Raw genomic sequence first — 144,179 nt, 5'->3', positions numbered from 1 at the left:
TTTCTGTGAAGGTGCAAGTCCTGAGGTCAGTGAGTGTTTTCTGTGAAGCTGCAAGTCCTGAGGTCAGTGAGTGTTTTCTGTGAAGCTGCAAGTCCTGAGGTCAGTGAGTGTTTTCTGTGAAGCTGCAAGTCCTGAGGTCAGTGAGTGTTTTCTGTGAAGCTGCAAGCCCTGAGGTCAGTGAGTGTTTTCTGTGAAGCTGCAAGTCCTGAGGTCAGTGAGTGTTTTCTGTGAAGCTGCAAGTCCTGAGGTCAGTGAGTGTTTTCTGTGAAGCTACAAGTCCTGAGGTCAGTGAGTGTTTTCTGTGAAGCTGCAAGTCCTGAGGTCAGTGAGTGTTTTCTGTGAAGCTGCAAGCCCTGAGGTCAGTGAGTGTTTTCTGTGAAGCTGCAAGTCCTGAGGTCAGTGTTTTCTGTGAAGCTGCAAGCCCTGAGATCAGTGAGTGTTTTCTGTGAAGCTATCTCACTGTTTTTATTTCTGAATATTTACTAGTGTACCGTAAGTGGTTAAAGTTACATATTATTGTGAGACTAATTTCTTCTGTAATGTTCAGTATTTGCATTACCTTTAACTGTTTTTGTGGGGTTTTTTTTGTGTGAAGCTGTAGGCTCTGCGCTCAGTGTGCCTTTCCTGTGAAGCACGTTCCATTTCTTGGTTTTTGAATATGTATCAGTGTAGCGTAACAGGTACAGTTGCACTATGTTGTTGATTGATTTCTGCTTTTTTGAGTATCTTCACTACTCTTGCATGTTTTTATGACATGCTGCCAGCTCTGAGCTTGGTGGGAAATCCCTGTGGAGCATATTCACACTCTTCCCTCTGAAGGCTAGATCTAGCCTTGGTGCTTATGTCTTATCTCCTCACTCTACTTTCAATGCAAAAGACGAAAAATTTGCACATAATTTCATACATGCATGTAACAGTTCTATGCAAGAGAGAGATTGTTAGAGTAAAGGATGAGATCATATCCTCTAATTGCATCTGTCCAGAGCTTAAAGCTTTGAGAACGAATAAGTTATTGTTCGAAAAGCGTTGCCTATTGCCTGCTACTTACTATGTGATCTTCTACTTTCTGGATCTTGTTTGTATTGCAATAAAGTTGGACTTTTTTGTGAAGCTGGACCTTTCCCCTTTTTCTTTACTAGTAAACGAAAACACTGAGAAAAGAAAATGTACATAGAACTGTTGAATAACTAACCATTCCCGGCTTTCTGACCTTCATTCTCAGAATTTTTGATAGTGCCAACAGTGAGATCCTAATTAATCATACTTTCATTATTGTGAAAAATACAATATTTACTGCTGGTGATGAGACTTAATAGATACCACAAAATTGAAAAAATTTCCTACAAGCATCTTATTTACCCAATATTGCCGGATGTTACTATGGGGGTATCAGAGTTTTGCCCCCACACAATGGTACATGAATTACCCACTGCAAATCCCCCTTGCACTTACAGTCATGGCCAAAATTATTGACACCCCTGCAATTCTGTCAGATAATACTCAGTTTCTTCCTGAAAATGATTGCAAACACAAATTCTTTGGTATTATTATCTTCATTTAATTTGTCTTAAATGAAAAAACACAAAAAGAATTGTCCTAAAGCCAAATTGGATATAATTCCACACCAAACTTAAAAAAGAGGGTGGACAAAAGTATTGGCACTGTTCGAAAAATCATGTGATGCTTCTCTAATTTGTGTAATTAACAGCACCTGTAACTTACCTGTGGCACCTAACAGGTGTTGGCAATAACTAAATCACACTTGCAGCCAGTTAACATGGATTAAAGTTGACTCAACCTCTGTCCTGTGTCCTTGTGTGTACCACATTGAGCATGGAGAAAAGAAAGAAGACCAAAGAACTGTCTGAGGACTTGAGAAACCAAATTGTGAGGAAGCATGAGCAATCTCAAGGCTACAAGTCCATCTCCAAAGACCTGAATGTTCCTGTGTCTACCATGCGCAGTGTCATCAAGAAGTTTAAAGCCCATGGCACTGTGGCTAACCTCTCTAGATGTGGCCGGAAAAGAAAAATTGACAAGAGATTTCAACGCAAGATTGTGCGGATGTTGGATAAAGAACCTCCACTAACATCCAAACAAGTTCAAGCTGCCCTGCAGTCCAAGGGTACAACAGTGTCAACCCGTACTATCCGTCGGCATCTGAATGAAAAGGGACTGTATGGTAGGAGACCCAGGAAGACTCCACTTCTTACCCCGAGACATAAAAAAGCCAGGCTGGAGTTTGCCAAAACTTACCTGAAAAAGCCTAAAACATTTTGGAAGAATGTTCTCTGGTCAGATGAGACAAAAGTAGAGCTTTTAGGGCAAAAGCATCAACATAGAGTTTACAGGAGAAAAAAAGAGGCATTCAAAGAAAAGTACATGGTCCCTACAGTCAAACATGGCGGAGGTTCCCTGATGTTTTGGGGTTGCTTTGCTGCCTCTGGCACTGGACTGCTTGACCGTGTGCATGGCATTATGAAGTCAGAAGACTACCAACAAATTTTGCAGCATAATTTAGAGCCCAGGGTGAGAAAGCTGGGTCTACCTCAGAGGTCATGGGTCTTCCAGCAGGACAATAACCCAAAACACACTTCAAAAAGCACTAGAAAATGGTTTGAGAGGAAGCACTGGAGACTTCTAAGGTGGCCAGCAATGAGTCCAGACCTGAATCCCATAGAACACCTGTGGAGAGATCTAAAAATGGCAGTTTGGAGAAGGCACCCTTCAAATATCAGGGACCTGGAGTAGTTTGCCAAAGAAGAATGGTCTAAAATTCCAGCAGAGCATTGTAAGAAACTCATTGATGGTTACCGGAAGCGGTTGGTCGCAGTTATTTTGGCTAAAGGTTGTGCAATCAAGTATTAGGCTGAGGGTGCCAATACTTTTGTCCGGCCCATTTTTGGAGTTTTGTGTGAAATGATCAATGTTTTGCTTTTTGCTTCATTCTCTTTTGTGTTTTTTCATTTAAGACAAATTAAATGAAGATAATAATACCAAAGAATTTGTGTTTGCAATCATTTTCAGGAAGAAACTGAATATTATCTGACAGAATTGCAGGGGTGTCAATACTTTTGGCCATGACTGTAGGAAAACATAATCGCTAGAGATGAACAAAATCTTTTGAAAATAAAATTTGCCAATTTTTTTTTTAAAAAATTGATTTGTGACAAATTGAAAGTTTTGCAAATCTATTTACCGTAAAAAGATGCTTAAGACACGCCGAGGTCTCCTAAGACTATATTTAACCCCTTTCAAGCTCCTTAAAGGCAAAGGCAGCTTTAATAGTTTCAAAAGGGTGTCAATGCATATGGCTAATGGATAATGTATGGTAAATAGTGGTAACCGACAGCCTGTCCCTCACACACTAATTTTCTTCATGGATGAAAATTTATATAGCTTTTCAGTGTTTGATGACTTTCTCACCCTATCTCTTTGGCTATGCTGTAAACCCGTATTCCCCAACTCCAGTCCTCAAGAGCCACCAACAGGTCATGCTTTCAGGAATTCCCTAGTATTGCCCAGGTGATGGAATTATTGCCTGTGCAGGTGATAAAATTATCACCTGGGCAATACTAAGAACATCCAGAAAACATGATCTGTTGGTGGCACTTGAGGACTGGAGTTGGGGAACACTGCTGTAAGCTGTCACTATACAGATTCAACACAAAGTGGCTGCTGCATTCCCTGCCTCTGCTTTTATACAGCCTGTAATATTCCCTCCAGATTATCTCTGTGATGTGATAAATGCAAGGCATAATGTTGAAGCCTGCCTAGCTGTGCCTGAGGTCGTGTGATCCATCTTTGGCTGATGCAATCATCTGCAATGTGTACAATAGCAGCAGAGAGATTAGCAAATTGCTTGAATTCGACAGGTTTAGCAAATTCCTGAAAATTCATTGTGGTACCAATGCAAAGCAACAACTATTTACTATATCGGATGAAGCTACCAGTCTATTCGCGGTACAGATATAACATGCTGAAAGAGGCAGCGGGGGCGTCACAAAATTGTCACATTCCAAAATATTTTTCATTAATTTTCTTAACCTAATGCTTTGAAATACATTTTTCCAGTCAAAGCCCTAAAACGAAATGAGGATTTCCAAACTAATCTGAGCCGCGCACACGCTGTTCAACTAACCTGCCACTGAATGCATTTGGGACAGCAGGAAACATAATTATACTGGTGCAGGTTTATGAACACAGCATAGAATTGGCAGAAAAGTCTCCGTGTTGTTTGCTGCTGGAGGCGATAAATCATCCCCTAATAAATACTGCAGAGCGAGGTTGTATTCCGTAGATTAATGACTTTACTTCTGTGACCACGATTGGGTTTCTCCAAAAAAAAGTTTAGATGACGACCCTTGTCCTTTTAAGAAAATGACAGCAGCTGAGGCCTCACTGTCATAATTAGTGCACATGCTATCTAATTAATGGAGAATCTTCATATTTATACACTGGTGTACGGCCGTGACTCTTCAGATAATGAAGTCGTTTTACCTTCAGTTCCATGGAAGCTGACTTTGTAACGTGCCAATAAGTTTTGCCAAATGACAAGTTTCCACCTGGTTATATTGAAAAAGGTCAGCGCTACTGCTTTGGAATAGCAGATTTCACTTACAGGAGATGAAATAAGTCCAGTGGAAATTAATTCAGTAGCTCATTTTTAGGGCTCGTGCACATGGCCATATTTTCAATCTTGGTGTGACCCGACAAAACATCGGATCGCACTCAGACCAATGCTATTCTGTTTTTTTTTACCTCCGACCGTAATGGTCCGAGAAAAAAAAAACGCACCACACCAGAGTTGGATTAGATTAATATCGGATCTCACACGGCCATACAAGTGAATGAGGAAAACATTGGACTGCACTCAGAATACATCTGAGTGCAGTCCAATTTCCACACGCTGACAGAATGGAGAAGATGGAGACTTTTTTTCTCCAAATTCTCCTCATTCGAAGGGAATCGAATCACACTTTGATCGGACTGTAATCGGCCCGATTCTACCAGACGAGAAAATATACACTGATGGGACCTTAGCCTTACTCATGTGTGATAAGGGTGAAGATGGGTAAATAATATCTCTCACGGACTGAGCTAATAACAAGTCTACCTAAGTAATACTATTATTCAAACTGTCAAATGTAATGGAGACACTAGGAGCAAAATAATGCAAAGAGGGTCTTATCTGAGTAAAAGTAATAAATGTTTAAATAAGGTTTTGCTGACCTGATAAGATTGTAATCACACAACCATGTAAAGGCATAGAAGACACAGCTACTGCAGATCCACGGGTCTTCTGACCAGTAACATACAAAATTAGAGTAACTTTGCGGATTTGTCATCCAGATTGCACAATGATGGTTTTGGAGTTCTCATTGTTTTTTGTCAACACGTTTCAAAGTTATTCTAAACTTCCTCTTAAGGACATAACCATTTCTATAAGTCGCTATTCAAATTTGTTGCTTTTGGAGCGCAATATGTGAAATCTTTGCTTGTGATGCCACTGCACATTTCTGCAGTTCTTTCCCCACTTTCACCCCTCACTCACACATGCTGCCAATCACAGCACAGCAGCATCTGAAACTGCTAGACCGCTAGTGCTGTGATTGGCAGCTTCTACGAAGGAGGGGTGAAAGCGCACATCCCCCCCCCCAAGAAGACTCAGATGAAACACCCAGTTGAACTGCAAGCAAGGATTTCACATATTGAGCTCCAAAAGTAAGAAATATCCATATCTGCAATGGAGCAACGCAGAGCAAAACGGAAAACAAAAATGGCAGTGAAACTCGGGAATTTTTTACAATTTATTAAGCTCATTTTTGTTCTCATTTTTTTACCAAGTCCTTTTTAAAGGAGATGCTGGAATTTTTGGTGTGCCATCAGTAACGTGGGAACATCTGGGGATGGGGAGATCTCTTTTACTCCACCCTTCAAGGGTCATAAGATAGGGATAGATCTGTAGCATGCCATATGTGGCGATGACACAGAGGCATCTGATTGGAGTCACTCTTCTTTTTATTTTTTTCTCCACGTTGTCCAGACCTCCATGATGACTTCTCCCAGCTTCAATTTCTTCACTGAAGAGTTTGATCTCCAGATGACTTTTGCTCCTCTCTTTTCGCAGCACATCTTCTTCAGTCTGCACCTGAACATGATACTGCCTCACACTGTGCTATCTTTTTGTATAATAGTGCTGAACACTATGCCCCTTAAATATAATAGTATTACATACTGTGGAACCTTAAACAATATAGTGCCTTGCATTGGGCATCTTAATTCTGATAGTGCTGCAGACTAAACCCCCTGAATATAATAGTGTTACACTATGTTCCCTGTCAATGAAAAGTACCCATAATGTGCCCTTGCTTTTAAGATAGAAAGCAATTTGCCTCCTATATTAAAAAATCAATTACACTTTACACCATAGTATAAATTAATAGCAATGTATTCCCTAATACTGTTGAAACGGAGGCCAGGGGTGGTAGTCATGGCTAATGGTGGCTGTTCTGTCGCACCCTGGCCCTCCGTCACATAAACACACTGTCCCTTCTGTAGTGCACTTACTTGTAAAGAGGGGTCCTCTCTGGAATGCTGGACCTTCTTTTCCTTCAGCACTACACAATGACAGTCAGAGTCCAAATTCAGTTTCAACAAAACAACTTTACTCAGCTCGTCCAGTTTAGTCACAGAAACAGCACAAAGTTCTTCACACTATATCACCATTCTTATCCCTGTGCTGTCCCTCACTCCTCCTGGAATATCGCAGGGTTGTACTGTTGCCTTCGGTACCACAGCTTCCTGACTGGTCAGGCTAAACTGCTTCAGGAGTTCCCCGCCCACTACCCTCTCCAAAGGTTTAGTCAAAGTATGGCTCTTCCATTCCTTGCTAGGTCGTAGACCTCGGACGTTTAGGGTTTTTTCCATGAAGTTAGCTGATACCATTTTGATGCTGCCCTGTATTCCTCCACTCCACTGCCATGTGACTGTCTGCCTCAGGCCCTGAACGGCTGGGCTCCCCAGATTGAACATTATGGGACACAACTGTCCTGTCCTGGCTCCTAGCCCCCACTGACTGAACCCAAGAAGCTCCCAACTTACTCCAAGTTTGCCCCACCTAACTAAATCCTATTGGTCCAACCTACTCCTATCTTACTCTATTGTGCTTCCCTAGTGGGTTAAATATAAATGCTACACTCTATATCTGTTTATCACAAGAATATATATGTATATATATATATATATATATATATATAGTTATACAATACATTACACAACATGGCAATATTATAAGACATATAAAATATACCAGCTTCTCAGGGATGTATGGAAGGAGTGTGGGGCATGAACTAGCCTCCGTACCCCCTTACACACCTCCCTCCTTAGAGCATGGTCGTCCCCGACTATACACTGTGATCCATGTTAATATTTTACTACAATATTTTAATAATTGTAATATTTTCATTAATTGAAGAAACCAATTATAATGTCCAGTATTTTTTTTTAATCAGACCCGGCACAGAGAAGCTATGAAGCAGCAGGAAAGGGAGCCCAACAGGGCTCCCTGCTGCACCACTATCAAGTCTAAAGTCTAATTTTATCCAGATGTGGGTATAATTAGACGCTTTTGCTGTCCTCCTTTTCAGCAAATCATTTGTTGTTTTAACAATTGTCAGGGAGAACTGGCTGAACCCTACACCCAGGATAAGAAAAATAAACAAATTAACTTGTAAAACTTGCAATAGTGAGGTGCAGTGTGAATATGGCTGAAAACCTATGTTCACTTTTGGCAATAAATATTTATTTTTCGAATACAGCTATTAATAAACAAAAGCAATTATAGAAGTGTTCCTAATTATAATCGGGGGTCTCTATTGCAACTGACAACAAACAGAAAAAGATGTCCGATCCTACAGTCAAAATTTCTTCAATTTGAACGCTCCATCAATAAATCATACATTTAGTATGTTAGCAAGAAATAGGGGGAAAATTGAAGGGTCTGTATTCCATCTTATATGCAATTTTTTTTTTTTTTTGGGGGGGGATAATTCCTGCCTTGTATATCAAACACTGGACCATGGAAGCCTATTTATGATCACAAATTTTGGATGAAAGCTGTGTTCCTGCCCATAAATTGGAGCATAGAGACAAAAGCTTATATTGTATTCATTTTCTATGTTTTCACCATATCTTAGATGCAAATTTAAAAAAAACACTGCATGCACTTCCGAACTGTCACATTACTAATGGATTATTTCATACATCTCTCAGATAAATCTGTGCTCACAATATTGTAGAAAATCACATTTGAATAAGGTCACAAATTAATTTGGCTCAACGTAGTAGAGGTTATTGATTCTCAGTCCTAGTAAGTGTTGTGCTAAGTGACTGTGAGATGTTTCATCAGTCTTCCAAATAATCCATGGCAGAAGCAGTCTGTAGCCAAATGATATACAGTTGTCGCATCTTAAAAACATTCGCATCACGAACGACGATGTTCACACCGGTCTTGATGAGTGGCGTGTGCCTCGCTAGAAACCTTGCTCCTGGACTGACACGGCTCGTCATGAATTAGATGAACTGTGAGATCAAGACCCCCATCATGTCGCCGTCTTGCTTCTGTCCTGCAACAGCTCCACCGATTTGAAAAAAATTAGTGTGAAAATGCCAGAATTTACAAAATGTTTGTACAACTCTGAGTTGCGCACAAATTTTGACACTTTTCCAAGTGATTTACGAATTCTGGTGTAATCGCTTTAATGAATCGGAACCATAGTTTTCTGTTCCAATGGGAATTTACGTAAATGAGTGACTGCACTCTAACTGCATTTATTATATAGGGATCCAAAGATCCTTTATGTTGGTGAGCTGTCATGTATTACTTTTATTGTACGTTGTGTATTTCATGTACTGTGTCATGTGATGTTAAAATTTGCTCCAAGGATGAAATATTTTTCAGCCTTATATTTTCTATTTATCTGTTATGTTTCACCTGGCGAGTTTAGATCCTCAAAGCCATTGGTCCTGCTGATCAACAGTAATGCGGCTCTGATACATGACATTGGTGCAGCAGGGTGGTCCAGTGAGAACAGGGCAACTGGGGCAGTAAGACTGGAATCATGGGATATGATGAAGAGGTAACTCAGTGTAGTAACAGAGCTGAACATGCAGAAGTTCACTGCAGACCTCGCAGCGCTATGGAAGAGTTGGCTCAGCAATACAGCAGAGGTGAGTTTGCCATAGAGTTCTAGGAAATGCTAGATAAGATGGCACTATAGCAGAGTACCCAGCGACATAGCTCGGTGGAATCACCGAGCGGGGGAATACCGCGTCCCACCTGTGTATGCCACCTCCATATCTAAACAAGGCATTTAAATCAGTATATCCACTCTTAAAATAATAGGAGATACCATTTAGATCAACATGACATTCTGAAATCTCCATAGGAATCCTTACTTGGGTACCGGATTAGTATTTTGCGATAGCAGTCGGCAGACTGAGGAAGGCCGATAATAGGCTGAAACGTTTCCAGGACTGCAATAAATTATAAAATAAATCTAATTTGCAAAGGATTATTCAGTTGAGTGCCAAGTTACTTTATTATTCACTTTGGTCTGGGTAACCTACTTGCGCACCCTGCGGTAGTGCCACGCTATATTTGACACAGTCTCTTGCTTGCAGCTTCTTTTAGGATGGTCAGCTGATGTTGGTTGGTAACCACTCCCACCTTTCTTTAAATACTCTCATGACCCAGGAGCTGATCTTCGGTTATAGAGTTACTTCTACTCAGACCAGCTGGGTGTATGGCGCTCTCCTGTGACTATGGTATTGCCGCTGTTGGAGTCCTGCCTCTGAGCTGAGGTCCTTTCTGTCAGTCCCTTGTTTGTCTATTTCCCTGTGTTATATTACTTGCAATTGCGATGCTAGCGTCCTTGCTGGCCAGTGCAGTAGCCAGGGTTAGCTTAGGTGATCACCAGGGTCTAAGCACATGAAGGTGGCGGGGGGAAGGGTGTTAGGGGAGCTTAGGGACAGGCACGGGTTGGTGTCAGGGGGTGTCCCATCCCTCGCTCCCTATCATTAGGGACTTCCTTTCCCTTTATCATCCCATTGTACCTACAGTGGGTACGGAAAGTATTCAGACCCCTTTAAATTTTTCACTCTTTGTTTCATTGGAGCCATTTGGTAAATTCAAAAAAGTTCATTTTTATTCTCATTAATGTACACTCTGCACCCCATCTTGACTGAAAAAAAACAGAAATGTAGAAGTTTTTGCAAATTTATTTAAAAAAAAAACTGCAGCTGAGATCTCATCTCCCGAGATCTTGATGCCGAGATCTCCATCTGCGCTTGCGCCGCCCCCCGGCAGCCATGTTCCCAGAGGCCACTGCACAGAAAACCACAGAACTGCGGGGGCTCCGGGCTTTAACAAAATGTTGGCAGAGCCCCCCGCAGCACCGCCGGAGATCCCAGCAGCACCACCGGGCACCCCCTCATCCCAGCCTGCATCAACGGTACCGGTGAGGTATATACGCATTAAAAGACGCGCCCCCATTTCCCCCAAAAATAATTTTGGGGGAAAAAAAGTGCATCTTGTAATCCAAAAAATATGGTATATATGCAGTTGAAACTAGAAGTTTCCATACACTATATCACAAGACACATCTGCAAGTTTTTCTCAATACCTGACATGAAATCAGGATAAACCTTTCCCCTTTTAGGTCAAATAGGATTAAAATAATTATTAATATTAGCCAAATGCCAGAATAATGAGAGAGAGAATGTTTTAAGACATTTTTAATACTGCAAAATCAAAAGTTTACATACACTAAGAAGGACAATAAACCAAGTTCACATGTAAAGGGGAGAATGGACCTATCATTAGAGGAGGAGACCAAAGTTCACAAGTAACCAGAATTTTTTTTTTGACAGGCTCATGCATCTGTGGGGACATTCTGATTTTTAATTGTTTTTATTGTTATTTGTTGTGTTTTTGCACTTAATTAAAATTACAAAATGTGTGCTTGTCTATAGGCAATCCATTTTTTTTGTACTATATAACTGGGACAACACAGAGCAGTGATTATCAGCGAAGCACAGCTTGTACGGCAGAGTCGTTTTCCTCCAGTCACTAGGTAAGTCTCTCTTGCTCTCCTGCAGCGTGTGAGCTCTTATGATCAGTGGGGTCCTCTCTCTCTCCTGTAGAGTGTAAGCTCTTATGGTCAGTGGGGTCCTCTCTCTCCTATAGAGTGTAAGCTCTTATGGTCAGTGGGGTCCTCTCTCTCCTATAGAGTGTAAGCTCTTATGGTCAGTGGGGTCCTCTCTCTCCTGTAGAGTGAAAACTCTTATGGTCAGTGGGGTCCTCTCTATCTGTAGAGTGTAAGCTCTTATGGTCAGTGGGGTCCTCTCTATCTGAAGAGTGTAAGCTCTTATGGTCAGTGGGGTCCTCTCTCATGTAGAGTGTAAGCTCTTATGGTCAGTGGGGTCCTCTCTCTCTCTCTCTCTCCTGTAGAGTGTAAGCTCTTATGGTCAGTGGAGTCCTCTCTCTCCTGTAGAGTGTAAGCTCTTATGGTCAGCGGGGTCCTCTCTCTCTCCTGTAGAGTGTAAGCTCTTTTGGTCAGTGGGATCCTCTCTCTCCTGTAGAGTGTAAGCTCTTATGGTCAGTGGGGTCCTCTCTCTCCTGTAGAGTGTAAGCTCTTATGGTCAGTGGGGTCCTCTCTCCTATAGAGTGTAAGCTCTTATGGTCAGTGAGGTCCTCTCTATCTGTAGAGTGTAAGCTCTTATGGTCAGTGGGGTCCTCTCCCTCCTATAGAGTGGAAGCTCCTATGGTCAGTGGGGTCCTCTCTATCCTATAGAGTGTAAGCTCTTATGGTCAGTGGGGTCCTCTCTCTCCTGTAGAGTGTAAGCTCTTATGGTCAGTGGAGTCCTCTCTATCTGTAGAGTGTAAGCTCTTATGGTCTGTGGGGTCCTCTCTCTCTCCTATAGAGTGTAAGCTCTTATGGTCAGTGGGGTCCTCTCTCTCTCCTATAGTGTTAAGGGCTGGCGGAACACACCAAATAATAAGATGGTATTTAGGTGCGTTCGCAGCCCGAGGTCCACCGTGCAGAGGTGTTAACTGCTGCTCGGTAATGGCGGACGCGATATGGCGGTGCAATAACGGCACACACGGGGTTAACCTCACCCAAGGTGTACCGAGGCGAACTCTTATGACTTAGAGCCGCACTACCGCAAATAATAGATGCCGTAGCCCGTTTTCGCTCACAGAGCTCGGCAGAGTAAGCGCTAGCGTAACGTCACAGGACTCAGCCCTTAGACAGCAGGACTGAGGTCCCTCTAGACCGCTAGCGCCCGGCACCGCGACTGCGATACCAACAGGGATCAAATAAATGGCGTGTGCAAGTGTGCAGACGGCCGGTATGCACTGTGGCCTACAGGCTAGCCACTAGCAGGCGCTGACTCAGACTCTAAACCCTAACAACAGACGTATCAAAGGGTAGGGGTTTCATAATGAGTCAGACACCAGATACATGCATCCATCATCATACACACCAAACTATTTGAGTCTATCTTAGCGCATGGCCGAGCGGCCATGCGAACCTTTTATAGCCGCAGGCTTTCGTGATCCTCCTTGCTTCTCGGATGAGCCAATCCGAACACGAGCAGGACCTGAGCACATGACCTTTGATCTCCAATGGGAGATCACTCCACAGGCATGCTCAGTGGCCCAACATGAGGACTTAGTCCCTGGAGGATCTTGCTGCTGAGCAGCATGCATTGCCAAAGCTGAACCAGGGGTGGCAGCAGCAAGCAAACCCACGGAGCTGGTCTGGACAGAGCGCCGGGACCGACGAGTTTGCTGAGCAAGCTCCTCTGCGGCTGGGAAGGAATGGGAGACCATCGGAGGCAAGGCTTGGGATTCCCGCTGTGCAGCGCCGGAAATCCGACGCCTAACATTACCCCCCCTCCTAGGCCCCCCGCCTCGCTCCGCTCAAACTCTGCAATGAGAAGAGGAGCGTGGATATTCTCCACCAGGTCCGGGCCTCTGGACCATGACCCTTCCAATCCACCAAGTAAAACTTTTTGCCCCGCATCACCTTGCATCCCACGATGGCATTGACCTCAAATTCGTCAGACGACAGATCTGATGTTCTGGCAGCTGGCTCAGAAAACCGGGACATGTGAACTGGCTTGAGGAGAGACACATGAAACGTGTCCGAGATAGCCAAGTGTGGTGGAAGGGCTAGACGGTAGACCACAGGATTAATCTGCTCGAGGACCTTGAAAGGACCGATGTAGCGTGGTGCGAACTTAGCGGATTCCACCCGCAGCCTGATGTTACGGGCAGAGAGCCACACTAAGTCGCCAGGGGCAAAGGTCAGAGCAGGGCGCCGGCGGGTATCAGCGGAGGACCTCATTCTCTCCTTGGAGGCCCGGATAGCATCCTGCGTGCGGTCCCAAATGTCACGTGCCTCCACCGCCCAGTCTGCCACCCTAGAGTCGGTGGATGACACGGGCATGGGCACGGGGACGCGCGGATGCTGACCGTAATTTAAGAGAAATGGGGTCCGACCGGTGGAATCGGCTACCGCGTTGTTCAAGGCGAACTCCGCCCACGGCAGTAAGGACGCCCAATCATCCTGCCTAGCCGAGACAAAATGTCGCAGATATGTCACCAGGGTCTGGTTGGCTCTCTCCACCAACCCATTCGTCTCGGGATGATAGGCCGAAGAGAGATTTAGCTCAATGCTGAGCAGAGAACAGAGCTCTCTCCAGAACCGAGAAGCAAACTGGGGACCCCGGTCGCTGACAATCTTATCCGGCATGCCGTGTAGGCGGAAAACATGTTTAATGAACAATGCCGCTAGGCCTCGTGCCGACGGTAGCCGAGAGAGTGGTACTAGGTGCACCATCTTGGAGAAATGGTCGGTGATCACCCAGATGACGGTGCTGCCACTGGACTTGGGCAGACCCACCACAAAGTCCATACCAACCATCTCCCAGGGCCTGTCCGCAACCGGCAGAGGATAGAGTAACCCAGCGGGCCGCTGCAGAGAGGGCCGATTCTGGGCGCAAGAGACGCACGCCTGAATATAGTCCTTGACGTCACGGGCCATATGCGGCCACCAGTATGTCCTCGCCAGTAGTTCAGTGGTCCGTTTGATCCCGAAATGACCTCCCACTCTGGACGAATGAGCCCACGAGAGGACCTCCGGTCGCAGATGGACAGCGACAAAAGTCTTGCCCGGAGGTACAGACTCAAGAGCAACCAGAGCCACGGTCCTCAGGCTCTCCGATGGGACTATCAGTCGAGGCTCCTCCTCCTCCTCTGATGACACCACAGAGCGAGAAAGAGCATCGGCTCGGACGTTCTTCTCCCCGGAGAGAAAATGTAGTGTGAAATGGAACCGGGAGAAGAACAAGGACCATCTTGCCTGACGAGAATTCAGCCGCTGAGCCGTCTGCAAATAGACCAAATTTTTGTGATCGGTGAACACCTGGAAAGAATGGCGAGCCCCCTCCAGGAGATGTCTCCATTCTGAGAAGGCCAGCTTCATTGCTAGCAACTCCCTGTCCCCGATGGAATAATTCCTCTCCGCCGGTGTGAAGGTCTTGGAGAAGAAGAAGCATGGGTGCTTCCGACCTTGCGAGTCCTTCTGGAAAAGGACCGCCCCAGCACTGACGGAGGAGGCATCCACTTCTAGAATGAATGGCTTATCTACATCAGGGCGATGTAGAATGGGAGCGCTAGCAAAATGGGACTTAATGGAGGCGAAAGCCTTGGAGACAGTCTCCGACCACAGTTTGGGGTTCGCACCCTTCTTGGTGAGGGCTACCACGGGTGCAACCAAAGTTGAGAAATGGGGAATGAATTGGCGATACTAATTTATGAACCCCATAAAGCGCTGCACCGCTTTGAGAGAATGGGGTTCCTGCCAATCCATCACCGCCTCTAGCTTGGCAGGATCCATGGCCAAACCCTGGGCTGAGATGATGTAACCCAGGAAAGGCAAGGACTCCTGCTCAAACACACATTTCTCCAATTTGGCATAGAGGGAGTTGGCCCGCAGGAGATCGAAAACTTTGCGAACATCTCTCCGGTGGGAGTCAATATCTGGAGAAAAAATAAGAATATCATCCAGATAGACTACTACCGAGGTGGCAAGCATATCCCGGAAGATATCGTTCACAAAATCTTGGAAGACGGCTGGGGCGTTACATAGCCCGAAGGGCATCACCAGATATTCATAGTGCCCATCTCTGGTGTTAAATGCCGTCTTCCATTCGTCCCCATCACGGATGCAAATCAGGTTGTAGGCTCCCCGCAGATCAAGCTTAGTAAACACTCTCGCTCCCCGTAGCCTATCAAATAGTTCCGATATCAGGGGCAGAGGATACTTGTTCTTAACGGTTATGGCGTTAAGTCCCCTGTAATCGATGCACGGACGTAATTCCCCATTCTTCTTTTGGACAAAGAAGAATCCCGCTCCCGCCGGGGACACCGACTTCCTAATGAATCCCCTTGCCAGATTCTCCCTGATATACTGCGACATGGCCTCTGTCTCTGGGAGAGATAGGGGGTATACTCGACCCCGGGGAGGCTCAGCGCCGGGCAAGAGGTCAATAGGACAGTCGTAAGGGCGGTGCGGCGGAAGGATCTCCGCCGCCTTCTTGGAGAAAACGTCTGCATACTGCCGTTATGGCTTGGGAAGCGAGGAGAGATCTGCAGGAACCTCAGAAGTAGCGACCTGAATGCAGTCCCTCAGACACCTACCCTCGCAGGACTTACTCCAAGCGAGGATTTTCCCCGAGGACCAGTCTATGTGGGGAGAGTGGGCCCGTAACCAGGGAACCCCTAGGAGGACCTGGTCGATACCTTCTGGCATCACAAGGAGAGACAGCATCTCCTGATGAGATGGAGACAGTGAGAGTCTCAGTGGAGCCGTTTGGTGGGTGATTAGGGACGGGAGTGTCGCCCCATTCACCACCCTAATGGTGACTGGCTGAGGTAGCAAGACCAGAGGGACTGCGTGTTGTTGAGCGAAGGCAGATGACATAAAGTTGCCCTCCGCTCCAGAGTCCACGCAAACCTCCACCATCAGAGTGGAAGGCTCAAACTCTAACGCCCCTTTAAACAGGAGCTTGGAGGAGAAATTAGCTGTGTCTAGTAGACCCCCTCCGATAACCACTAGACGGGGGCGTTTCCCGGCCGCTGTGGACACAGGTTAGCATGGTGCCCAGTCTGCCGACAACGGAAGCAGACTGGGGGTACCCGCACGGACCGGACCCTGGACCCAGAGCAGGACACCTCCATGGCCTCTGGAGGCTCAGGCGGTGGGCCGAGGGTTCCAGCGGTCTGGCAAAATTTGGAGCCAACTTATAGCGTTGGCGGGACCTGGAGCGCTCCAACCCTCGCTCAGTGAAGCGAACGTCAATCCGGGTGGAGACTGTAATGAGCTCCTCTAGGGTGGTAGGCACCTCCCTGGTGGCCAGGGCGTCCTTGACATGATCAGCCAGGCCTCTCCAGAATATGGGTATGAGCACCTTATCTGGCCACTCCAGCTCAGAGACCAGAGTTCTGAAGAGGATGGCATACTGACTGACCAAAGACGAACCCTGGGTTAGCGCCAGCAACTGGAGTGCCGTGTCATGAGTGACCTGAGGTCCCAGGAACACCTGTTTCAGAGCGACCAAGAAGTGGGTCGCACTCTGTACCAAGGGATCCCCATGCTCCCACAGTGGAGTGGCCCATTCCAAGGCCCTGCCCGACAGGAGGGAGATGATAAATCCCACCTTGGCCCGCTCAGAGGGAAATCGTGTAGCCAGCAGCTCTAGGTGAATGGAGCACTGACTCACGAAACCCCTACACGAAGCACTATCCCCTGAGAACTTCTCGGGCAGCGGGAGGCGGGACAAGGTCGGGGCAGGACTGGCCGTGGAGACACGAGCGACAGCCTCTGTAGCTGCCTGAACGGCGACCGAGGTAACATCCGCAGCTGAGGTGGAACGCTCTAGCGCTGCCAACCTACCCTCCAGCTGCTGGATGTACCTATGCAGTCGTTGTTCATCCGCCATTATCGGCCAGACCCTGGCGCTAAGATAATGTTAAGGGCTGGCGGAACACACCAAATAATAAGATGGTATTTAGGTACGTTCGCAGCCTGAGGTCCACCGTGCAGAGGTGTTAACTGCTGCTCGGTAATGGCGGACGCGATATGGCGGTGCAATAACGGCACACACGGGGTTAACCTCACCCAAGGTGTACCGAGGCGAACTCTTATGACTTAGAGCCGCACTACCGCAAATAATAGATGCCGTAGCCTGTTTTCGCTCACAGAGCTCGGCAGAGTAAGCGCTAGCGTAACATCACAGGACTCAGCCCTTAGACAGCAGGACTGAGGTCCCTCTAGACCGCTAGCGCCCGGCACCGCGACTGCGATACCAACAGGGATCAAATAAATGGCGTGTGCAAGTGTGCAGACGGCCGGTATGCACTGTGGCCTACAGGCTAGCGACTAGCAGGCGCTGACTCAGACTCTAAACCCTAACAACAGACGTATCAAAGGGTAGGGGTTTCATAATGAGTCAGACACCAGATACATGCATCCATCATCATACACACCAAACTATTTGAGTCTATCTTAGCGCATGGCCGAGCGGCCATGCGAACCTTTTATAGCCGCAGGCGTCCGTGATCCTCCTTGCTTCTCGGATGGGCCAATCCGAACACGAGCAGGACCTGAGCACATGACCTTTGATCTCCAATGGGAGATCACTCCACAGGCATGCTCAGTGGCCCGACATGAGGACTTAGTCCCTGGAGGATCTTGCTGCTGAGCAGCATGCATTGCCAAAGCTGAACCAGGGGTGGCAGCAGCAAGCAAACCCACGGAGCTGGTCTGGACAGAGCGCCGGGACCGACGAGTTTGCTGAGCAAGCTCCTCTGCGGCTGGGAAGGAATGGGAGACCATCGGGAGGCAAGGCTCGGGATTCCCGCTGTGCAGAGCTGGAAATCCGACGCCTAACATATAGAGTGTAAGCTCTTATGGTAAGTGGGGTCCTCTCTCTCCTATAGAGTATAAGCTCTTGTGGTCAGTGGGGTCCTCTCTGTCAGGAACACTGCACTTGCTCACTGAGCCAGTGCGCGTGTCCTGAGTAAGACAACCTGTGCTCAGTGATACCTGTGGAGCGGGCAGCAGCAGAGAAGATGCGTGCTTCAGACCAACAGGACCTGAAGCATGTGACTGCTGGGGGCATGGCCTAAACTCCCGAGAGCTAGGAGCTGCAGAATGGTAACTACGGAACAAAGTTACTAATTGGCATAGACAGGGAAATAAACCAGATCAGGCCGGGGTCAAAGCACAAGATAGCACGACAATTACCAAAGGGCAAGGCAGGACAGATAGTCAAGACGTAGCCAATAAGTCAGGAAGCAGATATACAGTACAGAATCGACAGGCAAACTCACAACGGGGGACAGAACCAGATCAGAACCATATAAGCAAGCTAAGACAACGAACAGGCACACAGGGGTCACAACACTCGGCCAAAGGCAAAAGTATAACTGACAGGGATTGGAGTATCTCAGGGCAATAAAAAGCTCTGCCTGAACCAAAGAGAGGCCACAATAATTAACCCCAGGTGTGCAAGTCAAAGCCTGCACGGAGCTCAAGACATTAACCCCTGATGTGCAGGTCAAAACCTGCACTGGGATCATGACACTCTCTCTCCTGTAGATTGTAAGCTTTTATGGTAAGCGGGGTCCTCTCTCCTGTAGAGTGTAAGCTTTTATGATCAGCAAGGTCCTCTCTCTCCTGTAGAGTGTAAGTGCTTATGGTCAGTGGGGTCCTCTCTCTCCTATAGAGTGTAAGCTCTTATGGTCAGTGGGGTCCTCTCTCTCCTGTAGAGTGTAAGCTCTTTTGGTCAGTGGGATCCTCTCTCTCCTGCAGAGTGTAAGCTCTTATGGTCAGTGGGGTCCTCTCTCTCCTGTAGAGTGTAAGCTGTTATGGTCAGTGGGGTCCTCTCTCCTGTAGAGTGTAAGCTCTTATGGTCAGTGGGGTCCTCTCTCCTATAGAGTGTAAGCTCTTATGGTCAGTGGGGTCCTTTCTATCTGTAGAATGTAAGCTCTTATGGTCAGTGGGGTCTTCTCCCTCTTATAGAGTGTAAGATCTTATGGTCAGTAGGGTCCTCTCTATCTACAGAGTGTAAGCTCTTATGGTCGGCAGGGTACTCTCTCTCATGTAGAGTGTAAGCTCTTATGGTCAGTGGGGTCCTCTCTCTCTCCTGTAGACTGCAGGCTCTTATGGTCAGTGGGGTCCTCTCTCTCCTGTAGAGTGTAAGCTCTTATGGTCAGCGGGGTCCTCTCTCTCCTGTAGAGGGTAAGCTCTTATGATCAGCGAGGTCCTCTCTCTCTCCTGTAAAGTGTAAGCTCTTATGGTCAGTGGGGTCCTCTCTCCTATAGAGTGTAAGCTCTTATGGTCAGTGGGGTCCTCTCTCTCTTGTAGAGTGAAAGATCTTATGATCAGCGGGGCCCTCTCTCTCCTATAGAGTGTAAGCTCTTAGGATCAGCGGGGTCCTCTCTCTCCTGTAGAGAGTAAGCTCTTATGATCAGCGGGGTCCTCTCTCCTGTAGAGTGTAAGCTCTTATGGTCAGTGGAGTCCTCTCTCTCTCTCATGTAGAGTGTAAGCCCTTATGGTCAGTGGGGTCCTCTCTCTCCTGTAAAGTGTAAGCTCTTATGGTCAGTGAATTCCACTCTCCCGCTCTCCTGTAGAGTGTAAGCTCTTATGGTCAGAGGGGTCATCTCTCTCCTATAGAGTGTAAGCTCTTATGGTCAGCGGGGTCCTCTCTCTCCTGTAGAGTGTTAGCTCTTAGGATCAGCGGGGTCCTCTCTCTCCTGTAGAGTGTAAGCTCTTATGGTCAGTGGGGTCCTCTCTCTCCTGTAGAGAGTAAGCTTTTATGATCAGCGGGGTCCTCTCTCCTGTAGATTGTAAGCTCTTATGGTCAGTTGGGTCCTCTCTCTCTCATGTACAGTGTAAGCCCTTATGGTCAGTGGGGTCTTCTCTCTCCTGTAGAGTGTAAGCTCTTATGGTCAGTGAAGCCCACTCTCTCTCTCTCCTGTAGAGTGTAAGCTCTTATGGTCAGTGAAGCCCACTCTCTCTCTCTCCTGTAGAGTGTAAGCTCTTATGGTCAGTGAAGCCCACTCTCTCTCTCTCCTGTAGAGTGTAAGCTCTTATGGTCAGTGGGGTCCTCTCTCTCCTGTAGAGTGTAAGCCCTAATGGTCAGTGGGGTCCTCTCTCTTTCCTGTAGAGTGTAAGCTCTTATGGTCAGTGGGGTCCTCTCTCTCCTGTAGAGTGTAAGCGCTTATGGTCAGTGGGATCCTCTCTCTCTCTCCTGGAGAGTGTAAGCTCTTATGGTCAGTGGGGTGCTCTCTCTCCTGTAGAATGTAAGCTCTTATGGTCAGAGGGGTCATCTCTCTCCTATAGAGTGTAAGCTCTTATGGTCAGCGGGGTCCTCTCTCTCCTGTAGAGTGTTAGCTCTTAGGATCAGCGGGGTCCTCTCTCTCCTGTAGAGTGTAAGCTCTTATGGTCAGTGGGGTCATCTCTCTCTCTCCTGGAGAGTGTAAGCTCTTATGGTCAGTGGGGTGCTCTCTCTCCTGTAGAATGTAAGCTCTTATGGTCAGAGGGGTCATCTCTCTCCTATAGAGTGTAAGCTCTTATGGTCAGCGGGGTCCTCTCTCTCCTGTAGAGTGTTAGCTCTTAGGATCAGCGGGGTCCTCTCTCTCCTGTAGAGTGTAAGCTCTTATGGTCAGTGGGGTCATCTCTCTCCTGTAGAGAGTAAGCTTTTATGATCAGCGGGGTCCTCGCTCCTGTAGATTGTAAGCTCTTATGGTCAGTTGGGTCCTCTCTCTCATGTAGAGTGTAAGCCCTTATGGTCAGTGGGGTCCTCTCTCTCCTGTAGAGTGTAAGCTCTTATGGTCAGTGAAGCCCACTCTCTCTCTCTCCTGTAGAGTGTAAGCTCTTATGGTCAGTGGGGTCCTCTCTCTCCTGTAGAGTGTAAGCTCTTATGGTCAGTGGGGTCCTCTCTCTCCTGTTGAGTGTAAGCGCTTATGGTCAGTGGGATCCTCTCTCTCTCCTGGAGAGTGTAAGCTCTTATGGTCAGTGGGGTGCTCTCTCTCCTGTAGAGTGTAAGCTCTCTCCCTTTCTTTTTATTCCGTGAGTATTTTTCTGGGTAGAAGAAGAAATATAATACTTTTGCCTTAGCTATACCATGAATGAAATGTAACATTATAAATCATGGTGCTTTTGAAGGATTGATTTACTGTTGTAAGCAGCTGCACAAGTTCTCTGGGGATGATCTAGGTACAATGTTATTGTCCCTGAGTCAATTAACATATTCCTATGAGAGGACCAGAACAATGCAATAGATCAATAGCAACTGGTAAACAGAGCGGGCAGCGGCACAAGTTCACTCAATGTTTGCTTTTCTTCAGTTGCTCGCGAAGTCTATAGGGTAACTGACATTGATTGTGCTCACACGTATAATGTACAAAGAGAAGGCAATATATAGAATATTTCAGATAGAACACTATAGTCTGGATAACGTATCAATAATCTCAAGGGTGATATACAAGTTTTATGCTACACTGTCGGTAAAAAAAAGAAAACGGGTCTTCGTATCAATTTCAAAGTCTGAGATATGTCAAAGTATAATGTCAAAGAGATATGAACAGATTTGGAAAGTTTTCTCTTGTTTCTTTGTTCATGTTTATTGGGTCCCTTGGGATACATCTCTTTTTTTGTAATCCAGAAACTTCAGAAAATAAAAGTATTTCATCTAGTATTTATAGTTGGTTTCTTTTCCTACCTCAGTGACTATGGAGCAGAGTTTGGAACGAAAGTAATGCAAGTCTATCTCAGTTCTTTGCAAACTATTACGTTTGCTATGTTTACAAATAAATATTCCTGAATAATTCTTCAAATTTCCAGCAGAGAACTCCCAGCAGAAAAGGCAAGACTTTCACAAAGGCTATGACTAGGTCCAAATTATTTCATGGGTGAATAAAGAGTTTCACAATTTATTTGGACTGTTGATTTGCAGATAGATAGATAGAAAACAGATAGATAGCTAGATAGATAGAAATATAATAGATATATACAGTGGGGAAAAAATTATTTAGTCAGCCATCAGTTGTGCAAGTTCTCCCACTTAAAAAGATGAGAGGCGTCTGTAATTGACATCATAGGTAGACCACAACTATGAGAGACAAAATGAGAAAACAAATCCAGAAAATCACCTTGTCTGATTTGGCAAGATTTATTTTACAAATTATGGTGGAAAATAAGTATTTGGTCATTAATAAAAGTTCATCTCAATGTTTTATTATATATCCTTTCTTGGCAATGACAGAGGTCAAACGTTTTCTGTAAGTCTTCACAAGGTTGGCACACAGTGTTGGTGGTATGTTGTCCCATTCTTCCATACAGATCTCCTCTAGAGCAGTGATGTTTTGGGCCTGTCGCTGGGCAACACGGACTTTCAAATTCCTCCAAAGGTTTTTTTTGGGGTTGAGATCTGGAGACTGGCTAGGCCACTCCAGGACCTTCATATGCTTCTTATGAAGCCACTCCTTCGTTTCCCTGGCGGTGTGCTTGGGATCACTATCAAGCTGAAAGACCCATCCTTGTTTCATCTTCAATGCCTTTGCTGATGGAAGGAGGTTTGCACTCAAAATCTCACAATACATGATCCCATTCATTCTTTCATGTACACGGATCAGTCATCCTGGTCCCTTTGCAGAGAAACAGCCCCAAAGCATGATGTTGCCACCCCCATGCTTCACAGTAGGTATGGTGTTCTTTGGATGCAACTCAGCATTCTGTCTCCTCCAAACGCGACGAGTTTTGTTTCCACCAAACAGTCCTACTTTGGTTCCATCAGACCATATGACATTCTCCCAATACTCTTCTGGATAATCCAAATGCTCTCCAGCAAACTTCAGATGAGCCTGGACATGTACTGGCTTAAGCAGGGGGACACATCTGGAACTGCAGTATCTGAGTCCCTGGTGGCGTAGTGTGTTACTGATGGTAGTCTTTGTCATGGTAGTCCCAGCTCTATGCAGGTCATTCACTAGGTCCTCCAGTGTGTTTCTGGTATTTTTGCTCACAGTTCTTGTGATCTTTTTGGCCCCACGGGGTGAGATCTTGCATTGAGCCTCAGATCGAGGGAGATTATCAGTGGTCTTGTATGTCTTCCATTTTATTATTATTGCTCCCACAGTTGATTTCATCACACCAAGCTGCTTGCCCATTGCAGATTCAGTCTCTCCAGCCTGGTGCAGGGCTACAATTTTGTTTCTGGTGTCCTTCAACAACTCTTTGGTCTTCACCATAGTGGAGTCTGGAGTGTGACTGTTTGAGGCTGTGATAAAATACACTATAGGAACAAAGAAGCGCAATGGGGTCTTATCTGGTGACAATGTATATAAAGATATATAAAATCCACTCACCCGCTAAAGGAGAGATCAGGCATAAGGAAATCATCAGCTGCTGCATGTCCAAATGGTCAGACAAGTGAACGCCAGTAAATCGCTTCTTATGGAACTTATTTTTTGGACTTACATGCGCTGCGTGAAATAATACACAATCCAGTTATATTAAAAGATCAATCACTTATTCCCATTTTATCCCAACGCGTTTCGAAGTGGAAAACACTTCTTCTTCAGGGGATGACAAATATATTTGTCATTCCCTGAAGAAGAAGTGTTTTCCACTTCGAAACGCGTTGGAATAAAATGGGAATAAATGATTGATCTTTTAATATAACTGGATTGTGTATTATTTCACGCAGCGCATGTAAGTCCAAAAAAGGTCTGTGAGAGACAGAGATCTTACATGTTGTTAGGTGACCAAATACTTATTTTCCATCATAATTTGCAAAATAAATCTTGCCAAATCAGACAAGGTGATTTTCTGGATTTGTTTTCTCATTTTGTCTCTCACAGTTGTGGTCTACCTATTATGTCAATTACAGGCCTCTTTTTAAATGGGAGAACTTGCACAATTGGCGGTGGACTAAATACTTTCTTCCTCACTGTAGATAGATAGATAGATAGATAGATAGATAGATAGTAGATGGGTACTATGCCTTGGTCATCTTCCTCTGTTCTTCTAGTCTGGTATACTACCTAATAAGCACCTGCTCAGGACACCGCCTGCATATTAAGGTACCGTAGTTGGCATCTGTGCCACTACCATTGACAGCTTGTAATACCTGTCTGAGCTCGTCACTTCTAAAAGGCACCCTTGAGCAGACTTGGTGCTTGAAACTTCTAGAAGTTCTAGTGAAAACCCAGCCTTCACACTTTAACCCTTAGGAATCTGGATTATCAACAGCACCCCTGTATTGTGTAACGGCCCCGTCACACTAAATGATGTCCCAGCGATCCCACCAACGATCCGACATGATGGGATTGCTGGGACATCGTTAGGCTGATCGCTGGTGAGCTGTCACATAGACAGCCCCAGCGATCAGGACCAGCGACGCTGGATGCTGGTTTCTAATGTAAACGCCGGGTATCCTGGAGCCGCGCGACTCCTTGATAACAGACACTTACCTTGGAAACCAGCGTGCACGCCGGTTTCCAAGGTAAACAGCGGGTATCCAGGAGCCGCGGCTCCTGAATACCCGATGTTTACATTAGCAACCAGCGTCCAGTGTCGCTGATCGCTGGTCTCTCGCTGCCACACTGTTATGAATGAGTCACCGAGGAGGAAAAACAAAAACAAGCTAAGCCACAGAAAACTAGAGAGGTTGGTAACTAAGCGGATTGCAGACCCCTGATCCTTTCCACACAACTAGCAGTAGCCGTGGAGCGTACCTACGATGATCCTAGATGCTTCGTCACAGCCGGAGAACTAAATAAGCCTAAAGCAAGAAAAGGGGAAATCTAAACTGCCCCAGAGCTGACCCCAAAGCAATAGACAGCCCCCAAACATGTATTGTCGGTGAGACAAGATGAAAACACAAACACAGATAGAAAAATAGGCTGAGCAAACGATGGGGCCCACACTAACTAGGAAGGACAGGAAAGGAAAGATGCTGTCTGCAATCACGCACAAAGCCCTGCCAAAAAAAGTCCAACACTTTCTGATAACAAAAACCCTGAAGTCGCTAAACTTCAAATCCCTATATCAGCACTCTGGTATATTCTGAAGACAGAGCAAAAAAAAGACCAATCTGATCAGGGACAAAAAGCAAACTGGCATAAACAGAGACATAAGAATGGAAATTCAGCACAGCCCCAGCAGGGGCTGGCTGACCACAAAAACTGAGTAAACCAGACCAAATCTCATGTGAAAAAATAGCAGAGCACACTTAGCTTGAGAAGGCAGGAACAGGACTGGAAACCAGAACCTCAGGGCAGGGAAAATCACCAGCACAAAATTAGGGAGTCGGCTGTCTTAAATCCAGTCAGAGACTCCTGATGTCCACTCACAGTCCTCCTCCTCAGGTGGCAGGTGTCTGCCATTTAGATCAGCTTCATTACCTACTGTCACCACTAGAGTGAGCATGGATGAAGAACTCACGACTCCTCTGTCAACACTGCCAGCTCCACCACCCTCACCAGAAGCCAGAGGTAAACCAGAAAATGAGTTCACAACAGTACCCCCCCTTGAGGAGGGGTCACCGAACCCTCATCCATGCCACCAGGCCAATCAGGATGGGCCCGGTGAAAAGCACGAACCAATCTATCGGTATGAATGTCAGAGGCAGAGACCCAAGAATTGTCCTCCTGGCCATAACCCTTCCACTTGACCAAATACTGGAGTCTCCGTCTAGCCAGACGAGAATCCAGTATTTTCTCTACCTCATATTCCACATTACCTTCAACCAACACGGTCAGGAGGTGCCGCCATAGGAACCACTGGCTCAACAAACCTCTTCAACAGAGACTTATGAAACACGTTATGGATCTTATATGTAACTGGAAGAGCCAATCGAAAAATAACCTGGTTAAGAATCTCCAAAATCCTATAAGGTCCAATAAATCTTGGCTTGAACTTTGGAGACACAACCTTCATAGAGATATTTTTTGACGACAACCAAACCATATCACCCACTTTAAACTGGGGACCAATGGTCCTATGCCGGTTGGAAAACCGCTTGGCCTTTTCTTGAGAGAGGGACAACTTATCCACCACTTGGTCCCAAATCTGCTGCATTCTCTCTACCACAGTGTCAACACCTGGGCAGGCTGAAGATTCCACTTGCCCTGAAGAAAATCGAGGATGAAACCCAAAGTTACAGAAAAAGGGCGACATCAATGTGGCAGAACTAGCTCTATTATTTAGGGCGAATTCGGCCAAAGGCAAAAATGAGACCCAATTATCCTGATCAGCAGATATAAAACATCTCAAATAGGACTCCAAAGTCTGGTTTGTTCTCTCAGTCTGCCTATTGGTCTGTGGGTGAAACGCAGAGGAGAAGGATAACTGAATTCCCAGCTTGGAACAAAAAGCTTTCCAAAATCTGGAGACAAACTGGACTCCTCTGTCTGACACAATGTTCTCAGGAATTCCATGCAATCGAACCACCTGTTGTAAAAACAAGGGCACCAACTCTGAGGAAGATGGCAACTTTGGGAGTGGTACAAGATGGACCATCTTAGAAAATCTATCACAAATCACCCAGATAACAGTCATTCTCTGAGAGACAGGAAGATGAGAAATAAAATCCATTAAGATATGGGTCCATGGCTTCTGGGGCACTGGCAAGGGCATCAACAACCCACTAGAATGAGAACAGGGTTTAGACCGGGAACAAGTCCCACAAGACTGCACAAAATTCCTGACATCACGAGATAAGGCGGGCCACCAAAAAGACCGACTCACCAAATCTCTGGTACCAAAAATACCTGGATGACCAGCCAACGTGGAGCAATGAACTTCAGACATCACTCTCTTCCTCCACTGGTCAGGAACATACAATTTTCCCATAGGACAATGCTCAGGTTTGTCCTCCTGAAATTCTTCCAGGGCACGTCTCAAATCGGGCGAGATGGCAGAAAGAACTGCCCCCTTACCTAGGATGGTAGTAGGTTTGGTCACAATAGGAGAATCAGCAAAGAAACTCCTAGAAAGGGCGTCTGCCTTAACATCCTTAGTGCCCGGAAGAAAGGAGACCACAAATTCAAAACGTGTGAAAAACAAGGCCCACCTAGCCTGTCTAGGATTCAAGCGTTTGGCCGACTCCAGGTAAATCAAATTCATGTGGTCAGTGAGGACCACAACTTGATGTCTAGCTCCCTCCAACCAATGTTTCCATTCCTCGAATGCCCACTTCATGGCCAACAATTCCCGATTCCCCACATCATAGTTGCGTTGAGATGGGGAGAACTTTCGGGAAAAGAAGGCACTGTGATTCTTTTTAGAAGTCACCGGATCTTTTTGGGACAAAACAGCTCCTGCACCAATCTCCGAAGCATCTACCTCTACCTGAAATGGAAGTGAGACATCAGGTTGCCATAAAACCGGAGCAGAAATGAACCTCCGCTTCAGCTCCTGAAATGCCAAAACAGCCTCTGGAGACCAATTCAGCACATCAGTGCCCTTCTTGGTCAGATCAGTCAGTGGTTTGGCAATACCAGAAAAATTAGCTATAAATTTACGATAAAAATTATCAAAACCCAAAAACTTCTGGAGAGCCTTCAAATAAGTGGGCTGAACCCAATCAAAAATGGCCTGTACCTTGGCTGGGTCCATTTCAATAGTTGACAAAGACAAAATAAATCCCAAAAATGAAATCCTCTGTACACAAAAAAGGCATTTCGATCCCTTAACATACTGGGAATTCTCCCTCAAAATCCGGAACACAGTCCGAACATGTTCCACATGAGAATCCCAATCACTGGAAAAGATCAGAATATCATCCAAATAGATGATCAAAAACTTATCCACAAAGTCCCGGAAAATATCATTAATGAAGGATTGGAAGACAGAAGGGGCGTTAATGAGCCCAAAAGGCATCACCAGGTACTCAAAATGTCCCTCCGGAGTATTAAACGCTGTCTTCCATTCATCCCCATGCTTGATGCGAATAAGATTATACGCCCCCCTGAGGTCAAGCTTAGTAAACCAGCAAGCACCTTTAACTATGGAGAATAAATCAGAAATCAGGGGTAACGGATACTGATATTTAACTGTAATCTTGTTAAGGGAACGATAGTCATAGAATCATAGAATCATAGAATCATAGAATCGTAGAGTTGGAAGGGACCTCCTGGGCCATCTGGTCCAACCCCCTGCTCAAAGCAGGATTCGCTAAATCATCCCAGACAGATGTCTGTCCAGCCTCTGTTTGAAGACTTCCATTGAAGGAGAACTCACCACTTCTCGTGGTAGCCTGTTCCACTCATTGATCACTCTAACTGTCAAAAAGTTTTTTCTAATATCTAATCTGTGTCTCCTCCCATTCAGTTTCATCCCATTGCTTCTAGTCTTTCCTTGTGCAAATGAGAATAAAGTTGATCCTTCTACAATGTGACAGCCCTTTAGATATTTGTAGACAGCTATTAAGTCTCCTCTCAGTCTTCTCTTTTGCAAACTAAACATTCCCAAATCCTGCAACCTTTCCTCATAAGACAGGGTTTGCAGACCGGTCACCATTCTGGTCGCTCTTTTCTGAACTTGCTCCAGTTTGTTGATGTCTTTTTTAAAATGTGGTGCCCAAAACTGGACACAATATTCCAGATGAGGTCTGACCAAAGAGGAGTAGAGGGAAATAATGACTTCACGTGATCTAGACTGTATGCTTCTGTTAATACATCCTAGAATTGCATTTGCCTTTTTTGCTGCTGCATCACACTGTTGACTCATATTCAGTCTGTGATCTATTAGTATACCCAAGTCTTTTTCACATGTGCTGTCACTTAGCCCTATTCCTCCCATTCTGTATCTGCTTTTTTCATTTTTATTGCCCAGATGTAGTACTTTGCATTTCTCCCTGTTAAAAACCATTCTGTTAGTTGCTGCCCACTTCTCCAGTTTATTTAAATCTTTTTGAATCCTCTCTCTCTCTTCTCTAGTATTAGCTATCCCTCCTAGCTTTGTGTCATCAGCAAATTTAATCAGTTTACCCTCAATTCCTTCATCTAAATTGTTGATAAAGATGTTGAACAATACAGGGCCCAGGACAGAGCCCTGTGGTACCCCACTTGAGACATTCTTCCAACTGGATGTGCAGCCATTTACGACCACTCTTTGGGTCCGATCACTAAGCCAGTTATGAATCCACCTAACAGTTGCCTTGTCCATTCCATACTTAATCATTTTTTCAATAAGGATTGTATGAGAGACTTTGTCAAATGCTTTGCTGAAGTCAAGATATACTATATCTACAGCATTTCCTTGATCCACCCAATCAGTGATACCGTCATAGAAGGAAAACATGTTTCTGAACGCAGTGATTGTAGAGCAATGCCCCCATCCCTTATGGGAAATATGTAAAATATGCAAAACACAGCATTTCCTTGATCCACCCAATCAGTGATACATCATAGAAGGAAATTAAGTTAGTCTGACATGACTTATTAGTTACAAACCCATGCTGACTCTGTTTAATCACTTCATTCTTATCCAGGTATTGACATACATGTTGTTTAATAATTTGTTCAAAGATCTTTCCTGGTATAGAAGTCAGACTCACCGGCCTATAGTTGCCTGGGTCCACCTTCTTCCCCTTTTTGAAGATAGGAACAACATTTGCTCTTCTCCAGTCTTCTGGCACTTCTCCTGTTCTCCAAGAATTTTCAAAGATTATGGAGAGGAGTTCAAAAATTTCTTCTGCTATCTCCTTCAGTACTCTGGGGTGTAATTCATCTGGACCTGGAGACTTGAATTCATTTAGGTTAGCTAAGTGTTTCCTCACTATCTTTCTGTTTATAGATATCCTGGATTCTTCTATTCCCTTAATAGGACAGTGAATAACAGTTGATGCTACATTTCCTTTCTGAGAGAAAACAGATGCAAATTAGGAATTTAAAAGTTCAGCCTTCTCAACATCCTGTCTTACCATTTCATCATTTTCATCCTGTAAAAATCCTATAGCATCTTTGACTTTTCTTTTACTTTTGACATATCCCCAAAATCCTTTAATATTGCTTTTGACATCTCTTGCAAGCCTCAATTCATTTTCAGCTTTAGATAATCTGATTTGTGCCCTGCAGGTTCTGCAGACAGCATTATATTCTTCTTTAGATATGCCTCCCTCTTTCCATTTTATAAACATTTTTTTCTTCCTTTTTAGCATGTGCTTAAGTTCTGTGTTCATCCATCCTGGTTTCCTTAAATGCTTCCTATTCTTCCCTCTTTTCGGAATTGTTAACAACTGTGCTTTGAGAATTTCATTTTTCAAGATTTCCCATCCTTCCTGGACATTTTTGTCTTTAAGGATATCCAGCCATTGGATCCCTCCAATTCTCTTTCTGAATCCCTTAAAAATCTGCCTTTCTGAAATCTAACCTTGACGTCTGAGTCTTCACAGGTCTTCCGCCTCTAGTTATCCAAAATTCTAAAATAGCATGGTCGCTACCTCCGAGGGTCCCAGCCACTTTTACCTCCTCAATACAAGGCCTTAATGAACCATCTTTCTTAGCCACGAAAAAAAACCCAGCACCTAAGGGTGAAGAGGATGGTCTAATATGACCCTTCTCCAACGACTCTATAATATAAGATCGCATAGCCTCGTGTTCAGGTACAGATAAGTTGAAAAGCCGACCCTTGGGAAATTTACACCCAGGCCTCAACTCAATTGCACAGTCATAACTCCTATGAGGAGGCAGGGACGCAGACTTACTCTCACTAAATACATCAGAAAAATCAGCCAAATAGTCAGGAACATCATGAGACTGAGGAGAGGTGGAGAAAACAGGAGTGTCACCAAGAGCACACCGACAGCCCCAACTCACCACAGACACAGATTTCCAATCCAAAACTGGATTATGGATTTGCAACCAGGGAAAACCCAGAACAATAGTATCATGCAAATTATGCAGTACCAAAAATCTACAATTTTCTTGGTTGTCTGGGGCGACCCGCATTATCACCTGGGTCCAAAACTGAGGTTTATTCTCCACCAAAGGAGTAGCATCAACAACCCTCAAAGGAACAGGTATCCACAGAGGTATCATGGGAAAACCACAACGTTTAGCAAATTCCAAATCCACCAGATTCAATGCCTCTCCTGAATCCACAAAAGCCTTGGCGGAATATGTGGATAAGGAGCAGATCAGAGTAATTGCCTAAAGAAACTTAGGTTGTACGCCACCTACAGCAAATGTGTGTGCAAAACGTTTCTCTCATTTAGGGCAGACAGAAATAATATGAGAGGCATCTCCACAGAAAAAACACAGCTTATTACGCCTTCTATACTCCTGACTTTGCACCCTAGACAAAACTCTATCACACTGCATAGGTTCAGACATTTGTTGAAAAGGTGGCAAACGATGGGGCCCACACTAACTAGAAAGGAAAGGAAAGGAAAGATGCTGTCTGCAATCATGCATAAAACCCTGCCAAAAAAAGTCCAACACTTTCTGATAACAAAAACCCTGAAGTCGCTAGACTTCAAATCCCTATATCAGCACTCTGGTATATTCTGAAGACAGAGCAAAAAAAAGACCAATCTAATCAGGGACAAAAAGCAAACTGGCATAAACAGAGACATAGGAATGGAAATTCAGCACAGCCCCAGCAGGGGCTGGCTGACCACAAAAACTGAGTAAACCAGACCAAATCTCATGTGAAAAAATAGCAGAGCACACTTAGCTTGAGAAGGCAGGAACAGGACTGGAAACCAGAACCTCAGGGCGGGGAAAATCACCAGCACAAAATTAGGGAGTCGGCTGTCTTAAATCCAGTCAGAGACTCCTGATGTCCACTCACAGTCCTCCTCCTCAGGTGGCAGGTCTCTGCCTTTTAGATCAGCTTCATTGCCTACTGTCACCACTAGAGAGAGCCCGGATGGAGAACTCACGACTCCTCTGTCAACACAGCCAGCTCCACCACCCTGACCAGAAGCCAGAGGTAAACCAGAAAATGAGATCACAACATCACACGCAACGATGCGCGCTGGGCAGCTGGAGACCAGCGATCGAAAAACAGCCCTGGCGAGATCGCTGATGTGTCACAAAATCAGCGATCTCGCTAGCGAGATCGCTTAGTGTGACGGGGCCTTAAATAGAGTAGCCACTGGCTGGAAGCACGAGCTTGAGGCAAGAGTTGTCAAACAAGCTGAGTCAGTAACTCGAGGGACAGATTCAGTGACATGATGTCACATCCACACACAAATGGGTCCGGCTGATGGCACAACATATACAGTGGGTATGGAAAATATTCAGACCACTTTAAATTTTTCACTCGTGTTGTCTCGTGTAATCACAGGCATCCTCTTCTGGGCAGAGTCTCATCAGGGGTGATCGGTGATTGGCTGACGATGGTTGTCTCCTGGACCTGGGGAGAAGAGGGCTGGGCTCCGGATCTTGATTCGGGGCTTGACCGGCGCAGTTTGACTGGCATAGTTGGGGATCTGGATCTGATTTGGTGTTGACTGTCTGCAAGTGGCCAGCATCCCGCTGGCACACAGTCTCTGCTGCGGCTTGTCACTCTGGCTGCAGCGCCTTCTCCTGAGCATGTCTGCACCTTACGCTGTCTTGGCACTAAAGCACCCTGTGGTTTGGCAAGCATGGTTTTTAAATTCGGGAACTCCGTCATCTGCGGTACCTGATCTGGTCCAACAGTTGAACTTGTTAACTGCACAATTCTTCCAGTGCCGATTTGTTCCATCTAGCCAGTAGATGTCAGCCTTCCCGCACAAATGATACATCACACTGGGCTCTTCAGAGGTACCATCGTCTCCTTATACAATCATAATAAATCTTTATTAATAATTTGGCATAAAATTCTCCAGATAATATCCTGTGTCTTACTAATTTTATCTAGCAGATAACGTCATAAAAATTGACGTATAAGGGTTAATGTTTCTCCTTGTGGAACGTGACCGTACTGTCTGGCATGAACTCTATAGCGCCACCTGATTAGCGCCATACTCATTTGGCTTTAATTCCAAGTCTCAATAGTGACTTGTAGGATTGCTGCTTCCAACAGGTGGCGCTATAGACTTCAAGTCCTCTTCCTCTCTGCAGAGGCAATTTGCACGTAAAGATTGAGTTAGTTGATGAAGATATGATTTTTTGTACTCACTATGTGGCCAGGGATCCCAGAGATGGCACTTTTCCCAGGAAAGTCTCACGTTATAATAAGTCAATTATTATTAGCTTCCACAAGCAGAAATCAAGGCATATAGTAATTTGCAGGAATTCTAGAACAATTAATATGACTATTTATTCCGCATCATATCGTCAGTATCACATGACCACTGGATTAATTTACATTATACAGCTGTGATCCCTAAAGGAAGGTTCTTTCAATTTAATTTACCATTTTCCAGTATATGATAGTAAATTACACTGTGCTTTCCAAAAGAGCGCACTATCATTGTGCACATTGCACAGGGACTAGCCCACCCCCGGAAATGAGCGTCACTAATAACACTTCTTTTCTGAGAAAAGGAAGAAGCTGCACCAGTGACCTCAGCCTCAGCCCCTTTATGACCTGGGATTATCAAATAAAGCATCATCAAAAAGTTGCAAAAACAAAAGAAAAGCAATTAAATAGTGTAGATAGGGAAGGGCAAGGAATTTTTAATTCAAGTATATTAGAAAATAGTAAAATAGTTTAGATTATGGCATTAACTAGGGATTTAGGATGAAAAGTCGCATTTTGGATCACGCCTTAGTTGTGCATTCATTTGTAAGCAGCACAAACTCTATGGAATGGAATGCCGGCCATTAGATGACATAGTAAGGTATACATCGCATGACTAGTGTCACCTCTAAGGAAATCTACATTATGAATACATCTACTGTATTTCTTACTGTTCTCTCTTAAGATCTTAGATATAAAGAAAGCATCAGGTTAGGAAAAGAAAGAAAAACTCAAAACACTTCCTTTGTTAAAAGGAGGCATTGAAAAGAAGAATAAGAGCGTGGCGGGTAGAACAAGGGGATTTTTTTTTGTCAATAGTTTGCCGCCTTCATTGATAATACATTCACATTCCCAATAGGCAGCACTAACAGCCTCCATTACTCCTACAAGTAGTTCTCAAGAATAATTCTTTTTTTGTGGCAGATGGTGAAATGAAGTAGAATTGAATCTTTCTTGTACATCGAAGGATCTAGATCATCTTATCAGGAGCTTATTTTTTTTTAGTTTATATTAAAGATAACTGGGTCATTCTTAAGCCCTAAAACATCAGGCCCCTTCTGAGTCAATTTCATGCTTGTAATTTCCCATACTTTCCTAAGAATCGAGGGGCAAGTGACATCTGAAGATATAGTCTTATTTCAGTTTTATATTTAAACGTTAAAGGGGTCGACTCATCTTCTTAAGTGGGTCCAATTGCAAAGTACGGACAAGTTTGCTACTTATCTCATTAAAAATCTTTTGCAATCCCAATCACAGAGGGATTTTTAATCCTATAGATAACTGCTCATTGCCTAGGTCATTGGCCAGGTGGTTAGTCTCCCCGGCAAGGACCACAGCACTTTGAGTCTTGTAAGAATCCTTACATCCCTTAGTGTTGCCTCTGCTTGAAGCACTAAAGACTGCATACATTAGGCAAGTGGTGCAGCCATGTTGTCAGTCCAAACTGGTAATGGGCCCTTTCTTTCTCCGCAGGCTGAAGCTGGGAGGTAGAGAATGTGTCAACAGGTGTGATAAGGGTAGAGTAGGTCCCTTGGTCACGACTGTTCAGACACCGACCCAAAATAAACAAAATATGTAGCCTGACTGTGTTTTACCGTTACGTCAGGGTGAGCAAAAGGGTTGATATCAGGATTATACAGGCTTTTGAAATGGATACTCATAGCGAGGACACCAGTCTCATCAAGTCTAAGAGATTTATTTAAAAAGGTATACTTTTTGTATTGTAAATTCTTATGACAGATCCACTTTATATTCTAAGATCCTATTGTATTGTACAGAAATGGCTCAAGAACATTTAGTTCAATAACTCAGCATTATTTGTTCCAGACACAATGCTCCGTAGAATACCAGAACAAGGTATTAGCAGAGCGCAGGTTTTCTGCGTCCAAACCAGGATTAGTAGACTAATGAGTTTGTCAATTGCTGCTGGCATTTTCCTGCTCTTACAGAATTTACAAGATGGAAATAAATAGAGCTCGATTGAAGGTCTCATTCACACATCCGTTTTCTTTCTCCACATGAAAAGAATGGACCATTTTTCATTCGTGCACTGGATCTGATTTTCATTCGTTTTTGATCAGTGGTCTGTTTTTTTGCCATTAGTGTCCCACCCAGTCCCTGACCCCATATAGTATGATGCCCCCCGAGCTGCAAACGCACAGTTTAATGCCCCCATAGCTTTCCATACACAGTATGATCAGCTCTCAGCTCTCCCACACAGTATGAAGCCCCCACTGCACCCTCACATATGTTATGATGCCCCAACACAGTATGATGTCCTCAAAGGCCTTCACACATTCAATATGATGCCTCCACAACCAACCGCACAGTATGATGTCACCACAGTCCACTATAAAGTATGATGCCCCAACAAACCATATGATGGCCACACAGTCACCCACATGGTATAATGCCCCTCAGACAGTAGAATGCCCAAACATTTAGTGTGATGCCACCACAGCCACCCTCACAGTGGGATGCCACCACAGTCCACTATATAGTATGATTCCCCAACAAACAGTATGATGGCTTCACAGCCATCCACATGGTATGATGCCCCTCAGACAGAAGGATGCCAAAACAAATAGTGTGATACCACCACAGTCACCCTCACAGTATGATGCCACCACAGTCCACTTTATAGTATGATGCCCCAACAAACAGTATCATGGCTTCACAGCCGCCCACATGGTATGATGCCCCTCAGACAGTAGAATGCCCAAACATATAGTGTGATGCCACCACAGCCACCCTCACAGTATGCCACCACAGTCCACTCTATAGTATGATTCCCCAACAAACAGTATGATGGCTTCACAGCCACCCACATAGTATGATGCCCTTCAGACAGAAGGATGCCAAAACAAATAGTGTGATACCACCACAGCCACCCTCACAGTATGATGCCACCACAGTCACAGCCACCTTCACAGTTTGATGCCACCACAATCCCCCATACAGTATGATGCCCCCACAACCACCCATGTGGTATTATACTCCTTTACATTGTATGATGCCTCCACAGACCCTGCACACATTATGATGCCCCCATGCAAGCAACCCACTTACCCACATGTCCTGCTCCTCTGAGTTGAGTTGCTGTTTGCTGCTAGTTACATGACTGAAAGGTCCTTCAATCGTTACCCAAACTGATCTGACAGCTCCCTGCTTTTCTGTTGTATTCAACTGTATCTGTGTCCTAAATACACAAATATGATTGAAGTCGGGTCATATCCCCCAACTTCCCGAGACAGTGCAACAGCTCCCCGAATTTGAGACCGTCTTGCTGTATTCAGAACCATTGGGAGGTATGGTGAAAGGGAACTTCTCAAAGGGATTTACCTCTATATGGTAAAGAGATGTAATAAATGGAGAATTAAAAACGTTATTAGGGGTCTAATAAAATTCTTCTAGATTATAGTGGTTAAATCCTCCCATATATTGTCTTACAAGGCTTATTTGATAAAATGAAGCATTGCCCATATAGAGTCAGAGTCCACTGTATTGTGAAATTTTGTGAAATTTGTTGTTTATTGTAAAATTGATTAACACCTATCTACATAAATATAAGAGCTCAGCATGTGAGATTTATTTCTATTTTGCCACCTTTATTTTTAGCTTTATGTGTAGATGACATTCTATTTTCTGCAAATGAACCCTTCAGGGTGACACATCTCTAAATTTAGTCTAATTGATGCATCACATGCATGTGACCTCCTCAATAGACAGTACGCTATACTTTTATTTTTCTTCATTTTTACTTTTATTTTACATTTTTGCTAACTTTCAGATAAACGTAAAAAAAAGATCTTTTTACCATTATTTTTTTATGGTATTGATTACACCAGGAGCAGAAGAGCATGTTGAACTTGTGGTAGGCAGTGACCTGTCCTCTCCACAGTAACCTGTCTTGATAAATGCAGCCTCTACGCCTTAATGGATATTCCCATCCGGGGCCGGCCTCAATCTAGAGAACGTAACCCTGACGCGCGCTGCTGTCAGCGGAGAAATGGTCAGAATTCCTATACAGATACTGTATATGTTAATTCCTAATACATTTCCATTGACATTGGCGTGTCTCAGGGCTTCGTTCTGGGACCCACATTTACTATAACTTTCTATCTCATCCTGTGAAAATGCTAGAAATATAGGAGATCATAGAATCGTAGAGTTGGAAGAGACCTCCTGGGCCATCTGGTCCAACCCCCTGCTCAAAGCAGGATTCGCTAAATCATCCCAGTCAGATGTCTGTCCAGCCTCTGTTTGAAGACTTCCATTGAAGGAGAACTCACCACTTCTCGTGGCAGCCTGTTCCACTCATTGATCACTCTAACTGTCAAAAAGTTTTTTCTAATATCTAATCTGTCTCCTCCCATTCAGTTTCATCCCATTGCTTCTAGTCTTTCCTTGTGCAAATGAGAATAAAGTTGATCCTTCTACAATGTGACAGCCCTTGAGATATTTGTAGACAGCTATTAAGTCTCCTCTCAGTCTTCTCTTTTGCAAACTAAACATTCCCAAATCCTGCAACCTTTCTTCATAAGACAGGGTTTGCAGACCGGTCACCATTCTGGTTGCTCTTTTCTGAACTTGCTCCAGTTTGTTGATGTCTTTTTTAAAATGTGGTGCCCAAAACTGGACACAATATTCCAGATGAGGTCTGACCAAAGAGGAGTAGAGGGAAATAATGACTTCACGTGATCTAGACTGTATGCTTCTGTTAATACATCCTAGAATTGCATTTGCCGTTTTTGCTGCTGCATCACACTGTTGACTCATTCAGTCTGTGATCTATTAGTATACCCAAGTCTTTTTCACATGTGCTGTCACTTAGCCCTATTCCTCCCATTCTGTATATGCTTTTTTTCATTTTTACTGCCCAGATGTAGTACTTTGCATTTCTCCCTGTTAAAAACCATTCTGTTAGTTGCTGCCCACTTCCAGATGGGAATGCCCCTTTAAAGTGAACAGTCAGTCTATACTGTTTTTTATCATAATACATCTTTTACATCAATTTTTTTCACCTACTCTATGGGTTAATTAATTTTATATATTGATAGATTGGACTTTGGTGGATGTGAACAAATTCTAGAAAAAACACACACATTGAGTTGGAGTTGGAGTATACATGCAACATATAAACGCATGTTCATATTGGCCATAAAACAGAAAGTGTAGGACCGTCCTGAATAGTGTAACCCGCCATGGTGCAGTTGGGCCCATTTGGCTCTGTAAACTGTGGTGTCTGTTCACATGGGATGCATATTGGATAGCACTGGGCAGCCCGCCTAATCTAATAGTATGGGCGTCACCAATAGGCTGTAAACCAGATGCTCTGCATCGCCTGTATGTGAACAGCGCCACATACAGGACTTTTTTGTGCTTTAATATGCCAAACAACCACCCCCTCCATGGATTGGCAGGCTGTGAGTGGTTGTCTCATCGGCATTTTTGCACCTGTGTTAAATGGGTCCACTGCACCCTGTTTGTGCATTTGTTTGGAGGCATTGGCAGGTAAACATCTCCATGGTGGGATGGGTTTTAGGCTGTTTTTGATCAAAAACAGTGATTACTAAGAACCGTATGTTATTTAAATACACATTTGCTTTTTACTTATTTAGTTACTGCAGGGTTTATGCTCATTTTGTTCCTTGTAGGTTTTTTTATGGATGTGACAATACCAGATCTACTTTATTTTTTATTTCTTATTAATGAAAGGGGAAGGGGGCACTTCTAGTTTCAATAGTTTATTTTAAGGTTACTTTTTTCATATTTTTTAAAATCTATTTTTTTCATTTCTTAGTTAAAGAAATGCTCTCATCAAACTATTTATCCTCCTAATATACTGCAATTATAAATTATACAGTACTGTGTGCTTACATTTGCTCATTTTGCCTTTCTACCCAGATAATTATTCTCTTTTCTCTGCTCTATGTAAAATCAGTAAGTCTCTTGTCCCTGCATGTATCATCCTCCTCTTCAACTCCTGACCCAGCTGCTTCCTTCTTCCCCTACCATTGACTTTTGCAGCGACTGATGACTCATAGAGGGAAAATTGACCTGTTTTTACATAGAGCTTAGAAGGATTCAGCTCTTCAGTTTTTAATCTTGTGATGTCATAGACCTAATGGAAAAGAGAAGAATCAATGGGTAGAAAGGCAAAATGAGCAATTGTAAGCACACAGTGCTGTATAATATGATGACTGCAATATAGTAAGAGGATAAAAATTTTGCTGGGAGGAGGAGAAGGAGGAGTAGGGCTTCTCTAATTTTAGAGTACTTAAACCTGTTTGTTTGTTCTATATATTGCAATGCAACTGTACAACTGTAATGACATTCTCCTATGAAGCTTCACAGAAGGAGGAAAGTAATAGCCTTGGGGCCTTTAGCAGTCCTGCGACTGCTATGACATCATGGGGGCTGATGCGCTAAGAACGCAGATATTGTGCTATTTAAAGGCCACTATCAGTGATTAACAATGGCATTTAAATGGTAAAACATCAGCAACTGGAGATAGCCCTGATCACTGCAATTACATACAGCAAGATACTACTGTATATATCACAGCCGGCATCACCCTGATATGGCACACCGGCACTTCACATGTCAGTAACGGGTTAATTTCCATTTTGGTGAAAGTGGATGAGTCCACTTGCTGCGCATCAGGCGGTTACGTTCCGCTGGAAATGTTGGAAGCCATGATTAGAGCCATCCTTGAGTCGGACAGCTCCTTTTATCTGCATCTAATGAAGGTATTTTTGATCCATCCTTTGTCATAGTGTAATGGTTAATCTGATACTTTGGAAGGAAATAAGATGACTTTCGGGCTAAGAGCGGGTTTCTGCTGCCAAATGAAGCACAATTGCTTTTCAGGCAAATGTAAATGAAATCCCCTGCAGAGTGCAGCTTGAGAATAAGACACAGATGATACATGAGACCTGTTATCTTGAATTCTGGCTCCTGTCCTCCCCATTAATCGCGCTCACATTTCACATTCACAAACGTATTCCATCTAGTTTTGTTGTTTTGGCCGGGAACGTTGCTGATCTCCCTCAGGTCTTTACCATTGTGAGAAATGATCTTCCGTAACAAAGAGGGTTCAGATGGTGGAAGATGGTCCTGGAAGAGAAACTGAGACCACACCATGATCCTCACATATAGTTACTTCCGTGTGTGTATAACTGATCTACGAAGATGCAGATCATTGCTTCTGGAAAAAAATCTTCATTTACATTTACCGAATGGAAAAACCAAAATCTTCAAGGCGTTGCCCAGGACTTTGACATTCAAGGCCTACCCTTACGATAGTTCATCAGTTTTAGACCAATGGAGATATGATGACGCTTCAGACCCCTGCTGACCAGCCAACTAAATCGAAATAAGAGGTAAGTGAATTTGGCAATGTTCAAATTTGGAAGCTCCTCTCGAATTTTGCTAGAAAATGATATGCGAATCGAATGTGCTCCAATTGCAGGTAAAGGATGACTAGAAAATAAAAATCATCATACTCGCCTCACCAGGTATGGACTGGGACTAAAATTCAGCCGGGGCATTTGAAATCACACAGGCCCATGTTATCCCCGTCCCCAAGAACCAGATGGGATATATTACTAATATTACCCTGGATGGAAGAAAAGAAGATTTACTACAAGACCAATATTTCTAATGATTCCCATGGCATGTTGGGTTAAGTGACAGTCAGCGACTTTGTGCTCAGTCACAACTCTTAACACTATGGGTGTTAACAACCTAGCAGATAAGACAGCCCATGACCAGATAGGCCCTTCTGGCATTTGCCAGAATTGCCAGATGGCCAGTCCGGCCCTGTACCTCACCCCTCATCTGACCCAATCCACAGCTTTCTGCCTAGTCCTCCACTGTGTCCCTCCTGCTGGTTTTTCAGACTACACTGTTCCGACCACCAAAAATGACATGGATTTTAAGTTGTCATAAAACTGTTTTTTAAAGGATCCTTTTGCTTAGAATCTTGCTTTATATCATAGCACATTGTATAGCACAGCCATTCAAGAGGGATTATCAGATTCCCTATAAAAGCAGGGGCAGGAATTCAGCAGTCATTTTGTGGTGAATCTGGATAGTAACAGGATGTCGCAGCTTACCATAGAAATACAGAGAAAAAGATTCAACTACTGAAGCATCTGTGCAAATATTGCAAAAAAATGAAGAAAATGAAGGTATCAGGAAAAGAGATTAGTGTCATACAGGTTCTTCAGGGCAATTTCAGGTTTATTATGTGGCGAGTCAATTAAAAATGGTATTGAATTCATATTTCAAAGTATTTGCTTATGTCAAAATCTGGTCAAAACCAAATCGACACGACGAAGAATTAAGACAGAAAATCCTAGTTTTATATCTTCATATGAACAAAGGTTTTGCTCCTATCCAGGGGTCTTCACTGGAATACTGTATATGCATATCAGTCCCAAAATTCCTATAGAGGGACAATTTTTTTCTACAGCCTGAACCATATGGTGCCTTGTTGTGGAAGCAATCCCTCATAGTTGGAAACTCTAGTTCCTGGGGCTATTACAGATAATAGGCGCGCACTGGGGCTGCTCACCGCTTGCTGCACTTAATAAACGCCTCCAAACAGGTTTTACAGTAAAAGCAGAAGATGTGAATGCGGCAGGTGATCAGGGGAATAACATGACATTAAGCTTTTCCTTCCACCATGGGATTTCTTGGGTGAGCTGCTGTCTAATTGTTCGTTTACAATCACAGACAAAAATGCCTCGGGGACCCAAGTGACAGCGCTAAGTATAGAAAATGAACCGTCTGGACATATTCTGAGCGAGAGAAGCGCCGCAGCGTCCACAAAGTTCCTTAATAGGGTAGAGAGGCTTGTTTGGACACCATGAGCATTAGAGAAAAACAGCAAGAAAAATAGAATAAAAGTTCTGCATATAAAGGGAAAATTACAAGTTAAAATATCAAACTTTTTACATTCCATTCTGTGTAGAAATTCTGACAATTGTAGACTTCCCCAGCAAAATTTTTGAATTAATTGCATTTTTTTGGAATTTTCGTCCAGCCTTCTATACTTGCATTTTTTCGGGGTACAAGTAGTTAGTGTGAGATGGATCCTTGATGTTTTGGTCGGGATGAGCACCATGATGGTGTTAAGGCAACGAGGTGAACCGGTTGGAGCAATGGAGGTTGTATGTCAGCTAAAGGAATGGAAGCTATTAAGGTTGGAGGCACAGCTTAGGGAGAGTGAAGTAGCAGAATACAGAGATGGATCGGCGATGTAGCAGAGCTTGGTAAGTCCGGAGACTCATCTTAGTGTTGCAGTAGAGCCCAATGATGTAGAAGGGTTGAGTAGGTCAGGATATTCACCGCAACAATGTAATACAGCAATATAACAGAGCTGAGTATGTCAGGAAAGATCCTGTGACAATATAGCAGAGCGCAGTAATGTAGCAGACTGAAGTGATGTATACTCTTTGTAATCGTCGGTTCTGGACAATAGTTGAGGCTTCTGTATGGTAGTAGAGTATTTGAAAAGGGATTTGCAACAAAGAAACCCAATATTTACTCATTACGGCACTGTACTTTTAGAAGAATCTAGACCAGTAGTTCACGTATGTCGCGAGTGGAGTTGTAAATTTCCCAGTTGGCTCCATTTTGATGGCATCACGAATGAACATAATGTACAATTGAAACTAATGGGACGTGACACCCCACCTTCCCCCAAGAGTTCACCAATGTACAAATTCTAGTAAGTGCAATTATCAAAACTAATTTCCCTTTATTACTCTTTACAAGAAGGCTAATAATTTCATTTACCCGATGGTGACAACTTCCAGTAGAATCAATAATTGATTGGCTGCCTTAGAAAAGGGTTATTGGTTTTAATTAAATTATGTTGTAATTTTCTACAAGAGGATATAGATTTGGCTTCCACATTTTGCAGTGAGTTAAGGTTCACTTCTGGTGTAAAGAAATGTTTCTTCAAATGGGATTTATGAAAAAAGGGGGATGGGTAGAGCAGTAACGACAAAATACTATGTGATATTTAATAGGTTTCTTCCTCTGTCCCACGTCACCAGCATCTTACAGCACCGTGTTGTGATCTACACTTATGTCATGTTTTTCTGTAGGGGTCAGACGGGTGAGCTAGCCTTCACACTTTCCATGCTTCATGGAGTATTGAACGCCAATAAGGCCCCCTTCACACATCCATTGTTTGTGTCTGTATGCGATCTGTTTTTTAAAGACCGTAAATATGGACCCGCAAACACCCATTGTATTTAATGGTGGTGCACACATGTCAGGTTTTTCACATGGACCGTCTGTCCATGTGAAAAACCAGCAGATATCTCAGTTTTTATGCGCACCATGGACAAAATGAGTGGTGCACACGTGCACACTGATGACACATGCATGACATCTGTGTGCCATCAGCGTGAAACATACCGGTGCCTGGTAAGTAGCGGTACAATTCGCACTATTTCCAGGCGCCGGCTGCTGAACTCAGTTCTCATCATTGTCGCCTGGTCTCCCTGAGTTTAGCGTGACCAGGCAACAATTATGGGAGTTGTATTCAGCACCTGCTGTGTACATCCTGTGTACAATTAAGAATTAAATTAAAAAAATGGCGGGGACTGATGTTAATAATCTGTGAAAAGGGACAATATCTCAACAGGTTTCCAGGCTATTAATAACAGCTCACAGCTGTTTGCTTAACCTTTACTGGTGAGTTTATGGGAAACCCCAGATAAAAAAATGACAAAGGTTCCCCCTATAAATTCAAAAAGGCAAGGAATATGTTTTTTTTATTATTTTTTTGTCTTTTAAAGGGGACATGTTCTTCAATGGATTATAGGCATAAAGGTGAGTATAACTTTTTATTTTTTGAATAAATGTGTAAAAGAGGGTGTTGAGTTTTATTTCAAATAAAGGACTTTATTCTTGCTGTGTGTTTATTTCAAAACTTACTATGAGGTTAGTAATGGGGATGTCTTATAGACACTTCTCCCTGGGATTGATTTCAGCTGACAATACAAAGCTGACATCAACCCCAAACCTATTACACCACTCGCCACCACTACAGAGCAAGTGGGAAGAGCAAGGCTAAGCACCAAATTTTGCGTATCTTAAGGATGTGCCATTTCTGAAGCAGCTGAAGGCTGATGTTGGTAGCCTGGGATGTTGGCAATGTCCTTGTCCCTTTTCCAGGCTATTAATATCAACCCACAGCTACCTGTTTAGCCTTTTCTGGCTTGAATTTACAGTATAGTACGACTCTATGTCATTTTTTTTCTGAGGTCCTCCGTAAACTCACATGTAAAGGCTAAGCAAACAGCTGTGAGCTGCTGTGAGCTGCCTGGGAACCATTCGGGATATTGTCCCTTTTCCCAGCTGGTTATGAAATTATGCAGGAGCCCACTCCACTTTTTTTTAATTCTTAATTTTACACAGAATGAACACAGAGGGGGCTGAATAAAACTACCGTCATTGTTGCCTTTTTGCGCTAAATGCAGGGAGACCAGGTGACAAGGATGAGAGCTGCCTTCAGCAGCCGACACCTGGGAAGAGCTAATTGTACTGCTTTTCCCAGGTACCAGTACATTCACACGGATGGCACACGGACACCACACGGATGTGACACACGGACAGCAGACGGATACACGGATGTCACATACAGTACAGGAATCACAAGGACGTGAGAAGGAGGCCTAACCCTGTGACTTAGTTCATCAGTTACAGTATTCTTCATTGGATTACTTTGTGTAAGTCTTAGGCTAGTTTCAGAATAATGCAGCACTCTCCGGCAAGGACTCTATTGGTGTTTTAGTTAGAAATCCCCAAAAAATGTATTTTGACAGTATCCCCAACAAAGCCATTCACTTGAATGAAGTCAATGGAGTCACAGTGAAAACTCTCTGGCCTCCCTTATGGCAGTATTCATTTTTTCAGACAGGTGATTAAAAACTATCAATGGTCATTTCTTCTATAGAAATAAAAAATTGCCAATGTTGAGATCTATGTATCTTTAACAGGCAGTACATGGAAGAGCAAAGGTATGGGCCTGCAGCACTGGGGAGAAGCAGAGTGCTAATTGGAAATATAGTTTTAGTTTATAACAATTAGACCACTTTGTCTGCTTTGTTAAATGGGTTTTCCAGGACTTTAACATTGATGGCCTATCTTTAGGATAGGTCATCAATGTTTGATCATGGGGGTGCAACACCTGGTTCCCCTACCGATCAGCTGTTCTGGTGTCAGTGGCTTGAAGAAATGCTCTGCTACAGAATTGTACAACTCCGTTGTCAGAATAATGGCTGCTGCCACGTACTGCACATCCGTCACCTATTCAAATCAATAGGGGGTCAACGTACATTATCAGCTGCTGTGCAGTGCCGTAATTGAGCAGTGCCGGGCGCCGTCAACACTGGGAGCATTGGGTGTCATACCCTCATCAATCAGACATTGATGACCTATCCTAAAGGCAGGCCATTTATGATGAAGTCCTGGACAATCCCTTTAAGCTGAATACACAAAAGGGAAAAAGGAGATGAAAAAAGAAACAAAGATATAAGTAAGAGTAAGAAATGTTATATTGGGCTTAATAATAATCTTTATTTTTATATAGCGCCAACGTATTCCGCAGCGCTTTCCAGTTTTCAGAGATACGTTGTATTTGACCAAACCCTCCAGCCATCACCATTTGGATATTTACCCTTGCCCATTTTTACTGCTTCCAAGACATCACCTTCAAGATCTGACTCTGTATTTCTATGTAGCCGCACGCTCCGGTCCCAGTGCCGGTGGCAGTGCCAGGTTTTCATGTGAGACTCGCACGAGAATCGTGCAAGTCTCTCGCAAGTGAGTATGATCCCTAATTATCAGTTTTTGCTATGTCTGATAATGACGGGCTAGTTTCTGGATGACTGTTATTTTCCGGAGTCAGATATTGGTGGTCCTATGCTGTTAGGTATAATCGCAGCCATTCACACGTGTGATGCTCTATTATGGGGTTTAATACATGAATGCCTCCCTTCTATACGCACATGTACTAATACGCACAAGCCAGTTCCTAATAGGATTTGAATTAGTTTTGGGACTAAACCTAACCTATTTTCTGTATCAGGCGGTTTCAGAAAATTGGTAATTAAAATCAATAGTTGGAGACTTCGCACACAGCTCTGACTTAGGAATCAGCAATAGACAAAAAAAAAATCTGTAGTTCTGTGACTGATCCTCCGGAAAGGCACGCTAGTATAATCCCGGAATAGTTTTCATTTTTCAAAATCTGTTTAAAAAAAATTAAAGCTGAGCTCTGATTGGTTGGTACGGGCGTACGGGCATCAAGGACAGTTTTCCTTTTAGACAAAAAATTCAAATATTCTGAAATCTCTGAGCAGTTCTAACGGGTTCCGGCTATTTACTATATTTTACCCCTAGCATAATTCCGGACCCCTATACAGCTTTAACTCATTCCTGACTGGGTGCATTTTCATTTTTACTCTTTTTATGTTTTTCTTCCCTTTCTTTCCTCTTAGAGCAATAACTTTTTTATTTCTTTGTCGACAAAGCCATTTTATGCGGGACCTAACTTTTGACTAAAATCATCCATATTACCATATAATGTATTAAAAAATAGGGAAAAAATCCAAGTAGAGTGAAATAGTGAAAAAAAAAGTAATTCCAGCATTGTTTTTTTTTTATTTTGTTTTTAAAACGTTCATTGCGCAGTACAATAAATGTTGGCAACACGATTCTCCAGGTCAATGCGATAATGGCGATGTCAAACGTATAAGGTTGTTGTTATTTGAGTGGTGAAAAAAAATTCTGACGTTTGTAAAAAAAAAAAAAACTAATAAAATCTGTTTTTTTCGGCCATTTTTTTGAAAGCCATAATTGTTTTATGGAGCTGGGTGAGGACAGGTTTCTCTCATGATGAACTATAGTTTTTATAAGTACCATTTAATGTATTGTTAACTTTTTATTGCATATTTGGGAGGTGCCTACTAAAAAAAAATGTTAATTCAAGTGTTTTCAAAAAGAAAAACGTTTTAGCAGCATTTATATAATTTACATTTGGATAGATCGGGCTTTTGTGAACATGGAAATTACAAACATACTGTATATGCTTTTTAATTATTTTTTATTTGGATAATGGGGGTGATTCAATTTTTTGTTTTATGTTTTTTTTTTAAACTGCTTCTAATTGGCCCTGGAACAGACCCTCACCCCAGAGTTTGCACCACGTAAATAATGCCACCAGAGACTGACAGTGCCATTTAAGTGGACAATTACAGAGATCGGGGCTAAATTCGGCCGCTGCTGTAGGATGCAGGCGCTGGCTGTATACCGCAGCCGTGTATGGAGCGAGCACAGCTTCTGAGCCCCCTCCACACATCAGGAGCCGACATACTGTAAGATGTACTAGAGATGAGCAGATCAATTCACGGAGACTCGAGCTCGATACTAATTTCCTGAAATTCGCATTTTCATGAGAATTCGAACACTTTGGAGATTCACTTCATGGTTCGCATAAAAAATAAAACTTTCCCATCACCATTCCCTACACTGCTAAAACATCAGAGAGTGGCATAATGTCTTTTTAGGTTACTGCACGACATCTAGCAGATTATTATCCCTTGTACAGTGGTGGTCAGTACATGGGTCATCACAGATCAGCGGTTCCCAGCAGAGCACAGTTTGTACAGCAGAGTCGTTTTCTATCTCCAGAGTCATTAAGTCTGGCTCTCGCTCTTGTATAGTGTAAACTTTTATTTTCATCAGGGTCCTCTCTCTCTCCCCCCAGAGTGTAAGCTCTTATGGTCAGTGGAATCCTCTCTCTCTCAACTGTAAAGTGTAAGCTCTTATGGTCAGCGGTATTCTCTCTTCTATAGAGTGTAAGCTTTTATGGTCAGTGGGGACCTCTCTCTCTCTCTTATAGAGTGTAACTTCTTATGGTTAGTGGTGTTCTCTCTGGCTCCTGTAGAGTGTAAGCTCTTATGGTCAGTGGGATCATCTGTCTCCTGTAGCGTGTAAGCTCTTATGGTCAGTGGGGTCATCTGTCTCCTGTAGAGTGTAAGCTTTTAAGGTCAGTGGAGTCCTCTCTTTCATATAGAGTTTAAGCTCTTATGTCAGCGGGTTCCTCTCTCTCTCTCTTTTGTAGAGTGTAAGCTCTTATTTTCAGTAGAGTTCTCTCTCTCTACTGTAGAGTGTATGGTCAGTGGTGTTCTCTCTCCTGTAAAGTGTAAGCTCTTATGATCAGTGGGGTCCTCTCTCTCTCCTCTAGAGTGTAAGCTCTTATGGTCAGCGGGGTCCTCACTCTCATGTAGAGTGTAAGCTCTTATGGTCAGTGGTGTTCTCTCTCCTGTAAAGTGTAAGCTCTTATGGTCAGCGGTGTCCTCTCTCTCTCCTCTAGAGTGTAAGCTCTTATGGTCAGCGGGGTCCTCACTCTCATGTAGAGTGTAAGCTCTTATGGTCAGTGGGGTCCTCTCTCTCTCCAGTAGAGTGTAAGCTCTTATGGTCAGTGGGGTCCTCTCTCTCATGTAGAGTGTAAGCTCTTATGGTCAGTGGGGTCCTCTCTCTCCAGTAGAGTGTAAGCTCTTATGGTCAGCGGGATCCTCTTTCTCCTGTAGCGTGTAAGCTCTTATGATTAGTGGGGTCCTCTCTCTCATAGTGTAAGCTTTTAAGGTCAGTGGGGTTCTCTCTTTCTTGCTTATAAAGTGTAAGCTATTATGGTCAGCGGGGTCCTCAATCTCTCTCTCCTATAGAATGTAAGCTTCTATGGTCAGGAGCTAAGGGTGAATGGACCCGTGGAAATTCGGAATGTCGGTTGGACATAACTTTAGTCCACAGTTTGGTTCAGGTACCAGAACTTTATCCAAACTTGAACCTGAACCCAAATCCAATAGAAATGAATGGGGACTCAAACTTTGGATCTAAAATAAAAAAATCTTTCTCGCACTTCTTGGACTCTCAAACTGTAAAGTGGACTTCCAAGAGAAGTCCTAGGTGTCCGGTACGAACACCAAACTTCATCTCTATCAGCAGCATTTCCTCTCTCTCATAGAGTGTAAGCTCTCATGGTCAGCAGGATCCTCTCTCTCTCTATTGTAAAGTATTGACTCTTATGGCCAGCTGGGTTTTTTCTCTCTCCTCTTCCCCAATTGTCTTTTCCGAGCAGTTAGAGGTTTTTCAGTTTTGAGATTCCCACAAATTTATTCATCATGAATCTAGTTTTTCAGAAATAAAACAAAGTTGGCGAATTTGAATTTCGCTCATCTCTAAGATTTCCCATTCTATTCTATGTTAAGATGGGGTTAAGGGAAGTCCACATGTCCCAGAAAAAAATGCCTGCAAATTTCAGTGTAAATCAGGCAAATCAGCAACAAACTTCGCACTAGAGTCCGGATTCACTATGGATTTTGCCACTGTTATATTGAAGTGAGGAATCCAAGGAGAAAATCTACAATAAAAATTGACATGTTGTGTATTTTAGGTTCTACACTACGTTTGTGTAAGAAGAAGAACCGATCTGGGGGTACCTTTCTTGTGTCAGGTCCGGAACTGTCGGGGCTGTCTCCTTTGTAGTCTAGGGGAAGACATATAGACCTGGACTGACCTTTGCACTGCACGGCCCAGTGGCTAAGCTAAGTAGCAGGGAGCGCGCGGAAGCAGACAGTTTGGGCTGGAAGAGAGGACGAGCAGCAGCAAGGCATCAAGGCTCCGTTGCCTGGGCCTGGGTACAGTACCGACCCATGCCTGTGCTCTCCTGCACCCACGCACAGAGAATGTGATAATACTGTTGCTGTAGGCCCTTTGGCTCCCGTGTCCAAGGGACACCGGGCTGTTTAATGTTGAGCGCCCACTGCAAGTAAAAGGCTGGGAAACGTACCCTGTGCTCGTCTCTCCCAGAATATGCTCGTCAAGCCCTGTTTGGCTCAGACTGTTGTAGAGATATCTTCTTGCCTGCCGGACCAGGCTCAGTACCCTGGGGACCTCGCTGCGGACATCATGGACCCAACGTCATCATCAGGACCAGGATCACCGCTGCCTCCAGAACCACACCGGATTCATCACACTCTGACAGCGTTGGTGCCACTGTTTGCATCGTGGACTCTTCAGTCAGGAAACCGTCGGACTGATAAGTTATCCCTAAAGAACTGTTGCTTTATCTCCTCTATACCCGTCACTGCTTCCCTGTTATCCTTCTGTACCCTACCCTTTAGTATACCCCGGTTAATTCCTTTCATCCTTGAGTGGAGTATATCCCTGTTCAGTAAACCACAAGTGTTAACTCTTGCTCTGCCTACTGCCCGTTACTGCATCCAACCACCTGCTTACACTTGGGGTAGTCGGCAGGATGCAGTCTAACAGCACGGAAGAGGCAGACCAAGCCACTGGGTGGGCCCCTAGGTCCAGCATATCCCTGGGGGCCATGTTAAATAATCTCCCCAAGTTTACTGGCAACAAAACAATGCTATGGAGCTGGACTGAGGGAATCAAGGGGATGATGAGAATGCATCCCATGACACCAGCGTAAGAACCTGAGGTTGCCATGATGGCATTGAACGGGGAGGCTAGGAACTCTGTCATGCTGTGACTCCCTAGGGAACGACATACGGGAGCTGCACATGCGGTTGTTTAGCCATGTTCATAGGGAGGGAGAGACTGTTGAATCAGTGGCTTAGGCTATTTGCAGGGACTTTATCCGAGTATACGGCTGTCTGAAGAGAATGCACTCCGATCAAGATGCTTGCTTCCAGGGGCGAGTGATGGAGGAATTACGTCGCCTATACCGTATTGACAAATTTCGGATGACATCCTATCATCCTCAGGGAAATGGAGCCTGTGAACGGTTCAATCGGACTCTCATTCAGATGCTGCAGACGCTCAAGGGAGATCGAAAAGTCTGATGGTCAGAGTTTGTGTCTAAACTCGTTTGGTGTATAATAATCGGGTCCATTCCATCACGGGGTACACACCCTATACGTTGCTGTTCGGACAATCGGGAAGAGAAATTACTGAGCTGGAATTGGACCCAGAGGTCTCTGTATCCCACTTTGGCTGCTGGCACTTCACACAGACGTTGGGGCGACTCTGACTGGACTATCTGACTGCTTGCTCCTTGGTGATGTATTGCACTCCGTTTTGGGGTGTGTAATTGTAGGGTCGGACAGGTTCGCAGGATGCAGTGACGAGACACTAGACGAATGGTGGTTTTTGAAATCACTTTTATATAACTCTAGCCGATGGGCTAGGCTGAACAAAACAAGAATAAAGTACAACAAAAACAGTCCACGCAGGGACTCAACAATCTTAACCAAATATAGTTTCACTTAGCCTTCCAGGGACTGCTGGGTTCGGTAGCGTGGCCGCGTTGAGGTCGCTGAGGTGGCTGTCCTGAGGAAAGTGATGTCGGTGGGGGCAACAGGCCCTGAAGAAAATAATACCGTTGGGGCGCAACAAGCCCTGAAGACAACGAGGACGTTGGGGCGCAACAGGCCCTAAAGGAAACGGGGACGTTGGGGCGCAACAGGCCCTGAAAGTAACGCTGCCGCTGGGGCGCAACAGGCCCTGAAGGAAACGCTGCCGCTGGGGCGCAACAGGCCCTGAAGAGAATGCAGCTGCTGGGGTGCAACAGGCCCTGAAGAAAACAATGCCATTGGGGCTCAACAGGCCCTGAAGAAAATGATGGAGGTGGAGCGCGGTGATGACGCAGTTCCCCAGAAGGCCTGTAGCCGTCCTTTGCCAAGGAGTCTCTTCCTAAGCCTGGGTAGCGAGCCTGTTATCCCGCCTGTGACAAGGTGGCGTATCTTGAGGCCAATGATGGCCGGGTCGGCGTGATGGGGGAAGGCTGGGGGGAAGGGCCCAGGTCTCTGTGGCCTGGTTACCGGTACTCACGGCCACAACCTGAGGTATAGTTCTTCTCTCTCCAATGCGGGGGTTAGCGGGGATTATTCTCTCAGAACGGAGCGGGAAGCAGTCTCTGGGCACAGTCTCTCACGTCTCTCTTGTCGGTAAATCGGCCGCTTTCTCTTCGCAGGCTCCTCTCGGTACCCCTGCAAGTCACCCTGCATCCTGCCTTCACTCCCTCTCTTCCCCAACTGCCACTTCAGCGGGTCCCCTGCTCCTTTTACCCTAACCCCTCCCCCTGTTGCCCTGACAACCTCAGTCGCATGTCTCCCTTTGTAATTCCCCTGTTGTGCTTCCTTCAATAACTCTGATGGCGGTCCCCTTGGTTCCGGCCCAAACACTATATGGGGGTCCTCCTCCCCACATTCCCCCACCCTGAAAGCTCGCCAGTCCTCGGGCGAGGGAGTTAGTCTATTAAGATTGGCCTGTAAAGGTGTTAATATTCGTTGCCATACGAACTGATCTTGTTCATACCGTTCGGGGGGTTTGCCGGCTGTTGACCGCTCGGAGCGTCTAAGTTCGACTGGGGTGGAATCTTCTGGGGTGGTGGACGTCGGTGGGCTGCATGGTGCTGGTGGGTTAATTGTGTCAACTGGCTCATTATTGGGTGGAGGGCCCTTGGGAACTGGAGGGAAATCCTCGTCTTCCGAGTCCCAGCATATGGACTCCGGTTCGGATGTCTTCGGGGCAGGTTCCAGCTGCTTCGGGTCGGTGGAAATACATGGGCGTAACATATTACGATGCACAATGCGGGTGGGCAGTGTTTCATCCTGCTCGGGCCGTATTTCGTACACAGGTCCTTCTGGATGGATACGGCGTAGTACCCGATAAGGACTCTCTTCCCAACGTGACTCCAGTTTATTCTGGGGGCGTTGATCTAGTACAAGCACACGTTCCCCGCTTTGGAGATGGGGAGGGGAGGTTGTATTCTTCCCTGGGTGTTCCCAGTCTTGAAGTTTGGTATGTACAATTCGGTGAAGAGTTTGCAGCCTGTGGCGATGATTTCAGACCCAAGACGACACTCCGGTCCAGGGCCGAGGCTCTTCGGGGTCCAACTCTACCTCCGTGATCCCTTTACCCTCTCGTCTGAACAGCAGGAAATAAGGAGTATAGCACGTAAGTCGATGTACCCGATTATTATAAACCCATACTAATTCAGAAACATATTCAGGCCAACGAGCTTTCTTGTCACTCTCCAGAGTGCGTAGCATTTGGATCAATGTCCGATTAAATCGCTCACAAGCCCCATTCCCTTGCAGGTATTATGGTGTGGTCCGGGATTTATCAATCCCATAAAGATGATGTAGTTCCTCCATAACTTTCCCCAAAAAACATGCTCCCTGGTCGGAATGTATACGTTGAGGACAGCCGTACACTTTTATAAAGTTTCTGCAAATTGCGGAGGCGGCTGACTCCGCGGTCTGGTCTCGAGTAGGGGTGACCACAGCGAACTTGGTGAAATGATCCACCATGACGAGGCAGTGTTCGTATCCCTGGAATGCAGGACTAATGTGCAGATAATCCACCGTCAGGAGCTCAAAGGGTGCTGAAGTCACAATCGTCTGTGTTGCGGCCCTCTGAGCAGGCGGTTTGGCCAATTCACATAAGCGGCAGGTACGGCAAACTTCTTCCACAACAGCCGACAAGCGTGGGTGATAAACTTTCTGTTGTAGCCATTGCAAAGTCTTTTTGACTCCAAAGTGGGCCCCTTTTTCGTGAGCCTCTTGAGCCAGCTTGTGTAGTTGAGCTCCGGGTGTAACCACCTGCCAAACAGTCGTTGAGGTTGTTTGCGAATTGATTTTACGGTACAGTAGTCCCTTTCGGATAATCAGTCTCTCCCATTGTCGCAGCATCAGCGACAGGTCTTGGGTCAAAGTTTGTCGTTGAGTATCAGTGGGTAATTGACCAGCGGCGACCCATGTCCGGAGAAGTCCAACTTCTTCATCTTCTTGTTGCTGTTGTATCCACTTATCCCGAGATTGTTCCAGGATGCCCCTGTGGGCCTCTGGGGAAGATACGTTTGCATCAACATTGGTGAGCACGGCAGCGGTAAGAGCGAACGGTATTTCCTCTCCTTCTAATTCTTCATCTCGATTCTGTCCGGGAGTTGTATGTCGAATCCTGGAGAGAGCATCTGCATGAACATTCTCGGCCCCTCTTTTGTAAATAATCTTGTAATTGTACTTCGCCATTCGGGCCACCCATCGCTGCTCCAAAGCCCCCAACTTGGCATTTTCCAAATGAGCCAGTGGGTTGTTGTCAGTTCGCACTACCACCTCGGAGCCCGTTAGGTACTCTGCGAATCTCTCCGTCATAGCCAACACCACTGCGAGGAGCTCGAGCTTAAAAGAGCTGTAATTGTCAGGGTTACGCTTGGATTCATGGAGTGAACGGCTTCCGTAAACGATCACCCTCTCCCGGCCATCCTGAACCTGTGACAACACAGCCCCTAGCCCTTGAAGACTCCCGTCAGTGTGCAGGATGAACGGCTGAGAGAAATCCGCATAAGCCAACACTGGGGCATCCGAGAGTGCAGCCTTGAGATCTCAGAAGGCCTCTTCCTGAGGGTGTTGCGACTGGATTTTTCGCCCATTGGCCCCAGCGGGAGCCCCCTTCAGCAGGTCATGCAGGGCCCGAGCTCGACATGCAAAATTCTTTACGAAACGACGGTAATATCCGGCTAACCCCAGAAAAGCCCGCACGTCTTTCACCGTCTCGGGGGTAGGCCATTCCTGGATAGCGGGACGGCCTCACACCCTCTGCCGAAACATGTAAATCAATCAGCCGCGGAGACACCATCACATGTTTCTCAACGCAAGCAATGACTAGCCAGGTTTTTTACCGGGAAGGAACAACCACTGGAAGGGCAGTCTCCAATGAAGGAAACCACCTATGCCAAAACATGGTATCCATCCACAGACAACTGTTTCGGGGTATTGCCCCTCATCAGTGTGGAGTAGGAAACTGGCTAGTAGGAGCAATGCCTAGTAAAAGACTGTGAAAATGAGGATGAGTGACCTCATGGAGATCAACATCCAACACTGCGGAGACACCATCACATGTTTCTCAACGCAGTGATTCTAGAGCAATGCCCCCATCCCTTATGGGAAATATGCAAAAACATGTAAATCAATCAGCCGCGGAGACACCATCACATGTTTCTCAATGCAAGCAATGACTAGCCAGGTCTTTCACCGGGAAGGAACAACCACGGGAAGGGCAGTCTCCAATGAAGGAAACCACCTATGCCAAAACATGGTATCCATCCACAGACAGCTGTTTCGGGGTATTGCCCCTCATCAGTGTGGACTAGGAAACTGGCTAGTAGGAGCAATGCCTAGTAAAAGACTGAAAAAATGAGGATGAGTGACCTCATGGAGATCAACATCCAACACTGCGGAGACACCATCACATGTTTCTCAACGCAGTGATTCTAGAGCAATGCCCCCATCCCTTATGGGAAATATGCAAAAACATGTAAATCAATCAGCCGCGGAGACACCATCACATGTTTCTCAACGCAAGCAATGACTAGCCAGGTCTTTCACCGGGAAGGAACAACCACGGGAAGGGCAGTCTCCAATGAAGGAAACCACCTATGCCAAAACATGGTATCCATCCACAGACAGCTGTTTCGGGGGTATTGCCCCTCATCAGTGTGGAGTAGGAAACTTGCTAGTAGGAGCAATGCCTAGTAAAAGACTGTGAAAATGAGGATGAGTGACCTCATGGAGATCAACATCCAACACTGCGGAGACACCATCACATGTTTCTCAACGCAGTGATTCTAGAGCAATGCCCCCATCCCTTATGGGAAATATGCAAAAACATGTAAATCAATCAGCCGCGGAGACACCATCACATGTTTCTCAACGCAAGCAATGACTAGCCAGGTCTTTCACCGGGAAGGAACAACCACGGGAAGGGCAGTCTCCAATGAAGGAAACCACCTATGCCAAAACATGGTATCCATCCACAGACAGCTGTTTCGGGGTATTGCCCCTCATCAGTGTGGAGTAGGAAACTGGCTAGTAGGAGCAATGCCTAGTAAAAGACTGTGAAAATGAGGATGAGTGACCTCATGGAGATCAACATCCAACACTGCGGAGACACCATCACATGTTTCTCAACGCAGTGATTCTAGAGCAGGGTTCCCCAACTCCAGTCCTCAAGGCCCACCAACAGATCATGTTTTCAGGATTTCCTTAGTATTGCTCAGGTGATAATTGCTTCATCTGTGCAATACAAAGGAAATCCTGAAAACATGATCTGTTGGTGGGCCTTGAGGACTGGAGTTGGGGAACCCTGTTCTAGAGCAATGCCCCCATCCCTTATGGGAAATATGCAAAAACATGTAAATCAATCAGCCGAGGAGACACCATCACATGTTTCTCAACGCAAGCAATGACTAGCCAGATCTTTCACCGGGAAGGAACAACCACGGGAAGGGCAGTCTCCAATGAAGGAAACCACCTATGCCAAAACATGGTATCCATCCACAGACAGCTGTTTCGGGGTATTGCCCCTCTGCCGAAACGACATGACCCAGATACTCAATCTGAGAGCGAAATAGGTGGCATTTCTGAGGCTTCACCTTCAACCCGTACTTTTGCAGCCGGCTGAGTACCTGTCCCAACCGCTTCAGGTGGTCCTCGAAGGAGGCGGCATAGACAATGATGTCGTCCAGGTAGATCAACGTGGCCTCAAAATTGAGATCTCCTAAACATCGCTCCATCAATCGCTGAAAGGTCCCGGGGGCGTTGGCCAGCCCGAATGGCATACGATTAAACTCAAACAGTCCCATGGGCATTATGAACGCCGTCTTCGCTCTGTCCTCTTCTGACATGGGCACCTGCCAGTACCCACTGGCCAAGTCCAGGGTCGAAAAATATGTTGCTTTGCCCAATGCAGACAGAGATTCTTCTATGCGGGGCAGTGGGTATGAGTCTTTAATAGTGCAAGCATTCAATTTACGATAATCCACACAGAATCGTAGTGTACCATCTTTCTTCCGGACCAACACGATGGGGGCCGCCCAAGGGCTTTGACTTTCCCGTATCACCCCTTTGTGCAGCATCTGAGCCAGCAAAGTTTTCACCTCTTGATAGAGTTGTGGCGGGATCTGTCGATATCGTTCTCGGATAGGGGCCGCTCCTGCTGTGGGGATCTCATGAGTGATGGCGGTGGTACACCCAAAGTCGTCCTCATGGCTAGCAAATACTTCATGGTACTGTCCCAGCAATGCTTTTACTTGTGAAAGTTGGGCCTCAGTTAGTCCAGAAAGCTCGGCCCGCATCTGCTTCAAAATATTTCGGCCCTTCTCTTGTGTCGAGACTTCGTGGGCCTGTAAGGTTCGTATTGTTACCTCCCAAGGATCCTCGGGGTGTACTCGTAATTGAACCGCAGGAGCGGGCAGCACTTCTTCTAAAGGCTTTACTAGTTTGGCCAGTACAGTCCGTGCTTTCAGAATGGTATCTCGGTCTTCAAGGTTAACGCAGCGGACCAGGACGGTTCCTTTTCGCACCGTAGCGAGGGAACGAGCCACCAGTATGCCAGGAGGTAAGTGCTCTGAGTGACATGGCTCCACCTGCACCTCTACGCCCTCCAAAGGTATCGGGGCCCGAATTGGCAGGGCCACCACTGTCTGTCCAGGAGGCAGCACAAGCAGGGGTGCCGCTGACGCGATGACCTTACCCAGAGCCTCACCCTCCTGGCAGTCCCGATGCACCCGCGCACCTCGCACCAGCTGCTGGAATACCTGTCCCTGAGCTGTGCGAGAACCCCACTGCTTCAGTGTTCTTTGTGTGGGATCATTAAGCAACAGGTTACCAAACTCTTTTAAAATATTCATGCCTAGGGTGACGGGGTGTCGTTGATCAGCTTCTCCTTGAGTCAGCACCACCCCTCTGCGGCCGAGGGGTTTACCGCACAACGTCATCTGCACCCACACTACCCCGGCAACCGGGACCGGCAGTTGGTTAGCGGCTACTAGTCTAATCATGGGCCCCCACTGAGGCCTTGCTGCCTCTGGAAAGTTTCGTTGAAAGTACGCTGCGGGCACAGTGGTTACTTGTGACCCCATGTCCACCAGACACCGGACGGCCCGGCCCTCTACTTCTGCCCAAACTACCGGACACTTTGCTATCAAATCTTCGGGACTTCCACCACCCCTAGTTGTGGTTTTCGGCTCCGAGCGGTGTCCCCCCAGCCCGGAGCCCTTTAGTTTAATGGCCGCCGGGGTGGGTATCTCCCACGCCGCGGACACTCTCGGGCGAAGTGGCCTGGTTCTCCACACGCATAACACCAGGTCGGTATAGATTGACCACCCCGCGGAGAACGTGACCCCCAGGGACCGGGATTAACACTGGGTCGTCCAGTCTCTGGTTCGGTTCTTCTCTTTACTTCAGCCAACTCGCTCTTAATATTTTTCAATTCTCGCTTCATCTCCTTCACCCACTGGGGTTCCTCAACTGTGTTCGAGGAGGCCTCCACACCTCGGACCTTCCCCACGGGGACCGCCATCCCCTGCTCTTGCTCCCGAACCCGTGCCTGACTTCCCACTTCTGAAAAGTCTATTTGGGGATTCATTCTGATCTGTTCCCGTAATGCCTGTTTTATCAGTGGATCTCGCAGTCCAGTCACCAGTAGGTCACGTAGGGTAATGTCAACAGGTCCTACCCCTACCCCGTCTTTTCTTTCAATAGCCGTATGCAATTCTTGGAGCACATTCATATACTGAGTAATCGTCTCCCCCTCTGCCTGCATCCGGCTAAACAGACGGGTCCTTAACTCTCCCACATCAGTGGGATCTCCGTGGGTCTGTTCCACTATCTGCAACACCTTTTCAAAAGTGTTGCGGTGCCCCGGAGGTTTCAACATCACTGACCTCCGCACCTCCCCGTCTAGGGCCATGAGTGCCACTTCAGCTTCCAGGTCAGGGGTCATTGGGTGCATCCGAAAGAGCCCCCGCATTCGCTCTGTCCAGCTCCATAGCATAGTATTGGAGCCGGAGAATCTTGGCAGGTTGTTCAGCATGGCCCCCAATGAAATGCTAGTACGGGGGCCCTCACAGAGTCTACAGCTTCCCCCTGACCTGCGCCACCACCGTCTATGCTCGGAGACTGCATCCTGCCGACTACGCCAAATGTAGGGTCGGACAGGTTCGCAGGATGCAGTGACGAGACACTAGACGAATGGTAGTTTTCGAAATTACTTTTATATAACTCTAGCCAATGGGCTAGGCTGAACAAAACAAGAATAAAGTACAACAAAAACAGTCCATGCAGGGACTCAACAATCTTAACCAAATATAGTTTCACTTAGCCTTCCAGGGACTGCTGGGTTCGGTAGCGTGGCCGCGTTGAGGTCGCTGAGGCGGCTGTCCTGAGGAAAGTGATGTCGGTGGGGGCAACAGGCCCTGAAGAAAATAATACCGTTGGGGCGCAACAAGCCCTGAAGACAAGGAGGACGTTGGGGTGCAACAGGCCCTAAAGGAAACGGGGACGTTGGGGCGCAACAGGCCCTGAAGGTAACGCTGCCGCTGGGGCGCAAAAGGCCCTGAAGGAAACGCTGCCGCTGGGGCGCAACAGGCCCTGAAGAAAACGCTGCCGCTGGGGCGCAACAGGCCCTGAAGAAAACAATGCCGTTGGGGCTCAACAGGCCCTGAAGAAAATGATGGAGGTGGCACGCGGTGATGACGCAGTTCCCCAGAAGACCTGTAGCCGTCCTTTGCCAAGGAGTCTCTTCCTAAGCCCGGGTAGCGAGCCTGTTATCCTGCCTGTGACAAGGTGGCGTATCTTGAGGCCAATGATGGCCGGGTCGGCGTGATGGGGGAAGGCTGGGGGGAAGGGCCCAGGTCTCTGTGGCCTGGTTACCGGTACTCACGGCCACAACCTGAGGTATAGTTCTTCTCTCTCCAAGGCGGGGGTTAGCGGGGATTATTCTCTCAGAACGGGAGCGGGAAGCAGTCTCTGGGCACAGTCTCTCACGTCTCTTGTCAGTAAATCGTCCGCTTTCTCCTCGCAGGCTCCTCTCGGTGCCCCTGCAAGTCACCCTGCGTCTTGCCTTCACTCCCTCTCTTCCCCAACTGCCACTTCAGTGCGTCCCCTGCTCCTTTTACCCTAGCCCCGCCCCCTGTTGCCCTGACAACCTCAGTCGCATGTCTCCCTTTGTAATTCCCCTGTTGTGCTTCCTTCAATAACTCTGATGGCGGTCCTCTTGGTTCCGGCCCAAACACTATATGGGGGTCCTCCTCCCCACATAATCACTGCATATTACTAGCCTCTTCACTTGGAGCTACAGTGGCTCTATTTCTAATAGTCATTTACCCTGTGAGGGGTTATATCTGGTATCCATATTATTTTACCTTCTTTCCATCAGGTATTTACCAAACACTGCAGGGCTCTTGTCAGGGACTGTTGATTGTTATTCCCTGTTGTTTGCTATGTACCTAGTGCAATTTACCATTATAGGGTTTCAATAATATGTCCAGTCACCTTGTATTGTTTTCCTTTATTGTCCCCACCTTATTGTCTGTACTATATGGAGCTTTATTAGCAGCTTGATTGTCTTATATTTGTGCCTTTTACATTCTGCAGCCAGCGGCATACATGCTGTTCAGATTGTTTTAATTGTTTTTAATGTGTGGTGTTTTTTGTTGCTTCTGTGCAATTAATAAAATTTATATTTTCTAATAATTGTTTCATGCGTGGTGATCCCACATATATGCATAGTCCTTTCCCCCTCCCTTTGTTGTTTATTGATTTAGTTTACTTGCATGTGGTGATCCCTGCATCAGTTTACTTCTTTAGGTATAGTTGGATAGTGCCCACTCACTTGATTTTTACATGGACCCAGAGGAGGACTACACGTGGACGGGGGTGTCCACCTGGGTTCGAGAACATCGTCATCGCCTACAAACATTACACTGTCTGGTGCAGACCAGATTTTGAGAATTGGAACATCCGGGGACAGCTTCTCTGCGAGGGACAGCTCTTCAAGCCGGAGACTGTGTATTGGTCCGAGACAAGCACCCCAGGGACAAGCTGGAATATCGGTGGGAAAAAACTCTGTATCGAGTAAAACAAAGAATCAGCTCAGAAGGTCCTGTCTATGAGATTCAACCAGAAGGGGAGGAAGATGCTCCTTCTCGGGTAGTTCATCGAAATATGCAGCGCCCATATTTGTCAAGAGACCCTAACCAAGAAAAAGAGATACAAAATGCTGTGGAAAATCTCCCTCCAGTCCACCCTGACTGGGAAGAAGAATCTCTTGATCTGCCTCCTGTAGATCCCGAAGAAGGCCCAGAGCCTGAATTTCCGCTAGATCCGGGCATGTCCCTGCCCCCAGCTACTCAACCCAATTCAACTACTCAGCCTGACTCAACTACTCAATTTGACTCGACTACTCCTCCTGAGCTACGGCACACTAAATGTACAACAGCCGTTAGACCCCCCAACAGGTACAATCAAGACCAGTTCATTTGGCAACATATCAGCCAAGAAATAGGAGAATGTCAGCACTTACTTCAAGAACTCTCACCCGTGGAATGGCGAGCACAAGGAGAGGAGGAGTGTAAGAAGAAGAACTGGTCTGGGGATACCTTTCTTGCTTTAGGTCCGGAACTGTTGGGGCTGTCTCCTTTGTTGTCTTGGGGAAGACATATAGACCTGGACCGAGCTTTGCACTGTACGGCTAGGGGCGCAGCTAAGTAGCAGGGAGCGCGCGCGGAAGCAGACAGTTTCGGCGGGAAGAGAAGATGAGCAGCAGCAAGACGTTGAGGCTCCGTTGCCTGGGCCCGTGCTCACCCGCACCCGCGCACAGAGATTGTGACAATAGTGTTGCTGTAGGCCCGTTGGCTCCCGTGACCCAGGGCGGTGTACACACCAGTCTGTTTAATGTTGAGTGCCCACCGCAAGTAAAAGGCCGGGAGACGTACCGTACACTGTGCTCGTCTCTCCTGGAATATCCTTGTCGAGCCCCGTTTGGCTCGGACTGTTGTAGAGATATCTCCTCGCCTCCCGGAGCAGGCTCAGTACCCCGGACCAGCAGTGGCGGATTAAGTGGACTATGGGCCCGGGGCTGTTCATAAAACCTGGGCCCCTGTACCCCCCTTCCCACCTGAGCGCTGCGGTCCCCGTGCGGGAATTGACAGCCGTACGGACCGCAGCACTTGGTTTGCTGCGGGTCCATACGGAAAACCCGCCACCATTCCACCACGTGTGGACATGGCCTAAAAAGACGTTGCACATAAGCTGTAGGCCTACGGCCAATACGCACAAAATCGCCCAACGTGATCCTGGCCATAGGGGATCCACTTTAATGTCCCCACTTTAATTTGAAGTCCCCTTACTTCATCCATTGCAGTCCCCTATCACCCACTCACTTCATCTGCAGTGCCGCTTCATCATTTGCAGCCCCTTATCCCCCCTTCCATTTTATCATGTGCAGTCCCCTTCCCCCCCAACTTCATGTGCAGCCCCACTCCTCCATCATCATGTGCAGTTAATTTTACCCCCACATCATGTGCAGTCCCCCTTACCCCCAATTCATCATGTGCAGTCCCCCTTACCCCCAATTCATCATGTGCAGTCCCTCTTACCCCCAATTCATCATGTTCAGTTCCACTTACCCCTTAATTCATCATGTGCAGTTCCCCTTACCCCCAATTCATCATGTGCAGTCCCACTTACCCCTTAATTCATCATGTGCAGTCCCACTTACCCCTTAATTCATCATGTGCAGTCCCCCTTATCCCCCCCTTCATCATGTGCAGCCCCACTTATCCCCCACTTCATCATGTGCAGCCCCACTCACCCCCCTTCATCATGTGAAGCCCCCACTCATCCCCCTTCATCATGTGAAGCCCCCACTCATCCCCCCTTCATCCTGTGAAGCCCCCACTCACCCCCTTTCATCATATACAGCCCCCAGTCACCCCCCTTCATTATATACAGCCCCCAGTCACCCCCCCTTCATCATATACAGCCCCCAGTCACCCCCCTTCATCATATACAGCCCCCAGTCACCCCCCCTTCATCATATACAGCCCCCAGTCACCCCCCTTCATCATATACAGCCCCCAGTCACCCCCCCTTCATCATATACAGCCCCTGGGCCCGGGTGCCACTGCCAGCTGGAGCTGCCGCAGCAGGAGCCGCCGGCACCACCACTCACTGTCTTGGAGTTGGAGCAAGGACTGATGAGCCTCACTCAGCGAGCCGCAGCGCCAGCCACTCACTAGGTGTCAGGACTCAGGTCAGGAGATGTGCGACAGTGCGCCGCCCATCGCTGATGTCCGGTCACCGCCCGGTCCCTCCATGTCCAGAGAGAGGCGTGCAGCACGCTTCACAAGCTCCTGCTTCCTCCTTCCGCCCCGTCCTTTCTCCGCCTCGTCACTTCCTCCCTGCGTCGCACACGTGACAAGAGACAGGGGAGGGGAGCTCTCCACGGTCTCCACCAATCAAACGACACTCCTGGGCTGCTGCTGGACTGCGATTGGCTAATGGCACGCGTCTCCTGCCGGCGCCACTGATTCAGATTCAAGGTCGCATTCCCCAGCAGTCAGACAGTGTGTCACCGTGTGTGGGCCCTTCCGTCACGCCAGGGCCCCGGCACTTGCCCGGGTACGCCAGGGCCCCGGCACTTGCCCGGGTACGCCGGGTGCTGACGCCGGGCCTGAGCCCGCCCCTGCCCCTGGGCCCCCAAAAAACCTTGGGCCCGGGGCGACCGCCCCATGCGCCCCTATTAAGATCCGCCATTGCGGACCAGTCAGGAAACCATTGGACTGATAAGTTAACCCTAAAGAACTGTTGCTTTAACTCCTCTATCCTTCTGTACCCTACCCTTTAGTATACCCCAGTTAATGCCTTTCCTCCCTGAGTGGAGTATATCCCTGTTCAGTAAACTACAAGTGTTAACTCTTGCTCTGCCTCCTGTCCATTACTGCATCCCGCAATCTGCTCACTTTAACATTAGGAAAGAATCTGAAAAAGATTACTAAAAAAAATGCTGTAAAATCTCCAAAGTGGATTTTGCCTGTGCAGATCTGCAGGTAGAATCTGCATTAATTAATTCCGTCCCATATGGATTAAAACCAAGGCTTCGATTATACGTTACAGATTTGCTGCCAATTTTCTGTCTGGATTTGTGGGCTGAAATTCTGCAACTTATTACAGTACAGCAAAGTGCATGAGGTTTTAAGAGATTTTAACAGATGTCATCTAAACATTGTATGAAAAATCAGCTCAGAAACTGACAGGCAGCGCAATTTACAGGATGAAATCTGATACAAATCTGCAATAAAATCAGCATGCAAGCATGCAGACGATCAAACATGTCCATGCACATAGTGCTAGTGTCCTTAGTAAAATCAGTGTCCACACGGTGTCATATTTTGCCAAGGTATATCATCCTACCAGTGCCCATAGTGCAGACTGCGGTTTGTTAATGTCTGAAGTATGTTATATGGCGGCACACATGTAGATCCCATTTATTGCAGTCCAAGTTTATTGTGCAGCAGAACAAAGACCCCGAACAAACAGCCAATGTCAGCAAGAACTACTGTATCAACAGAGTCAGGCTCATTCAGACGTCCGATTTTTTCACGTACAAGAAATTCAGGCCGATTATTCCTATCAGACTCTGATCACAGTGTGCAATGAGTGTCATACGTGGAGAAATTGAAAATAAATGCCTCCACCTTCTTCATTCTGACAGTCCGTGAAAATTGGACCACACTTGGACGTCATCCGAGTCCGGTACGATGTTTTGCACAGACCCATTGACTTTCATTGCAGATATTGATACGACCCTCGAATCCAAATTGGACATGTCTCCGATATTTTCCGTGGAAAAAAAAAAAGGGCATGTAAACTGTCCCATAGACTATCCACGGGTACCAGCGCTCTCTGTGAAAAACAGAAAACACTCGTAGGCGAAAATCGAGGCCTAAAGAAGAACAGAGAAGTGATGATGAGGCCCCCACAGAGCCCTGATCTCACATCATCCAGTCTGTCTGGGATCACATGAAGAGACAGAAAAATTTAGAAAAAGTAACATCCACAGAAGATCTGGGGTCGGTTCTCCAAGATGTTTGGAACAACTTCATGCCGAGTTTCTTCTAAACTGTGCGCAAGTGACAAGTACCGAGAAGTCACAGGCGATCGCACCAAATATTGATATGATTTAGGTATGTCTTTCGTACGCTCAATCTGCATTTTGACCACTGATAAAAATAAACTATTAATTCTTCTACTTTTAAAAGCTCTCGTAGGCCTCTTTCACCTATCAGTTTTTTGCCATCAGTCACAATCCGTCAAAGTGTGGAAAAAACGGATCCTGTGCAGATTGCAAAAAACCAATGCACCGGATCCGTCGCAGCAGCTTGCTGCAGGAATTAAAGGAATACAATTCTGGAGAGAAAGAGATCTTTTTATGTGCCAGAATGGGAAATGCAGCTGTCGGGGTTAAATTAAAGACTAGAGATATTTTCCGGGCATGCTCAATTTTAAAAACGGAATCCATTGCTGGATTCCGTCTTTTGATGGACAGCGACGGATCTGCACCCCATAGACTTCCATTATAACCAGCGACGGATGGCGCTGGATCCGTCCCTGTCCGACTTTCACAAAAAACGTTCCTCTGTCCGTTGTCTCCGGCCGATGGACAAAGATTCATCCGTCACAATCCGTCGCTAATACAAGTCTATGAGAAAAAAAACGGATCCAGCGGCATCAGTCGCTGGATCCGTTTTTTTTCAAAAAACCACGGATTGTGACTGATGGCAAAAAACTGATGTGTGAAAGAGGCCTTACTGTGCAGCATTTTTTTCACACCCGTCTAAAACTTTACTGCGAAGATTCCGAATGACGGGAAAAGTCCTGACAGATCAGGTGAAGGAAGTTATCAGACGTCAGCTCAGATCTTTGTCTGAAGTGAGCTGCCCACCAAGTAACATCGTGCTGCCCACCAAGTAACATCGTGCTGCCACTCGCTGTGCATGATGAATTCAATAAGACCCTTAAAGGGAACCTGTCCCATTGACCGTGTATTACTCCGTGGAGGAGCTGAGCACAGAAACATATAGTTTTCTGGGAAGACACTCAGTATAACATAACTTTGTTTCATGTTAAATCTCTGCACTTTTTGGCCTTAGGAGTCCAGTGGGCGGGGCGGTTCTACGATCTATGTATGCACAGAATAACACAAGGAATGCTGTCACTGTTTAGAACCGCCCACTGGACTTTTAAGCCCAGAGTGAACAGGAAATTAAATGAATTAAATCAAGTTTTACTGAATCTTTTCCAACAAAATTATTTATCAATCTGCCCAGTTCCCCCTGCTCTTTAACCTGCTACCTGGTGATCGGACATCATGTTTAAGGTGACAATGTCCCTTTAAAATATAGAGAGTGATTGATCAAAACCAGTGTTTAACGTGACAGTCTAATTCTACGTGGCTGCAGCCAAGAACGCTGAAAAGGTGATGAGACGGGTAAAAATGTGCAAATGTTCTGGTCACTGGCGTATTAGGGCTCACAGAACGGTGCATTAAAGACGGCAATGTTCTGTGAATACTGGATATATGCTGCAGGATGGAAGCAGGCTGAGGGACCCAACAATGGCTGGAATGTAGGGGCTCCTTCTGTATTTTTCCCTGCCCCATGGCACAGCTAAAAACCGAGAGAGAAAGAAAAGAGAGAGAATGAGATTAAACAAAGAAAAAGAGAGAAAGAGAAAGAGAAAAAAAACAAAAGAGAAAGAAAAAAAAGAGAGATAGCGAGAGAACTAAAGAAAGAAAGAAAAAGAGAGAAAAAAATAAAAAAGAAAGAAAAGAGAAAGAAAAAGAGAGAGAGAGAGAAAGAATGAAAGAAAGATCTCATAGAAATGGTGGAATGCATGGATAGTAACAGGGATAGATAGATAGATAGATAGATAGATAGATAGATAGATAGATAGATAGATAGATAATTTTGAAATGAGAGGAAAAAAAAGAAAGAAAGAAAGAAAGAAAGAAACATAGAAAGAAAGAAGGAAAGAGAGTCCAGGTAGGGTTGCCAGGTTTCTGGACAGCTTATCAAAACATCACAGTCAGGCAATATTTGTTACAAACACACTGGAAAACCATAATAAATCATTCTGATTATCAGTGATCCGTGGCTACAGACCATAATTCTGACATGGGGACATCGGCTGCATTCACTGTAAATTATATAATAATGCTAATTACAAAATAATCTGTATAAGTTTATCTTCAAAATATCCACTAACGCCTTAAGGCTATGTGCACACGCTGCAGATTCACCTGCGGTTTTTTCCGCGCGGAACCACAGGTAAAGTGACCTGCGGTTTTACTGCGGTTTTCCTGCGGTTTCACACCTCTACTATGTTAAAGGTATGAAACCGCTGCTGAATCCGCCCAAACAATTGACATGCTGCAGTTTGTAAACCGCAGCAAAACCGCACGGAAAAAACTGCACCGTCAGCACAGCGTTTTTGAAAACCCATAGGGTTTCATTGTACTGTACTTGGTCTGCGGAACTGCTGCGTTTCCGCAGGGGCAAAACCACTGCGTGAACGCAGCAGAATCCGCACCGTGTGCACATTGCCTAAATCGTTTTATGGACCGAGCAGAGCAGCGCCTTATTGTGAGGGATCACCCTGGATGTCTGTGGTTGGCAGCAGCCCGTAGAGCAGTGATCGGGGCATTGCTGCATCTTCTCCAGTCTTTGTATCAGTGGGGTAGAAGCAGCAGGGACATGTGCACAGGAGAGCTGCCTCAGTGCTGGGAGCTCTGCAGAGCTGCTGATCATGTACTGTAGACATACATTACATTCAGGTGACACAAGCAGAACAGCACCAGGGAGGTTTCTGTAGACACAAGCCTGCTCCCACCTCCATCCCTCCTCCTCCTCCTCCTCCATGTCCTCCTCTCTCTGAGAGCTTCTCACATTGAGTAAAGTTCAGCAGACACTGGAGATCAGGAGGCAGCAGAGCTGGTGGCTCTCAGCACTTCTCCTCCCTTCTTGGTAGATTTCCTAGTCTTCCATACAATCACTGAAGAGTTAATTCTTGATACCTTGTGTGATCGATCTAATTTCGGTGTTGGAAGAACAAGAAGACTTTCAAAAGGGGAATACTAGTCACAAGACCTGCTGGGTCAACAGAATTTCTTCTGAACTTTTCCTTGGTGCCTTGAGATCTTCTACTCCTCTTATTAAACATGTTGTGTAATGTACCAGCGATCTGTTTGGATCCTCCAGGGGAGACAGGCTGGAAGCAATCAGGAGGTGCAAGCAGAGCTAAAACTTTAAGGTGAGAAGCACAACTCTAGCTTGTCCTTCACCTGCTCCTGGGTGGTACTGAAGGACAGCACCCAATTGTTTGGCCTCAGCAATGAACTTTTCAAGGGACCCCTTTATCCTTAATGTTGGGGGTGACAGATATTCCTTTACCCAGGATGTAATTAAGGATTTTCCACTCAGGAGGGTGAGCAGGCTCCATGGATGTTCCTCAGAGAAAGATGTCTTAGAGGTTTGTGATGATTACGACCGGGAGAGGAATGAGTATTTCTTTGACAGGCATTCAGAAGCATTTGGTTTTATCATGATGTATGTTAAGTATGGCAAACTAAGGTTCGTACCCCAAATGTGCGAGCTTTCCTTCTACAATGAGATGATCTACTGGGGGTTGGAGCGTTCCCAACTAGAATATTGTTGTCAAAGAAGACTGGATGACCGCATGTCAGACACCTACACCTACATGTCTGATGAAACCAAGCCTGATGAGACTGCAGTCAAGGAGGACCTCCAGGCACCAGGGGAAAAGAAGTGGTTGGAACGTATGAGGAGGACTTTTGAGGAGCCCACCTCATCCTTGGCAGCCCAAATCTTGGCTGTGATATCAATTATTTTTGTCATTGTCTCCATGGTGGTCTTATGTGCTAGCACCTTACCTGACTGGAAGACAGCAGAGAATAGGAGCGTGGAGGAGCACAGGTATACAGCAAGTCTATGGGAACCTTCGGGGTACGAGCAGTCATTATCAATACTATCAGTGTCCGTCTGTCTTGGGGGGTTTAATTGCACAGTCATGTTACCCTTGATACCTTTTAACACAGTTATGTTACCCTTCGTACTGTCTAATGTAGTTATGTTACTCTTGGCACCCTCCAGTGTAGTCATGTTACCCTTTGTACTCTCTTACACAGTTAAGTTATGCCTATTATCTTATCTCGTAGTCATCTTACCCTTGGCACCCTCTGACGTAGTAATTTTCCCTTACTATCGTAGTCATGTCACACTTCGTGTCCTCTTACGTAGTTATCATACCCATGGTACTGTCTAATGTAGTCATATTACGCCTTTTACCCTTTAACGTAGTCATCTTACCCATGGTATCCTCTAATGTAGTCACATTACGCCTTTTACCCTTTAACGTAGTCATGTTATCCTTGGCACCCTCTAACGTAGTCCTTCAACCCTTGACAGCCTCTAACGTAGTCATCTTACCCTTGCTAATGAAGCCATGTTACACTTGATGTCCTCTAACCTAGTCATCTCACCCGTGGTACCCTCTAACGTAGTCATTTTACCCTGGGTGCCCTCTAATGTAGTCTGCATACCCTTGTTTCTCTCTAACGTAATCATTTTATCAGTCGTACCCTCTAACGTACTCATGTTACGCCATGTTACCCTTTAAAGTAGTCATCTTACCTTTCGTACCCTCTAACGAACCTGTTACCCCTGGTGCCCTCTAATGTAGTCATCTTACCCTAGGTTCATTCTAACTTACTTATGCCATCCTTATTGTCACCCGCTCACTCCCTTATCTGAAATACTAGGGCTAGAAGGCGACTTTGGTTGTGCAACATGAAGATCGCAAAAGTACAATTCAAAATCGGATCTGATGATTGCCAACGCGACATAGTGTAACCTCAAAACAACTGACGCGAAAAATCCAAATCTGATGAATTTGTGGTCTTTGTGGTCCAACTTCAATTTTAAGGTTGTGCAATCAAAGTGACCTTGTAACCCTAACCTAAAACTACAACACCCAACATGCTGTTGTAGTTTCGCAACGGTTAGAGGACCACAGGATGGAGACCACAACTCTGACTCAGTAGAAACTAAAAAGACTCCAGCACTTTACATTACCCAGATAGGAATCTCCTGCTACACCAGAACTTGAGTTTCCCAGAGCTGAGGGATTAGAACCTATATAAACACTTGTAAAGTAATCCTGATAGACCTCATTATCTGTGTGCTTCCTCCAAACCTGCCAGAGTGTTTACTAAGGAGGGAGACACAGCATTTTAACCTTTTGCATGCCAGTCACCGACATACGCCAAGATACGTGTGTTGAGATATACATTGCTGAAAATAGAAAAAGCAAAGGTAAACTGTTATAGATGGCGCCTGACGCCACGCATCATTATTATTATTACTCCTATTGTGTAATATGTACACTAGGAACCATTTCTTTATTCCCGTATATGACACCAGTATTACACAGCGCTGCTTACTGCACCCGCAAGTAAAAGTGACATATGACATTGACGAATGCGAGATAACACCTGCGACCAGGGCGCCGAATCCTTCACAATGTCTTGGCAATATGATCTTGGACAGGATCACGCGTCAAAATCACATGCGCGGAGTACTTTATTATTTTATGCTCTAACCCAATCAGGTAGCATAGATTTCCTGGAGATTTCGAGTACGTCTCGTATATGGGAATATTGGGGATTTTGTAGCAGAAATTTTACGGATTTGCAGAATTTTTTACCCCGCGCGCTGCAGACGTGAAATCCGCAGGATCGGCCAGTTTTCAATGCGGATGTTGTCCTTAGAGCTCATACTGACATGTGAGAAACTCGGACGAGTCTCGCACGTCAATACCCGGCACTCGGATCGGAGCGTGTGGCTGCATGTATTTCTATGCAGTTGAACTGGGTATTGACGTGCAAGACTCGTCCGAGTTTCTCGCATGTGAGTATGAGCCCTTAATAATAATACATTTTATTTCTATAGCGCCGACATATTCCGCAGCACTTTACATTTCAGAGGGGATTTGTACAGACGATAGACATTACAGCATAACAATAATCACATAGATTATAACAAATACCAAGAGGAATGAGGGCCCTGCTCGCAAGCTTACAGTCTATGAGGAAAGAGGTAGACACGAAAGGTGGGTGGTAACAGTTGCCTTAGGGTGTGGATGAAATTTTCTAAAAATTTGGGCACAATGTTGTCACTTAAGTGGATTTTCCATGGCGGTGCATGGTGCACGTAACATTGGGTGGTGTTCACTCCTGTATATAGCGTGTAGGGGGCAAGGCAGCCATTTACGGCAGTGTTGGGGTTTTTGCAAGTGTCTTATTTGTGGACCCCACCCGAAAAACACTCAATAATCATTAAAAATAATGAACATATTCAGAGCAATGGCAAAACTACTCGGCGCGCACACGTCCCGTCCTTTATAAACTTTAACGTCTCCAAGCTTCAAAAGTCGTGAAGCGTTCGATAAAAGTGACCCAACAATTCTTCAGGCGGCTTCTTCTTCCACCAGTGCAGAGCAATGGTTGTAATTCTCAGAATTTTTTTAATGTAGGAATTGGCTGCACCATTTTGCACATGAAAACATCACTTTAGGGATAATTTGTAACAAGCAATGGCGTGCTATGGACAGCAATGCCCAGACTTACCGTCTAGTTCCTGAACCCAAACAAGAGGCCTCCTAGACCATTGAGGCTGTCAGGAGACCAACGATCAGTACTAGGTCCATGTGATTCATTGATGCAAAAGTAGCTTTGAAGGGGTTGTCCACTTTGAGGAGCATTTTTACTCATATGCATGTCTTTGGGGCTAAATATAATTTTTCCAATTGGGTTTTATTTCAAATTTTTGCATGTTTTGCCTTTTTGTTGTGTGTACGTGCACGATCATCTTTGGTGTAACCCGTTATCAAAAATCAGCAGTTAAGAAAAAAAGACGAATAGAAGAATTACAAACTCGTTACTGTGGGCTCACCGACGTATTCTTAGTTAATTAATTCCGCAGCCAGGGATCGGCAGTGCTGTACAGAGGTTATAGAAGGCAAATAGTGCAATATTTGTAATGGAACCCAAGTGCATATATTATTTTTAAGGCAAAACAAATGGTTTTAAGTAACAAAAAAAATTCCATTGGTGGACAACCCCTTTAAGGATACAGCGTTCTTTTTGAAGGTAAATAAAAATCACTTTGCAATGTCAAGTAAAATCATGATCACATCATTTTCTATTCAAATAATAGTTAAAACCCTATAGGAAAAATATATATGCTAAATTGAACTCTTTGTTCGCCGTGGTGCCCTGACCTTTATAGCACCTTCTCTAATGAGCTTTCTATCTTCCATTTCATTTTTACATTTTTTTTTGGAAATTCTTATGTTGGGAGTTTTAGCTCCACGATGTCTGCATATGTAATAATAGAGAAAAAGAAAGAGTAGCAGTGCTGTATCCATATATATTGTATCATCATACATAATGAGTACATCCTGGTAGCCGATGTAGTAAATGATAAGTTCAGCTCTGACGCACCTGTACAGTACACACAGTCAGTATACCAATGAGTTAAATCTACCCGGCAGAGGAATCCCTCCTTGAGGCCGAGGCTACGCACTTCTTGAGCATGCTGGATGCCGCAGGGATGGAATGGGGGTATACATGCTGATGGATGTGATCTCCCACGCCCTGTCCTTGTGTGGCATGAGTGTGTGTGATGGGCGGCTGCAGTGGGATCTAGGCGGGGGCTTTGAGCCAAGGATTGAAGCAATGGTGCTAAGACTACGCAGGAAAGCAATGAAGCTGTTTGTGGCATCTCACTCTATATGGGTTTATGCATATGCCAGAGCTGTGTATAGGGAACCCGTATGATGGTGCATGAAGTGCACACAGCGGCCGAAATAAGTATTGAACACGTCATCAATTTTCTATTGACATGAAATCCTCATCAGATGTCGGTAGCAACCCATCCAATCCACACAGACAATGAAATCAAACTGTAGATATCAATTAATTATGTTATGCGTAATAATGAGAAATGAGACAAGAAAAAGTATTGAACATGTTTACTGAAATTTATTAACGCATAAGCCTTTATTGGTGATGACAGCTTCAAGTTGCCTCCTGAATGGAGAAACTAGTCGCAGGCATTGCTCAGGTGTAGTGATGAGCGAGTATACTCGTTGCTCGGGTTTTCCTGAGCATGCTTGGGTGTCCTCCAACTATTTTGGCGTGCTCGGAGATTTAGTTTGTGTTGAAGTAGCTGCATGATTTGCGGCTGCTAGACAGCCTGAATACATTTGGGAATTCCCTAACAAAAAGGCATTCCTCACATGTATTCAGGCTGTCCAGCAGCCACAAATCATGCAGCTGCGTCGACACAAACTAAATCTCCGAGCACGCCAAAATACTCGGAGGTCACCCGAGCAACGAGTATACACACTCATCACTACTCAGGTTTGATTTTTGTCCCATTCTTCCACACAAACACTCTTCATAACCTGAAGGTTCCATGGGCTCCTTCTATGAACTCTGAGCTTTATTTCCTTCCATACATTTTCTATTGGGTTCAGGTCCGGTGATCGGCTCGGCGATTCTATCAGCTTTATTTTCTTTCTCTGAAACCAATTGAGAGCTTCATTGGTTGTGTTTTTGGGATCATTGTCTTCTGAAATGTCCACCCTCATTTCATCTTCATCATCCTGGGAGATGGAAGCAAATTTTTATTTATCCAGAATGTCTCAGTACATTTTTCCATTCAATCCTTCCTTCAATTATATAAAGATTGATAGTGCCGTATGCTCAGTGGCGTAGCAACTGTTTGTGGCGCCCGGGGCGGTCGAAAAATTTGCCGCCCCTTTGGTCGTTGATAATCCGGAAGCATCCGAAGAGCCCACACTACACTCAAAGATCTAATTGGGGGCAGATGACAGAGGCAGCACTGGAGACCCCCATAGAGGACCCTTGACTCAGCTTTGGTGGTCAGTAGTGCGGGACAGATGACAGGGGCAGCACTGGAGACCCCTAGAAAGACCCCTGACTCATCCTTGTAGGTCAGGAGTGGGGGCAGATGACAGGGGCAGCACTGGAGACCCCTAGAGAGGACCCCTGACTAATCTTTGGGGGTCAGGAGTGGGGGCAGATGACAGAGTCAGCACTGGAGACCCCCATAGAGGACCCTTGACTCATCTTTGGGGGTATGGAGTGGGGGGCAGATGACAGGGGCAGCACTGGAGACCCTTAGAGAGGACCCCTGACTCAGCTTTGGTGGTCAGGAGTAGGGGGCAGATGACGGGGCAGCACTGGAGACCCCTAGAGAAGACCCCTGACTCATCTTTGTGGGTCTGGAGTGGGGGGCAGATGACAGGGGCAGCACTAGAGACCCCTAGAGAGGACCCCTGACTTATCTTTGGGGGTCAGGAGTGGGGGGCAGATGACAGGGGCAGCACTGGAGACCACTAGAGAAGACCCCTGACAGGGGCAGCATTGGTAGACTCCAGTCCTGCCCCCCCATGTTGCACTCAGGGGTCTCACCTGTGGAGTAGGGCGAGGGCTGGTGGTCGCGCAGGCCACCCAGGGTGCAGCTGGCCGGGGTGAGTGGGGGGCAGCCGGGGCTGGCGGAGAAGCTGCTCCTGATCGGGGTGTACTGGAAGGAGCCGGCCTGGCTGCAGCTGCTGTACTCGGCATAGGCGGACGCTTCCATGGCGGCCATGCACGAGTCGTAGGAGTTCAAGTAGGAGTAATCCATGGCGGACATGCTGCTCTGCCCCAGCGCCCCGGACCCGCAGCTCTAATACCCACGCCGGGACCCGCCCCCTCCGTGCCGGCAACGCCCCCTCCGCGCGGTTATTACGCTGCAGTCCCCCCTATAATAACGTCCTGTAGCATAATACACACTGCGATGGGGCAGCGTTATAAAACCGCAGATAAACGGTTATAATGGAGCAGCTGCGGAGAGTATTTAGTATCAGCTTATAACGGGGCAGTCACCTGTAATATCAGCTCATGTTAGTCATTACAGGGGCAGGGCTATAACAGTGCAGCGGCCTGCGGATTATATCTCTGTGCATTATATCTCTGTCAGGGGCGGACACAGACTGTAGTGGGCCCCTGTGCAAGAAATTTTTCGGGCCCCCCAACCCTTCATAAGGCAACAAAGTTATTTGTTATTTGTTGTTATCTAATATTGAGGCTATGCAGGGCTGGATATAATATCTGTATAGAACATAATGTAACCCCCCCATAGAATATAAAGCAGTCCCCCCCATATAGTATAATGCAGCCCCTCCATAGAATATATGGCAACCCCCTCACAGGATATAATGCAGCCCCTTAAATAGTATAATGTAGCCCCTCCATAGAATACAATGTAGCCCTCATATAGTATAATGCAGCCCCCATAGAATATAATAAATATAATACAGCCCCCCTATAGAATATAATGTAGCCCCAAATAGAATATAATACAGCCCACCTCCCCATAGAATATAATGTAGCCCCTCATATTATATAACACAGCCTTCCCTTATAGAATATAGTGTAAAATGTACCCCCCATGGTATATAACAGCCGCATAGTATGTAGCCCAGCACCACATGGTATACTGCCCAGCCCACCATGGTATACAGCCCACCATGGTATATAGCCCACCATGGTATAATACAGCCCAGCATAGTATATAGCCCCCCCGAAATGGTATAATACAGCCCAGCATGGTATAATACAGCCCAGCATGGTATATAGCCCCCCCAGCATGGTATAATACAGCCCAGCATGGTATACAGCCCCCCAGCATGGCTTATAGCCCCCCCAGCATTGTATGATACAGCCCAGCATGGTATATAGCCCCCCCAGCATGGTATAATACAGCCCAGCATGGTATGATACAGCAAAGCATGGTATATAGCCCCTCCCAGCATGGTATAATACAGCCCAGCATGGTATATAGCCCCCCCAGCATGGTATAATACAGCCCAGCATGGTGTATAGCCCCCCCAGCATGGTATATAGCCCCCCCAGCATGGTATATAGTCCCCCCAGCATGGTATAATACAGCCCAGCATGGTGTATAGCCCCCCCCAGCATGGTATATAGCCCCCCCAGCATGGTATATAGCCCCCCCAGCATGGTATGATACAGCCCAGCATGGTATATAGCCCCCCAAGTATGGTATGATACAGCCCAGCATGGTATATAGCCCCCCCAGCATGGTATAATACAGTCCAGCATGGTATATAGCCCCCCCACAGTCACACTGACATGCAGCTGAACTGCAGCCACCTCAGGGCCGGCAGTGTGAGTGACAGTCTGACAGTCTATCTTCCCTCCTCTCCTCCCCCATGGCACTGACGCTGCTGGCTGGTCGCTGATGATCTCAGTCCACTCTCACCACAGTCTTCCCTCCTCTCCTCCCCCACGGCACTGACGCTGGGCTGCTGGCTGATCGCTGATGATCTCTCACCTCAGCCCTCAGGGCTGGCTCCTCTGCACTGGGCCGCACCAGCACGCAGCCTCAGGAGGAGTCAGACCCCCCTTGCCTCCTGCAGGGGGGCTGCTCTCCTCTCCTACTTGCTGGCTCTGCAGCGCTCCCTCCACAAGTCCACATGGCTAATTTGCATGAATAATTAGCCATGTGGTGCTGGAGGCTGGAGGGGCCCCCTCTCCCCTGGGGCCCCTGCAATGAACCGGCTGCATGGACGGTAGGTCGGCCTCTGATCTCTGTGCATTATATCTCTGTGCCTCCGCGCTTCTCCCACAGAGGAGAGGAATTGCTGCTGCTGCCGCTCTGCCCCCACACACGTGCCGCCTGGGGCGGACCGCCCCCCCTGCGCTATGCCACTGCATATGCTGAAAAATAGCCCCACACCATGATGGTTGAACCTCGAAATTCCACTCTTAGTGCACTGTTTTTAGGGGCTATATGCAGTGCCTTATAGCCTCCAAAAATGGTGGGTATTATGGTATCCAAAGAGTTCAATTTTGGTCCCAACTATATTCTCCCAGTATTTCACAGGCTTGTTTAAATGTTGATGGGAGCACCTGGTAATTGCTGGCTTATGCTGCTTCCACTTCCAGATTATTGCCCCAACTGTACTCACTGGAACCTTCAGTAGTTTAGAAATTCTTCTGTCAATGCTATCAGTATGTTTTGCAACAGTAAGGTTTCAAAGGTCTTGAGACAGCTGACTGGTTTTACCCATCATGAGATGTTTCTTGTGTAGCACCTTAGTTATGGACACCTTTTTATAGGTCAGCAGTTGAACCAGCTGATATTAGTTTTCACTAAGTGGCAGGATTACTTTTTAATTACTGATAGATTTCAGCTGGTATCATGAATTTTCATGGCTTATTACCTCCCTCTTTTTTCATGTGTTCAATACGTTTTCCCTGTGCCATTTCTCGTTTTTAAACATAATTTACAGACATATATGGTTTGATTTCTTTGCCTGTATGGATTGGATGGTTCGTTACCAACATCTGGTGAGAACTTCATATCAATAGCACCTTTGGAAATACTGTATATTTACTTAGAAAATTGGTGACATATTCCATGCTTATTTCAGCCGCTGTATGGCTCTGTGCTACAGTCAGTGTGCCGCCATATGGTGTATTCAAACAGTGTCACATTTAGGCAGCAGCTGCATGATGACTTTAGATGTTACACAGGATACACATCAAAACATTACTGTATGCTGCTGCTCTGAGACGCTCTGGAGTATAATACAGGATGTAACTCAGGATCAGTACTGTAATGTACGTACACAGTGACTGCACCAGCAGAATAGTGAGTGCAGCTCTGGGGTATAATACAGGATGTAACTCAGGATCAGTACAGGGTCAGTAATGTAATGTCTGTACACACTTACTGCACCAGCAGAATAGTGAGTGCAGCTCTGGGGTATAATACAGGATGTAACTCAGGATCAGTACAGGGTCAGTAATGTAATGTCTGTACACACTGACTGCACCAGCAGAATAGTGAGTGCAGCTCTGGAGTATAATACAGGATGTCACTCAGGGTCAGTAATGTAATGTATGTACACAGTTACTGCACCAGCAGAATAGTGAGTGCAGCTCTGGAGTATAATACAGAATGTAACTCAGGATCATTGATGTAATGTATGTACACAGTGACTGCACCAGCAGAATAGTGAGTGGCAGCTCTGGGGTATAATACCGGATGTAACTCAGGAGCAGTAATGTAATGTATGTACACATTAACTGCACCAACAGAATAGTGAGTGCAGCTCTGGCGTATAATACAAGATGTAACTCAGGATTAGTAATGTATGTACACAGTGACTGCACCAGCAGAATAGTGAGTGCAGCTCTGGGGTATAATAAAGGATGTAACTCAGGATCAGTAATGTATGTATACAGTGACTGCACCAGCAGAATAGTGAGTGCAGCTCTGGAGTATAATACAGGAGGTAACTCAGGATCAGTAATGTAATGTATGTACACAGTGACTGCACCAGCAGAATAGTGAGTGCAACTCTGGGGTATAATACAGGATGTAACTCAGGATCAGTACAGGATCAGTAATGTAATGTATGTACACAGTGACTGCACCAGCAGAATAGTGAGTGCAGCTCTGGAGTATAATACAGGATGTAACTCAGGATCAGTAACGTAATGTATGCACACAGTGACTGCACCAGCAGAATAGTGAGTGGCAGCTCTGGGGTATAATACAGGATGTAACTCAGGAGCAGTAATGTAATGTATGGACACAGTGACTGCACCAGCAGAATAGTGAGTGCAGCTCTGGCGTATAATACAGGATGTAACTCAGGATCAGTAATGTATGTACACAGTGACTGCACCAGCAGAATAGTGAGTGCAGCTCTGGGGTATAATACAGGATGTAACTCAGGATCAGTAATGTAATGTATGTACACAGTGACTCCACCAGCAGAATAGTGAGTGCAGCTCTGGAGTATAATGCAAGATGTAACTCAGGATCAGTAATGTAATGTATGTACACTGTGACTGCACCAGCAGAATAGTGAGTGCAGCTCTGGGGTATAATACAGGATGTAACTCAGGATCAGTAATGTAATGTATGTACACAGTGACTCCACCAGCAGAATAGTGAGTGCTGCTCTGGGGTATAATACAGGATGTAACTCAGGATCAGTAATGTATGTACACAGTGACTGCACCAGCAGACTAGTGAGTGCAGCTCTGGAGTATTATACAGGATGTAACTCAGGATCAGTAATGTAATGTATGTACACTGTGACTGCACCAGCAGAATAGTGAGTGCAGCTCTGGAGTATAATACAGGATGTAACTCAGGATCAGTGATGTAATGGATGTACACAGTGACTGCACCAGCAGAATAGTGATTGCAGCTCTGGAGTATAATACAAGATGTAACTCAGGATCAGTAATGTAATGTACACAATGACTGTTCCAGCAGAATAGTGAGTGCAGCTCTGGAGTATAATACAGGATGTAACTCAGGATCAGTGATGTAATGTATGTACACAGTGACTGCACCAGCAGAATAGTGAGTGCTGCTCTGGGGTATAATACAGGATGTAACTCAGGACCAGTAATGTATGTACACAGTGACTGCACCAGCAGACTAGTGAGTGCAGCTCTGGAGTATAATACAGGATGTAACTCAGGATCAGTAATGTAATGTATGTACACTGTGACTGCACCAGCAGAATAGTGAGTGCAGCTCTGGGGTATAATACAGGATGTAACTCAGGATCAGTGATGTAATGGATGTACACAGTGACTGCACCAGCAGAATAGTGATTGCAGCTCTGGAGTATAATACAAGATGTAACTCAGGATCAGTAATGTAATGTACACAATGACTGTTCCAGCAGAATAGTGAGTGCAGCTCTGGAGTATAATACAGGATGTAACTCAGGATCAGTGATGTTATGTATGTACACAGTGACTGCACCAGCAGAATAGTGAGTGCTGCTCTGGGGTATAATACAGGATGTAACTCAGGACCAGTAATGTATGTACACAGTGACTGCACCAGCAGACTAGTGAGTGCAGCTCTGGAGTATAATACAGGATGTAACTCAGGATCAGTAATGTAATGTATGTACACTGTGACTGCACCAGCAGAATAGTGAGTGCAGCTCTGGGGTATAATACAGGATGTAACTCAGGATCAGTAATGTAATGGATGTACACAGTGACTGCACCAGCAGAATAGTGAGTGCAGCTCTGGGGTATAATACAGGATGTAACTCAGGATCAGTAATGTAATGTATGTACACAGTGACTGCACCAGCAGAATAGTGAGTGCAGCTCTGGAGTATAATACAGGATGAAACTCAGGATCAGTAATGTAATGTATGTACAGTTAGGTCCATATATATTTGGACAGAGACAACATTTTTCTAATTTTGGTTCTAGACATTACCACAATGAATTTTAAACAAAACAATTCAGATGCAGTTGAAGTTCAGACTTTCAGCTTTCATTTGAGGGTATCCACATTCAAATTGGCTGAAGGGTTTAGGAGTTTCAGCTCCTTAACATGTGCCACCCTGTATTTAAAGGGACCAAAAGTAATTGCACAATTGACTCCAAGGTTATTTCATGGACAGGTGTGGGCAATCCCTTCGTTATGTCATTCTCAATTAAGCAGATAAAAGGCCTGGAGATGATTTGAGGTGTGGTGCTTGCATTTGGAAGGTTTTGCTGTGAAGGAAACATGCGGTCAAAGGAGCTCTCCATGCAGGTGAAACAAGCCATCCTTAAGCTGCAAAAACAGAAAAAATCCATCCGAGAAATTGCTACAACATTAGGAGTGTCAAAATCTACAGTTTGGTACATCCTGAGAAAGAAAGAAAGCACTGGTGAACTCATCAATGCAAAAAGACCTGGGCACCCACGGAAGACAACAGTGGTGGATGATCGCAGAATAATCTCCATGGTGAAGAGAAACCCCTTCACAACAGCCAACCAAGTGACCAACACTCTCCAGGAGGTAGGCGTATCAATATCCAAATCTACCATAAAGAGAAGACTGCATGAAAGTAAATACAGAGGGTTCACTGCACGGTGCAAGCCACTCATAAGCATCAAGAATCAAAAGGCTAGACTGGACTTTGCTAAAAAACATCTAAAAAAGACAGCACAGTTCTGGAAGAACATTCTTTAGACAGAAGAAATCAAGATCAATCTCTACCAGAATGATGGAAAGAGAAAAGTATGGCGAAGGCGTGGTACAGCTCATGATCCAAAGCATACCACATCATCTGTAAAACACGGTGGAGGCAGTGTGATGGCTTGGGCATGCATGGCTGCCAGTGGCACTGGGTCACTAGTGTTTATTGATGATGTGACACAGGACAGAAGCAGTCGAATGAATTCTGAGGTATTCAGAGCCATACTGTGTGCTCAGATCCAGCCAAATGCAGCCACACTGATTGGTCATCGTTTCATACTACAGATGGACAATGACCCAAAACATAAAGCCAAAGCAACCCAGGAGTTTATTAAAGCAAAGAAGTGGAATATTCTTGAACGGCCAAGTCAGTCACCTGATATCAACCCAATTGAGCATGCATTTCACTTGTTAACCCCTTTCTGTCATGTGACGTACTATCCCGTCCATGTGCCCTGGGACTTAATTCCCAGGGACGGGATAGTACGTCACAGCGATCAGCAGCGCCCACGTGGTGAGCGCCGCTCATCGCGGCCGGGTGTCAGCTGATTATCACAGCTGACACCTGGCACAATGTGTCTGGGGCGGTCACGAACCGCCCCCGACACATTAACCCCTTGCACACCGCGATCAAACACGATCGCGGTGTACCGGGGGTTAAAGGGAAGCCTCGGCAGGGAGGGGACTCCCTCCGTGCTTCCCTGAGCCCCCACAACAGCGCGATGTGCAGCGCTGCTGCGGGGGTCTCTTTCCCTACAGGTCCCCGGACCCAAGATGGTGACAGGGACCTTCGGGGGCCTGTAGGGAGCTGGCTTCCTCAGTGCCTGCAAAGCGCAGGCATGAGGAAGTCTGCGTCTATGCCTGTGACAGATCGCTGATCTGTCACAGTGATCTGTGATGTGACAGGTCAGCGATCTGTCACGTGACAGGTCAGCGATCTGTCACGTGACAGTTATGTCCCCCCTCGGACAATGTAATAAAGTAAAAAAAAAAAAAAAAAGTGTAAAAATAATTTTTAAAAAATTGCTAAATAAATTAAAAAAAAAATATTCCCTAATAAATTCATTTTTTGGAAATAAAATAAACAGAATAATAAAAGTACACATATTTGGTATCGCTGCGTACGTAACAACCCGCGCTATAAAACTGTCCTATTAGTTAACCCCTTTAGTGAACCCCTTAAAAAATAAAAATAAAAAACGAAGCAAAAAATAATGATTTATTATCATACCGCCGAACAAAAACTGCCATAACGCGCGATCAAAAAGACGCATATAAATATCCATGGTACCACTGAAAACGTCATCTTGTCCCGCAAAAAACGAGCCACCACACAGCATCATCAGCAAAAAAATAAAAAAGTTATAGCTCGCAGAATAAAACGATGCAAAAATAATTATTTTTTATATAAAATTGTTTTCATTGCATAAAAGCGCCAAAACATAAAAAAACAACCTAAATGAGGTATCGCTGTAACCGTACTGACCTGAAGAATAAAACCGCCTTATCAATTTTACCGCACGCGGAACGGTTTAAACGCACCCCCCCAAAAGAAATTCATTAAACGCTGGTTTTTGTTCATTCTGCGTCACAAAAATCGGAATAAAAAGCGATCAAAAAATGTCACATGCCTGAAAATGGTACCAATAAAAACGTCAACTCGTCCTTCAAAAAATAAGACCTCACATGACTCAGTGGGTCAAAATACGGAAAAATTATAGCTCTCAATATGTGGTGATGCAAAAACTATTTTTACAATAAAAAGCGTCTTTTAGCGTGTGACAGCCGCCAAACATAAAAACCACCATAAATAGTAAATCAAACCCCCCGTTATCACCCCCTTAGTTAGGGAAAAATAATAAAATTAAAAGAAAATGTATTTATTTCCATTTTCCCATTAGGGTTAGGGCTAGGGTTAGGGTTAGGGCTGAGATTAGGGTTAGGGCTAGGGTTAGGGTTAGGGGTGTGTTGGGGTTAGGGTTGGAGTTAGAATTGGGGGTTTCCACTGTTTGGGCACATCAGGGGCTCTCCAAATGCAACATTGCGTCTGATCTCAATTCCAGACAATTCTGCGTTGAAAAAGTCAAACGGTGCTCCTTCCCTTCCAAGCTCTGCCATGCGCCCAAACAGTGTTTTACCCCCACATATAGGGTATCAGCCTACTCAGGACAAATTGCAAAACAACTTTTGGGGTCCAATTTCTCCTGTTACCCTTAGGAAAATAAAAAATTGGGGGCAAAAATATCATTTTTGTGGAAAAAAATGATTTTTTTATATTCAAAGTGCTCACCACACATCTAGATATGTTCGGTAGGGGGGGTCTAGTTTCCAAAATGGGGTCATTTGTGGGGGGTTTCCACTGTTTAGGTACATTAGGGGCTCTCCAAAGGCAACATGACACCCACAGACCATTCCATCAAAGTCTGCATTCCAAAATATCACTACTTCCCTTCCGAGCCCCGACGTGTGCCCATACAGTAGTTTTCTCCCACATATGGGGTATCAGCGTACTCAGGATAAATTGGACAACAACTTTTGGGGACCAATTTATTCTGTTACCCTTAGGAAAATAAAAAAATGGGGAATAAAAGATCATGTTTGTGGAAAAAATGTGATTTTTTTTATTTTCACACCAGCAGACTAGTGAGTGCAGCTCTGGAGTATAATACAGGATGTAACTCAGGATCAGTAATGTAATGTATGTACACGGTGACTGGACCAGCGGAATAATGAGTGCAGCTCTGGAGTATAATACAGGATGTAACTCAGGATCAGTAATGTAATGTATGTACACAGTGACTGCACCAGCAGAAGTGAGTGCAGCTCTGGGGTATAATACAGGATGTAACTCAGGATCAGTAATGTAATGTATGTACACGGTGACTGCACCAGCGGAATAATGAGTGCAGCTCTGGAGTATAATACAGGATGTAACTCAGGATCAGTAATGTAATGTATGTACACAGTGACTGCACCAGCAGAATAGTGAGTGCAGCTCTGGGGTATAATACAGGATGTAACTCAGGATCAGTAATGTAATGTATGTACACAGTGACTGCACCAGCAGAATAGTGAGTGCAGCTCTGGGGTATAATACAGGATGTAACTCAGGATCAGTAATGTAATGTATGTACACAGTGACTGCACCAGCAGAATAGTGAGTGCAGCTCTGGAGTATAATACAGGATATAACTCAGGATCAGTAATGTAATGTATGTACACAGTGACTGCACCAGCAGAATAGTGAGTGCAGCTCTGGAGTATATATAATACAGGATGTAACTCAGGATCAGTAATGTAGTGTATGTACACAGTGACTGCACCAGCAGAATAGTGAGTGCAGCTCTGGGGTATAATACAGGATGTAACTCAGGATCAGTAATGTAATGTATGTACACAGTGACTGCACCAGCAGAATAGTGAGTGCAGCTCTGGAGTATAATACAGGATGTAACTCAGGATCAGTAATGTAATGTATGTACACAGTGACTGCACCAGCAGAATAGTGAGTGCAGCTCTGGAGTATAATACAGTATGTAACTCAGGATCAGTAATGTAATGTATGTACACAGTGACTGAACCAGCAGAATAGTGAGTGCAGCTCTGGGGTATAGTACAGGATATAACTCAGGATCAGTAATGTAAAGTATGTACACAGTGACTGCACCAGCAGAATAGTGTGTGCAGCTCTGGAGTATAATACAGGATATCACTCAGGATCAGTAATGTAATGTATGTACACAGTGACTGCACCAGCAGAATAGTGAGTGCAGCTCTGGAGTATAATACAGGATGTAACTCAGGATCAGTAATGTAATGTATGTACACAGTGACTGCACCAGCAGAATAGTGAGTGCAGCTCTGGAGTATAATACAGGATGTAACTCAGGATCAGTAATGTAATGTATGTACACAGTGATTGCACCAGCAGAATAGTGAGTGCAGCTCTGGGGTATAATACAGGATATAACTCAGGATCAGTAATGTAAAGTATGTACACAGTGACTGCACCAGCAGAATAGTGAGTGCAGCTCTGGAGTATATATAATACAGGATGTAACTCAGGATCAGTAATGTAATGTATGTACACAGTGACTGCACCAGCAGAATAGTGAGTGCAGCTCTGGGGTATAATACAGGATGTAACTCAGGATCAGTAATGTAATGTATGTACACAGTGACTGCACCAGCAGAATAGTGAGTGCAGCTCTGGAGTATAATACAGGATGTAACTCAGGATCAGTAATGTAATGTATGTACACAGTGACTGCACCAGCAGAATAGTGAGTGCAGCTCTGGAGTATAATACAGTATGTAACTCAGGATCAGTAATGTAATGTATGTACACAGTGACTGAACCAGCAGAATAGTGAGTGCAGCTCTGGGGTATAGTACAGGATATAACTCAGGATCAGTAATGTAAAGTATGTACACAGTGACTGCACCAGCAGAATAGTGTGTGCAGCTCTGGAGTATAATACAGGATATCACTCAGGATCAGTAATGTAATGTATGTACACAGTGACTGCACCAGCAGAATAGTGAGTGCAGCTCTGGAGTATATATAATACAGGATGTAACTCAGGATCAGTAATGTAATGTATGTACACAGTGACTGCACCAGCAGAATAGTGAGTGCAGCTCTGGAGTATAATACAGGATGTAACTCAGGATCAGTAATGTAATGTATGTACACAGTGACTGCACCAGCAGAATAGTGAGTGCAGCTCTGGAGTATAATACAGGATGTAACTCAGGATCAGTAATGTAATGTATGTACACAGTGACTGCACCAGCAGAATAGTGAGTGCAGCTCTGGGGTATAATACAGGATATAACTCAGGATCAGTAATGTAAAGTATGTACACAGTGACTGCACCAGCAGAATAGTGAGTGCAGCTCTGGAGTATAATACAGGATATAACTCAGGATCAGTAATGTAATGTATGTACACAGTGACTGCACCAGCAGAATAGTGAGTGCAGCTCTGGAGTATATATAATACAGGATGTAACTCAGGATCAGTAATGTAATGTATGTACACAGTGACTGCACCAGCAGAATAGTGAGTGCAGCTCTGGAGTATAATACAGGATGTAACTCAGGATCAGTAATGTAATGTATGTACACAGTGACTGCACCAGCAGAACTGTGAGTGCAGCTCTGGAGTATAATACAGGATGTAACTCAGGATCAGTAATGTAATGTATGTACACAGTGACTGCACCAGCAGAATAGTGAGTGCAGCTCTGGAGTATAATACAGGATATAACTCAGGATCAGTAATGTAAAGTATGTACACAGTGACTGCACCAGCAGAATAGTGAGTGCAGCTCTGGAGTATATATAATACAGGATGTAACTCAGGATCAGTAATGTAATGTATGTACACAGTTACTGTACCAGCAGAATAGTGAGTGCAGCTCTGGAGTATATATAATACAGGATGTAACTCAGGATCAGTAATGTAATGTATTTACACAGTGACTGCACCAGCAGAATAGTGAGTGCAGATCTGGAGTATAATACAGGATGTAACTCAGGATCAGTAATGTAATGTATGTACACAGTGACTGCACCAGCAGAACTGTGAGTGCAGCTCTGGAGTATAATACAGGATGTAACTCAGGATCAGTAATGTAATGTATGTACACAGTGACTGCACCAGCAGAATAGTGAGTGCAGCTCTGGAGTATATATAATACAGGATGTAACTCAGGATCAGTAATGTAATGTATGTACACAGTGACTGCACCAGCAGAATAGTAAGTGCAGCTCTGGAGTATAATACAGGATGTAACTCAGGATCAGTAATGTAATGTATGTACACAGTGACTGCACCAGCAGAATAGTGAGTGCAGCTCTGGAGTATAATACAGGATGTAACTCAGGATCAGTAATGTAATGTATGTACACAGTGACTGCACCAGCAGAATAGTGAGTGCAGCTCTGGAGTATAATACAGTATGTAACTCAGGATCAGTAATATAATGTATGTACACAGTGACTGAACCAGCAGAATAGTGAGTGCAGCTCTGGGGTATAATACAGGATATAACTCAGGATCAGTAATGTAAAGTATGTACACAGTGACTGCACCAGCAGAATAGTGTGTGCAGCTCTGGAGTATAATACAGGATATCACTCAGGATCAGTAATGTAATGTATGTACACAGTGACTGCACCAGCAGAATAGTGAGTGCAGCTCTGGAGTATATATAATACAGGATGTAACTCAGGATCAGTAATGTAATGTATGTACACAGTGACTGCACCAGCAGAATAGTGAGTGCAGCTCTGGAGTATAATACAGGATGTAACTCAGGATCAGTAATGTAATGTATGTACACAGTGACTGCACCAGCAGAATAGTGAGTGCAGCTCTGGAGTATAATACAGGATGTAACTCAGGATCAGTAATGTAATGTATGTACACAGTGACTGCACCAGCAGAATAGTGAGTGCAGCTCTGGGGTGTAATACAGGATATAACTCAGGATCAGTAATGTAAAGTATGTACACAGTGACTGCACCAGCAGAATAGTGAGTGCAGCTCTGGAGTATAATACAGGATATAACTCAGGATCAGTAATGTAATGTATGTACACAGTGACTGCACCAGCAGAATAGTGAGTGCAGCTCTGGAGTATATATAATACAGGATGTAACTCAGGATCAGTAATGTAATGTATGTACACAGTGACTGCACCAGCAGAATAGTGAGTGCAGCTCTGGAGTATAATACAGGATGTAACTCAGGATCAGTAATGTAATGTATGTACACAGTGACTGCACCAGCAGAACTGTGAGTGCAGCTCTGGAGTATAATACAGGATGTAACTCAGGATCAGTAATGTAATGTATGTACACAGTGACTGCACCAGCAGAATAGTGAGTGCAGCTCTGGAGTATAATACAGGATATAACTCAGGATCAGTAATGTAAAGTATGTACACAGTGACTGCACCAGCAGAATAGTGAGTGCAGCTCTGGAGTATATATAATACAGGATGTAACTCAGGATCAGTAATGTAATGTATGTACACAGTGACTGCACCAGCAGAATAGTGAGTGCAGCTCTGGAGTATATATAATACAGGATGTAACTCAGGATCAGTAATGTAATGTATTTACACAGTGACTGCACCAGCAGAATAGTGAGTGCAGATCTGGAGTATAATACAGGATGTAACTCAGGATCAGTAATGTAATGTATGTACACAGTGACTGCACCAGCAGAACTGTGAGTGCAGCTCTGGAGTATAATACAGGATGTAACTCAGGATCAGTAATGTAATGTATGTACACAGTGACTGCACCAGCAGAATAGTGAGTGCAGCTCTGGAGTATATATAATACAGGATGTAACTCAGGATCAGTAATGTAATGTATGTACACAGTGACTGCACCAGCAGAATAGTGAGTGCAGCTCTGGAGTATAATACAGGATGTAACTCAGGATCAGTAATGTAATGTATGTACACAGTGACTGCACCAGCAGAATAGTGAGTGCAGCTCTGGAGTATAATACAGGATGTAACTCAGGATCAGTAATGTAATGTATGTACACAGTGACTGCACCAGCAGAATAGTGAGTGCAGCTCTGGAGTATAATACAGTATGTAACTCAGGATCAGTAATGTAATGTATGTACACAGTGACTGAACCAGCAGAATAGTGAGTGCAGCTCTGGGGTATAATACAGGATATAACTCAGGATCAGTAATGTAAAGTATGTACACAGTGACTGCACCAGCAGAATAGTGTGTGCAGCTCTGGAGTATAATACAGGATATCACTCAGGATCAGTAATGTAATGTATGTACACAGTGACTGCACCAGCAGAATAGTGAGTGCAGCTCTGGAGTATATATAATACAGGATGTAACTCAGGATCAGTAATGTAATGTATGTACACAGTGACTGCACCAGCAGAATAGTGAGTGCAGCTCTGGAGTATAATACAGGATGTAACTCAGGATCAGTAATGTAATGTATGTACACAGTGACTGCACCAGCAGAATAGTGAGTGCAGCTCTGGGGTATAATACAGGATATAACTCAGGATCAGTAATGTAAAGTATGTACACAGTGACTGCACCAGCAGAATAGTGAGTGCAGCTCTGGAGTATAATACAGGATATAACTCAGGATCAGTAATGTAATGTATGTACACAGTGACTGCACCAGCAGAATAGTGAGTGCAGCTCTGGAGTATATATAATACAGGATGTAACTCAGGATCAGTAATGTAATGTATGTACACAGTGACTGCACCAGCAGAATAGTGAGTGCAGCTCTGGAGTATAATACAGGATGTAACTCAGGATCAGTAATGTAATGTATGTACACAGTGACTGCACCAGCAGAACTGTGAGTGCAGCTCTGGAGTATAATACAGGATGTAACTCAGGATCAGTAATGTAATGTATGTACACAGTGACTGCACCAGCAGAATAGTGAGTGCAGCTCTGGAGTATAATACAGGATATAACTCAGGATCAGTAATGTAAAGTATGTACACAGTGACTGCACCAGCAGAATAGTGAGTGCAGCTCTGGAGTATATATAATACAGGATGTAACTCAGGATCAGTAATGTAATGTATGTACACAGTTACTGTACCAGCAGAATAGTGAGTGCAGCTCTGGAGTATATATAATACAGGATGTAACTCAGGATCAGTAATGTAATGTATTTACACAGTGACTGCACCAGCAGAATAGTGAGTGCAGATCTGGAGTATAATACAGGATGTAACTCAGGATCAGTAATGTAATGTATGTACACAGTGACTGCACCAGCAGAACTGTGAGTGCAGCTCTGGAGTATAATACAGGATGTAACTCAGGATCAGTAATGTAATGTATGTACACAGTGACTGCACCAGCAGAATAGTGAGTGCAGCTCTGGAGTATATATAATACAGGATGTAACTCAGGATCAGTAATGTAATGTATGTACACAGTGACTGCACCAGCAGAATAGTAAGTGCAGCTCTGGAGTATAATACAGGATGTAACTCAGGATCAGTAATGTAATGTATGTACACAGTGACTGCACCAGCAGAATAGTGAGTGCAGCTCTGGAGTATAATACAGGATGTAACTCAGGATCAGTAATGTAATGTATGTACACAGTGACTGCACCAGCAGAATAGTGAGTGCAGCTCTGGAGTATAATACAGTATGTAACTCAGGATCAGTAATATAATGTATGTACACAGTGACTGAACCAGCAGAATAGTGAGTGCAGCTCTGGGGTATAATACAGGATATAACTCAGGATCAGTAATGTAAAGTATGTACACAGTGACTGCACCAGCAGAATAGTGTGTGCAGCTCTGGAGTATAATACAGGATATCACTCAGGATCAGTAATGTAATGTATGTACACAGTGACTGCACCAGCAGAATAGTGAGTGCAGCTCTGGAGTATATATAATACAGGATGTAACTCAGGATCAGTAATGTAATGTATGTACACAGTGACTGCACCAGCAGAATAGTGAGTGCAGCTCTGGAGTATAATACAGGATGTAACTCAGGATCAGTAATGTAATGTATGTACACAGTGACTGCACCAGCAGAATAGTGAGTGCAGCTCTGGAGTATAATACAGGATGTAACTCAGGATCAGTAATGTAATGTATGTACACAGTGACTGCACCAGCAGAATAGTGAGTGCAGCTCTGGGGTGTAATACAGGATATAACTCAGGATCAGTAATGTAAAGTATGTACACAGTGACTGCACCAGCAGAATAGTGAGTGCAGCTCTGGGGTATAATACAGGATATAACTCAGGATCAGTAATGTAAAGTATGTACACAGTGACTGCACCAGCAGAATAGTGAGTGCAGCTCTGGAGTATAATACAGGATATAACTCAGGATCAGTAATGTAATGTATGTACACAGTGACTGCACCAGCAGAATAGTGAGTGCAGCTCTGGAGTATATATAATACAGGATGTAACTCAGGATCAGTAATGTAATGTATGTACACAGTGACTGCACCAGCAGAATAGTGAGTGCAGCTCTGGAGTATAATACAGGATGTAACTCAGGATCAGTAATGTAATGTATGTACACAGTGACTGCACCAGCAGAACTGTGAGTGCAGCTCTGGAGTATAATACAGGATGTAACTCAGGATCAGTAATGTAATGTATGTACACAGTGACTGCACCAGCAGAATAGTGAGTGCAGCTCTGGAGTATAATACAGGATATAACTCAGGATCAGTAATGTAAAGTATGTACACAGTGACTGCACCAGCAGAATAGTGAGTGCAGCTCTGGAGTATATATAATACAGGATGTAACTCAGGATCAGTAATGTAATGTATGTACACAGTGACTGCACCAGCAGAATAGTGAGTGCAGCTCTGGAGTATATATAATACAGGATGTAACTCAGGATCAGTAATGTAATGTATTTACACAGTGACTGCACCAGCAGAATAGTGAGTGCAGATCTGGAGTATAATACAGGATGTAACTCAGGATCAGTAATGTAATGTATGTACACAGTGACTGAACCAGCAGAACTGTGAGTGCAGCTCTGGAGTATAATACAGGATGTAACTCAGGATCAGTAATGTAATGTATGTACACAGTGACTGCACCAGCAGAATAGTGAGTGCAGCTCTGGAGTATATATAATACAGGATGTAACTCAGGATCAGTAATGTAATGTATGTACACAGTGACTGCACCAGCAGAATAGTGAGTGCAGCTCTGGAGTATAATACAGGATGTAACTCAGGATCAGTAATGTAATGTATGTACACAGTGACTGCACCAGCAGAATAGTGAGTGCAGCTCTGGAGTATAATACAGGATGTAACTCAGGATCAGTAATGTAATGTATGTACACAGTGACTGCACCAGCAGAATAGTGAGTGCAGCTCTGGAGTATAATACAGTATGTAACTCAGGATCAGTAATGTAATGTATGTACACAGTGACTGAACCAGCAGAATAGTGAGTGCAGCTCTGGGGTATAATACAGGATATAACTCAGGATCAGTAATGTAAAGTATGTACACAGTGACTGCACCAGCAGAATAGTGTGTGCAGCTCTGGAGTATAATACAGGATATCACTCAGGATCAGTAATGTAATGTATGTACACAGTGACTGCACCAGCAGAATAGTGAGTGCAGCTCTGGAGTATAATACAGGATGTAACTCAGGATCAGTAATGTAATGTATGTACACAGTGACTGCACCAGCAGAACTGTGAGTGCAGCTCTGGAGTATAATACAAGATGTAACTCAGGATCAGTAATGTAATGTATGTACACAGTGACTGCACCAGCAGAATAGTGAGTGCAGCTCTGGAGTATAATACAGGATATAACTCAGGATCAGTAATGTAAAGTATGTACACAGTGACTGCACCAGCAGAATAGTGAGTGCAGCTCTGGAGTATATATAATACAGGATGTAACTCAGGATCAGTAATGTAATGTATGTACACAGTGACTGCACCAGCAGAATAGTGAGTGCAGCTCTGGAGTATATATAATACAGGATGTAACTCAGTATCAGTAATGTAATGTATTTACACAGTGACTGCACCAGCAGAATAGTGAGTGCAGATCTGGAGTATAATACAGGATGTAACTCAGGATCAGTAATGTAATGTATGTACACAGTGACTGCACCAGCAGAACTGTGAGTGCAGCTCTGGAGTATAATACAGGATGTAACTCAGGATCAGTAATGTAATGTATGTACACAGTGACTGCACCAGCAGAATAGTGAGTGCAGCTCTGGAGTATATATAATACAGGATGTAACTCAGGATCAGTAATGTAATGTATGTACACAGTGACTGCACCAGCAGAATAGTGAGTGCAGCTCTGGAGTATAATACAGGATGTAACTCAGGATCAGTAATGTAATGTATGTACACAGTGACTGCACCAGCAGAATAGTGAGTGCAGCTCTGGAGTATAATACAGGATGTAACTCAGGATCAGTAATGTAATGTATGTACACAGTGACTGCACCAGCAGAATAGTGAGTGCAGCTCTGGGGTATAATACAGGATATAACTCAGGATCAGTAATGTAAAGTATGTACACAGTGACTGCACCAGCAGAATAGTGAGTGCAGCTCTGGAGTATAATGCAGGATATAACTCAGGATCAGTAATGTAATGTATGTACACAGTGACTGCACCAGCAGAATAGTGAGTGCAGCTCTGGAGTATATATAATACAGGATGTAACTCAGGATCAGTAATGTAATGTATGTACACAGTGACTGCACCAGCAGAATAGTGAGTGCAGCTCTGGAGTATAATACAGGATGTAACTCAGGATCAGTAATGTAATGTATGTACACAGTGACTGAACCAGCAGAATAGTGAGTGCAGCTCTGGAGTATAATACAGGATATAACTCAGGATCAGTAATGTAATGTATGTACACAGTGACTGCACCAGCAGAATAGTGAGTGCAGCTCTGGAGTATATATAATACAGGATGTAACTCAGGATCAGTAATGTAATGTATGTACACAGTGACTGCACCAGCAGAATAGTGAGTGCAGCTCTGGAGTATAATACAGGATGTAACTCAGGATCAGTAATGTAATGTAAGTACACAGTGACTGCACCAGCAGAACTGTGAGTGCAGCTCTGGAGTATAATACAGGATGTAACTCAGGATCAGTAATGTAATGTATGTACACAGTGACTGCACCAGCAGAATAGTGAGTGCAGCTCTGGAGTATAATACAGGATATAACTCAGGATCAGTAATGTAAAGTATGTACACAGTGACTGCACCAGCAGAATAGTGAGTGCAGCTCTGGAGTATATATAATACAGGATGTAACTCAGGATCAGTAATGTAATGTATGTACACAGTGACTGCACCAGCAGAATAGTGAGTGCAGCTCTGGAGTATATATAATACAGGATGTAACTCAGGATCAGTAATGTAATGTATGTACACAGTGACTGCACCAGCAGAATAGTGAGTGCAGCTCTGGAGTATAATACAGGATGTAACTCAGGATCAGTAATGTAATGTATGTACACAGTGACTGCACCAGCAGAACTGTGAGTGCAGCTCTGGAGTATAATACAGGATGTAACTCAGGATCAGTAATGTAATGTATGTACACAGTGACTGCACCAGCAGAATAGTGAGTGCAGCTCTGGAGTATAATACAGGATGTAACTCAGGATCAGTAATGTAATGTATGTACACAGTGACTGCACCAGCAGAATAGTGAGTGCAGCTCTGGAGTATAATACAGGATGTAACTCAGGATCAGTAATGTAATGTATGTACACAGTGACTGCACCAGCAGAATAGTGAGTGCAGCTCTGGGGTATAATACAGGATATAACTCAGGATCATTAATGTAAAGTATGTACACAGTGACTGCACCAGCAGAATAGTGAGTGCAGCTCTGGAGTATAATACAGGATATAACTCAGGATCAGTAATGTAATGTATGTACACAGTGACTGCACCAGCAGAATAGTGAGTGCAGCTCTGGAGTATATATAATACAGGATGTAACTCAGGATCAGTAATGTAATGTATGTACACAGTGACTGCACCAGCAGAATAGTGAGTGCAGCTCTGGAGTATAATACAGGATGTAACTCAGGATCAGTAATGTAATGTATGTACACAGTGACTGCACCAGCAGAATAGTGAGTGCAGCTCTAGAGTATAATACAGGATATAACTCAGGATCAGTAATGTAATGTATGTACACAGTGACTGCACCAGCAGAATAGTGAGTGCAGCTCTGGAGTATATATAATACAGGATGTAACTCAGGATCAGTAATGTAATGTATGTTCACAGTGACTGCACCAGCAGAATAGTGAGTGCAGCTCTGGAGTATAATACAGGATGTAACTCAGGATCAGTAATGTAATGTATGTACACAGTGACTGCACCAGCAGAACTGTGAGTGCAGCTCTGGAGTATAATACAGGATGTAACTCAGGATCAGTAATGTAATGTATGTACACAGTGACTGCACCAGCAGAATAGTGAGTGCAGCTCTGGAGTATAATACAGGATATAACTCAGGATCAGTAATTTAAAGTATGTACACAGTGACTACACCAGCAGAATAGTGAGTGCAGCTCTGGAGTATATATAATACAGGATGTAACTCAGGATCAGTAATGTAATGTATGTACACAGTGACTGCACCAGCAGAATAGTGAGTGCAGCTCTGGAGTATATATAATACAGGATGTAACTCAGGATCAGTAATGTAATGTATGTCACAGTAACTGCACCAGCAGAATAGTGAGTGCAGCTCTGGAGTATAATACAGGATGTAACTCAGGATCAGTAATGTAATGTATGTACACAGTGACTGCACCAGCAGAACTGTGAGTGCAGCTCTGGAGTATAATACAGGATGTAACTCAGGATCAGTAATGTAATGTATGTACACAGTGACTGCACCAGCAGAATAGTGAGTGCAGCTCTGGAGTATAATACAGGATATAACTCAGGATCAGTAATGTAATGTATGTACACAGTGACTGCACCAGCAGAATAGTGAGTGCAACTCTGGAGTATAATACAGGATGTAACTCAGGATCAGTAATGTAATGTATGTACACAGTGACTGCACCAGCAGAACTGTGAGTGCAGCTCTGGAGTATAATACAGGATGTAACTCAGGATCAGTAATGTAATGTATGTACACAGTGACTGCACCAGCAGAATAGTGAGTGCAGCTCTGGAGTATAATACAGGATATAACTCAGGATCAGTAATGTAATGTATGTACACAGTGACTGCACCAGCAGAACAGTGAGTGCAGCTCTGGAGTATAATACAGGATATAACTCAGGATCAGTAATGTAATGTATGTACACAGTGACTGCACCAGCAGAACAGTGAGTGCAGCTCTGGAGTATAATACAGGATGTAACTCAGGATCAGTAATGTAATGTATGTACACAGTGACTGCACCAGCAGAACTGTGAGTCCAGCTCTGGAGTATAATACAGGATGTAACTCAGGATCAGTAATGTAATGTATGTACACAGTGACTGCACCAGCAGAATAGTGAGTGCAGCTCTGGAGTATATATAATACAGGATGTAACTCAGGATCAGTAATGTAATGTATGTACACAGTGACTGCACCAGCAGAATAGTGAGTGCAGCTCTGGAGTATAATACAGGATGTAACTCAGGATCAGTAATGTAATGTATGTACACAGTGACTGCACCAGCAGAATAGTGAGTGCAGCTCTGGAGTATAATACAGGATGTAACTCAGGATCAGTAATGTAATGTATGTACACAGTGACTGCACCAGCAGAATAGTGAGTGCAGCTCTGGGGTATAATACAGGATATAACTCAGGATCAGTAATGTAAAGTATGTACACAGTGACTGCACCAGCAGAATAGTGAGTGCAGCTCTGGAGTATAATACAGGATATAACTCAGGATCAGTAATGTAATGTATGTACACAGTGACTGCACCAGCAGAATAGTGAGTGCAGCTCTGGAGTATATATAATACAGGATGTAACTCAGGATCAGTAATGTAATGTATGTACACAGTGACTGCACCAGCAGAATAGTGAGTGCAGCTCTGGAGTATAATACAGGATGTAACTCAGGATCAGTAATGTAATGTATGTACACAGTGACTGAACCAGCAGAATAGTGAGTGCAGCTCTGGAGTATAATACAGGATATAACTCAGGATCAGTAATGTAATGTATGTACACAGTGACTGCACCAGCAGAATAGTGAGTGCAGCTCTGGAGTATATATAATACAGGATGTAACTCAGGATCAGTAATGTAATGTATGTACACAGTGACTGCACCAGCAGAATAGTGAGTGCAGCTCTGGAGTATAATACAGGATGTAACTCAGGATCAGTAATGTAATGTATGTACACAGTGACTGCACCAGCAGAACTGTGAGTGCAGCTCTGGAGTATAATACAGGATGTAACTCAGGATCAGTAATGTAATGTATGTACACAGTGACTGCACCAGCAGAATAGTGAGTGCAGCTCTGGAGTATAATACAGGATATAACTCAGGATCAGTAATGTAAAGTATGTACACAGTGACTGCACCAGCAGAATAGTGAGTGCAGCTCTGGAGTATATATAATACAGGATGTAACTCAGGATCAGTAATGTAATGTATGTACACAGTGACTGCACCAGCAGAATAGTGAGTGCAGCTCTGGAGTATATATAATACAGGATGTAACTCAGGATCAGTAATGTAATGTATGTACACAGTGACTGCACCAGCAGAATAGTGAGTGCAGCTCTGGAGTATAATACAGGATGTAACTCAGGATCAGTAATGTAATGTATGTACACAGTGACTGCACCAGCAGAACTGTGAGTGCAGCTCTGGAGTATAATACAGGATGTAACTCAGGATCAGTAATGTAATGTATGTACACAGTGACTGCACCAGCAGAATAGTGAGTGCAGCTCTGGAGTATATATAATACAGGATGTAACTCAGGATCAGTAATGTAATGTATGTACACAGTGACTGCACCAGCAGAATAGTGAGTGCAGCTCTGGAGTATAATACAGGATGTAACTCAGGATCAGTAATGTAATGTATGTACACAGTGACTGCACCAGCAGAATAGTGAGTGCAGCTCTGAAGTATAATACAGGATGTAACTCAGGATCAGTAATGTAATGTATGTACACAGTGACTGCACCAGCAGAATAGTGAGTGCAGCTCTGGGGTATAATACAGGATATAACTCAGGATCAGTAATGTAAAGTATGTACACAGTGACTGCACCAGCAGAATAGTGAGTGCAGCTCTGGAGTATAATACAGGATATAACTCAGGATCAGTAATGTAATGTATGTACACAGTGACTGCACCAGCAGAATAGTGAGTGCAGCTCTGGAGTATATATAATACAGGATGTAACTCAGGATCAGTAATGTAATGTATGTACACAGTGACTGCACCAGCAGAATAGTGAGTGCAGCTCTGGAGTATAATACAGGATGTAACTCAGGATCAGTAATGTAATGTATGTACACAGTGACTGCACCAGCAGAATAGTGAGTGCAGCTCTAGAGTATAATACAGGATATAACTCAGGATCAGTAATGTAATGTATGTACACAGTGACTGCACCAGCAGAATAGTGAGTGCAGCTCTGGAGTATATATAATACAGGATGTAACTCAGGATCAGTAATGTAATGTATGTACACAGTGACTGCACCAGCAGAATAGTGAGTGCAGCTCTGGAGTATAATACAGGATGTAACTCAGGATCAGTAATGTAATGTATGTACACAGTGACTGCACCAGCAGAACTGTGAGTGCAGCTCTGGAGTATAATACAGGATGTAACTCAGGATCAGTAATGTAATGTATGTACACAGTGACTGCACCAGCAGAATAGTGAGTGCAGCTCTGGAGTATAATACAGGATATAACTCAGGATCAGTAATGTAAAGTATGTACACAGTGACTACACCAGCAGAATAGTGAGTGCAGCTCTGGAGTATATATAATACAGGATGTAACTCTGGATCAGTAATGTAATGTATGTACACAGTGACTGCACCAGCAGAATAGTGAGTGCAGCTCTGGAGTATATATAATACAGGATGTAACTCAGGATCAGTAATGTAATGTATGTACACAGTAACTGCACCAGCAGAATAGTGAGTGCAGCTCTGGAGTATAATACAGGATGTAACTCAGGATCAGTAATGTAATGTATGTACACAGTGACTGCACCAGCAGAACTGTGAGTGCAGCTCTGGAGTATAATACAGGATGTAACTCAGGATCAGTAATGTAATGTATGTACACAGTGACTGCACCAGCAGAATAGTGAGTGCAGCTCTGGAGTATAATACAGGATATAACTCAGGATCAGTAATGTAATGTATGTACACAGTGACTGCACCAGCAGAATAGTGAGTGCAACTCTGGAGTATAATACAGGATGTAACTCAGGATCAGTAATGTAATGTATGTACACAGTGACTGCACCAGCAGAACTGTGAGTGCAGCTCTGGAGTATAAAACAGGATGTAACTCAGGATCAGTAATGTAATGTATGTACACAGTGACTGCACCAGCAGAATAGTGAGTGCAGCTCTGGAGTATAATACAGGATATAACTCAGGATCAGTAATGTAATGTATGTACACAGTGACTGCACCAGCAGAACAGTGAGTGCAGCTCTGGAGTATAATACAGGATGTAACTCAGGATCAGTAATGTATGTACACAGTGACTGCACCAGTAGAACTGTGAGTGCAGTTATAATAAATATAGTAAAGGGAATGGAAACTATAAAACTACATGGAACCACAAAAGCATAGTTATTACTGTTAAAATGCTTGAAAAAAGTGAAAAGAATAAGAGAAAAGTAATTATAAGGACTGATCCTGATAAATGTCATTACTTTACCTAGGAGCTCTCAGCAGATTTCGGGCAGGAGTGTACAGTTAGTGGTGAGTGCAGCTCGCTGTCTGTCGTACACCGTGTGCTGCACTTTCATAGTCAAGGATAATTACGGCTTCAGCAACAAGATAAACTGCAACTCCGGAACATTGTGACAGAATTTCTTTTATTTAATGGAGAGTTATATAAATCTTCCGCTGACCACTCGGCAGATATGTCCGCGAGCGCAGAATGACTGTTTATGAGCGCTCATCATCGCGTCTTATTGGAACATTATATGCCCAGGGCAGATCAGCAGTATTGATTTTCCCATAAGAGATCTGTATTAACCATCGCTACACTGAGCTGCATTGATCCGAGGCACATGGCGCAACGGCGGCGTAAAAATGTCAGAAACAAGGATCGAAAACTGCGAGCACATAGAGTCCACAGTAACGTAGCTCAGATAGACAAGTCCGCGTAGCTCAGACTCCTGAAGTGTTTGCACAGAGGAAGGTGAATCATGAGGCATCACCCAAAATCTGTATTTGGGAGGAAAACATCTTCTCAACTTCAAGACATACCAACTAGCTCTCCTCCACCCTAATTCCAGCTACCCTATAAGTCACTGTCCAACCTGTTGGCAAGCCTTGCAAACTAACCCGAGTCTCCGTCATCTGCAGACAGCTGTTTCAAGGTTTTTGCCCCTCATCAGTGCAAAGCAGGGTAAGAGTGCTTTAATATGGCTCGTCGTAGGGCCAACCATTTTGGCTAGCTAGTGTAGAGAGTTTTACAGGCGAGAGAAAGTTAAAAAAACATGTTAATTAAAGTATGTAAATTAGCTTTTCACTAGAGGAAAGAACGCTATTTCTTTAGTGTCGCGTATTTGAGTTACCACTATCTACTCTATAAATCAATGCTGACCCTTTAAATATGACCAAGGGTATAAGCAAAATCAGAGTCTCCTCCAAAAGAAAGAGAAATCCCTCTACAGATCTCAGGAACAGCTGTCTTCACACCCAACGACTCAGTACCCTTCTCTTCGCAGATGAGAAACAAAACCCCTAAAGCAGCCGTGTATTTAAAGGGAATCCATCAGTAGGTTTTTGCTATGTATTCTGAAGACAGCGTGAGGTACGGGTTGAGACACAGATTTCAGGGATGTGTCACTTAATAGGCTGTGTGCTGCTGTTTCAATACAATGAACGTTTTATCACCAGCAGATTATCACTGCCTGGACTAAAGCTCATGTGAGCCCTGGTCTGACCACAGCCCCTCCTCTAATAAGCAGCTCACTGTCAATAGACAATGCACAAAGAAAGCTGTGATGTCGGTGGGGTTGGTTTTTTGAGCTCTGCTACATCGAACAATTCTGATAAACTAAGTAAACTAAGTGATACATCACTGGAATCAGGGTCTCTTTTCCTACGTTAGGATTCTCTCGGAAGAGGTAGCAATAATCTTGTGACGGATTACCTTTAAAGGTGTCTCTTTCTTTTTGGAGGAGATTCTGGTTTCGTTGATATTCTTAGCCATGTAGTAAAATTCGATAAATAAATGGTTGGACCAATAGGCGGCACCAGAGAGAGTTTTTGCTTTCTTCTAATTTCCAGGATTTTTTCTGACTTTGTGTGTCAATGACATACAGTGGGGCAAAAAAGTATTTAGTCAGTCAGCAATAGTGCAAGTTCCACCACTTAAAAAGATGAGAGGCGTCTGTAATTTACATCATAGGTAGACCTCAACTATGGGAGACAAACTGAGAAAAAAAAATCCAGAAAATCACATTGTCTGTTTTTTTTTCATTTTATTTGCATATTATGGTGGAAAATAAGTATTTGGTCAGAAACAAGCAATCAAGATTTCTGGCTCTCACAGACCTGTAACTTCTTCTTTAAGAGTCTCCTCTTTCCTCCACTCATTACCTGTAGTAATGGCACCTGTTTAAACTTGTTATCAGTATAAAAAGACACCTGTGCACACCCTCAAACAGTCTGACTCCAAACTCCACTATGGTGAAGACCAAAGAGCTGTCAAAGGACACCAGAAACAAAATTGTAGCCCTGCACCAGGCTGGGAAGACTGAATCTGCAATAGCCAACCAGCTTGGAGTGAAGAAATCAACTGTGGGAGCAATAATTAGAAAATGGAAGACATACAAGACCACTGATAATCTCCCTCGATCTGGTGCTCCACGCAAAATCCCACCCCGTGGGGTCAGAATGATCACAAGAACGGTGAGCAAAAATCCCAGAACCATGCGGGGGGACCTAGTGAATGAACTGCAGAGAGCTGGGACCAAGGTAACAAGGCCTACCATAAGTAACACACTACGCCACCATGGACTCAGATCCTGCAGTGCCAGACGTGTCCCACTGCTTAAGCCTGTACATGTCCGGGCCCGTCTGAAGTTTGCTAGAGAGCATTTGGATGATCCAGAGGAGTTTTGGGAGAATGTCCTATGGTCTGATGAAACCAAACTGGAACTGTTTGGTAGAAACACAACTTGTCGTGTTTGGAGGAAAAAGAATACTGAGTTGCATCCATCAAACACCGTACCTACTTTAAAGCATGGTGGTGGAAACATCATGCTTTGGGGCTGTTTCTCTGCAAAGGGGCCAGGACGACTGATCCGGGTACATGAAAGAATGAATGGGGCCATGTATCGTGAGATTGTGAGTGCAAACCTCCTTCCATCAGCAAGGGCATTGAAGATGAAACGTGGCTGGGTCTTTCAACATGACAATGATCCAAAGCACACCGCCAGGGCAACGAAGGAGTGGCTTCGTAAGAAGCATTTCAAGGTCCAGGAGTGGCCTAGCCAGTCTCCAGATCTCAACCCTATAGAAAACCTTTGGAGGGAGTTGAAAGTCCGTGTTGCCAAGCGAAAAGCCAAAAACATCACTGCTCTAGAGAAGATCTGCATGGAGGAATGGGCCAACATACCAACAACAGTGTGTGGCAACCTTGTGAAGACTTACAGAAAACGTTTGACCTCTGTCATTGCCAACAAAGGATATATCACAAAGTATTGAGATGAAATTTTGTTTCTGACCAAATACTTATTTTCCACCATAATATGCAAATAAAATGAAAAAAAAACAGACAATGTGATTTTCTGGATTTTTTTTTCTCAGTTTGTCTCCCATAGTTGAGGTCTACCTATGCTGTAAATTACAGACGCCTCTCATCTTTTTAAGTGGTGGAACTTGCACTATTGCTGACTGACTAAATACTTTTTTGCCCCACTGTATATATATATATATATATATATATATATACACATACACCTATTCTATGTGTACATATCTATTCTATCTATTATATTCTAACCTATTCTATTCTACACTGTACCCGGCATCTGCCGGCTTTTAAGATATTTATCTATCTATCTATCTATATGTATATATATATATATGTGTGTAAATCAAGAAAAATAGGCAGCACTCCAAATTAAATGTGAAAAAAGTGGATACTTTACTGATCCTCAGGTGGCGACGTTTCGATGGTGACACCTGAGGATCAGTAAAGTATCCATTTTTTTGACGTTTATTTTGGAGTGCTGCCTATTTTTCTTGATTTATTACCTCGGTTGTTTGGACACTGCTGAATAGGTTTTGCACCAATTGTATAATTTTGGTAGCGCTGCCCTTTTTTTTTATTTAGATATAAATAAAGGATTATTTGGTTTTTATGCGATGTATACAGGCTTTTTTTTTTTTAACAATGCTATTTTAACATGAGTTTTTACATTTAGAGAACTGCTGTATGTAAAGCCTCATGTTAAAATCGCATTGTATACGCATGTTATACGCATGTCATAGGGATGACCGTGGAAAAATCGCACGGAAATCGCATGACACTCGCATAGCACTCGTTTGTTTTTTTCGGCCTGGAAATCGGGCCGTTTTTTTCTAGCAAATGGGTTTGAGCCCTAAAAGTGTAAAAACTTATGAAATAGTTATGATTGTACTATCATAATCATAAAAACATTCGACTGTAAGATCAAAAAACACTGAGGCGGCCAAACTTTGTGAAAAAAACTAAAATGTGTGCCAGCGTCAAAACTTTTGGCCACGGCTGAATGCTTTGCTTTATCTACAATAATGGCCTTTATGTGATGGAACCTGAACGCTCGGTTCTTAAACACTGCGGTCCGGGCTGCGGCGGTATCACCTCTGGCTGTCTTCTCAGTGTTTGCACTGGGGAATGCCAGGTTTGTATACATTGCTGAAGCCGATTTGCCTCCTTGAAGCTTTACATTCCAGTCTTGCTCGTTAACCACGTAGATGGAGCCGTCTCCACACCACGGTTGACTTCTTTAAGAATATTCATTACCTCCATACACAATACAGACTATAAAAACCAGCACAGCAGGTCCCTCCAGCGAAGAGCGCCGGTGACGTCACCGGCCGGAGTGATGTGCCGCGCGGTCATGAGTAGTGACATGGAGGGAGCGAGGGGCCTCGGAGACTCTGAGTGGAAATAAAAAGTGTCACTTGGAAATGTGTTAGCAGCTCCTGACTCTCATCATCCTCTCGACTGCCACTTCTATAATAATTTGTTTAATGGAAATTCTAGCTGTGCAGGCTCCGGTGTGGCGAGCTGCGCAGACCTGCAACCTAAAGCGCCGCTATATGGCACTAACGTTATGGATAATTAATGGGGTTGTCTGAGTTTTAATTATTTCAAAACCAGCTCCACTCCTGTCCATAACATGTGTCTAGTATTTAAGAAAACTTTTTATAGCAGGGGTGGGTAATTGCTTTTTCCGAGGGGCCACATGAGGTATTGTGACTGTTGTGGAGGCCGAACCAATAGGCTGGAAGTAATTCTACTCAATATTAATATCAACATATTGATTATAATTATTATATTAATATTATCACTTAATATTGTTCAGAGGTAAGTATGCTGACATATCTCTATATACCGTATGAGTTCGCACACAGCTCCCTTATATACAGTATGAGCCCCCACACAACCACCTACATACAGTATGAGCCCCCACACAACCACCTACATACAGTATGAGCCCCCCACACAATCACCTACATACAGTACGAGCCCTCACACAACCACCTACATACAGTATGAGCCCCCACACAACCACCTACATACAGTATGAGCCCCCACGCAACCACCTACATACAGTATGAGCCCCCACGCAACCACCTACATACAGTATGAGCCCTCACGCAACCACCTACATACAGTATGAGCCCCCACACAACCACCTACATACAGTATGAGCCCCCACACAACCACCTACATACAGTATGATCCCTCACACAACCACCTACATACAGTATGAGCCCCCACACAACCACCTACATACAGTATGAGCCCTCACACAACCACCTACATACAGTATGAGCCCCCACACAACCACCTACATACAGTATGAGCCCCCACACAACCACCTACATACAGTATGAGCCCCAACACAACACCTACATACAGTATGAGCCCTCACACAACCACCTACATACAGTATGAGCCCTCACACAACCACCTACATACAGTATGATCCCCCACACAACCACCTACATACAGTATGAGCCCTCACACAACCACCTACATACAGTATGAGCCCCCACACAACCACCTACATACAGTATGAGCCCTCACACAACCACCTACATACAGTATGAGCCCTCACTATATACAGTGTGAGCATCCACATTTTCTCTATATCCAATATGAAGCCTCACACAGTCTCCTGTATACAGTATGAGTCCTCACATAGCCCCTATATACTGTATTAACCCCACAAGGTCACTGTATACAGTATGAACCCACACAGAGCCCCCTATATATAGTATGATCCCCCATATAGCCTCACTATATACAGTGTGAGCCCCCACATTGATTCTCTATATGCACTATGAGCCCTCACATATCCCCTGTATACAGTTTGAGCCCTCACATAGCCCCCTACATACAGTGTTAGCCCCACATAGCCTCCTATATACAGTATGAGCCCTCACATAGCCCCCTATACATAGTATAAGACCTCATGCAGCCCCTATATACAGTATGAACCCCCCACATAGCCTCCTAAACACAGTATGAGCCCTCATATAGCCTCCAATACATGTAAACATCGCATACACATGCGAATAATAAAAACAACACATACTCACCTCGCTCCCATTCCCTCGGTGTTCTGCTCATGTCTCCTGTGCACTGATTGTCCATACAACAGACGCAATTTGAGTACAGTTGTGGCCAAAAGTATTGACACCCCTGCAATTCTGTCAGATAATACTCAGTTTCTTCCTGAAAATGGAAAATGATTGCAAACACAAATTCTTTGTTATTATTATCTTCATTTAATTTGTCTTAAATGAAAAAATACAAAAAGAATTGTCCTAAAGCCAAATTGGATATAATTCCACACCAAACATAAAAAAGAGGGTGGACAAAAGTATTGGCACTGTTCGAAAAATCATGTGATGCTTCTGTAATTTGTGTAATTAACAGCACCTGTAACTTACCTGTGGCACCTAACAGGTGTTGGCAATAACTAAATCACACTTGCAGCCAGTTGACATGGATTAAAGTTGACTCAACCTCTGTCCTGTGTCCTTGTGTGTACCACATTGAGCATGGAGAAAAGAAAGAAGACCAAAGAACTATCTGAGGACTTGAGAAACCAAATTGTGAGGAAGCATGAGCAATCTCAAGGCTACACGTCCATCTCCAAAGACCTGAATGTTCCTGTGTCTACCGTGCGCAGTGTCATCAAGAAGTTTAAAGCCCATGGCACTGTGGCTAACCTCCCTAGATGTGGACGGAAAAGAAAAATTGACAAGAGATTTCAACGCAAGATTGTGCGGATGTTGGATAAGGAACCTCGACTAACATCCAAACAAGTTCAAGCTGCCCTGCAGTCCGAGGGTACAACAGTGTCAACCCGTACTATCCGTCGGCGTCTGAATGAAAAGGTACTGTATGGTAGGAGACCCAGGAAGACCCCACTTCTTACCCCGAGACATAAAAAAGCCAGGCTGGAGTTTGCCAAAACTTACCTGAAAAAGCCTAAAACGTTTTGGAAAAGTGTTCTCTGGTCAGATGAGACAAAAGTAGAGCTTTTTGGGCAAAGGCATCAACATAGAGTTTACAGGAGAAAAAAAGAGGCATTCAAAGAAAAGAACATGGTCCCTACAGTCAAACATGGCGGAGGTTCCTTGATGTTTTGGGGTTGCTTTGCTGCCTCTGGCATTATGAAGTCAGAAGACTACCAACAAATTTTGCAGCATAATGTAGGGCCCAGTGTGAGAAAGCTGGGTCTCCCTCAGAGGTCATGGGTCTTCCAGCAGGACAATGACCCAAAACACACTTCAAAAAGCACTAGAAAATGGTTTGAGAGAAAGCACTGGAGGCTTCTAAGGTGGCCAGCAATGAGTCCAGACCTGAATCCCATAGAACATCTGTGCAGAGATCTAAAAATGGCAGTTTGGAGAAGGCACCCTTCAAATATCAGGGACCTGGAGCAGTTTGCCAAAGAAGAATGGTCTAAAATTCCAGCAGAGCATTGTAAGAAACTCATTGATGGTTACTGGAAGCGGTTGGTCGCAGTTATTTTTGCTAAAGGTTGTGCAACCAAGTATTAGGCTGAGGGTGTCAATACTTTTGTCTGGCCCATTTTTGGAGTTTTGTGTGAAATGATCAATGTTTTGCTTTTTGCTTCATTCTCTTTTGTGTTTTTTCATTTAAGATAAATTAAATGAAGATAATAATACCAAAGAATTTGTGATTGCAATAATTTTCAGGAAGAAACTGAAGTATTATCTGACAGAATTGCAGGGGTGTCAATACTTTTGGCCACAACTGTATGTCATCACGTCTGCTGCCTTACAACAATCGTGTATTCACTGATGTCTGCATCCTGTGGATGTTGATAGCGGTGACATCTGGAATTGGCGGCGTTGGAGGGCCACTATTTTCAGCCCATCGGCTGTATTGGTCCGCGGGCCAGACTGGAACAGCCAGAGGGCGGAATGTGACCTTCGGGCCACACTTTGCCCAGTTTTGTTTTATAGTATCACCGTACTTACCCTCCTTTTTTCTCTGCGGCTGCCCATGCATTTGTTGTTTGGCTGCAGCGCTGACATCCCATCAACAGCACTGCAGCCTGTCCGTGAACTCAGCCCCTCTGTCCAAGTAGATGCTGCAGAAACTCAGCACTATACCAGGGTAGGGTAAACTACAGTTGGTTCACTTTTTTATAGGTACCACACCCTATGAAGGAGAGGTGTGTGAAAGAATTATTGCGCTAAATTTTCATAGGTAGGCCCACTTACAATAATAAATGTAATTACTAAAGATGAGCGGATCAGGCAAAATTTGAATACAAATACGCCTGTTTGCACATTGTTTCCCAGGATATTCGATTTGTGAATAAGTTATTCTCCGTAAATTTTGTGTATCTTATTATGTTCTGGGATCTTAGAGCATAATATACGCAATAGGTAAAAAATGTAAAAAATTCTTATACTCACCTTACCGCTTACCTCTTTGACCCCTCCGCTCTTCACCGTCACCGATCTGCTCCCTGTCTCATGTTCTGATATCTCATGCTGAAATCCCCAGGCTTCCCCGAATGAGTCGGGGCTTGTGGCTTCATTGTGGCCTTAGAGGGTTCTGCACAAGTGCCCGAGTGATGATGTGACAACTTGCACCATCACCTTGCATGCATATGAGTAACTAAACTTTTTTTTTATTTAATTGTTCTTCAAGCATTCCAACATTTTTTTTTGCTTCCTTCTATCCCAAACACCTCTGATTCACTGCTCAGGTCATGCTCCTTTTAGAAGCTGCTTTCAACTGCTGCTCTGAAAAGAGAAAATTCCATACAAAGACTGATTGTTTGAGTATAGTGTACATATTTTTGTTGATCAGAAGGAGCTTCTGAAGCAGCATGATCCGGGCATTGAAGCATTGCCGTACAGTGTTTGGGAATTAATTACTGTAATCAAAATGAGGCATTAAACTGTGTAACAAAAATTCCTTGAAGAGTCTTTCTGGATTGAAAAGAAAAATCTGTCCTCATTTTATGTGACTGCTGAATAGTGACACTGGGTCACTCCTCTGCTTGGTCATTGAGAAGCTTAGGAGAGTCTAGATGGCATGTGACCGTGAGTATGCAAATTGCATACATGGGGTCACATGACTGCCGACTCATACAGCAAATATGAAAGAATCGTGATGGTGTGAACATCGCAGATTAACTGCAGATTTTTATTCTCAGCCAGGAAAACCCCTTATAACTTTGCGATGCCTATAGGATTGTAGTGCAAAGGTATCACACTATGCAGTGATGAGGCCGAGACCCAGCAAAGTTCAAAGCAAAAATGTCTCTTTAATGTTCAACTCAAAAAAAGACACAGCACACGATATCTTCCGGATCGCACTCGGGAAACATATCCTCTTGTGTACAATCACTAAACACGCCAGTCCACCTCCTGAGACCAGTTGCTGTGAGCGATTGCGCCACTCTGTTAGTGTTCTACTCACAGCATTACACAGTCCACAATATCTTCCGGATCGCAGCCAGGAACTATATCCTCCAGTTTACAGTCACTAAACACGCCAGTCCTTCTCTGACCTGTTGTCGTGGGTGACTGCACCGCTTTGTACACTGTGGGTGCCAGGCTTCTTAGCTGCATTGGCTGTTTGGCTCCACTGACCTGTGTTCCCCACACAGGTGGAGTGCTGCAGAGCCATCTGCTCTGTACTCCTGCCAACACCAGACTGATCCTGATTCTGAACCTGACACATCCAAACCCTATACTGCAGCGTTTTTAAATAGCAACCTGTGGCCTTCAGCCAAATGGAAAACCCGGGCTGGGAATAAAACGAACTGCAACACTACCATCTGTAGTCTGTTACAAACACAAAACACCCAGAGCAGGTTTTCCCTAAATCTGCCTTGGACAACCAGCATGTCCAAGTCCTATACTCACTTTAGTCTGCATTGCAGCCACAGCTATGCCTGTGCCTGCAATGCACTCTCATGGCCTAAATACACCTCCGTGCGCATCCTGGGGGAAACATACAGCGACGCTCACATGTAACACCAGTTTGTGCATCACGGGATGCAATGGAAAGTCTTTGCTAATTCTAAGGCAAAGCACAAGAACATAATAATAATAAATTTTATTTCTATAGCGCCGACATATTCCGCAGCACTTTACATAAACCTATGATGAGGATATACTTTCTGTCTAGAGAAGTGTCGCAGCTTAATTTCAAGACATTACTGTTTCTTCTTTTATTCTTTTTTTTTTCTTGAAAGGCAAAAGCATCTCACATGTGTTGTCCCTATAAATAGAGGATAAATAGGGACATATGCTAAAATTGAGGATCTCTGTAGGGTATTCATAACTGGAATTGCATCAACTATTACAGCTTTCTATAACACTATTCTATAAATACATATATTAGCTACAGCAGTCATATTATAGGCCAAATGATCAGACCTGGGATCTACAATATATATTTGTGCATATAGGGGCAGTATTATAGTAGTTATATTCTTGTACATAGGGGCAGTATTATAGAGGTTATATTCTTGTACATAGGGGGCAGTACTATAGTAGTTCTATTCTTATGCATAGGAGCCAGTATTATACTAGTTATATTCTTTTATACAGTGGGCAGTATTATAGCCATTATATTTTTGTACATAGGGGCAGTATTATAGTAGTTATATTTTTTTATACAGGCGACAGTATTATAGTAGTTATATTCTTGCAAAAGGAGCAGTATTATAGTAGTTACGGTATATTTTGTATATAGGGGCAGCATTATAGCGGTTATATACTGGTACATAGGGGGCAGTATTATAGTAGTTATATTTTTGTACATAGGAACAGTATTATAGTAGTTCTACTCTTATAGGGGAATAATTATAGTAGTTATATTCTTCTGCATAGGAGACAGTATTATAGTAGTTATATTCTTGTACATAGGGGGCAGTTTTATAGTAGTTATATTCTTGTACATAGGAGCAGTATTATAGTAGTTATATCCTTGTACATAGGAGCAGTATTATAGTAGTTATATTCTTGTACATAGCGGCAATATTATAGTAGGTATATTCTTGTACATAGGAGCAGTATTATAGTAGTTATATTCTTGTACATAGCGGAAGTATTATAGTAGGTATATTCTTGTACATAGGGGCAGTATTATAGTAGTTTTATTCTTGTATACAGGGTGCAGTATTCTAGTAGTTATATTTTTGTACATGGGGCAGCATTATAACAGTTGTATTCCTGTACATAGAGGCAGTATTATAGTAGTTATATTGTCGTACATAGGAGCAGTATTATAGTAGTTCTATTCTTGTATACAGTGATAGCATTATAGTAGTTATATTCTTGGACATAGGGGCAGTATTATAGTGGTTATATTGTTGTATACAGGGGCAGTATTATAGTAGTTATATTCTTGTACATAGGGGCAGTATTATAGTAGTTATATTCTTGTACATAGCGGCAGTATTCTAGTAGTTATATTCTTGTACATAGGGGCAGTATTATAGTAGTTATATTCTTGTACATAGTAGGCAGTGTTATAGTAGTTATATTCTTGTACATATGAGCAGTATTATAGTAGTTACATTCTTGCACATAACGGCAGTATTATAGTAGTTATATTCTTGTACATAGGGGCAGTATTATAGTAGTTATATTCTTGTATACAGGGGGCAGTATTATAGTAGTTATAGTCTTGTACATAGGAGCAGTATTATAGTAGTTATATTCTTGTACAGAGCGGCATTATTATAGAAGTTATATTCTCATACATAGGAGCAGTATTATAGTATTTATATTCTTGTATACAGTGATAGTATTATAGTAGTTATATTCTTGTACATAGGGCCGGTATTATAGTAGTTATATTCTTGTATACAGGGGCAGTATTATAGTAGGTATATTCTTGTATACAGGGGCAGTATTATAGTAGTTATATTCTTGTACTTAGGGAGCAGTATTATAGTAGTTATAGTCTTGTACATAGGAGCAGTATTATAGTAGTTATATTCTTGTACATAGCGGCATTATTATAGAAATTATATTCTCATACATAGGAGCAGTATTATAGTATTTATATTCTTGTATACAGTGATAGTATTATAGTAGTTATATTCTTGTACATAGGGCCGGTATTATAGTAGTTATATTCTTGTACATAGGGGCAGTATTATAGTAGTTATATTCTTGTATACAGGGGCAGTATTATAGTAGTTATATTCTTGTATACAGGGGGCAGTATTGTAGTAGTTATATTCTTGCACATAGGGGCAGTATTATAGTGGTTATATTCTTGAATACAGGGGGCAGTATTATAGTAGTTATATTCTTGTACATAGGGGCAGTATTATAGTAGTTATATTCTTGTACATAGGAGCAGTATTATAGTAGTTATATTCTTGTATACAGTGTATACAGGGGACAGTATTATAGTAGTTATATTCTTGTACATAGGGTTAGTTGCTAACTTGTTAGTGTTTCTCTCTGCTGTTAGCTTGAGATGGGGCTGCTGTTTATTTAATCTCCTGAGAATCAGTTTCATGCACCAGTTTTAGTGAATATTACTCTGGGTAACTGTAGTTTGTTTATTCCTTGTTCGTCCTGTGTTATTCCGGTCCTGACCTCAGCCCAGTTCCTGGCTATTCCTCTCTCTTTCAGTTTTGTACAATATAAACCTTCCTGGTTCTGACCCGGTGATCTGACCATCCCTGTCAGTTGTGTCACCATCCAGCAACTACTCTGAAGACTCACCCAAGAGCCCCTATGTAATTCCACATCCTTGTACAGGGGTTAATGGTAAAGGCCAGGGATCACATGAGACCTTATATTTGGAATAGTCAAAGCAAAGCTTGCCTGTGGCGGGCCTTTTTAGAGCTTCCGAGTGACCACTGACAGACCCATGTAACAAGTATACCCAGGACTGTACAGATCTGCAGTTGCAAGTGCTTTCTTGGATTGTTACTATGGCACATTTACATCAGTGATATCAGAAATCATAATTTCCAGTGCTATTTGAAATGGGAATCTATGGTTTTCTGTATGTTATGGTTTACACTGGACAACATGTTGCCAGGAGAAAAATTGCTTTAAATGACCCTTCTTTGCAGTGAATCAAAACAGTAATTAGACTAAGGATCAATATTTCTGTATTATAAAGGCTCAGCGTGACTTCTAACTGTATGACCACAAAATCCTTCTTAATGGTATAGCATTCGGTGATTCTGTTTCATTAGTCATGGAGTCCTAGGGCCAAGATCTGAAACTTCTAATAGCCGACAACTGACAAAAACGGAAAAAAAATGACTGTCCATACAATAATATATCTAAAATGTCATAGTTCACTTCATTTTTACTAAATCTAAATCTGCCATTAACGACAAGAGCCAGTTACCGTACAGCAGCCCAAAGCTTCAGCCCAGAGGATAAGAAGGCTAGAAAATATCATCTAACAACCCTCATAGTAACCAAAGCTTATATTTGTAGAAGTGACATTGCTTTTGACCTATGATGAAAAACCTTAAGATGGGAGAACTAGCAGATTTTTTTTGCCCTTTTCCAAAAGACTTCATTAAGACTTTGACTTGAAGGCCTTTAACCTTTTCATAGGTTTTCAGCAGAAACATACAATATAAGCAAGGCCTTCAACCTTTATCAGTTTGTTACAGAATTACTCAGCGTTTGGCATTTTTATGGAATTATCACATTATGGATGACAAGTCTCAAATAATATAGTAAATGGATAAATCTATTTATATAGGGTTTGTTGGTATATCGCCTATCCACAGGATAGGGAAAAACTTTTGGTTACTTGGTGTCATGGCACAGCTGTCGGGTGACCGGGGACCAGTGGCTCCTTCCTTGTCTAACACTAGGACCCTAGTATCCCCTGCTCCCTGGTATACTTCTGAAGGTGAAATTGCCGTGGCCTCCACCCTTTCCTTATCTCTTGAGTTAGCCCTCCATCTGTTCTCTTCTCCCTCCCAGGGAAGAGGGGCGCTACTGTGCACTGCAGTACACCAACCCAACAAATAAGGCAACACAAACAAGGGTTAACAGAGAAATGCAGGCATACAAAATATTCACTCACATATAACAAAGGAATGCACTGGGGTGTGAATGTAGGGGTAAAAAACAAAATAGAGAAGGATATGGAATTATCACATGTGCAAACCAAGCAAAAGTCACTAATAACTCTTTCAACTCTCCTTCTCATATGAACTCCTCTCCCACCATTAGCCATGCAGCAAATGCTAGCTCTGACAATGATTAGTAACAGAGCCTAGATTATAAAGGGGAGAAGGGAGTGGCTCAGCTGTGAACACAGGGATTCCCAACATGGTCGATTAAAGCCTCCTCTCCCAGAGGGAATAAACACATTTAAAATGATGAAGTGTTTCTTCTCAGTGCCAGAGTATGAGCAATCACACGCTGTGGTCTTCTGGCTCCACACTGTCGCGATAACCCCATGACACTTGGGGTCCAAGCGCTTGGATCCTGAGAATGGAGCAGAGATCAAGCATGCTCATCTCCACTTCATTCAATCTCTGCATCTGGTTACATTTCCAACAGTCTCATAAAGAATGAATGGAGCTGATATGTGCATGCTCTGCCTCCAGTACATTCAGATGGCGCTCATAAGAACCTCGTTCTGGGGACTGATGGTGGTCCTTGCGTCGGACATCGAATAATGAAAAAGTTGTCCTTTTCCTGTGGACAGAGGATAACTTCATAATTGTTAACAAACCCTTTACATCATATTATTGCCATCAAACTTTTAGGTTTTTTTTTTTGTATTGTGTAAAAAAGGTTGTTGGTTGTAGAACACTTTTATTAATTTGCAAGTAATATATTTCAGAGTATAAAGTCATAATCATTTTATTGGCGCAATCAGATGGCAGTATAGATCAGACTGAGTTCAGACCACAATGCATGGACAGGCCGGCAGCACTACCCACCCAATCGCTGCAGCTCTATATATTTTTATGCAGCTGTCACTTTCAGGTCGGGAGAGCCGCCAGCCGGTCCGATCTCGGTCCGATATATACGTCCATCTGACTGCGCCCTATCATTGCTCTTTAAATACTTTTTAAAGAATTTGTCTTTTTAATACTAAAAAAAGACAACCCCTTTATAGCCAATTACAGGCTATGGATAGAATAAAGGAGGTGCCAGGAGAAGTCCTCTTTTTTCCAAAGAAGAACATTGCAAATAACGGGCAGAACTTAAGATATAGAATTATTTGGGAAGATTTCCTGCCTGATCGACCGTCTATCAGTGCTCATTTAGAGTAGAGGACGGTCGATGCAAACACACTGGGAATGAACAACAGTTATTACAATGTTTTGATCCTCATACAGATTGCATATTGTTGGCAGCACCTCCAGGGAGTTGTGAAGTCAATAATTATGATTTTTAGGCAACATGAAAGATACAATCAGCTGGAGAAAGGTCTTTTATTCTTTTGTTGGCTGAGCGCTACCGGGTTTACATAGGGCAACAATTGGGAATGAGCCTTCTTACAAATTTGCATTAATAATAATAATTTTATTCCTATAGCGCTGACATATTCCTCAGCACTTTACATGATAGAGGGGACTTGTACAGACAATATCAGACATTACACAGGAATACATAATTCAGGAATTTCCAAGACGAGTGAGGGCCGTGATCGCAAGCTTACAATCTATGAGGAAGTAGGTAGGGGTTCAAAAGGTAAAAAGTGCTCGTCTTTTATGGTCCCGGCTATGATTATAGTAAGTTGGGGTATATTCCTATCATGAGTCATGACGAACCATTCACCAGCCAGTATCACCAGCCAGAGATTCACAGACAGCGTTATCTATGTCACGTCCTTCTGTCTTAGTACTCTGAACGGGAGTCCTTCGCTCCTGGAATGCGGTGCTGCGACCTGCTCTCTCCGTGGCGCACTGCTCTGATTCTCGCGCGCTCTGCTTTTGCGCCCTCAGCCTGCACAGCTTCCGGTCCACCGTCCCTTCTCTTCCCCTACTGCTCCTGACGGTCACATGGTGCAGTCGGTCCGAGTCAGTAAGTCTTCCCCCCGGCAACCCTGCTGCCCAGCTATGTGGTTCCGGACACGGAGCAGGGGAGGTAACCCCCTTCTGACTCTTCTTGCTCTTCACCCCCTAACACAGATTCAAAGTGCTACTAAGTGCATGGAGGGTGTTTAAATAGGTATTTAGTACAGATAGAGAAAAGAAGTTTGCAGCATATGCCGGGGATGCCGTTGTCTGTGCTGGGTCGATCTGCATGTAGATGTGCTGCATCATATTTTAATGTAAAATCAGGACATGAGAGGGGAAGGAGATTGGGGCCAGTCGTGACTGCAGATTCTTTATAAGTTGTTGGGTGATTACAGCACATAGATTTTTGGATGTGTGGTATGTAGGGATGCCCCGAGTGGGGTGGCAAATTTCTACATAACAAGAAAGAAGGTTGTGGTCAAGTAGCAGGAGAGGAGAGTTAGTAAGTCCAATCTTCGTGTGTAGGAGAGTTAATAAACTGTGAAAGGCCTAAACAAAAAGCTAGAGATAGAAGATAAGAGGCAGATTGGGAGAGTGGGTATCAATGGGTATGTTAGCTCCTTCACGACATATGACGTACGTTTACATCATATGTCGTATCCCCCTATCTTTCTCAGCAGATGATGGCTGCTTTAATCAGCCATCATGTGCCTTTAATAGTTGAGCCTGTAGCGCAGCTCCGCCCGCCGCTGTTAACCTGTTAAATGCCGCTGTCAATCTCTGACCGCTCATCATTCCTTGTGCCCATCGGGGCGCCCGTGGCCAGATCGCTGAGCGCCAATGAGTTGCCATGAAAGCCCCATTTTACACCACTACAAAGAAAAAGGAAAGATTCTCCAGCGATGACAGATGTGTTTGAAAATAACATTTCACATTTATTAGTATTTAAAAAAACAGCAAAATAAAAAAAACCCTGGCAAACCACAGAGGACCCACAGGAAAAAAACGAGTTTCGGCTATTGAGCCCTAGACCATGATTAAGGCTCAGCAGCCAAAACACATTGTTTTAATCTGTGGGTCCCCTGTGGTTTGCCAGCGTTTTTTTTTGCTATTTTTTTTAAATGTACTAATAAATCTGAAATGTTATCTACAAATACATCTATCATCATCGCCGGAGAATCTTTCCTTTTTTTCTGCATTGCTGTCACGACCCTGGTCTCATCGGACCATAACACGTAGCCACGGGGCGCCCCAGCATTGAGAAGTTTTTCAATCCAGGACTTATTGAACACAGAGGATACTCGCCGTATCCTCAGGATTGTCATCACGGGTTGTTTCATTGTATGGACACATGCTGAACTTGTAGAACCCATGGTGAGCGCTGCCTGTTTATTGTAGGGCCTTATCAACAATATGTTGTATTCATATATTATAACATTTAATGTGTGTTTTATACCGAGAGCTATTGACAACCGTGTATGTAGATCTTGGCCTGTCATCACCGGTGTTAGACACTTTGGGATTGCCTTTTTGGCAGTTTTATTTTTTATTCGTTGATCTTTTTGCAATTGCGTATTGTTAGCAGCATCTAGATGTTGCACTTCTAGGAGTTGTACGTTATGTGGCTCATTGTCATTTTAGCCGTCGCCATACAAATAATGCAGAGATTTTTCTGTTTCTAGTTTTGCGTTCTCTAGATTATATAGTTAAGGGCACTGGTGTACGTATATACTAAAGTCAATCAGCTGATTGCCAGGCCATCTTCATAGTAAAGGGAGGTTGGTCTCATGAGAAACCTCTTGTCTTTGTCTGTTTGCTCCTTTTCTATTGTCTGGAGAGCAGGGTTTCATTTCAGTACAGGCAAGCCATTGGACAGCGGTAGGAGCATGGTTCGAAGTGCGGGAATGGAAGTTCCTACACCTACAGTATATTGCTGGCTGATTGCCGGGAGTGCTCAGTAGTAATAAGAAGTTGCTCTGTCTCTCTGATCCTACTCTCCTCTCTGTCATACTGTAAATGTGGCGCCCCTGAGGGTTCAGTCGCCACAGAGGTACTGCACCTCAGGTAAGGTGGAGACACCTGACAACGCTCCAACACCTGCATCCCACACAACACAGTAGTGTAGCAACGCACCCTTTGGTGGCTCCCTGCTTGGAACACGAAGCATGCTGGGAGGCGGGTGGAGTTTAGTTGGCACCAAAAGAGCGGGAAGAGTTTAGGATTTAGTCAGTCTGACAGAGTCAGACGAAGAGGTAACATCCGCTGAGTGGGATGGAAGAAGGAAGTGCTGCAGCCGACCTCAGTGACCTGGGTCCGCTGGCACAGTAAAGGGACATTGATGGAAAGCCTGACTCTCCATAAGAAAGGATTAGTACGGAACATAAGGAGAGGAGGACTAAGGATTAGGGTTAGAGCAGAACCCTTCCCAAGTTCACAGCGCAAGGCCGGGGCCCGGTCCCCGAGGTTGTATGGATACTAATGGTCCTGCAGCAGACACCGGAGGAATGGAAGTTGTCACCACTTTATTCCCACACAAGACTTGGGGGCACAACAGCAACGTGAGTGAGCCGGGACTAGGTAGCAAAGAGTCCCTGAAGCAGGCTACAGCTGTCTGCCATACAAGTAGAGTTCATAGGAACATCTGACAGGAGGAACTCCAGTGTAACTCAGTGCTGAGAGTACTTCACTATAGGCGCAAAAGGGAGACGTTCAGAAAAGGCACATATGTTGGCGGAGTGTTGGAACGGAGTACTTCATCTTGCCTGGAAGTTGGCTGAGCTCCTGACCCAGAGGACACGGCACCGAGGTGGGCACCTGTACATGCAACAGACTGTGAGTGAAGCTTTGGAACTACATGCCCTGGTGTCCACCGCTTATTCCTGCGCCAACACCCTCAGCACTGCTACATCTTTGTGCCTAACATTGCACCATCCACATCCCTCCCCTATTTCTTCATATACACTGCCCTGGGACTACTGCCCTACCTGTGGAGGGCCACACCATCTTTTCTGCACCACACAATCTGTTCCAGAGGATCTGTCTGCAGCGCCGGCTTAACATCTTCATTGCCGAACGAATTTGTGGCGTCACGAATCATTTATTCACAAACTTTAATCATCACCCACAAGCTCGGCATTCCGCTTTCACAATGGAGGCCCAGGGCCATGGACCGGGTCACTGCCACTGTGACAACTCCCATTGAAAGTACCTCGCCAGCCCTGAGAGGGCAATCCATAGACAGGCATAAAAGAGGGCCTGGCTTTTAGTTCAGAGAAGGCAAGTCACTGAACAAGATAGGAGTAATGCAAGCTAGTGACAGAAAGGAAGTTCTAGCACCACAAGTCCTGGCAGAATGCTGATGAAGTGAAACTGTCCCATCAAAAAGAAAGGATTGCAAATCACAGAGAATAATCATTGAGTAAGTTCCTGGACAAATTAGACAGGTATCTGCACCAAAAGCAGTTTCAATGTTGTGGGAAATCAGGGCAACAAGATCTTGTTTTTTTGTGTGAAATTCAGTTATTCTTTATTTTTACTTTTTTCTCTTTATTCTATTTCTTATTTCTATGTCTGTTTCAAGGCACTCGAGACTTTGGGTCTCTGTAGCAGAAAAACGTATCTCTGATTGTTATAGACGAATACTATGAAATATCGGCACAGACATATGTGGCGCCCCTGAGGGTTCAGTCGCCACAGAGGTACTGCACCTCCTCCTGAGGTGAGGTGCCCCACCATCCAGGTAAGGTGGAGACACCTGACCACACTCCAACACCTGCACCCCCCACCACAAAGTAGTGTAGCAAAGCACCTTCGGCAGCTCCCTGCTTGGAGTGTAGCGTAGCACCCCTTGGTGGCTCCCTGCTTGGAACACAAAACGTGCTGGGAGGTGGGTGGAATTTGGTTTACACAAAAGAGCGGGAAGAGTTGAGTCAGTCGTTCAGTCATTCATTCAGTCAGTGAGTGAGGATGTAGAAGGACAGAGAGTGAGACAGAGAAGATCCCCGGGAGAGGGATGGAAGAAGGAAGTGCTGCAACAGGCCACAGTGATCTGGGTCTGCTGGCACAGGAAAGAGACAGAGAAAGGAAGCTTGATTCTCCATTGGGAAGAAGTATTAGCACGGAACGTAAGGAGAATAGGAGAACTAAGGAACAGGGTTAGAAGAGAGAACCCTTCCCAAGTTCACAGCACAAGGCCGGGGTCCGGTCCCCGAGGTTGTATGGATACTAATGGTCCTGCAGCAGACACCGGAGGAATAGAAGTAGTGACCACTTTATCCCCACACAAGACTTGGGGGCACAACAGCAACATAATAGTGAGCCGGGACTTAGTAGCAAGGAGTCCCCGAAGCAGGCTACAGCTGTCTGCCGTAAAAGTACTTTAGAGTTCATAGGAACATCTGACAGGAGGAACTCCAGTGTAACTCAGTACTAGGAGTACTTCATTCAAAGGCGCTATAAGAGGAGACGTTCAGAGAAGGCACATATGTTGGCGGAGTGTTGGAAAGGAGTACTTCATCTTGCCTGGAAGTTGGCTGAGCTCCTGACCTGGAGGACACGGCACGGATGCGGCACCTGTACCTGCAACAGACTGTGAGAAAAGCTTTGGAACTACATGCCCTGGTGTCCTCCACTTATTCCTGCGCCAACCTGCCCAGCACTGCTACATCCCTTGCGCCCAACACTACACCATCTACGTGTCACTTCACCTACTCTGCCCTGGGACTACAGCCCTGCCTGTGGAGGGCTATAACATCATTGCTGCACCACACCATCTGTCCCAGAGGATCTGTCTGCAGCGTCGGCTTACATCTCCATTGCCGAACACCACAGGTGGCGTCACGAATCACTTATAAACTTTCATCACCATACGCTCACCGCAACAACTTCTTTTACAATGGGCACCCAGGGCCACGGGCCGGGTCCCAGCTGCTGTGACATCTCCCATTGAAGCTCATCGGGCCCGGTACCGAGTACCCCACAGCCCTGGGAGGGCGACCCACATTGGTCGCTATATAGGATAAATAAGTACACTGTCATTTAAACTTACAACAACATAAGGCCTGGTGTTCTCATTGGTCCTGGGACATTTTTAAATTCCCTCATGAAGGCCTCTCCATGACGTTGCCCACGTATTCTCCAAACCAAATTATGGCCATCTTTGCACCCAAGAAAAAAGCAGGAAATCACTAAAGAGGACAGGCCTCGACTCCAGCCTCCATTGCTGTCTTGCTCCGCACCACAAAAGTGGTTGAGAGCGTTGGCATGAGGTCAATGGAGTGCCTGTAGTTAGACGTCTGGCTCATAGTCCAATGTCATGCAATTGCCTGCCTGCTGATGGTTTGTGTAGACACTGATGCCTTAGACCAGGGGTCGCTACCTGTAGCTCAAGAGCCACCTGTCAAGAAACACTGCGGATCCGCATCAAAATCCGCAACGTATGCACATACCCTTAGACTGATATGTGACGTCTAATTCCAGGACATAATAGCTTACTGCATGCTATTATTCGAATCAGATGAGACCACATTATATTTATTCGGTGTTGGAACCTGTGGTACTCCCATTTCTCCAAAATGTCCCTGGAGCTGTTTTTCTACATGACAGTGACTTGTTAGGCAATTGCAAAAGGAGCTGCGAACAGCAGATCTTGATGATTTTCCAAGTGCATTCAGCATGGAAGAACATTCCTAAGACGATGACCATTTATAACCTCACCGATAACAATCGAGGCTGTAAGTGCAGGGATTTCTGTACATGGCGCTCCCAGTCATTACTGAATAAATCGAGAGATATTTTGAAAATCTTGTTTCCAATTTTTCTAAATTTGCAGATCAGTAACATGTCTATCCATCCTGTGATTTCCATAATTACACAACTTTTCCTTCTTGGTGTTGCATTTTCATTGTTGAGCAGTATATATTTACATATTGTGACCTCTGTTTTACTTACAATGTGGGGTTAAAAGCAGCGCCGTCTTTATGGCGATGAAGGACGCCCATTGAAATATCATTATGACAATAAATTATTCAACATGTTTTCTTTCCACAGGATAATTGAAGCTATCTGCATTGGCTGGTTCACGGCAGAGTGCATCGTGAGGTTCATTGTCTCCAAGAATAAGTGCGATTTTGTGAAAAGGCCCTTAAATATCATCGACCTGCTGGCTATCAGTCCGTATTACGTCTCAGTTCTCATGACTGTTTTCACTGGCGAGAACTCTCAGTTGCAGAGAGCCGGGATGACGCTTCGAGTCTTGAGGATGATGAGAATATTTTGGGTGATAAAACTGGCAAGACACTTTATCGGCCTGCAGACTCTCGGCCTTACTTTAAAACGCTGCTACCGGGAGATGGTCATGTTGCTGGTGTTTATTTGCGTTGCAATGGCGATTTTTGGAGCGCTTGCACAGCTGCTCGAGCATGGCTTGGACCTTGAGTCAAAAAATGAGGACTACTCAAGCATACCAGCAGCCTGCTGGTGGGTGATTATTTCTATGACCACCGTAGGTTATGGAGACATGTACCCTATATCCATTCCGGGCAGAATACTTGGAGGGGTGTGCGTGGTCAGCGGGATTGTCCTCCTCGCATTGCCGATAACATTCATTTACCACAGTTTTGTGCAGTGTTATCATGAACTCAAGTTTAGATCTGCCAAGTACAGCAGAACCTTATCCAATGAGTACTTAAATTAATACATATCAGAGCTTTGTGATATATATATATTTATTTTGTTATTTAATAGCATCTAGGGCTACATGAAATTGTGTAAAAATATAATTCGATAATCCACGCCTTTGTGCCGCCTAAAACATAGACAACATGGCACCTGTCTTGTCTTGTATTTTACTCATTTTTGTTTTTCTGGGTTTTTTTGTATTGCACCCAATAGAAAGTTACTTTAACATAGAGGCTGGCCCTTTCATCAATACTTCTCATGGAATGCCACCAGATTTTATCACAGAAGCCCCACATTCTCCTCGTAATATATTCAAGTTTGGACCATGAAGCACGAAGGTGGTGGGATTTCATTTAAAGAGTAATCATCATTTTAATTTTTATTTCATAAATCAATAAAATACATGAAAATAGGCAATTTTGTAATATATCTTATCAGAGAAATCTGCTTCTTTCTCTACCAAAATTGATCAGTCATTATCAAAAGTCTCAATTCTGAGACTGGTAAAATCTGTGTTCAGTGAAGACTTTCCCATTACTGAGAGAGGAGAAGTAAGTTGCTATCGATAGAATTCTTTGTCGACGGAAGGATGGAGAAGCTAGTGGTAGAGCGCCTCCATCCTCCTCTCCCTCCTATCTACATAAATTCTTATGAATATCAGCTGTCATCTCCGATCTTAGTAATGAGAAAGTCTATCTTCACTGAATCAAGATTTTACCTCAGAATTGAGAAGGTATGGCCATCAATCCTGAGAAAAGGCCTCCAGAACCCTGAGAACCTCCATCTCTTGAATTCCGCGTAGGTTCAAATGCTCGGACTCAGCTTGACTCTTTGTTAATGGGACTCGTGGAAATAACTGAGCACCATACTTGGCTTTCTCACGTAGTCCCATAGAAAATGAATAGAGTAGAGGCCAAACATTCATGCCATTGCTCTGCAGATCCTTATTCTCAGGATTCTGGAGCCCGTTTTTTGGGATCGCGGGAGATCCGAATGGTCGGGCCTCCAGTAATCATCATGTTATTGCCATTTTACCACTTTGGGACAGTTATCCTGGACCTCTATTAGCATGAAAACTTGCAGTGCTCTGATGGGAGCTAGGATATGCCATTACTTTGTAGTCAGTAGAAGTTTGACCATTGGGGTTCCCTTTGATTCTGTGAAGGGGTCAAATTTATTATTTGTACTCTGCTACTGGCCCTTGGCCACCTAACCATTCAGAGAACAACAGGTCAGCTTAATTCCAATAAATAGGACTGGCTGTAACTCCCTGTACCACTAGGTATGCGCCGGATAAAAAGTTAAAAGAGATGCAATTATTCTGAGGATTGCAAATCCTTTTGTACCCCAAAAAATTGGTGGGGGTCAGATGATGGACAATATTCATCATAAAGTCATGGTCTATTGTAGCCATCACTTTATGAGATGAAATACCCCTTTATAGGGGATGTACCAATGTAACAACTTATCACCTATCTACAGAATAAGTGATGAACGTGTGAACACTTTGTGTAAGATTGCTTAGACCTCAATGGATCCTGAAAATTGGAGTTCTAAGTCTACTGTTTGAAGGGAGTTGCAGTCAAGCAAGCAAATTTCCAGTTCTATCATTATCTATGAGAGTGATAGTGATAGATGAGCTCTGTGCTCAGGTAGTATTGTCAATCCCATAGACATTCAATGGAGCGCCTCTGTGCATGCGCATTTTCCATTCCATCAGAACGCTCCCATCTTCTCTTGATTGATGTAGGTCCCAGCACTCTTCTGATCAAACACTTATCACCTATCAATTGACATCTTACTGAAAGTGTCTAATTCTACACCTCCTCGTCTTTGAGGGATTCTAGTGTCACCGGTACTGTCAACGCTTGAGTCCATAAATCTGTTTTAAAGTTCCTCTAAATATGGATCAGTGAAAATCCTCTTATTTCACTCTTTTAAAATCCTATTTTGACTCAAGTCCATACTCAAGTCGGATGACCAAGGTTCTCCATGAATCTGTGATGGATGCTTGTATGCAAGCATGACAATGTTTTTCTTTTCTGTGCCAACAATAATGTATATTTTTATGTAAATTCCTTTTATTTTGTTTTTCAAAATTCCTGCTTGATAAAACAGCAGCGGCCTCAGCATGCCTCATTATAGGTTCTGCACTGTCCGCAAGGTGACTGCGGGAAAGCAATTAAATTCAGGAGCTCTTTAAAGTGGATTTGTCTTCGCCGGATAAAACCACAGTGTGACTTGTCTGGGTCACCACTCTTTTTTTCTGTTCAGGGGTCCTCCTAAGGTGTTAGAAATGTACTGATTATGTGCATACTCTTCTCTGCAGTTAATGTGTTTGGTATTAAAAGGATGTGTTCAACTGAATCTTGACAATAGCAATATCCCGGAAAATACTTATTCTAAAATGTATACTTTTATGAGTTGATCGTAATTTCAGAAGAAAACTAAACTTTCGGGTTTCATAGTTTTGTGGTCAAAAGAAGACCCAAGTCCATCGAGTTCACTCTATAACCTAACATGTTGATCCAGAAGAAGGTAAGAGCCCAACGAAGTAGATACTAATTACCCCATGTTAGAAGAAAAGTTTCTTCTCGACTCCACATACGGTAATCAGATTCGTTCCCTGGATCAACATCCAATCGATCACCCCAACTTCTTAGCAATGTCAATCAAAGGGGAATTTTTTTTTCTTGTAAATATTTTGAAAAAAAAAGAGTCAACAAAGGAAACAGGAAAATTATTTGAATCTAACATTATGGGAACCTATAGAGAGTTGGATTACATGCAGTAAGTAGACAGTATTTCCATGAATGAACAATGCGAAACAAAAGATACATTTTCCAAATTTTTCGGTATTTTTTGCATGCATGCTTTCAATTTGGCTCTAAAATACAATTCATCAGCAGGGTTGACAATCATCCAGAAATTCCAGGACGGTCCATAAAAATAAGGCACTTTTTTACCCTATTTTTTAAAAAAAGTTGTAGACGTCCTTGATTTTTTTTGAAGCTGAAGAAACTTCCACCAATTATTTTGACTAATTATCATAATTTTACCTATCAGAATTAGGGGTTGTAGACATGTATCACTTATCATCCTAGTGATTTATTTTGATTTTCCAATGCATCTGTAAAAAAATATTGTCGTCGGTGATTTTTTTACTAAGCTGTACGGAAAACAAAAAAGTCAATTTTTCAAATTTTTCAAACAATACACTAACGACAAATTGCACTATCCATGATGCTCAGATTATTTTTTTTTCAAGTTGTGATTTTCAAACAAGTACAAAGAAAATAAAAAACTGTTCAATTCCTTTAGAAATAAATGATAGATTTCCGATGATCCAATATTTTGACTTATTGGACTGTGCTTGTAATGGATAAAAAGATCTCAAAGTCACCGAAAATGTAATCTTAGGTAAGATACAGTCACTTTGACTCAAAATAAAGTCTAGTGTTATCAAAGAATTATCAAACTTTTTGGCCTAATGATAATGATTAAAGTGAGTTTATTGTATATTATGCTTTCAACTGTCTTGTTTCTAGAAAGAAAAATCTCGTACTATTTCGATACATAGATTTTTGCTAAGGAAACTTTTTCCTAAAAAAAAAGTTGTGCTAATACGGTATATATATTTATAGTTCTGCTCAAATCATTGAAGAATAATAGATTTTGGTAAGATTTTTGTAAGATAATGTATACTAAAGGTGTGAAGCAAAAAGTATTTATAGATTTATGGTATTTATTGAAATCTTAGGTTAGTGCATAGAAAAATTAAAACTGGGAAATAATATGAAATGTATTCCGATAGTGGTCATATAGGCCATGAGCTTAAGAAGCCTCCGATGAAGTTATTAGGAGAGCTTCTTTGAACAGATGACCTTAAATAAAATAAAACTCTATAGCCCATGCATTTAAAAAAAAAAAAAAACTTCTTTGAAGACCTTCTCTGTTCACCAAAGCCAATATCAACCTCTACCTATTGGCAATGGAGGGCCACCAGTTGCTCATTGATTGTTTTACCCTGATGAACTGATAATGGTTCACCTGATAAAAATCAGTGCTTTTCAGACATGGGAGCCCTTCTGTTCAGCTCATCTTGTTTGAGGGGAAGAAAAAAATTCAAAAGAATGTTTTGAAAAGGAAACATTTTTGTACGCACATTCAAACAAATATTTTTTATACGTAAAGGAACCTTCCAAAATTCTTGTAACATTTGGAGTTGTATCTCGACTCGAAAAAGTCGAGTTTCTGTCCCATCTCAACAAGAAGACTCTCATAAAAAAGTAAAAACCAATTGCGATTGAAATTCATCAGAATTAATCAAGAATAGGTGCCATCAGAGCCCAGGCTCAGACTGGCCCACAGGAGATCAGGAAAATCCTCCGGTGGGCCCTTGTGCAGGAATGGGCCACCACCCTCTTATATGAGCAGTACTTGGCACAATATACTTGATTCACCATATACAGGCAAAAGCAACATCTTATTAATTTAACAACCAAACCAGCTTATTGCTATGGAATTTTGTGAATGAGGATAGTCATATTTGCATGTAGCTGAAAATTGGGGCCTTGGAGTTGATGTTACAGGTGGGCCCTTGACATCCCAGTGCAATACTGTCAGAGCCTATACGTGCACATAGACAGAGACCTGTCACTCCAGAACAGTGGGCAGGGAGAAGTCACTGGGGACCCGCCTGTCTCCAGCATGGATCAGGCCCCATTTGCTTTAAGGTATGGTTTTCTCTGAAAGGCGCAACGTTTCACAGTCAAACCTACCTGGCTGAGATCACACAGCCAGTGCCTGAAACATGGTGCCCATGGGTTGGGCAGCCTTTATCAGCTGTACATTCACACAACATTTACCCTGTGTAAAAATTTGTTCCTCAGGTCAATGTTGCAGAAATCCAGGATTAACCCTAAAATTTTTGCTCTAAATTTGAAGCTAAACTTCAGCCAATCTGCACCTGGATTAGCCCAGAGCAGTGAGTATGATCTGCATATGGTTACTCTCAATGGTGTCCACATGTATTTCGCCAGCACAAATGGTTTTACTAATTGACATATGATACGCTTATAGATTTTTTTCAGATAAGTTATGACGCTTGTTCACGACATGAACCAATGGGCCATGCTGATCCATACATTTCATCCACATTTTATCTTACATGAATGTAAAAATGTGTGCAGTGTAATTAGTTTTATGATAAAGTGCCTCGTTAACAGTGAATTAGCAGTCTGGGTAATGAATGTGCCGTGTGAACCTCGGCAAGTTGGCACTAGTATTGTTGGTAATCCTCAGGTTGAACTGATGATGTTTTACATGTAAAGATAATAGCCTTTTGTGTTTTTTTTTTAATCAAATTTACTGAGAAATGAATTTTTAAAGAAAAAATAATAAATATGTGAATGTCATCCAACAGTGTTCAGAAAATATGCACAAAAATGTAAACTCTATCCATTGAGAATGGTCTTCATAATATGTCTGACAACTAAATTTATGACTGTTTAACACAGAATTTATCTTTCCTTCATTCCACCTATACTCATATAATCTTAGTATATTAATAATAAGATTATACTTTTATTGTAACCGAGCTACCTTACTTTTAGATACTCTCCATTGAGGGTGTTAAGTGATAGGAAGATCATGCTAGTATACACAGTCTACAATTTGGTTCAACAGATCAGCATATATTTTAAAAAAAAAAATATTAAAAAAAATAACACATTTCAAAGGGATGGTCAAAAAGTAGAAACTTTTCTATACATTTCAAAGCTTTATTCACATTAACTTATCAAATTCTGTTTTCTAAGTCTCTAAACCTAATGATGGGATGCCAATATGATTTGTCTGCATATCAAATGATGCAGACAATTTGGTTATTTTTAATTGTGTGTGTGTATATAGTTTCTGCCACCACAATGTTTAATGGTGGGGATGATTATTTCAGGTGGATGTGCCGTGGTAGTTTTCCACCACACATAGAGTTTTACATTTAACCTAAAAAGGTTTTACAACTGTCTCATCTGACCAGAGCACTTTTTCCACATGCTCGATGTGTCACCTCCATGGCATGTGGAAGAAGATGCTCTAGCCAGATGATACCAAAGTAGAACTTTTGGGGCTAAATGCAAAATGCTATATGTGGCAGAAAATTAACACTGCAAATCACCCTGCAAACACCATCCTCACCATCAAACATGGTGGTAGCAGCATCATGCTGTTGGGAGCTTTTCTTTAGCAGGGACAGGAAAGCTGAGCAAGAGCGAGTGTGCAACGAAAAATGAGAAAATATTTTAGCCTCTAGATGTGCAAATCCGGAAGAGACAGACCACAAAAGACTTGCCGCTTATGGTGGTCCTACAAATTATAGACTCAGGGGCTGAATACAAAAAAATGCACATCACAATTTTCGTATTTATATTTTTAAAACAACTAGAAAACCATGAATCATTTCCTTTAAACTTCACAAATATTTGCTACTTTTTGTTGGTATATTACATAAAATTCCAATAAAATACATTTAAGTTTGTGGGTGTAACGTGAAAAAATGTGGAAAAGCTGAATGAATAGTATAAAAGAACTAGCATCATGTTCTTCTGTATCATTTATGGGGATATCAGCATGTGAGAGAAGGAGCGAGGTAATGAGAACACATGCTAAGATTTGTTTTATATGATCCAAACTGCAAAGATTGATCCAACTTTCCTATAAATTTTTCATTTGAGAAAAAATTTGGGTGAGTGCAATGCAGAACCTGTGTACAGTCACCAGCGTTATTAAAAGATCCATTGAATATTATATTGCGCTTCTGTCTGATTTTGTTTTTTACTTTAATATACTTTACAAACTTTAGAAATTATTTTTTTATTATTTTGTTACTTTGTTTTTATTTATTCATTGAAAATCTCTTCCCGCTTTGTGTATACAGCGCCCAGGCAGAACTATGTGGCTGATATTCTATGGTTATTACAGACAAAAAAAAGTTATTCTATATCTATGTCCTTCCTTATTGTTCTTTAATACTTGTACCCTTTGCCATCATATTCCTGAGAATTGTGGCGGTATCTGTAGTCTGTTTTATTTGCATCTTATACAGTATTTCCACAGGAGACTTCTCAACTTACAGAAATTGTGGTCCGCTCTTCATTAAGATATAAGAGGGTTTAGGGAAGAGATGCAGGCATACAGAAGAGGACATTAAAGGCGGGGTATGTAGGAAGCTTCCCACTGACCTCTAAACTTGTAGCACCACAGTTTAGAGGTCAGTGGGAAGCTTCCTACATACTCCCCCCTTTAATGTCCTCTTCTGTATGCCTGCATCTCTTCCCTAAACCCTCTTATATCTTAATGAAGAGCGGACTGCAATTTCCGTAAGCTGACAAGTCTCCTGTGTAATACCTGAGAATGTAGGTACTGAGAAATAAAGATAAAATACAATAATCAGTCAACAATCGAGAAGGACTTGAACCTCTAAACGTATAGAAATACAGGTTTAGAGATCTTGACTTTGCATTGACTGAATTACACCTGCCCTTCAAAAAAGACCCGTCAACAACCATTACATGTCTGCATATGTTTTCTTCCTAAAGTAGCAATTCGGGGACCTCTTTTTTAAAGTTTGCATTTGTGCTGATCCTCTGTTATGGTATTTGCACTAGACATCTTTTTCAGGGGAATTCCATCTGCAACCCACCTGAAAAAGCGCTAAAAAAAGTTACAAAGGATGGCCATAATGCATATCATTGTAATAATGGCCTCATTGTGTACATATACTGACTTTTCTCACTTCTCTTAACCGCTTCAGGCTTCGAAAGCTGGGAAGCAGTTAAGAAAAGTAACATGTACATTCTTTGGGTGACTTCCACTTGGGCTGACAACACAGCCAGTGTTCGAAACACATTGCTGCGGTATCTTGATGTCAAGTCAATTTTACCGTTTTGGATTAAAATTTAAAGCCTTTATATAAGCTGGACTTTTTTCTTTTTTTTCCCACTTGGTATCTTTGTGGGTTCCTGAAGAAGAAGTTGTAATACTGCGAAACACGTTGAGAATAAAGCACACTTTCAATACTTTCTCGTGATCCTGATCCCTTGATTTGTTCTAGCAGTGCAGATTACCCACTATCTCCTACCAAAAACATTTTGTAAGTGATTTGATATTCTGGTATTGTGTAGATAGCACCTAGATAAACCCATGATTGTTGCCGAAATTTATGAGAATTTTTTTCAATTGTTTCTATAAATTCTGAAGAGGCACTACCACATATAGAGTTTTCAAAGAAGACCGTATAACCAAATTTCCCATTCCATAAGCCAATGTTGAAAGGACAAAACCAGAAATGCAGGGAGATGTAGGTATAGCATGTGCTCCATCTACAGAACAGATATTACCTGCTGAAATTAAAATACGGTGATTTTGGGTGTGAGATATTCAGCCTTCGATTTTATGTCACACTGAATCTGCGATCATATCTTTTAGTTGATGTTGAACATGTTAACGTTTTCTGATTTTAATAAAATAATAGATTTATTCTGTATTTGGATTCATTATTTATGGTTCCTTCTTCTCTGTAGTTAGATATGTACCAAAAAAATGCAAAAAAAACCCCACTAAAATACCAATATAAGTATATTAGTGTATGTTCACATAAACACTTTTCAGGTGGAAATTCTAATGTTGCTTTTTTTTTTAAGAGAAATCCACATTAGAAATACATGAGACTTCCATTGACACATTTTTAAAGATTTTTTATGCAGTCTTTTTACTTCAACGGAATGTTTTGTATACCCATGGCAGAAATGGTATATGGGCAGAGATCCTAATTCCAATGATGTATCACTTACTGGGCTGCTTGCTGCAGTTTTGATAAAATACCTGTTTTATCTGCTGCAGATCTAGCAGTTCTCTGAATGCTGAGCTCTGTATAACGCCACCCACACCACTGATTTGCAGCTTTTTGTGTACACTGTGCATAGACAGAAAGCTGCCAATCAGTGGTGGGGGTGAGGTTATAAAGAGCTCATGAATATGGAGGACTATCTGGCAGCAGGTTTACTAGTCCTCTAGTGATAATCTTCTGCTGATAAAATACTGGTTTTATCAAAAATATAGCATGAAGCCCAGTAAGTGACCCATCACTGGGATCAAGGTCTCCTCTGCTATTTTATGTTGCATTCAGATTAGGTTGCAAGATTCTCTTTAAAGAGTTGACTCATAAATTCCACTCAAAAAGGTTGATCCTCACAGATTGTTTAGTAAAATGAGACATAATTACTTAAAATGCAAATAATTATTTTTATTCAGTCTGTTGCATATTTGAGGGGGAGGTGGCGTGAAGAGACTTGGAGTGGTTGGGGTTGCAGAGGTTGTGACTGAGAAAAATTGATTGGGAAGACTCAAACTGCACTTTTTCTTATTACAGGAGTTGCCCAGTCTAGAATGACAAGGCTGCAGCCACTCTGTGTGACTGCAGACTTGTGAATCCTCCCAGAGCATGCACTATACGCTGCAAGGATTCTCCGTTGAGTGATAGACTGAGATGAGGGAGGAGATGTAGGGCGGTTCAGACTGTGGAGAACTTTGTGGGTGAGAAAGATACATTTATATTGCTTTCTGTAGTGGATGGGCAACCAGTGCATTGACTGGCACATGGTGGAGGCATCAGTGTAGCTACTGGATAGAAATATGACCCTGGCTGCCTCATTCAAGGAGAGGAGAAAGTTTGGTACGAGGGAGACTGATCAGTGGCGAGTGGCAGTATTCCAGATGAGAATGAAAGCGATAGTAAAGAGTTTTTGCAGTTTTGCAGCTACAGAAGGCTGTATGCATTGGGATAGGTATTCCTGTGAATAATAAAAAATTAAATGTAAGTATAAAATGAAGTAAAAAGTAAGAAAAAACATACGAAAAAAATGAAAAAAAAATAAAAAATTAAATAAAGACATTACTAAAAAATAATTTTACTTTAAAGGAGTTTAGATAAAATTGATGTCATATTGATAAAAAATAGACTCTTTGCAAATAAAGTCTCTGTAGAAATGCACCCAGAGACTGAAAAATACTCGTCGCCTAAGATAATAACAAGCCTTTATGTCATAGGCAACGATAACCATATTAGAGATCTTCTCCCGAAAGGTCGTTTTTCAGTATTACGTCTGCTAAGAGGACATGAGCCCCTCACTGACCTTTCTATTACAGTGCTGGCATATATTGTGCAATATCATACATGTTACATCTAAGTGCACTTCATGGCATTATAATCTTGTTAAAGCAACTCAGGCAGACGACACAACAAATCATGGATGAAGTCAGTAATTGTGTATACACAAGGATCGCCCTAGCACCCGATTAATAACACATCCCAGCATGGCGCCGTGTATTAACCAGCACAGAACTCTCCATTATTTTGCCTGGAGGGCAAAAAGTGTTTTATTTATCACATTTCTCAAGAATTCTACTTATTCTTCATTTCAGGAGGTGAAGATCCACAAAGCATAGTTCAAAAGCAGAGATGATCGATAGAATTTATCATGTCATAGTTATTGGAGGTTTGGGTGGGGGAACCTTGTTTGACCTAAATCACAAGACGGTTGAAAATGTGGATTTATTATAGAAATTGTATAATATTTCATTACTAAAATCAAACTTAAAATGTATAGTGCTTTTTTTATTTTAGCTGGGAATTGAATGATCATTATACACTGCCCAAAATTAAGGAAACAAATCGGGTCTCAAGGAACAAAAATATTAAGTTAAAAATCTTAAACTGGGCAATAGGAACCAAAATCATCAACCAATGGAGATGGAAATTACCCCAAAAATCAAAGAAAAATACCTGGAATCACAGGTGGAGCCAATTTGAGTGAATTTTATGACTGCATCAATACCATCAATGTCATGGTCATAAAGGAATTGCCTCCACACTCTGGCCACAAGAGGCTGGGGCATTGTACTCCATGAGGAAGGGCCCAGTATAAGGACTGACAGTGGCATGGAAGAATTCATCCCAGTATCTAACAGCGGTCAGGGCACCGTTATCCATCACTTGGAGATGTATGTAACTTTACAAGGATATACCTCCTTAGGCCTATTTCACACTTCCGTTTTTTTGGTCAGTTGCAATCCGTGTAAAAATGCAAAAGACGGATCCGTTTCCGTTGTGACACCAACGTATGCCACCGGACCGTTGTTTTGACGGATCCGCAAACGTCAGAAATTTAAAGGAACCGCAGCCTGGAAAAGGAGAGAGAGGTTTTTTCTGCCACCAGAAAGGGATTTGGGGTTAAATTTCTGGCAAGGAAATTCTTCCGGGCATGCTCAGTGTAAAAAAGCGATCCGTGCAGACAAAAAACGCTTCATTGTCCGTCCACTCAAGTCAGCGGACGCCAAAATTTTGGCGGATCTGTCAAAAAACGGATCCAACAGATGACCATCCGTCAAAATCCGCTGCTAATACAAGTCAATGGGAAAAAACGGATCTGCCAAAAAAAATGACGGTTCCGTTTTTTTTTTGCAAAATGGTGGATTTTGACTGATGGAGACAAAAGGAAATGTGAAACATGCCTTAGTCCTTCACAGACCCATCACCAAACTGGTCAATCTGGATGATGTTGCAGGTAGCAGAACATTCATCATGGCGCCTCTAGACTCTTTCATGTCTACCACATGTGCTCAGTGTAAACCTTCTCTCATCTGTGAAGAGAATGGAGTGCTAATGGTGGACCTGTCAAATCTGCTGTTTTCTGGTGAATGTCAATAAGGTTGCATGGTGGTAGACTGTGAACACACATCCCACTACTGTACGATGGGACCTCATGCCTACATCAAGGAGTCTGTTTCTGACAGCTTGGGCACGCACATGCGCACAATTAGCCAATGTAGAGTTCTGCTGGGTTGATGCCCTTCTATTCTGTCTCAAAATGACCCCCAGAGAAATGCATTCTTATCCCATATTGACATCAATGATGTGAGATCTTCACCCGTGACTCCACTCCATTCCTCAAAGCGGGGAGGCACCTAGATTTGATTCTGATCAGGATGCTATTTTTTACATGATCGGTTAAATAGATGACATGTAATACTACACTTCCCCTGGTAAATGTATGACTGATCCAAGCCGATCACTGTGGGTTCAAGATGCCATAATGTTGTAGACCTTAAGGTCCCTAATATGAGAAGCATGACTAAGACCATATATAAATGCAAAACTAAACAATTTTATTGAAAACTAGATAAAAACTTATAAAAAGTATAATACAAGGAATCCATACAAGGTTAAGAACCAGACAAAAGGAAAAATGGGCAGGACCGATAGAGTGTTTCACACAGCTTGCTTCATCAGGGGTAACAGGTTGTAGACCTGCTGATTGCTTGGATGTGCTAGTGCCTTTAGTGAAGAGAGCATATTATATATAAATATATATTACTAGATGGTGGCCCAATTCTAACGCATCGGGTATTCTAGAATATGGCCAATTCGCATGCGTTTTCCCGCGGAAAAGATGCGTTTTTCACGTGATTTTCACGTACGGAATTCAAGCGTATTCGAAGCAATTTGAAGTATCGCTTGGAATGTGATTGACAGGTTGGTCACACTTGTCAAGCATAGTCTTTGACAATTGTGATCAACTTTTTACTATTGATGCTGCCTATGCAGCATCAATAGTAAAAGATAGAATGTAAAAAATAATAAAAAAAATTAAAAAAAAGGTTATTCTCACCTTCCGACAGCCCTCGATCTCCTCTCCACGCTCCCGGCATCTTCCGGTCCCAGTAATGCTTAGGGCGAAGGACTGGTGATGACGTCACTCTCGCGAGAGAGCGACGTCATCAGCGGTCTTTTGCGCAAAGCATTACTGGGACCGGAAGGTGTTGGGCAGGGGTGTGGCCTAGGCGCAGGTGATGTAAGTCGCACTGCGTGCGTGCTCCTGAGGTAACCCTATACAGCTACTGAAAACGCAACTATATTTCTAAATTTTCGCTCTCATTCATTCTTACTTTTATTCAGCAAGTTGTTTGGCACGTTTTAAGACGTTTCCTGTCAAAATCGGATATACCTAAGACATTTTGTCCTGTGGTGAAGACTGCGGCCTACTAAAATGGCGTCGGTTGATGCCGTGTCACTGTGAGAGATCCTGTCTGAGGTAAAAAAAGACTCAAAGACTGCTTCTTTTTTTCTTTATAAATATGCTATTTTTCACCTTTCATCACATTGGGGTGGATTTATATTCATTTTCCCACAATTTTTTTGACTTTTGGAGCTTTTATCAATTTTCAGTGACATTTTTGTTATTTTGATATTGCGCCAATTTATTGGAAGATTTCCTCTTGGACCCTCCCTGGACGTACCCCTGTTCACCCAGGCGGTTTTAGCCCCCTTTTGACTGTATTATGCCCTGGCACAGCGGGGGTGAAGATCCTGTCAGAAATTTCTCTGGGCGCCATCTTCTGCCTTCCAGTGACGTCACCGCTAATCGGTGGGTATCATAAAACATATCAAAACACCTTCTGGGACCTTCTGTGTGTGTGCCCCTACCCAACCGGGGGGTTTTCGCCCCCTTTTAATTTTGTTTAGCCTGGGCACATCACAGGTGAAGACTTGGACTGAGACCGCTGCAGGCGCCATCTCCCTCCCTCTCAGTGACGTCACCGCTATAAACGTTTTTTTTCCTGTGATCAAATTTGAACTAGACTGGTTTTAACTCTTATTTTGGGGCTGCCCCTTGTGGACCGGGGGGTTGGGGATCTCTTTTGTGTGTGCTTTCATTGGACACACTGCTGTGGAAGTCCCCCCCACAGACCGCTGGGCTCTGCTGCACTGCGGATCCTCCTCCTCTGCCAGTGACGTCACCGCTATTCGGGTGGCGTCACAAAATACATTGGACTGTGAAAAATGAGGATGAATGAACTCATGGAGATCAACATCCAACACTGCGGAGACACCATCACATGTTTCTGAACGCAGTGATTGTAGAGCAATGCCCCCATCCCTTATGGGAAATATGTAAAATATGCAAAACACAAGCCGCGGAGACACCATCACATGTTTCTCAACGCAAGCAATGACTAGCCAGGTCTTTCCCCGGGAAGGAACAACCACGGGAAGGGCAGTCTCCAATGAAGGAAACCACCTATCCCAAAACATGATATCCATCCACAGATAGCTGTTTCGGGGTGTTGCCCCTCATCAGGGTGGAGTAGGAAACTGGCCAGTAGGAGCAATGCCTAGTAGAAGACTGTGAAAAATGAGGATGAATTAACTCATGGAGATCAGCATCCAACACTGTGGAGACACCATCACATGTTTCTCAATGCAGTGATTCTAGGGCAATGCCCCACCTATGCCAAAACATGGTATCCATGGTATTTTTCACAGTCTTCTACTAGGCATTGCTCCTACTGGCCAGTTTCCTACTCCACCCTGATGAGGGGTAATACCCCGAAACAACTGTCTGTGGATGGATACCATGTTTTGGCATACGTGGTTTCCTTCAATGGAGACTGCCCTTCCCGTGGTTGTTCCTTCCCGGGGAAAGACCTGGCTAGTCATTGCTTCATTGAGAAACATGTGATGGTGTCTCCGCGGCTTGTGTTTTGCATATTTTACAAAATACATTGGAACCCCCCCTGTGACCTTCTAGAGGTCTGCCCCGTCTAAACGGGGGGGGGTTGCGCCCCCTTTTAACTTTATTTTGCCTGGGCACATCTCAGGTGAAGATTTGGATTGGGACTGCTGCAGGCGCTGCCTCCCTCCCAGTGACGTCACCGCTATATGCGGTCTTTTTCCTGAGCTCAAAATTAAATGAAACTTCATCTATCCCCATTTATGGAGTTACCCCTGAAGACCCAGGGGGTTTTGGACCTCTTTTGAACTTGTCTACCGGGGCACATTGCCCGAGAAGTTCCTCTGACAGCCACTGTGTTACTCTCTTCTCCAACTTCTCCTCCTCCTGTGACATTATTGTTGGACCGGGGCCATCTTCTGGATGGGGTGAGGATCCCCAGCTGCACTGGATTGCGGTATCTGGCTGTGACAGGCTCGGATCTTTGTGCCTCCCTGCTCCCCAGGAATCTCCACCTCCCTCTGTGATATCGCCGCTGATTGCAGCCTTTCTGAAGGCTGTGAAGGACTACTGTCGCAGCTCCTGGTGGCGGCCATTTTGTTGGTGGTACTGGTGTCGCCTCTGCTGGTGGCGGCCATTTTTTTGGGTGGGATGGCACTACATATATAGTGTTCATTGAGCACACCGCCCTGGAATCCCCTGTTATAGGTTGCTTTTCCTCCTGCGCTCCTCCTAGCTAATTCTGGATAATATATATGGTATACATATATAAGAATAAAGGAAAAAAGGGTAAAATAAATAAATTAAAAAAAGAAAGAATAATTAATAAAATAATATGAAAAATAATAGATAAAAATAATAACATACATTGAAATTTTCAGTAAAAAAACAGACGTTGGGCTGAGGTGGTGCCTTGAGGGTCGCCTCAGACTCACACTACCCTGCACTCTTCTGTGACATTAAATTAGTTAACATTGTTGGTTAATTATAGTTGTTTTTAATATATAACTAATAGCTATTCTTTCGGTATATGTAATCTTATATTTACCGGGTTACTTTAACTCATTCATATAAAGTTACTATTTTACTTTTTCCAGTTCTTGGTTATGTCACTTGGCAAAATGAGTCAATTCAACTCAAAATTGCCCATGGTTAAAACTACAGGTGTCTCTGGATCACAAAAGCAAAATAAAGAACCTAAGTCTTCTCGTGGTACTTCCAGGGACACGGTTAATCAATTGAGTCCACCTAAGTCTCGTTCTCCTATTAACAGGGACCGCTCACAGTCCTCTACCAACTCTGAAACCATGGATCTTTCTTCCTCTTCAAAGAGGAAGGGTCCCTCAGGTGGGGGGAGTACACAGTCTTCTAGTGCCAATTCCTCGGGAGAGGACTATAGTTCCTCTTCCCCCAACCCTACTCTGAAAAAATCCAGGCCGAAGCCTGAGGAGTTGTCTGGGGCCTTCCTTGGTGCTACATCCCTTGAGGCATAAATGAACACATTAGTTGAAAAACTCAGTGCCTGGATGTGTATCGACATGACTAACCAAACAAAGCTTTTCCAGGACACTCTTGAGCACTTTACTGCCCGGTTGGATAACCATGAGACTAGGTTGGGGGAATTGGAAAAATCACAAACGTTATCTCTAAAACACCACTCGGAGTCCTAATCTGAGATACACCAGTTGCGACTTAAATTGGCGTATCTGGAGGACCGCTCCCGCCGTAACAATATTAAAATCAGGGGTATATCGGAAGATATTTCACCCATCAAGCTTCCTGACTATGTTAAGGGGATTTTTAGGAGGATGATTCCCAATCTTTCGGATACAGATCTTATCATTGATTGTATCCATCGTCTTCCCAAGCCTCCTTCCATCCATAACGACCTACCCAGAGACGTAATTATGAAAATTAATTTCTACCACATAAAAGAGAAAATTCAGAATTTGGTCAGAATTAAGGGAGGCTTCCCAGAACCGTATCACCATCTTAAGTTGTTTACTGATCTATCTAAAGCAACTATAGAAGGTCAGAAACACTTTCGATCACTGACCTCCGTGTTGAGGGAGCAAAGCCTTCCTTATAAGTGGGGCTTTCCTCTACACCTCATTTTTAATCACAAAGGGAAAAATGCCACTTTTCTTTCACCTGAAGAGGGGTTCCAATTTCTGAAATCTCAGGGTGTCCTGTCCTCTGTTCCTACAGTTTCTTATGCTGGTCCAGGATATGTCACCTGAGCCTATTGCAATATGTGTCTATGGGTTATCTGATATTATATGATTTAATATTGTGCTTAGCTTGTATATTTGTCTATTTGATATAGGTGTTAATGCGGTTTCCTTAGCTTTGCGCTGCATGGACTTTTCCCCAGGCGCAAGTAGGAGAACTATTTTCTGTGGTTTCCCTTTCAGGGTTCTGGCACTGTACAATTTTAAGTTTGTACTTATTCTTTGGTTATTTAGCTTTGTAGTGTTTTCTTTTTTGACACTTTCCAGCCGGTGATTGTTTTATAACGCCAATTTTTCATTCTCTTTTTTATGGTACTTACATTAGTTACTTATAACGTTAAGGGGCTTAATAGTCCAAATAGGCTTTTTTCCTTTCAGAGAGAAATTAATAAATCTGCAGCAGATGTCGTGTGCCTCCAGGAGACTAAATTTAAAATTAATGATCATCCCACGTTTTCCCTAAAATATTACCCTCATGTTTTTGAGGCCTCAGGTCCCTCTAAAAAGGCAGGTATCATGACCCTAGTCAGGGACTCCTTGTCGTTCTAACTGCTGGAGGAATTGGTTGATGTGAACGGTCATTTTCATGTCCTCGTCTGTTCTATAAACTCCAAAATTTATACCACTGTCAATATCTATGCTCCTACTAAAGGTCAAATTAGGTTTTTGAATAAATTACTAAAAAAACTTGAACTGCTAAAGAGAGGCATTCTTTTATTCTTAGGTGATTTTAATTTGGTCCCCAAAATTCACTTGATGCCTCTTCTTCAAGTAGACTTAATTTCCCCTCTTTAAATAATTGGCTTTTCACGAATGAATTTTTTGATGTTTTTCATTGTCTCAATTCTACCTCAAAAGAATATACATTTTTTTCTGACTCTCATTTATCTGCCTCTCGTTTTGACCTCATTTTGTCAGACGTATTATCTCTCCCTAGATTTTCTTCAGTTTCAATTGGAAATAAATCTATTTCAGTTCATGCTCCTGTTATTGTCAAATTGGTGGAGGGGCACTCTGTTAATAATCAGCAGTTGTGGAAGTGTAATGCTTCTATTTTTAAAAATCCTACTTACCATTAGGAAATATCTAAATCAATTTTTATTTTTCAGAAAATATATTTGATCCTTCCAAACCATTCCTCCAGTGGAATGCTCACAAGGCGGTTATACGAGGCACTCTTATTCGTTTATCCTCGCGTATAAAAAGTTTTAACCGTCAAAAAATTAAAAATTTACAAGCTTTGATTAAAGAGAAAGAGTTGGAATTGTCCTTATCTAAGAATCCCTCCTCTAGCTCCACATCTCTAGCTGATTTATTCCGCCTTCGAAATGAATTAAGGGCCACTATTTTTTCGTTCTATGATTCGGCAGTAAAGCAATCAAAATTTCATCATTATATGTCCCTTAATAAACCTACCCGTTTTATGTTTAATCGAATAAAGAAGCTTAGAGTACGTAACCGCATTGACAAAATTACTTCTTCTAAGGGATTGTCCCTCACCCACCCACAGGACATTGCAAATGAATTTGCGAAATATTTCAATCAACTGTATAATTTGAGGTCTGATCCCTCTCTTCCCGCTCCAGATGCGGACTCTATTAATAATTTTTAATCTTCGGTTAACCTTCCAAATCTCAACTCTGTGGATGCAGATTTTTTATCTGCTCCTTTTACTGCTGAAGAGATTGGTAACACCATTAGTCAATTAAAATCATATAAAGCCCCTGGTCCCGATGGTTATAGTAACAATTATTATAAGTCTTTCCGTGACATTCTTGTCCCCCATTTAACTAAACTTTTTAATGCCGCTGCGTCTGTTGGTTCCTTTCCTAGAGAAAAATTAGATGCTACAATTGTACTAATTCCCAAGCCCAATACTAATCCTGATCAAATTCTTAATTATTGTCCCATTTCATTAATAAATACTGACCTCAAAATTTTTTCTAAAGTTTTAGCTAATCGTCTTAATCTTATTCTGCCTAAATTAATTTCCACGGACCAAATTGGCTTTATCAAACACCGGCAGTCCATTGAAGGGACCAGACGGCTGATAAATATTATAAAGTTAATTAATTCCCAAAAACTTCCTTCTGCTCTAATTTCATTAGATGCAGAAAAAGCGTTTGATCGCTTGAATTGGACCTTTCTCAGATGCTCCTTATTAAAATTTGGATTTAATTTAGATTTTATCACCAAAATTATGGCTTTATATTCTGACCCTCAAGCAAAAATTTACATGAATAATCACTTTTCCTCCCCATTTTCAATTTCTAATGGCACCCGTCAGGGTTGTCCTCTCTCCCCATTGCTTTTTTCCCTTTCAATAGAACCGCTAGCCCAATTAATCAGAGATCATTCCTCCATAGAGGGTGTTCAAACAGATCGTCAGGAATTTAAGATCAGTTTATATGCTGATGATGTCCTCCTGTCTCTCACTAATCCCTGCTCCTCTATTCCACACTTACAATCCCTTCTTAAAAATTTTTCCTCCTTTTCCTATTTTAATATTAATGAGTCCAAATCTAAAATTTTCCAATTTAACCTCACCAATGCTCAAATCAGGAGTATAATGGCTGTCTCTTCTTGGTGTTGGGCGGAGAGGGAAATTGTTTATTTAGGTCTGCGGTTTTCTAGAAACCTTGGATCTCTGATTTCCACTAATCTAGATTCCCTAATTGCCTCCATTGTTAAAAAGACCTTAATTTTTACGTGGACAAAGAATTGTCCTGGTGGGGAAAATGTCTAGTAGCCAAATCAATATTCCTTCCCAAAATCCTTTGTTTTCAGATCCCTTCCCCTGCTTGTTTCCACTTCTTATTTAACTAGTCTGCAGACATGCTTTAATTTATTTATTTGGGGACATAAAAAGGCCCGTATTGATTCGAATCAGTTATACAAACATAAGTTATGTGGAGGTATGGGACTGCCTAACATCTCAGCTTATTATTACTCTAATCTTATTAAACAAAGTCTATGTTGGTGGTCATCTGGCCATATACCTTCATGGGCGAACTTGGAATTTTATTTTAATAAAATCTCCCCTCCTTGTTCTCTTATTTTGAATCTATTGACATCTAAGCATTTATCTCAGTCTAATCATCTGATTTTTATGGCTCATATTGTGGCTTGGAGGAAGTTTTTTAAAGTTAAGAGTGGTTTTTCTAAGATACAGCTCCTGTTGAGGCTTCCTCTCTCTTTTCTGGCTTCTGTTTATTCATTCGATTTGCATTCTACTTGGGCTGACTGGGGTATTTCTAGATTAAATGACATCTTTGATGGTCATAAATTTATATCATTTTCCCTTCTTAAGAATAGGTTTGGGGTTCTCTCCTCTGCTTTTCTTTACTTTACTATGTTGAAAGAATTTTTGACTCCACTGGTGACTCGCTGCCCTCCGCTATCGGAGCCAGCGGTCAATATTTTATGCAACTCAGGCCATAATATTTTTTGGTCCACTCGTTATATCTACCAGTGGTTCAACAACGATTCTGCATTTATAAAATCCCCATATATGAAAAAATGGGAATCGGTTTTGAATTTTTCTGTAACTCCAGATGTTTGGGAACTGACCATGTCTCTAACCTATTCTGCTACCATGTCTATGGCTCTCCATGAGTCCTACTTTAAAATCATATCGAGATGGTACTATTCGCCATCTCGTCTAGCTTTTATCAACCCTTCCACCTCCCCTCTCTGTTGGAGGGATTGCGGGCAACATGGTAGCCTTTCCCATTTATTTTGGCTTTGTCCACGTCTTCGGCATTTTTGGGACGACATCTCCTCTCTTATTTCTCATATTTTAACTCAATCAGATTTTTCACTGACTCCTCAGTTCGCCCTGCTCTTGTTGGATGCAAGTAGTTTGAATCCTTCTGTTAGGAAATTGGTTATTCATTTACTTTTGGTTTCTAAAAATGAAATTGCGTTTTATTGGAAATCCACTCAAGTGCCCTCTTCACTCGATATTATTGCAAAACTGACTTTACACAAGTCATATGAGCAAAAATTGGCATTGCTGAATGGCTGTCTTTCCTCCTTTATAAAGAAATGGTCTCGCTGGCTGGAAATGTTACTATGAGTTCTTATTATTATTTATAGTCTGGTTGTTTTTTATTTTTTCTTTCATTTGTCATGACTGCCTCATGATATTGCATTTATGTATGCTCTGTTATAAAATGTTAATAAAATTGTTTGGAAAAGGAAGGTGTCGGGCGCGTGGTGAGAGGAGGGAAAGAGTCCGGGAGCTGTCGGAAGGTGAATATATCACTATTTTTTATTTTAATTCTATTTTTTACAGGTTTTTGGTACCCAAGGTCCGGAGGAGTCTCCTCTCCTCCGGACCCTGGGTACCAGCTGGCGCTGGTCATCTCCTGGCTGCGTCGCCGCTGACCTCTGTGTGGCTGGAGCTGACATGCAGCAACCGTCGGGAGATCAGCGACTAGCGCCGCAGATCTCCCGACAGTAGCGGTGGCGTGCATCCTTCAAATTCCGCGCCAATTCGCGGCCAGACTGCGCCTGTCGCTGATTGGTCGCGGCCAGCCGGGCGCAACCAATCAGCGACGTGGCCGACCAGGTGCGACCAATCAGCGACGCGGGATTCGCGGCCGGACTGTGCTTGTTGCTGATTGGTCGTGGCCGGGCACGACCAATCAGTGACACGGGATTTCCGCGACAGACAGACAGATAGACAGAATTAGACGATTATATAGTAGATAAATATTATGTTTTAGAATTCAGCTTCATTGACTGCAATATTTTGTAATATTACTACTTTTTTAACTACTTTTCTAAAAAATGCACAAAATCCATGTCAACAGCAAATGAATATCCAACATC

The 144,179-nt window shown here is 43.7% G+C and overlaps 1 protein-coding gene across 1 annotated transcript; it reads left to right on the top strand.

The window, feature by feature from the left end:
* Positions 1-68,191: 68,191 nt before the first annotated feature.
* KCNG3 (potassium voltage-gated channel modifier subfamily G member 3) lies at positions 68,192-129,349 on the top strand. The gene is made up of 2 exons (XM_073553450.1): positions 68,192-69,246; positions 121,913-129,349. The coding sequence occupies exons 1-2, from the start codon at positions 68,615-68,617 to the stop codon at positions 122,556-122,558; spliced, it is 1,278 nt and encodes a 425-aa protein (XP_073409551.1). The 5' UTR covers positions 68,192-68,614; the 3' UTR covers positions 122,559-129,349.
* The last annotated feature ends 14,830 nt before the right edge of the window (positions 129,350-144,179 follow it).

This window comes from Dendrobates tinctorius, unplaced genomic scaffold (assembly GCF_039654945.1).
Source record: "Dendrobates tinctorius isolate UK_male_01 unplaced genomic scaffold, ASM3965494v1 ptg000201l, whole genome shotgun sequence".
In the NCBI taxonomy this organism is placed as follows: Eukaryota; Metazoa; Chordata; class Amphibia; order Anura; family Dendrobatidae; genus Dendrobates; species Dendrobates tinctorius.
Note: the sequence above shows the minus strand (reverse complement) of the source record. Positions and strands in the feature narration are given on the sequence as shown.

Excerpts from the sequence above, each read along its gene's own strand:
- KCNG3 (XM_073553450.1), top strand. The coding sequence starts at position 68,615 with ATGAACTTTTCAAGGGACCCCTTTATCCTTAATGTTGGGGGTGACAGA. Across the intron at positions 69,247-121,912 it reads AGTCTATGGGAACCTTCGGG|GATAATTGAAGCTATCTGCA; the intron begins GTACGAGCAGTC and ends TTCTTTCCACAG.